The sequence below is a fragment of the Musa acuminata genome, chromosome BXJ3-7, assembly GCF_036884655.1.
Source record: "Musa acuminata AAA Group cultivar baxijiao chromosome BXJ3-7, Cavendish_Baxijiao_AAA, whole genome shotgun sequence".
Taxonomy (NCBI): Eukaryota; Viridiplantae; Streptophyta; class Magnoliopsida; order Zingiberales; family Musaceae; genus Musa; species Musa acuminata.
In genome coordinates this window covers 13,534,974-13,679,152 of record NC_088355.1, presented here as the reverse complement: position 1 = coordinate 13,679,152, position 144,179 = coordinate 13,534,974, and the positions used below count along the sequence as shown (strand labels likewise).

Below are 144,179 nucleotides of genomic sequence, written 5' to 3'. Positions count from 1 at the left end.
TCGGCGGACAAGGTCCCTGATCTTGATCGAGCGCGGGCAGACTCGTCGATTGTAAATCTGAGTTGTCGCCTTCTTATATGACAAGATACACAGATGTGCCTTGGCTCTCCCTTCCTCAAGGAAATCCAAGTTTACTTGGAGTGCCTCGTCGGAGTCTCCTTACTGGTAATTGGAGGTGTGCAGGATCGGGAATAACATTTCTGGCGGCAGGACCGCCTCGGTCCCGAACGTCAGGCTGAACGGAGACTCCCTCGAGGCGATTTTGGGAGTCATTCGCATTGCCCACAGGATGTTGGGAAGCTTGTCTGCCCAGGCACCATGTGCGCCTGAGATTCTCCTCTTGAGGCCTTCCAAGATCGCCCGGTTCATCACCTTGGTTTAGCTGTTGGTTTGGGGGTGTGCGACTGAGCTGAACTTCAACTGGATCCCGTACGATTAGCAATAGGACTTGAACTTAGTGTTGTTGAATTGAGTTCCATTGTCGGTGACGATAGCCTTCGAGATCCCGAACCGGGTGATGATATTCTTCCACGTGAAGCTCTGGACTTGCTTCTCGGTAACGGAGGCCAAGGGTTCGACTTCCACCCACTTCATGAAGTAGTCGACCCCGACTATGAGAAAGCACCGCTGACCCAATGCTAGAGGGAAGGGTCCAAGGAGGTCGAGCCCCCATTAGTCAAAGGGCCAGGCCATGTCCATCGGAGTAAAGGGAATGGCTAGTTGGTGCAACAGTAGGGTGTGCCGCTAGAATTGTGGGCACTGCTGCACGTATGACATGGCGTCCTAGTGCATGGTTGGCCAGTTGTAGCCTTGCCAGAGGGTTTTGAAAGCCAAGGTTCGTCCCCCGATGTGCTCCCCACAAATCCCCTCATGAAGCTCGGCGAGGACCACCTCGGCTTCTAATGGCGCGAGGCAGCGTAGGAGGGGTTGAGAGAAGGCCCTTCAGTACAACTTTCTGCCAATGATATGTTGAATCTCGTATTTTGATGATGAAACTACTTGATATATGTTTATGATTTAATCTGCGTTTTGAGTGACGCAGGATGCTTCGATCAGGATGAGACAATTAAAGCAGGAAAATCATGTTGTGCCGAAGGAACATGTCAGAAGATTGGACGTCGGGCCGGTGGATCGGTCGGCGTATCGACAGAAGGCTTCGGGCCGTGGACTCGGGCATCGGGCCAAGAAGAGCGGGTATTATGCCAAGGATATCGGAGTTGCGGAGTCAACTGGCCGATTGGGCAATAGGCTGCACGAGAGGACGATGCGCTGAAGAATCGGACGAAGCGTCGAGGGACCAATGACATGTCGGACAACTTGGTTAATTGCTTAGGATTAATTGTCTCGATTGAAGTTTTGTTTTGTTGTGCAGGATTAACTATGATAACAATGAAGACATAAAGCGAAACAAAGTGTCGGAGTCAAGCGCGAAGGATTTGTTGCGAGTTCGAGAGTTCGACGAAAGTCCGAAGGTTCGTCGGGAATGCTACCGGAACTAGCCGAGAATGAGTTGGGAGCTTGCCGAAGGGTTTTTCGGAAGCTCGCCGGATGGTTCGTTGGAAGTTCACGGAGCTCGCCGAGAAAGATCGGAGCTTGCCGACGAAGCTCGTTGGAACTCGCTAAGATCAAATCGTGAAGTCTAGGAGCTTGCCGGGAGTCCGCAGAATGGTTTCCGAGAGTTCATCGGAAGACCGCCGGAAGTTTGCCGGAAGCTCGCTAGAAGAAGTCTTGACTTGCGGACTTTGTAATAGCTTAGAAAATGTCTTTAAATTCATAGTTAGCACGTTAATTAGGGTTATGATTAGGTGTTAATCCTATAACCCAAGTAGGGGCCAATTAGGCCCAAGTTCGGACTGGTTTGGACCAAGTTTGGAGCCAAACCAAGTGAGCTGGAATAGTAAAAGAGGTGCAACCGCCCCAGCCAAGAGGTGCAACCGCCCAGGCTATGTCTCCCAGCGAGATTGGGCGGTGCAACCGCCCCAGCCAAGAGGTGCAACCGCCCAGGGCTCAGTCTCCAAGCGAGACTGGGCGGTGCAACCTCCTCTGTCAAGAGGTAGCACCGCCAGAGCTCAAGTTTCGAGCTCTGCCAAGAGGTGCAACCACCGAGCTCGGTCTTCGAGCTCTGGCAGAGAGGTGCAACCACCTCTGGCAGAGAGGTGCATCAGCCTGAGCTCAGTTTCGAGCTCTGCCAGGTGATGCAACCACCGAGCTCAGACTTCGAGCTCTGCCAGGCGATGCAACCACTGAGCTCAGTCTTCGAGCTCTGGCAGAGAGGTGCAATCGCCTGAGCTCAGTCTTCGAGCTCTGCCAGGCGGTGCCACCTCTCCAGTCAAGAGGTGCAACCGCCTGATCCCGGAATTCCGGGATGTGATCGTTTTGAGCTCCAAATTTGAATTGGGTTGGGGCCTATAAATACCCCACCCATTCAACACTGAAAGGATACAGATCCACACCGAATTCTTGATCTTTTCAGTGATTCTAAGAGCTCAAATTTGTGTAAAGTCCTAAAGTTCTCCTCCTTCTGTTCTTTAAGTCTTGAGTTGTAAAGAGAGGAGAGAAAGGATCTGTAAAGGTTGTCTCCTAAGCCTGTCAAAAGGAGAGAAACTGTAAAAGGGCAGTTAGCCTTCACCCATTGAAGGAAGGCAGCTAGTTGACGTCGGTGACCTCGTCGGAGGAGGAAGCCAAAAGTGGAGTAGGTCAAGACTGACCGAACCACTCTAAATCTCTGGTTTGCTTTTACCTTGAGCACTTTATCATTACTGCAAACCTCCTACATTGCTACTGCCCTCTGCGCCTTTACGAACGAGTTTCTAAGCTCTGATCTTTCAGAATCTGCATTCAAACGTAAATCGTGTTTTCGTACGATCTTCACACTGCAGTTTACGCTTACATTCGGATTCCATTTATAATTGCAAATTGCTTTCTACATAAAACGCTTTTCAAGGTTCAAAACTGCTTTTAGACGCAAAACTACATTTAGACGTAAAATTACGTTTAGACGTAAAACTGCGTTTAGACGCAAAACTGCGTTTAGACGTAAAACTGCGTTTAGACGCAAAACTGCGTTTAGACGTAAAACTGCGTTTAGACGTAAAACTGCGTTTTGACGTAAAACTGCGTTTGGACGTAAAACTGAGTTTAGACGCAAACTGCGCTTAGACGCAAACTGTGCTTAGACGCAAACTGCGCTTAGACGCAAACTGTGTTTAGACGCAAACTGCGCTTAGACGCAAAACTGCGCTTAGACGCAAACTGCACTGTGATTCTGCTTTTATATCGAAATCATTTTTTATCGGACGAACGCAGCTTTAGCTTTTAAATTGCTGTAAGATTTCCGCTGCACTAATTCACCGCCCCCCCCCTCTTAGTGCTCTCGATCCTAACAATTGGTATCAGAGCGGGGTATTTCTCATTTCGGATTTACACCCGAGAGAAATGACTTTTCAAGAGGGCTGTTCGGTCTTTCGTCCACCGTTCTTTAACGGATTGGACTACACTTATTGGAAAACTCGAATGAGAGTTTTCTTAATTTCTCTAAATCTAGATTTATGGAATATCATTGAAAACGGTTTTCAACTTCCCTCCAAACCGATGAACGAATGGTCGGTTTTGGAGAAGAAGAATTTTTCTTTAAACGCAAAAGCTCTTGAAATCACGCACGAGGGAACTAGTAGAGTCAAAGACTCGAAAGTTAATATTTTACTGCTTGATTTCGAGCTTTTTCATATGAAACCAAGCGAAACCGTTGTTGACATGTACACCCGTTTTACGGATGTCGTCAATGGTTTAAAATCACTTGGTAAAAGCTTTTCGGATTTTGAACTCGTTAACAAAGTTTTGCGCTCACTTTCTAAAACTTGGGATTCAAAAGTAACTGCTATTCAAGAATCGAAAAACTTGAACCATTTTCCACTTGAAGAACTAATTGGTTCATTGATCACATATGAAATGACGTGCAATGCACGTGAAGAACTTGAGAACCACCTTCCAAAGAACAGGAAGGATTTGGGACATAGAACATTTGAAGACCACTCGAGCATAAGCTCAAGTGATGGTGAACTTAAACTACAAATGAAACGAAAATTAAAAAGCAAAAAGAATGGAACTACTTGCTTTAAACGCAAGAAGAAGAACAAAAATTGGGATGAATCGAGCTCATCTGAAGACGAGAAAGTCAACAAAAGCGAGGCGGCAAACTACGCCTTACTAGCTTACGACATTGAGGTAATTAAAATGCCTTTGGTTTATTTTGAAATTACTTGATGCTTTCATGATATATTTTCTTTTTTAGTTTAGAACTAATTTTCTTGAAAATTACATGTTTAAAAATAAAAATACAAAAATTATGATCATGCTGATAATTTCAAAAATAATATTGCATATTTTATGATAAACAAACAAAATGATTTTGATCATGGTTAAGAAGTAATAATGTGTATCATGTTTGATTAACATTGTTGAATGAAATCACGTTTGATTTAAAGTAATGCATAAAGATGTAATATGAAATGGTTATTAACAATTTTATGCATGTGATTTTAAGTTATCCATGATCATGAGCTTGTTTGATCTTCTTGACTTAATTTCAAGATCTATAGCAAAAATCATGTTTGAATATATGAAAGTGTTAATTTCATTTTCGGATTCAGTTAACAATTGGTATCCTAACAATCGGATTTTCTCATACACTTATGAAAAATATTTTTCTAAAATGGATTTGATGAAATGATTCATGCTTATAAACTCCATCTTGAAATATGAATGATAGTGTTTTTGCTTGCAAAGATTTGTTTCACATTCATATCTCCTATGATTCGTGTGCAGAAAAAGAATTTATAAATCATAACACAATGTGATTTCTTATGCAAAAATAAAGTGCTTTTGTGATTCTTTGCTAAAGAGAATAATTATTAAAATCATGATCTTGATAACATGAAGCTCTTTATGAATCAAGATCATTCATTATGCTCCCTACATTTATCAAAAAGGAGTTCTTCAAATGAAATGCAATTCAATGAAGTGTCATATTGATATCTTGAAACTTGGAATATTTTAAAATGTGATCTTGATAAGAATGTTTCAAGTTGCTCTTTGTACTATATCTTTTCGAATGAATCATGAGCCTTGATATCATATATTTCATAATACAAGATTTCTTTGCCTTATGTCTTGAACTTTAATGCTTATCTTAATTTGGCATATAAAGACTAAGGCATGCTTAGGTGAAAAAGAATCTCTTAAAAAATGCTTTTCCCATCTGATCGAGATTAATGATTTCATGATATTTTGTGAATCTCGAAATTAATTTTAATGACTAGATTATGAATTTCAAATTAATAATTTGATTTGAATAAGTTTTATCTAAATCATAATCTTGATCTTGCAAAATTGAAGTCACAAATAATATCTTGTGGTATTCATGAATTGATACTCACAATATGAAAGCATTGATATTCATGACTTGAATTGGATTGAAACATTGTATGCTTAATTTAATCATTCTCCTATGTTTCAAAAATTCCTTAAATGCCTTATGTGATGATTGAAAACTAATCTGCTTTATGATGAATTACGAATCATGACTTGATCTATGATATAAATGCCTTGAAATGATTGAAATATTTAACACTTTTATGCTCTACCCCCTACTTTCTTCTTGTTTTCAATGATAAAATGGGGAGAAGTTTTGATCATGCATGGTAGGATATAATTTGACAAAATTGATACCATCATGATATGAAATATTTATGATGTACAATTATGCATGCAATACTTGTGCTTTCTAATTATGATGTGATGTATTGCATATGATGTAAATCATGATTTAAAATGCTATGAGTGCCAAGTTACACATTTTGAGAAGAAATTGTTATATTGAAATATTAATGTAATTATGAATGGTGATATGATATCATGCATGTAATACTTCAAGTTATGATAATGATGCATGCAATGATAAAATATTCATGATGAAAAATTGTCTTGACATTCATAACTTGATTATCCATCATTTGTCATGATTTTGAAATCGTTCTAAAAGGAAAAGAGAACTACAAAACTGTATTCTCTCTTTCATTTTTACAATGATAAAGGGGGAGATAGCTAGCTTGTACAAGTCAAGAAGATGCAAAAACTTGATTGCTAGCTTACCTATTTTAAGAAGCAAAGATTGCTAACTTGCTTATTTCAAGAAGAAAAATTGTCTTCTTGAACATCACTATCTTGAATATCTCAAGAAGCAAAACTTGCAATTTGCACATTGCAATAGGAAGCAAGAATCATGAGCTTACACAAGAAATTTATCTTGCATTTGCTTTCGAAATCTTTGCTAGCTTATATATTGTGAAACTTGTATATCATAAAAATTGCTAGCTTGTTGGTCTAAAGAGAAGCAAAAAGTTGCTATCTCAAAAGAAACAAATGTGCTATCTTGCCTATCTCAAGAGGCAAAAATGCTAACTTGCGCATCTAGCAAAGTGAGCAAAATTTTCAAGAAGCAAGAGTTGCCTTCTTGAACATCTCTAATTTGCTAGCTTGCATGATATAGAACTTGCTATCTTGAACATTACCAAAAGTGCTATCTTATATGTTATAAAACTTGAATATCTAAAACTTGATAGCATGAATGTTCTAAGCATGATGTAACACTTGCTAAATCTTCTAGCTCCAAGATTGCATGATGATAAAACTTGATATTATGATTTTCATGCAAAGAGTTGAACCAATATCACACACAAACACTTGATTGTGATACTTCTCCTTTTTGTTGATGACAAAGGGGGAGAAGTATGTTGATGAAAGTATGTTGATGACATGACATGTGATGCATAAGTTTATGCATATGTTCATGTTGACGTATTGCAAGTATTCATGATGAATATTGCAATGACTTGAATTCAGTTTGAATTCAAGGTTCTATCAATATGGCATATTGATAGGGGGAGTTTGTTTAAACTCCGGGAGTTAAGTTTAACTCCGTCATCAAGTGGTTGTCATCATCAAAAAGGGGGAGATTGTTGAATCTCGTATTTTGATGATGAAACTACTTGATATATGTTTATGATTTAATCTGCGTTTTGAGTGACGCAGGATGCTTCGATCAGGATGAGACAATTAAAGCAGGAAAATCATGTTGTGCCGAAGGAACATGTCAGAAGATTGGACGTCGGGCCGGTGGATCGGTCGGCGTATCGACAGAAGGCTTCGGGCCGTGGACTCGGGCATCGGGCCAAGAAGAGCGGGTATTGTGCCAAGGATATCGGAGTTGCGGAGTCAACTGGCCGATTGGGCAATAGGCTGCACGAGAGGACGATGCGCCGAAGAATCGGACGAAGCGTCGAGGGACCAATGACATGTCGGACAACTTGGTTAATTGCTTAGGATTAATTGTCTCGATTGAAGTTTTGTTTTGTTGTGCAGGATTAACTATGATAACAATGAAGACATAAAGCGAAACAAAGTGTCGGAGTCAAGCGCGAAGGATTTGTTGCGAGTTCGAGAGTTCGACGGAAGTCCGAAGGTTCGTCGGGAATGCTACCGGAACTAGCCGAGAATGAGTTGGGAGCTTGCCGAAGGGTTTTTCGGAAGCTCGCCGGAAGGTTCGTTGGAAGTTCACGGAGCTCGCCGAGAAAGATCGGAGCTTGCCGACGAAGCTCGTTGGAACTCGCTAAGATCAAATCGTGAAGTCTAGGAGCTTGCCGGGAGTCCGCAGAATGGTTTCCGAGAGTTCATCGGAAGACCGCCGGAAGTTTGCCGGAAGCTCGCTAGAAGAAGTCTTGACTTGCGGACTTTGTAATAGCTTAGAAAATGTCTTTAAATTCATAGTTAGCACGTTAATTAGGGTTAGGATTAGGTGTTAATCCTATAACCCAAGTAGGGGCCAATTAGGCCCAAGTTCGGACTGGTTTGGACCAAGTTTGGAGCCAAACCAAGTGAGCTGGAATAGTAAAAGAGGTGCAACCGCCCCAGCCAAGAGGTGCAACCGCCCAGGCTATGTCTCCCAGCGAGATTGGGCGGTGCAACCGCCCCAGCCAAGAGGTGCAACCGCCCAGGGCTCAGTCTCCAAGCGAGACTGGGCGGTGCAACCTCCTCTGTCAAGAGGTAGCACCGCCAGAGCTCAAGTTTCGAGCTCTGCCAAGAGGTGCAACCACCGAGCTCGGTCTTCGAGCTCTGGCAGAGAGGTGCAACCTCTTTGGACAGGAGATGCATCGCCTGAGCTCGGTCTTCGAGCTCTGGCAGAGAGGTGCAACCACCTCTGGCAGAGAGGTGCATCAGCCTGAGCTCAGTTTCGAGCTCTGCCAGGTGATGCAACCACCGAGCTCAGACTTCGAGCTCTGCCAGGCGATGCAACCACTGAGCTCAGTCTTCGAGCTCTGGCAGAGAGGTGCAATCGCCTGAGCTCAGTCTTCGAGCTCTGCCAGGCGGTGCCACCTCTCCAGTCAAGAGGTGCAACCGCCTGATCCCGGAATTCCGGGATGTGATCGTTTTGAGCTCCAAATTTGAATTGGGTTGGGGCCTATAAATACCCCACCCATTCAACACTGAAAGGATACAGATCCACACCGAATTCTTGATCTTTTCAGTGATTCTAAGAGCTCAAATTTGTGTAAAGTCCTAAAGTTCTCCTCCTTCTGTTCTTTAAGTCTTGAGTTGTAAAGAGAGGAGAGAAAGGATCTGTAAAGGTTGTCTCCTAAGCCTGTCAAAAGGAGAGAAACTGTAAAAGGGCAGTTAGCCTTCGCCCATTGAAGGAAGGCAGCTAGTTGACGTCGGTGACCTCGTCGGAGGAGGAAGCCAAAAGTGGAGTAGGTCAAGACTGACCGAACCACTCTAAATCTCTGGTTTGCTTTTACCTTGAGCACTTTATCATTACTGCAAACCTCCTACATTGCTACTGCCCTCTGCGCCTTTACGAACGAGTTTCTAAGCTCTGATCTTTCAGAATCTGCATTCAAACGTAAATCGTGTTTTCGTACGATCTTCACACTGCAGTTTACGCTTACATTCGGATTCCATTTATAACTGCAAATTGCTTTCTACATAAAACGCTTTTCAAGGTTCAAAACTGCTTTTAGACGCAAAACTACATTTAGACGTAAAATTACGTTTAGACGTAAAACTGCGTTTAGACGCAAAACTGCGTTTAGACGTAAAACTGCGTTTAGACGCAAAACTGCGTTTAGACGTAAAACTGCGTTTAGACGTAAAACTGCGTTTTGACGTAAAACTGCGTTTGGACGTAAAACTGAGTTTAGACGCAAACTGCGCTTAGACGCAAACTGTGCTTAGACGCAAACTGCGCTTAAACGCAAACTGTGTTTAGACGCAAACTGCGCTTAGACGCAAAACTGCGCTTAGACGCAAACTGCACTGTGATTCTGCTTTTATATCGAAATCATTTTTTATCGGACGAACGCAGCTTTAGCTTTTAAATTGCTGTAAGATTTCCGCTGCACTAATTCATCAACCCCCCCCCCTCTTAGTGCTCTCGATCCTAACATGATACAGTACCAGGCTTGAGTTCACCTTAACCGTCTCGCAGCCACCGGGTCATCGGGCTCCTCTCCACCTGCTTTATATAGGAGGATCTCCACCATCCAGCATGGTGATGAACTCATTTCGACGACCTTGTGAGTCGCTATTGTCGGGACTGCTACAGACTTAGTGGCTAGGGCCGACCTTGGGCCGCGGGTGGAGGCTGATCTGGCCAATGCATTGGCCCACGTGTTCTGTGCCCGAGGTATTTGTTGAATCTCGTATTTTGATAATGAAACCACTTGATATATGTTTATGATTTAATCTGCGTATTGAGTGACGTAGGATGCTTCGATCAGGATGAGACAATTAAAGCAGGAAAATCATGTTGTGCCGAAGGAACATGTCAGAAGATTGGACGTCGGGCCGGTGGATCGGTTGACGTATCGACAGAAGGCTTCGGGCCATGGACTCGGGCATCGAGCCAAAAAGAGCAGGTATTGTGCCAAGGATATCGGAGTTGCGGAGTCAACTGACCGATTGGGCAATAGGCTGCAGGAGAGGACGATGCGCCGAAGAATCGGACAAAGCGTCGAGGGACCAATGACATGCCGGACAACTTGGTTAATTGCTTAGGATTAATTGTCTCGATCGAAGTTTGTTTTAAGTGTGCATGATTAACTATGACGGAAGAAAGACATGCAGTAGGAGTTGCGCCGGAGTCAAGACAATGATCACGTTGGGAGTTCGAGAGTTCGACGGAAGTTCGGACAGTCGTCGGAGGTTCTGCGGGAACAAATCCGAGAAGTCCATGAGCTTGCCAAAGAAGCTCGTTGGAACTCACCAAGTGGATCGTCGCAAGTCCAAGAGTTTGCCGGAAGTCCGCAGGAGCATCACCGAGGGTTCATCGGATGATCGACGGAAGCTCGCCGGAAGAAGCGATTGACGCACTGGAGCAAGTTGCAGTAAATGTCTTAGGAAAAATCATAGTTAGCACAATGATTATGTTGGAAATGAGAGATGATCCCATTAACTTAATCTTGGGACAATTAGGCCACTGAAAAACCCAAATTGGGCCGAATGGATCAACCTATTCGGACCCTGATTTCTGGTGGGAGGTGCAACCGCCCTAGCCAGGAGGTGGCACCGCTTGGGCTTAGTCTCCGAGCGAGACTAGGTGGTGCAACCTCCCCTGATAGGAGGTGGCACCGCCTGGGCTCGGTCTCCGAGCACTGGTTGAGCGGTGCAACCGCCTCAGTCAGGAGGTTGCACCGCTTGAGCTTGATCTTCGAGCTCTGGCAGGAGGTGCAACCGCCCCTGACAGGAGGTGGCACCGCCCAGAGGCTCAGTCTTCGAGCTCTGCCAGGCGGTGCAACCGCTCCAGTCAGGAGGTGCAACCGCTTGATCCCGGAATTCCGGGAATTGATAGTTTTGAGCTCCAAATTTGAACTGGGTTGGGGCCTATAAATACCTCACCCATTCAGCACTGAAAGGACACAAAATATACACCGAAATCGTGATCTTGTTTTGTGATTTTTAGAGCTCAAAATTGTTGTAAAGGCCAAAAGTTCTTCTCCCTCTTTTCTTCCAAGTTCTGAGCTGTAAAGAGAGGAGAGAAAATTCTGTAAGGGTTGTCTCCTAAGCCCGTCAAAAGGAGTGAAACTGTAAAAGGGTGGTTGGCCTTCGCCTATTGAAGGAAGGCCTCTAGTTGACGTTGGTGACCTCGTCGGTGGAGGAAGCCAAAAGTGGAGTAGGTCAAGATTGACCGAACCACTCTAAATCTCGGTTTGCATTTACTTTGAGCATATTATCTTTACTGCAAACCTCCTCTAAAGCTTACTGCTTTCTACGCATATACGATCGGGTTTTAAGCTTTGCACTTTCCGAATCAGCATTTAGACATAAATCTATTTTTTCGTACGATCATCATATTTCAATTTGCATTTACGTTTTGACTTCAATCATAACTGCAAACTGCCTTTATATCTTTGCTTAAACTGCATCTCGCCTAATCAAGTGATTTATGAATCAGTATTTAGATATAAATAAGCTTCTTCGTACGAACGTTGTATTTTAGTTTGCACTTATATTCTGGTTTTCATCATAACTGCAAACTGCCTTCATAGATTGAATTTATCGTCATCTCACTTGATCTTAAGTTAAAGTAATCTTAGAATTGGCTTTCACACCAAAATCATTTTTATCGTTCGAACGTGTTTTATCGTTGAAAGATTTCCGCTGCACTAATTCACCCCCCCTCTTAGTGCTCTTGATCCTAACAATTGGTATCAGAGCCCGGTATTTCTCATTTCGGATTTACACCCGAGAGAAATGGCGCTTCATGGCTTTCAAGAGGGCTTATCGATCTTTCGTCCACCGTTGTTTAACGGATTGGACTACACTTATTGGAAAACTCGAATGAGAGTTTTCTTGATTTCTATGAATTTGGATTTATGGAATATCGTTGAAAACGGTTTTCAACTTCCCTCTAAACTGATGAACGAATGGTCGGATTTGGAGAAGAAGTATTTTTCTTTAAACGCAAAGGCTATGAATGCCTTATTTTGCGCTTTGGACAAAAATGAGTTCAATCAGATTTCTACGTGCGAAACGACTTTTGACATTTGGCGAACACTTGAAATCACGCACGAGGGAACTAGTAGAGTCAAAGACTCGAAAGTTAACATTTTATTGCATGATTTTGAGCTTTTTCGAATGCAATCAAGCGAGACTATAAGCGACATGTACACCCGTTTCACAGATATCGTCAATAGTTTAAGAGCTCTTGGAAAATATTTTTCGGATATTGAACTTGTAAACAAGATTTTGCGTTCTCTTTCTAAGAAGTGAGATTCAAAAATAACTGCAATACAAGAAGCTAAAAACTTAAACAACTTACCACTTGAAGAACTAATTGGTTCTTTGATGACATATGAAATGGTGCACAATGCACATAATGAACATGATGAACAAAATCACCTTCCAAAGAACAGGAAGGATTTGGAACTCCGGACAAATGAATACCACTTGAGCGATGACTCAAGTGATGAGGACAATGATGAACTTGAACTTCGAACACTAAATCTTAATAAGTTTATTAAATAAAAATTTAAAATAAATAATAAACTTGAATGAAGGAAGAGGCCAAAGAAGAAGAACATAAAGTGAGATGAATCGAGCTCCTCTGAAGACGAGGAGAAAATCACGAAAGGCGAGGTGGCAAACTACGCCTTAACGACATTCAACGATGACGTAATCAAAACCCCCTTAATTTATTTCGAAATTACATGATGCTCTTCATAATGCATTTTCTTTTTTAGTATAGAATTAATTTTCTTAAAAATTACATGTTTAAAAAATATATATATGATGAAAATGCAAAATTTATGATCATGCTAGTAGTTCTGAAAATAATCATGAAAAATACATATTTTAAACAAACAAAATGATTTTGATTGAAAATATGAAATCATGCTTGATGATATAATGATGTTTTGATACCATGATTTTATTCTATGCATGAGATTTTAAAAATCGTGTTAATTGGTTTTATAATTATGGATGATGAATCTTGCGATTTTTTATTTTCACGGTAATGAAAGTGCCTTATTGATCTTTGTCATAATAAAACTTGCACTTTCGATTTTAAAACATGCTACATGTTTGGCATAGATGAAATAAAATCATATGAATTAAAACAACTAAAAAGAGAAAAGTATTTTTCTTGAAAATTTATTTTTCTCTATCTTATTGACTTTTTCACTAAGAGATTAATAAAATTATCTATGCCATTTTGAATCTCTTGAAAGTAATGTTGAGATTTTGATGATTTGAATTTAATAGGTTTTATCGAAATCATGATCTTAATTTCCCATGATTTATAACTTGAAATCATTTATGAATCAAGATCACCTACTTTGTGTTCTTATTGAAATTTATTGAAATGAATCGTGATTTCTTGGAATTATAACTTGAGAATTCTTTTTATAAATCAAAATAACTTACTATGATTCTTTCTTTTTGCTAATTGAGTTATCTAAAAAGAATCATAATATGTCTCTTAATATTCATAATTTGTCTACATGATTCGTAAATCTCATTGCCAATTTTTCTTGATATTCCTTATGTGATGATATGAATACATGAAATATTCATTAATTTATTTTGATGTATACAAATGAAAAGTTATGATCATGCATGGTAGGATATAATTTGATAAAATTGATCCCATCATGATATGAAGCATTTATGATTTGCAATGATGCATGCAATACTTGAGCTTTTTAATTATGATGTGATGTATTGCATATGATGTAAATCATGATTTAAAATGCTATGAGTTGTTACTAAAATGATGTATTATAAATGTCGATTTAATGTCATAAATACTCTAAATGATGAATGTTTGGTATCATGATCAAAATATTGATAAATAGTTAAAAATTTAAGTATCATGTATAATATGCTCATAATATTTATTGATTTATTCAGTATCATGCATGAATGAAATATAAGGTTTTTGAAATTGTGCATGTTCGAATTTGAAAATATAATGATGCACAAATAAGATTGAAACCTACCATTGTCATGATTTAGAAATTAATGTAAAGGGTCTTCCCTTCTTTTTGCCAATGACATAGGGGGAGAAAGAGTTGCTAATGTGCATATCTCAAAGAGAAAATTGCTAGCTTACATGTGTTAAAATGTTAAAAAAAATTTTGCTAGCTTATATATTGTAAACTTGCTATCGTACTACCATAATGATGAGCATGTCTTATCTTCATGATTGTATTTGAAAAACTATGGCAAAAATATGTCCGAATGATTGAACTTGTTAAAATTAATTTTCGGACTTTCTTGATTGAATGATCAAATCACTCGATTTCCATGATGATTTTACACAATTACATGCCCTAATAATAGGTTGGAAACTATGTGCTTTGGATACAAAAATTTCCATAATAATAAGCATGTTTTGTCCTCATGATTGTATTTGAAAATCAATAGCACAGCCTTGTCCGAATGCATGAAATTGTTAATTTCATTTTCGGATTCTCTTAACTATTGGTATCCCAACAATTGGATTTTTGAATTATCCTCTTCCCGACTTAATAAGCATATGTCATATCAAGTTTAATTCATATCATTGATTTTTGACATATGGAATCAACTAGCAAATACATCTCTCATACACTTATTATGTGAACAATATTTTGTTTTGAGAAATGGATTTGATGAAATGATTCCTGCTTATAAATTCCTTCTTGAAAAAGGAAGTCATTTTTACGTACAAGGATTTGATTCACATACATATCTTGATATTTGTAAAAATGAAGCATGCTTTAATATCTTATCAATTTTAACTTCATTCGAGTAAGCTCAGAAATAGCTTTCCTCCTTCATGTAAAAAGAAAATAATAAATAAAATGGAAGAAGTTTTCAAAGCTATCTCCATGTCATGTTTTCCTTGAGATGTTTGAATATTTGGTATCTTATCACTCTTTGTTGAAAAATGACATGAACCTGCTTATGGCATCGCACTTATATTTAAAATTTGCTTATATCATTCTCCTTTTTATTGACAACAAAGCGGGAGAAATATATGAATTGATGCTATGATTGCCATATTTGCTCTATGCCATGGTTGCATTATAATAATATATCAAGAACTAGCATCGCAACTTTATTTATTGATATCTTGCCATGTGATGAAATGCTACAATTGATAAACACTTAAAATGTTTGCGTTACGATATCAAAAGCTTACATTGCAATCTTACATGTTGATATCATACCATTTGATAATAGCAAACTTGCATGATGGTAAAAATGGATATTATGTTTTTCATGCAATAAGTTAAACTAATATTCCAAACACAAGAATAGTTGGACTTCTCCTTTTTGTAGATGACAAAGGGGGAGAAGTATGTTGATGACATGACATGTTATGCATAAGTTTATGCATAAGTTCTTGATGACGTGTTGCAAGTATTCATGATGAATATTGCAATGACTTGAATTCAGTTTGAATTCAAGATGGCATATTGATAGGGGGAGTTTGTTTATTCTCCGGGAGTTAAGTTTAACTCCGTCATCAAGTGGTTGTCAACATCAAAAAGGGGGAGATTGTTGAATCTCGTATTTTGATGATGAAACCACTTGATATATGTTTATGATTTAATCTGCGTTTTAAGTGACGCAGGATGCTTCGATCAGGATGAGACAATTAAAGTAGAAAAATCATGTTGTGCCAAAGGAACATGTCAGAAGATTGGACGTCGGGCCGGTGGATCGGTGGACGTATCGACAGAAGGCTTCGGGCCGTGGACTCGGGCATCGGACCAAAAAGAATAGGTATTGTGCCAAGGATATCGGAGTTGTGGAGTCAACTGGTCGATTGGGTAATAGGCTGCAGGAGAGGACAATGCGCCGAAGAATCGGACGAAGTGTCGAGGGACCAATGACATGCCGGACAACTTGGTTAATTGCTTAGGATTAATTGTCTCGATCGAAGTTTTGTTTTAAGTGTGCAGGATTAACTACGATGGAAGAAAGACATGCAACAGGAGTTGCGCCGGAGTTAAGACAATGATCACGTTGGGAGTTCGAGAGTTCGACGAAAATTCGGACAGTCGTCGGAGGTTCTACGGGAACAAATCCGAGAAGTCCATGAGCTTGCCAAAGAAGCTCGTCGAAACTCGCCAAGTCGATCGTCGCAAGTCCAGGAGTTTGCCGGAAGTCCACAGGAGCATCACCGAGGGTTCATCGGATGATCGACGGAAGTTCGCCGGAAGCTCGCCGGAAGAAGCGATTGACGCACCGGAGCAAGTTGCAGTAAATGTCTTAGGAAAAATCGTAGTTAGGACAATGATTAAGTTGGAAATGGAAGGTGATCCCATTAACTTAATCTTGGGGCAATTGGACCCCTGAAAAACCCAAATTGGGCCGAATGGATTAACCCATTCGGACCCTGATTTCTGGTGGGAGATGCAACCACCCCAACCAGGAGGTGGCACCGCTTGGGCTCAGTCTCCGAGCGAGACTGGGCGGTGCAACCTCCCCTGATAGGAGGTGGCACCGCTTGGGCTCGGTCTCCGAGCACTGGCTGAGCGGTGCAACCGCCTCAGTCAGGAGGTTGCACCGCCTGAGCTCGATCTTCGAGCTCTAGTGGGAGGTGCAACCGCCCCTGACAGGAGGTGGCACCGCCCAGAGGCTCAGTCTTCGAGCTCTGCCAGGCGGTGCAACCGCTCCAGTTAGGAGGTGCAACCGCCTGATCCCGAAATTCTGAGAATTGACAGTTTTGAGCTCCAAATTTGAATTGGGTTGGGGCCTATAAATACCCCACCCATTCAGCACTGAAAGGGCACAGAATACACACTGAAATCTTGATCTTGTTCTGTGATTTTTAGAGCTCAAAATTGTTGTAAAGGCCAAAAGTTCTTCTCCCTCTTTTCTTCCAAGTTCTGAGCTGTAAAGAGAGGAGAGAAAATTCTGTAAGGGTTGTCTCCTAAGCCCGTCAAAAGGAGTGAAACTGTAAAAGGATGGTTGGCCTTCGCCTATTGAAGGAAGGCCTCTAGTTGACGTCGGTGACCTCGTCGGTGGAGGAAGCCAAAAGTGGAGTAGGTCAAGATTGACCGAACCACTCTAAATCTCGGTTTGCATTTACTTTGAGCATATTATCTTTACTGCAAACCTCCTCTAAAGCTTACTGCTTTCTACGCATATACGATCGGGTTTTAAGCTTTGCACTTTCCGAATCAGCGTTTAGACGTAAATTTGTTTTTTCGTACGATCATCATATTTCAGTTTGCGTTTATGTTTTGACTTCAATCATAACTACAAACTGCCTTTATATCCTTGCTTAAACTGCATCTCGCCTAATCAAGTGATTTACGAATCAGCATTTAGACATAAATCAGCTTCTTCGTACGAACGTCGTATTTTAGTTTGCACTTATATTCTGGTTTTCATCATAACTGCAAACTGCCTTCATAGATTGACTTTAACGTCATCTCGCTTGATCTTAAGTTAAAGTAATCTTAGAATCGGCTTTCACACCAAAATCATTTTTATCATTCGAACGTGTTTTATCGTTGAAAGATTTCCGCTGCACTAATTCACGCCCCCCCCCCTCTTAGTGCTCTTGATCCTAACAGTATTCTGGTAACTGAATACTTGCATCTATGAAGGCGAGTCACTCTGCCTCCATTACGTATGACACCATCGTTGGGTCTTAGGCTTCGTAGCTTCCATTGACGTGTCCCGTTACTTGCTGGGAGTCGCTAAAGATTTCAAGGTCGTCTACATGCATCTCTAGAGCGAAGCGTAGGCCGTGGAGCAGCACTTCGTACTCGGCCTCGTTGTTAGTGGCTCGGAATTGCAATTGGAGTGACCTCTTGTAGGTTTCTCCCGACGGGTCTTTGAGGATAAGCCCGACCTTGGCCGCTTCGGAAGTGGACGAACCATCTTATATGCAGGGTCCATGTGTTCTGATTGTTCTCTCCCCCCACAGCATGGTCCTCAGGGGTTAGCTCGGAAATAAAATCAGCTAGTGCTTGAGCTTTGATGGCGGTCCTTGGGGAGTACTGAATGTCGAATTCGCTGAGCTCGACCGACCATCGCAGCATGTGACATGATGCGTCAAAGTTGGAGAGGATCTGTCATTGTGGTTGGTCGGTGATCACTTTGATCAATGGGCTTGAAAGTAGGGCCGCAACTTTTGGGTCGTCTTAATAAGAGCGAGAGCTGGCATCTCAATCGAGGAGTACCATGCCTCGGGCCCCTTGAGGATATGGCTAATGTAATGTACAGGTAGCTGCACTAGTGGTATCTCCCGAACTAACACCGCGCTGACGACTTATGCCGAGGCCACCAAGTAGAGACCGAGGGTTTTGCCCGGCACGGGCGAGGCGAGTCGGGGCAAGCGGGCGAGGCACGTCTTCAACTTTTCGAAGGCTTCCTTGCACACCGAGGTTCATGTAAAGTTGTCGGCCCATCATAGAGCCCGGAAGAAGGGGAGGCACTTGTCGCCTGAGCACGACACGAACCTGATGAGTGCTGCCAGCCTCCCAGCAAGTCGCTGCACCTCTTTGGCCGAGCGGGGGGAGCACATCTCGGTAATAGCCCGTACCTTTTTCGAGTTGGCGTCTATCCCTCGCTGGTGAATGACAAAGCCAAGGAACCTCCCTGAGCTGACTCCAAAGATGCACTTCGCAGGGTTCAAACGCATGTTGAACCGCTTGAGCGCTTGGAACGTTTCTTTCAGGTCGGCCAGGTGTGTTCTTGCGACCTTGCTCTTTACAATCATGTTGTCTACATACACTTCCGTATTCCTCCCAAGCTATGCTTGAAAAGTTTGTCGATCATCCTTTGGTAAGTCACCCTAGCGTTCTTGAGGCCGAAGGGCATCACCTTGTAACAATATGCACCTCGGTTGGTGACAAAGGCAGTGTCTTCTTGGTCTAGGGTTGCCATCCAAATTTGGTTATAGCCCGAGAATGCATCCATGAATGTAAGGCATTCATGGCCCGGGTGGCATCGACTAACTGGTCTATCCTGGGGAGCGGATAGCAGTCCTTGGGGCATGCCCGGTTGAGATCGGTGTAATCAACACACATCCTCTAGCTTCCATTAGGTTTTTTAACGAGGACTACATTCGACAGCCACCGGGGGTATTTAACTTCAGTAATGAATCCGACCTTTATAAGTTGATCGGCCTCGTCCCCGATCGCCTTCTGTCGGTCGGGGGTGAACCTCCTTGGTCTTTGTCTTACCGATCGTGCCTCGGGGTCGATGTTGAGCCGGTGTTGGACCACTTCTGGGTTAATCCTGGGCATCTCCTTCAGGGATCACGCGAATATGTTGGCATTCTTCCTTAGGAAGTCAATGAGGTGGAGCTGGTCTGCTTTGGGGAGCGTGGCTCTTGTTAGGATCGGAGCGGCACTAAGAGGAGGGGGGGGGGGGTTAATTAATGCAGCGGATTAAATCTCGTAAGTTTGAAATCGATTTCATAAATGTGTAGAGATTTCGATTCAACGAAGGATGACTTAGCTAAAATAGCTCGAGTAAAGGTAGTCAAGAGTAGGGAGATGAAAACCGAATGATTTGTAGCTAAGTAGAGAAATGGTTCAGAAAATTAAACACTCACACATTCAAGGAACACCACGATGTATAGTGGTTCGGTCAAATGACCTACATCCACTTTCAAAGCCTTCTTCGATGAGGCTCCCAACTTTCACTAGTAAATCACTTTAAAGGGGAAGGACCAAATACCCCTCTTACAACCTTCTTACAACCTTCTTACAAGTGGTTCACACTCTTACATATTTTTCCAAAGAGAAAGAGGGAGGTAAACACTTAAGCTATTGAAAACAAGACTTAGCTAGATCTTTTTCTCACTTTCTAGCTTCTCAAAAAGGTGTAATCTCTATTGAGAATTGAGGGGTATTTATAGACCCCAAGAGGATTCAAATTTGGTCTCCAAATTTGAATTACTTTTGGGTTTCCCGGTGCTGGTGGTGCCACCGTCTGTCAATGGCGGTGCCACCGTCTGTCAATGGCGGTGCCACCGCCTGTCAGTGTCTGACACTGACAGTGTATTGGCGGTGCCACCGCTTGGACTATTCCAGCTCACTGGTTAGGCTCCAAACTTGGCCCAAACCAGTCCAAACTCAGGCCCAATTAACCCATAACCAGGTTATAGGATTAACCCTTAATCCTAACCCAAATTATATGCAAACTATGAAATTAAGACATAGCCCTAAGCAAATTTTTATCCGACAACGTCGAGTTTCCTTCTAGGGAGCTTTCCGGTGAACTTCTGGCAGACTTCAATACACCCTCGGATTTCTTCTGGCGGACTCCCAACATGCTCCCGATCTTGTGGCGAGTTCAACGAGTCTTTGGCAAGTATCCGAACCTTCTCGGTGATCTCCGTAAACCTCTGACAATCTTTCCGACGGACTTTCGAAAACTTCGACAAGTCCCCGATTCTTTCTCGGTTGGTTCCAGCAGCACTTCCAACGATTCTTCGGACTTTCGGCGGACTCTCGAACACCCATCGAACTTGACTCCGATAAACTTGCTTTATGTCTTTATGCTATCATAGTTAATCCTGCACACTTAACTCAATAATATGGATTAGATCAATTAACCCATCAATTGACTTCATCATCAAAATTCGAGATTCAACAATATCCCCATTTTTTATGATGATAATCAATTGATGACAGAGTTAATCATAACTCCCCCTATCTATATGCCATATTATGAGAAGATAAAAATACTTGAATTCAATCTCTTTGAATTCAAGCCTAAACCGATAAGTTCTATCCGTCGAACTTATCGTTATTCTTAATAAGCATGAGCAAATACGAAACTTCATATTTCTCATAATTTTAAGGTATGAAAATTATTTTCAAGCCGAATGATAAAAGACAATTATCATTTCAACAAGAAATAATAATAATTTGAAATTTCAACATGGATCTCATGATATAAATGCAAGGTATGATTTCATATGATCATGAGATGATTGCTTATCATATATATAAAAAAAATGATAAATATGATATGACAATCAATCTAAAAACTTTTATATGCGATATGCTCAAAAAGTTTTGCGATGCTTTTAAGGAATATAACACATATAAGATATTTTTCATTACATTATACAACATATAAGCTATTGCAATACGATACATATAAGTCATGCTAATTTCATATTTGCACAAGTCATCAATCTTTTGCACATTCTTCTCCCCCTTTGTCATCAACAAAAAGGAGATGAGTTTTCAAGCATAAAACTCGTGATCATTGAAGCCATTCATAAAATCATCTCATAAGAAAAAAAAATCTTGAAAAGGAGATGTCAAAACTAAAGATCGATCATTCAAGGAAGACATCAAATCATCCAAAATAACATGAAGGTGCCATTAAAATGTTGACAAAATTTTAAGAAGAAACATCCAACATCATATACTAGGATAATGTCAAACGCATGTTAAGGTAGCATAGAGGTTTACAATAATAAGAAAGGTTTAACATAATGATTATTCCTTAGGAGGAATTCCAAAGTTCCTCTTTATAAGGGGGTTCTCGGGCGGAGCAACCGCCAATCAAGCGATGCCACCACTGGGGACCGAGCGCCCAGGCGGTGTTGCCGTCGGTTCTGGCGGTGCCACAGTTGGCACGCTAAAAAATAATTTTTTATTTTTATTTTCAGAAGTTTTAATGTGTTTAATTTAAGATAGGATAGTGTCTTGGATCACTCTTTAAGATGTCATTCAAAATCGAAAAGAAAGAAGTCAAATCCACGAAAACCAAAAAGAGGATGAAAAATTTTCGAAAACTATATACAATCAAGCTCATTCACAAGGACAATTCAACATGCCTAATTCCCTTCTAATAAAGTCAAATTGATCTTCATTTAAGTTTTTTGTGAAAATGTCCGCTAATTGATGCTTTGTATCAATAAATTATAGAATGACATTGTTATTATTGACATGATCTCATATAAAGTGATGCCCAATGTCAATATGCTTAGTTCTAGAGTGTTGAATTGGATTTTTGGTTAGACAAATAGCACTTGTGTTATCACATTTTATGGGAATATTCTTTAAGTAGATTCCATAGTCTTCTAACGTATTTTTCATCCAAACAACTTGTACACAGCATGCACTTGCAACTATGTATTCAGCTTCCACCGTAGATAGTGCAACCGAATTTTGTTTCTTGGAAGTCCAAGAAATAAGTGCATGTCCTAAAAATTGACATGTTTCAGATATGCTTTTTCTATCTATCCTACATCCGCCAAAATCGGCATATGCATAAGCTATTAAATCAAAATTATCGGATTTTGGATACCATATCCTAAACTAGGAGTTCCTTTAAGATATCTAAGAATTCTTTTAACACTTTTAAGATGAGACAATTTAGGATTAGCTTGAAACCTAGCACAAAATCCTATACTAAACATGATATCCGGTCTAATTACGGTGAGGTAAAGTAAACTACCAATCATTCCCCTATATGTGTTTTTATCAAAGCTTTCACCACTTTCATCTATGTCTAACTTAGTGGAAGTACTCATAGGAGTGTTTATAGCTTTTGAACCATCCATGTTAAATTGTTTTAAAAATTTTAATATATATTTATATTGATTAAGAAATATATCATTACTAAGTTGTTTAATTTACAATCCTAAAAAGAAGGTTAATTCTCCCATTAGACTCATTTCAAATTCATGACTCATACACTTGGCAAATGATTCACATAGTAATTCATTTGAAAAACCAAAATTAATATCGTTAACATAAATTTGAACAATAAGAAAATTATTTTCAAAATATTTGATTAACAATATAGTATCAACCTTATCTTTTATAAAATTATTTAAAATAAGAAAAGAACTAAGCCTTTTATACCAAGCTTTGGGAGCTTGTTTTAAGCCATAGAGAGCCTTAGTCAATTTAAATACATGATTAGGAAGAAGAGACTTTTCAAATCCGGATGTTTGTTCAATATACACTTCTTCGGAAATAAAACCATTCAAGAAAGTACTTTTCACATCTATTTGAAATAGTTTAAAATCATTACTACTGGCATAGGCATTGAGCATCCTAATGGCTTCTAATCTTGCCATAGGACTGAAGGTCTCTTCGTAGTCGATACCTTCTTCTTGGTTGAAACCTTTGACCACTAGTCTAGCCTTATTTCTAACTACGATACCGCATTCATCTTGCTTGTTTCTAAAGACCCATTTAGTAACAATGACTAAATGGTCACTAGGTCTAGGAACAAGCTTTCATACCTCATTCCTCTCAAATTGGTTCAATTCCTCTTGCATTGTAATAACCCATGAATCATCTTTTAAGGCTTCGTTAATGCATTTAGGTTCAATATGTGAAAGGAAGGCGGCGTTAGCATAAAAATTTTTAAAGGAAGAACGAGTTTAAATCCTTTTTGATGTATCTCCTATAATTAGCTCCTTTGGATGAGCATCTACATACTTCCATTCCTTGGGTAAGAAAATTTCGAAAGAAAATGTATCCAAGTTGCTATTTTGAGGAGGGGGTTGATTTAAATTCAAATTATCAAAACCAAGATCATCATCAAAATCATTTTTCTTTAACTCGAAAATTTCATTAAAAACTACATGAATAGACTCTTCTATAACTAAGGTTCTTTTGTTAAAAATACTAAAAGCCTTAGAAACGGAAGAGTAACCAAGAAAGATGCCTTCATCGGATTTAGCATCAAATTTTCCTAAGGCATCCTTTTTATTCAAAATAAAGCATTTGCAACCGAAAACTTTAAAATAAGAAACATTTGGTTTTTTATTATTCTATAATTCATAAGGAGTTTTTGATAGAGATGGTCTTATTAGAACCCTATTCATGACATAGCAAGCCATATTAACAGTTTCGGCCCAAAAATACTTAGGTAGACTATGTTCATTTAACATGGTTCTTGCCATTTCTTGTAAATTTCTATTTTTTCTTTTAAGTACCCCATTTTGTTGAGGATTTCTCGAAGTGGAGAAGTTGTGGTTATATCCATTGGATTCACAAAAATTTTGGAAGTCACGGTTTTGAAATTCGCTACCGTGATCACTCCAAATTGATGAAATCATGAAGCCTTTTTCGTTTTACGTAAGTTTACAAAATTTAGAGAAACATTTGAAACAATTACTTTTGTGAGCCAAGAAATAAGTCCAAGTGTATCTACTATAGTCATCTACAATTACGAAAGCATATTTGCTTTCTCCTAGACTCGTTGTGTCAATTGGTCCAAATAAGTCCAAATGGATCAATTACAATGGTCTAGTGGTGCAAATTTGATTTTTTGGTTTGAAACTAGTTTTTATTTGTTTCCCTAGTTAACAAGTATCACACACTTTGTCCTTAACAAACTTCATATTGGGAATCCCTCATACTAACTCTCTAGATGAAATCTTAGATATTAGTTTCATACTTGCATAGCCTAATCTCCTATGTCAAAATCAAGTATCATCATTTAAAGCGGAAAAGCATATTTCATTACTAAGTTCATCAAGGTTGATGGTGTAGACATTATTTTGTTTTAAGGCAATCATTGATATGTTATTGTTTGGTTTTTCAATAATGCACATATTAGATTCAAATCTAACGATGTAACCTTTATCGCATAATTGACTAATGTTTAAGAGATTATGTTTTAATCCATCAACTAGCAACACATCATCAATTAAAAAACTTGATTTGTTACCTTTGGTTCTCTTGCCAATGATTTTACCTTTATTGTTGTCTCTGAAGGTGACATACCTTTCTTCTTTGCTAGTGAGCATAGAGATATGAGATGGATCTCCGATCATATGCCTTGAGCATATACTATCAAGATACCATCTCTTGCTCCTAGCTTGTGAGTTTGCCTACGAAAGAGGGTGGTTTTTAGGTACTCATTTGATTTTGGGTGCCTCAAAAATTGATCTACTAATTTTGTCATTCATCATTGAATTATTTATAGTTCCTTTAGGAACTCATATCAACTTATGTGGACTAATTTTCTTAAATGGACATTTGAAAACAACATGTTCGGATTTACAACAAAAGTTACATTTCAAATGAGGTAAAACATGTAATGTGGGTCCTTTAATGAAGATGGTAGGATTTTGGTAAGATCCTCTCACAAAACCAATTCCACTTCTATTTGGAACGTGACCCTTGTTTGCAAGGATCCTATCCAAGCCTTTGCTATCGACCTTAAACTTGTTTAAGATCTCCTTAAGTAGCAAATTCTTATTTTTTATTACTTCTAAGTGTTCACACTTAGAGCATGGAGGAGTTTGAAGACTATCAAGCTTATTTTGTAGTAAGGCATGCTCTTTCTTTAATAGATTGAACTTCTTACTAATAGTTCTACACTCATCAAATACTTTGTGAAAAGCGATAGAAAGTTCATCGAAAGATAATCTTCATTAATTAAATCACATACCTCTCCTCCTAAAGCCATTAGCACAAAGTTTACCTCATCTTTGATGCTAGCTTCTTCATTCTCGGAATCACTTGAGTCGTCCCACATCACTTTTAAAGTTTTCTTCTTCTTCGGTTGCTTCTTCTTGGCTTAGGGGTATTCATTTTTGAAGTGCCCCGGCTTCTTGCATTCGTATCATATTATTTGGTCCTTTTTATGTTCAAGTTTGTTTTTGGTGTCATTTTTAAATTTGTTCTTTCTTATAAATTTTTTAAATGTTTGAGTTAAAAGTGCAATGTCATCGTCACTATCCTCATCACTTGATGTTCCTTTCAAGTGGTCTTCTTGTGTTCTAAGTGTCATATCCTTTCTGTTCTTTGGAAGGGGGTTCTCGAGCTCTTCAGGAGCATGGCACGTCATTTCATAGGTCATTAGAGACCCAATAAGTTCTTCGAGAGGAAATGCTTTAAAGTCCTTGGCCTCTTGAATGGTCGTAAATTTTGGATCCCAACTTTTTGGAAGGGATCTTAAAATTTTAGTTACTAGTTCAAAGTTAGAAAAACCTTTACCAAGAGCTTTGAGTCCATTGATGACATCTGTGAAACGGGTGTACATGTCTTCGATGGACTCACTTGGTTTTATCCGGAAAAGTTCGTAAGAATGGACAAGAATGTTGATTTTGGACTCTTTCACTCGGCTAGTGCCTTCATGAGTGACCTCAAGAGTTCTCCAAATATCAAAAGTCGAATCACAAATCGAAACGCGATTAAATTCATTTTTGTCAAGTGCATAAAATAAGGCATTCATAGCCTTTGCGTTTAAAGCAAAAACCTTCTTCTCCGATTCATCCCATTCGCTCATCGGAAGAGAAGATTTTTGAAATCCATTTTTGACAATATTTCAAAGCTCAAAATCTATGGAAATAAGGAAGATCCTCATACGAGTCTTCCAATACGTGTAATCTGACCCATTAAACATAGGCGGACGTGTAATAGAGTGACCCTCTTGCATGCCAGAGTAAGCTATCTCTCTTAGGTATTAAACCAAATATGAGAGTGAGCCTAGCACCGCCCGAGAACCCCCTTATAAAGAGAGGGGGTTAGGGTCGGCGGTGGAACCACCCCCAACCTGAGAGCAAACATATTTGCAAACATGTTGATCTAGATGAACTAGGTGTTAGGATCGGAGCGGCACTAAGAGGGGGGGTGAATTAGTGCAGTGGATTAAAACTTGTAAGTTTAAAAACAAATTCATAAATGCGAGGAGATTTCAATTTGAATGTAACTTGAGTAAAGTGAAGATGAAAACGAAAACTTGCTGCAGTGTAAATAACAATTTTAGAAAGGTAAATACTCACACATTCAAGGAACACACCAATTTAAAGTGGTTCAGTCAAATAACCTACATCCACTTGCGAAGCCTTCTTCGATAAGGCTCCCAACTTCCACTTGCAAATCACTTTGAAGGGGAAGGACAAATACCCCTCTTACAACCTTTTACAAGTGGTTCACACTCTTACAATTTTTCAATGAAAAGGAAGGAGGTGAACACTCAAGCAATTGAAAACAAGGCTTGCTAAAGACTTTGCTAAGGCTTTTATCTCAATCTATTGCATCTCAAAAAGTTATATTCTCTGTTGAGAATTGAGGGGCATTTATAGACCCTAAGAGGATTCAAATTTGGGCTCCAAATTTTGAATTCTCTTGGGTTCCCGATACTGGCGGTGCCACCGCTTGTTAGTATCTAACACTGACAGTATACTAGCGGTGCCACCGCCCGATCCTCAGGTTCTGGGCAGTGCCACCGCCCAGTCCGGTGGTTCCACCGCCCGACTTTACTGATCATTGGTTGGGCTTCAAATCCGGCCCAATCCAAATCATATTCGGGCCTAGTTGGCCCCTAACCAAGATATAAGATTATCCCTTATTCCTAACGCTAATTATATGCAAACTACGCAACTGAAAACATAGTCCTAAGCAAGTTTTTAACCGGCAAACGTCGAGTCTCCTTCCGGTGAGCTTTCGGCGATCTTCCGGCGAACTTCCGATACACCCTCGGATTTCTTCCGGCGGACTCCCAGCAGGCTCCCGATCTTGTGGTGAGTTCAGCGAGTAGCCGAGCCTTCTCGTTGATCTCCGCAAACCTCTGACGATTTCTTCAGTGTTCCAAAAGTCCCCGATTTCTTCTCGGTTGGTTCCGGCAGCATCTCCAACGAATCTTCGGATTCTCGAACACTCATCAAACTTGACTCCGGTAGACTTGCTTTATGTCTTCAAGCTATCGTAGTTAATCCTGCACACTTAACTCAATAATATGGATTAGATCAATTAATCCATCAATTGATTTCATCATCAAAATCTGAGATTTAATAGTTGTACCTTTGCTACTCAGTGGAGTAGGAGGCAAGGTTGATGGAGAAGATGGTACAATCCCAAAGGCGACCAAAACTATTAGAGACTTACTCTAAGTTCGGGTGAAAACTTCTTGCATTCCAAAAGTTTGATTGTATTGAGAAGGTGAATCACAGTAGCTAATTCTATGCAAGGAGTGCAAACACTTCAAGTGCTTCAAAAGTGTAAGCAAAGAGTAGGCAAAGGCCAGTAACTAGTTCGATGCATGGAGTACAACTCTTGAGGAGGCGTGCGAAATTAAGTAACCTTTGCCTTCTCAACTCTTAAGAGAATGGGCGAAATCGAGTACCCCAATTCTCTTATCTATCTAGTAGAGGAGCTCTGCATAGGTTCAAAAACCCTTCTAATATAATGAAAGATAATAGTTATTAAATCCTCACCAATGGTGATCAGTGCTACTGAAAGTATATTATCCGCTTCATTTCCCAATAGAATGTTAATCAAAAGCGGAAGTGATGCGAATCTACTTGGAAGTGATAACTAAGTGAAAGAAGAGTTGATGGGCAAATTTTGTGGAGGAAGGACCCAAAACTTCAAAAGTTTACGAGGCGATGCTTGTTAAAGCTCCAATAAGCATCCACCCAGTTCAAGCAGCATGAGCCATTTGAGAGACTGGCGTATAGTAAGGATGGTCTTTTCCTTCATCTGATGGATCCGCAGGAACCAACAAGGATCATCACAACTCAGCCAACCCCACACTAGAGTCAGAGTCATTGGCGAGTTGAAGCAGTATGGTGGATCAAAAGTTCGACTATTCAATAACAGTAGCGGAGAGCAACTTGAAGCTAAGAGGCGCATTGCAACCGGAGCAAAAGATTAAAGACTCAGCGAAGGCGAGGAGTTATAGTGTCGGCAAAGGCTTCGACGAGGACATCAAAGGAATAAGTTGGGGAGAATGTCACGGACAAAATTCTAAACAGGATGTTTGATATAATACTTATGTATGTCCATGTCTTTTGGTTCGTTCATGCTTTGCACAGCATGTAGAGGGACGGTCGAAGGCTTAACAGCCCATTTTTTAGTTGGGTTTAGTGGTCGTTTTAGGCTTGTAAATAAAGGTTGTGTTATGTGGATACTTATGAGAGAATTCGGCCTGTAGTGAACAATTTTGATCCTTTGTTATGCAACCGTTAGAGCTTATAAAGTCTGTTTGTAATTTGCATTGGTTATGAAGTGTTTTCAAAAATGTTTGTTTGTGGATCCCGAGTGAGGCGCTTTCTCTAACCCGTTTTCTCTTTTGTAGGTCCTAAGGGACCATGGGAGGTTTCGGGGAAACTGACCTTTGCAGACGGACACACAAGGGTACCGCACGACTTAGGCAAAACTAGTTAAGTCCGTGACAGCCCGCTAGGATTACTCGGTGGTGGACGTGTCACGACCCGAGTCTAATGAGCCAACTGGCCAATAACTTCATTTTGGTCCTTCAACCATGGACCAAAATGCTTAAGCGGGAGTTAACATAGTACACTCATCAGGCCCTTATAAGCTAATCATACACATTGCCCACTTCCGATGTGGGACTAATGGGATGTTACAGGACGCTCTTGCAACATCGGGCCCTCCTTTTAGCGCTAAAATTGTTGGTGTTTTCACGTCGTATCCCAGGAGTTGGTACGGCTCGGTTTGGTCTCGATCATGTGAGGGTGTCCACGTGGATGTCCGAGGTGGTGATGGAAGGATAAGGTCAGGGTTGATGCCTCTTGGACTGACTCGAGGTGTGACTTGACCTCTCGCTTCAACGTCGCCTTCTTGCATAAAAGGTCAATGTAGGGAGGGGGATCTCCGACTCGACCATTCCGAAGCTCAAGTTAGATCGAGGTGAGTTTAAGGGTGTTCCCGGTCCGATCCTCTAGTGCTGGCTAGGGGGTCGACATTTATACCTGTCGTAGGGGGTCGGTCGTACATAGTTTGTTAATGGTCGTCGATGTGTCGAGCGACACTAGTCGACTCATGCAGTTTTGCACCGCGAAATGCCGCCTCGTACTCGTACGATTCTGGGTGGTGCGGGTACGATCGCGCGTCGCTAGTGAGCTCGTGCCATGTTGACTCCGAGGTGGCTACCAGCCTCATAGAATATTGCCTATCAATCTGCACTTAGAATTCTCACCTTTCAGCACTTGTAAAGCAAACTGAATGTGATTTGCATCTTTTACAACCAGTGTCATTAGAACATAAGGCTATTGATTTAGGATTCATTTGTTCATAAGGCTATTGTCACATTTTGTTTTTATATCGTAGATTTGGTGGGTGAACTTATTGATGTCTTCAAATACTTTTCTGATTGTCTTCATTCGAAGACAATAAAGAAATTAATCTGGTTTAAAAAATTAAATGCAGGTGGAGCAAAGTGGTATTTGATATTTTAGATGGCTGGAAGGGTGCTGAGACTGCAAGCTGTATGAGTTTTAGCAAAGGTCAAAGGTTTGTGGAAAGCCCTTGTGAAGTAATATTCACAAGAAGGACAAATCCTTGTAAAGAAGGAAACATAAGAGGCCTACTAGTGCAGATTTGAAATTTCTGGAGGGAGTAGGTGATGCTGCTTCTTCAAAGAAAGAAATCTTAATTCACATCCTCCCCATGTTTATTCTCTGTGAAGTTATAAGCCTTTCTTGTTTAGCTTCCTTTGCAACCCAAAACACACCTCCCACATCCAACTTTGTTGTTGGTACCTCATCAAATCTTGTGGACTATCGTCTAATGAGGCAGCCACAGCATATAAAATACCTTTTGCCCACGTTAAGTCCCCCTCCAAATCTGATTCCGTCCTTTATTTTCTGAGGCAGAGTGGTTTTAGCATCACCCAAATGAAAAGGATCGTCTCAGGGGAACCCAAGATTTCTCTGTGCAAGCGTGGAGAAAACTTTGAAACCCAAGTTCAGTATGTTGCAGGAGTTGCAGTTCTACCAGGCACAGATTATTTCATCTGCGGTGCAAGGTTGAGTTTTGGGTGTCTTGTGTTCGGAAACATTGAGAAGCTATTGAAAGCTTTACAGAAAGATTAGTTTCTTGTCAATTAGAACCCTGATAAGAAGATTGTGTACCCATTCTATCCTTACTACGTGATTGTGGCATTTCTGTTTCCCCAGGTTCATCGGCGAACGACCTGATTCCTCGAGGGTAATAATCCAACTTAGGATTGATTCCTCATGGCTCGGCTGTGTTCTCGAGAGAGCACTCCACACCATTTGTAGCGACAGTGAAAGAGCAAACAAGGCCTAGTTGAGGCTATTCAAGGATCTGTGATGGTCAGAGTCTGAGCTTGCCACTATGATCAGCAAGAACTCAACCGTCTCCGATTGTTCAGAGAAGAACATACGCGTTACAGGAGATTTCTTGTTCTAGGAACAGAGGCTGGTACCCAGATTTCGTGTCATGCAGATTCTGAAGTCGAAAGAGCTGCACTGCACTGCACTGCACTGCACTGCACGTAGGAGAACTTGATTTTTACAATACATTTTGTGCATAATGAGAAGAAGTTCCGAACAAAGTATAATGTTCTTCCTTACAAGGAAATGATTCCACGGCTTGAAAGAGGCGAGGCATACACCTTGCTGCTTATAGCAAAATTCCTGAGCGATCGCAAAGCTTTATATCATGTCTCAAAGGATCTTCTCATGCTTTCTCTGATATCCAGATTCTTCTGCATTTGCATGCCCAAATCTTGTCACCCTTGGACAGTGTTATAGAGTTGCTTCCTCGGTTGTGGGTTAGTAAGTCCTGCTTGCTTATCTTTGGTTCTGTTCCAACATGAAATTGGAAGCGCAATCATTATCCTATAACATAAAAGCCTTACGTGGATTTTTTTGTTTCTCTTTTTGACAATTGAGGAACAAAAATAAAAAGTGAAAAATTCTTGGAGAGAAACATCTTGAAAATTATATATTATGGAAGAGACTTCAGATTCCTTTATACAGATTACGAATTATTCAGTCATTATATAGTTAGACCGATCAAAGAATTAAACCAACAAATAACTTTATGCAACGTCAAAAAAGATAAATTTATGAAAATGAGATCAGTAATAAATAATGAGTGTCATTTTGAGTTTTCCACATCCAATTTCTAACAATCTCATGTACCAACAAATTTGATTGGTTTAGGTAAGCAATCAATCGATTGCAGATACTGGCAAGAACTTATAATGAAACTAGAATTCATAATTTGTAGTATCGAAATGAGAATCTCATTTAACTTGGTTAATAATCTGATCCCAAGCATCCACTTGAAACTCTCATTTAACTTCTTCAGGATCGGGATGACATGAACAACCATTCCCCACCAATTTCTTGAACTTCTTAAACCAAAGTTCATTTAGTTCTTCAAGCAACACAAACTAAGATGAACAACAATCCCTGAGATAATTATGCAACAACCTAAGGAGAACAAAATAAACCATATGCATAGCTGCTTTACGCTCTCATAGGATTGCAAAGTTCAACAAGGTCAGGTGCTAAAACCCAATACTGAACATGAAATTGAACATGGTCAGCCTCTTTATTTTTCATCCTCCTCATCTTCACTGACAGCACAATGGCAATCCCTTCTAGTCTCTTAAAACTGGATGGCTGACACAAATACACAATCTCATAAACATATTGCTAATAATTGCTGATTCATTCTTTATAAAGCAGGTGAACAAAAACTGGATGGCTGACATAAATCCACAATCTTCTGAACATATAGCCAATAATTGCTTATTCATTCTACATAAGTCGGTGAACAAAAAGATTATCCTCTCATCTTAACGGACCACACGGACGAAATTTAGTTTAAGAATGTCCCGAAAGCTTGAGAAACCATAGTGTTGCTTCCCCAGTGTGCTCTTCAGCTGCACTCATCCCTACAAGATTTAGGTTCACTGAAGCACTCCAGGATTGTAGTTGTGATTGTGTCCATCATTATTGTAATCTTGTAGGTGAACCTGCATGTTTCACTAGAACTTAACAGATGTATGGAATCAAGCTGCAAGCACTTCTAACTTTTATAGTAGCTGAGGTGGAGAACAAGTAAAGCATCAAACAATTTCTATTCACCAAGGAATGATCTCTCCTCCATTAATGAGCCTTTCCAGGAGGCAGAGGTTAAGAATGCTGATTTGGTTTCTCAAAGCACACAAATACCCTGGCTGGATGGATTTACTCACCATCTCTTCCGCCACTCATAAGGCATCATCAAAATTGTACTTCTGTATTTTCAATGCTTTCCACAGATATCAGGTGAAATAAATTATTCATATAATGCTTTCATCCCCAAGTGGGCTGCAAACATGACCAAAGATTTCAAATATGCTGAGTATCATCTCTGAAGTTTTGGCTTTGCATCTCAAACCAGGAAAAGAACAAAAACCATCAAAACATTACTAAGTTCTTTTCCAAAGCTAAAATATGAAAAACCTCACCACCAAAGAATGTGCAAGACGTACCACATCCTCCAATACTTAAACATCAACAATAGGATGATAAACAAAAAATATAATTACGAAATCACTGTTCTGATAGGAGATGTTCTGGCGTCAATTAGAAGTGGAATGCATAAAGAGTTGTCCTTTTCAATTTTGAATATCTTTTTTTTTTTGTTTCTGGTGACTTGATAGATTTGTGAGGTTTTGCTCAGCTGTACTCCTTTTCTCTTTTTCCTCTGTTCAGCAAAGCTATCTTTTCCTTCGTTTTTTTTTTGTCTTTTACAGTTCATAAATGGAAAAGTGTGGTGAATCTACTTTCCGATAAGATGCAAAAAAAGAAAACAGAGCGAAGTGAGATGAAGTGATATTTTACAATTTAGATTTCAGAATTAAGAAATCCAAAAACAAAATCCTATGAAATGATAAAGAATGCTAAAGCATAACCTGCCCTTTTTGGTGGTCAGTTCCTTCTTCCTCGGACAAAGTAAATGCTGGAGTGTTCCAGGAAGTGGCAGCACATATATCTAGCAGCTTTGGTTTTGCTGTTCTTCTCCTTGGATCTCCTATAATTTCGAGATGAATTTACCAAGTCATGATTGCGTCATTGACAGCTATTTTGAACATAGTTCCGGCACATTGAACTCCAAAAGGTGGACCTATTGTGACCTTAAGAACATACCATTGCGCTGTTGGCTCTGGATTGTTTTTGTTCTTTTCACAAGTTGACAACCTCTTGCTCATTTTTTGAGCTTTTTTGTATTACTAGTTACAGTCTACTCTGAGCGTAGCCCAGCGATTCTGCTTCTTTTGTGTGTGACGCGGAGCCTGTGCAATACATACAACTTTAGAAGCTCAGGATGAAGATATATTAACATATAAATCTGGGTATTATTTGCACCAGATGTCTCTTTTAATAAGGGAGCTAAGCAGGATAAATAAAATATTGAAGGTCAAAATTTGGCAATTAAAGATCTAATAACCCTAAAATATATAAGTCTTGTTCTAGGACCATAAGACTCAAATGTGAAATCCATATAAGAATCAACTTTGTAACTCCTTCCATTCCCAGTTACCCTCATGCACAAGCACATTCCAGATGCTAGTTCCTTAACGTACTTCATATCATCTTCATTTAAAACAAGAGAGATTTTTATTGTTTATTATCATCCAATGATAAAACCAGAAACACTTCCAAATTTGAATGTTCAACAGTCATTATTGTTATCCCAACAGGGAACAATAATGGATATTAGGATTTCATTGTTGGAATTGAACTATAAAATTAACTGGATTCGATCAAGTGAAGCAAATAAAAGTATATCCAGCATAAAAAGAAAAGAATTAGAGAAAGAAGAAAATCTAGATAGATAAAGAAAAAACAAAAGCATGTGAACACTGTCTTGGGGTGAAATTTCGCTCACGATGAGTTTCAGCTAAAATCTCCAACCTAGGATATGATCATAATTATTCCCATCACACATGCATGATCGTGGAGAGGTTTGACTGAGAAAGTTTCAACACTCGATTAGCAAAAACTGAGAACTCGAAATGAAAAATAGTTTGGAAATTATTCAAAGGCAGCCGTAGAAAATCTCTCTCAAGTAACCACTGAGCCTCATGAAGAGGCCAAAGAACACAAAATAAAATCAGCTATGGTGAAAAAAAATTGTTACGGATTATATTAGTCATGAACTAAGGAAACACTGGCTAATAGTCACAAAACTTAATTTTCTGACTGTTAAAAAGTTTAACCAATTGACTGTGCCATGTTAGAATTTGAACGAAAATGAAAAAAAAAATCAATTCCACTTTCTTGTCTCGGACAAATCCAACAAAATTGCAACAAAAATCAGGTGCTATCTAAATCTACCCCAGCGACAAAGCCTAGTAGAGCTCAAATGAAGAATGTGATTACTCACATACACATTACAAAGCAGTTTTGTGCTAAGAGACAGATCACACCTCTTGGCAAGAAAAAGGTTCATCAAAGAATCACATGCAAGTCATATGTTAATTTTAAGCTTGTCAACAAGCAAAACTTCCGAAGAAGACTCATGATAAAATTTCATGTTACGACTCATATGAATGTTTTCATAGAAGACAAAAATGAAAATGAATGGCTCGAGATGACATGGGAATGTGCTTGCTAAGGAGAACGGTAGATCGAGGCAATTAATACTAATGGTATAAAAAACCAAATATCGAGACCTAAAAGAATCTTTGTTAGAAACTATGAATTAAAATATCAAATATTCTTAATTTAACTAAAGATATTATTTTGTAGAAAGCTGAATGCTGATTTTGCATTAAGGGTGATTGTCATTGTACGATTACTTCTCATTCATGGTTATCCTTTGGATTTTGCATGAAAATATAATCATGCAAAATAGGGTTTAAGATGGCATGAAGAAATTTAGATTCCGGTGGGAGTCGAACACTCAAATATACTCGATCAGTACACAACAAACAGATCAAGGGGAAGAAGAAAAGAGGAACAAATAGGGTGGATGGTCACCTGCAGCTTCCATCGTCGACGCCTCCAGCGAAGGACAAAGACGCGCACACTTCGCTCTCTTCGACCGGGAAGGGAGCACGACCCGAGAACTCACCCGCCGCGTTGCACACCGTCGCGTGCTTCCAGCCCATCAAGCAACGATTTTGGGAGTTATTTGGCTTATATTAAACTAATATTGTATTACTATAATATATATATATATATATATATATATATGTTCTTCCTTTAAATATTGAACAAAAAAAACAATGCTCGTCAATAAATCACCATAAAAGATGCATTCTATCATGTGCAAAAAATGTTGAAGGCCTAATTATTTCTTATTCCCTCGTGGCATCACGGGCGGCCACCCTTGTCGTGGGAGACCAAAGTGCCACTCCACCTTCTCTTTAATTTGGTGGATTCTTCATGTGTTTTTTGGTCAACTTGGAGGATATGACAGTCTTTTTACGGCGCAATTGCGTCCTCGAATGCCGCTCCTTACACGTCGAATCCGACCGCCCCGATTAATAACCTGACCCGGGATAACTGGAAGAAAATAAAGTTCGCAAACCGGTTCGAAATACAAATTATATTCCAACCCAAGACGCGGGATCTACCTTCCTTGCGATGCATCATGGGTTAATTTTCTGAAGGCCCCACAGCTTTGTCCAATAACAGAGAAGGTGATCTATCGGGTGGAAGATACGAATCCGAAATATGGGTTACGATTTCGATCGCGAGGAGCTGATTTGGCACACATCACGAGACGATCCGGCCCGACCTCGCCCCTTGATGCGCGCCACGGCAGCATTTCTTGTCTTCGGTCGTCAATTTTTTCGTTTGCGTAGCATCACTCAAGTGTGAACGGTTTGGTTGATCATTTCTTGGAGCGCCGGTTTGGTTTCTTCAGGGGAACGGCTTAAAGACTGGTGGTCGAGTGCTGTCCATATCCATCCCTTCGCCGTCTCTTCCAGTCCACCGCCGTCCTCCGGAGCTTCTCCACGGTCGACCGGTTCTCCGAAAGCCTTTCCTTGTGGGCGAAACCTTCGAGATCATCTTTTGTCGGCCCTTCTTTGCGCTATCGAGGTAAAAGCGTACCTATCTCTCCTTCTAATCGTCGTCTTTTGTTTGTTTCAAACGTTGGTGCTAATGCTTCGATTCCAGGGTTGAATCTTGGTTTGGACCTGAAATTCTTGCCGATCGCTTTTTTTCTCTTTTGCTTCTACTCCTGTGATTTCTTTTCTTGGTTAGTTGATGTATTTTACTGACGTTGTTCCTGATTTGGGGCTTATACTCGCTGAGTTGATAGGAATTCACACCACGGCGAGTGAAGATTATGAGTAATATGCCTGTCACGGATAAGTTACTAATCAGAGCCAGAAAGACCAAACTTGGCATATCTCAATCAATTTCATCCTTCTACTGCACTTGGGTACCACAGATCTTTGATCCTGAAACCCTTGGTTCATCCTTACCAAACTCGCGTTTGAGTTTGTAGGCTTTAGTTATTGTTGTTGCAATGAGTTGTGATAACAAGGCTATTTTGGCTTCTGCTAGCAGTCTAATTATTGTCGAGACCACTGGTATGGGTGTTGGTACTATGTTGCCTTTGGCAGGCGCTACTCCTGTGTAATCATGAAACATCGTTATTGGAAAATAACGTACCTCGTTTAACTCTGGTTAGCAGGAGTGACATTTAAGGACTTGATTGCACACTCATGGTCTCATGCCACACAGAAAGAAAACCTAAATTTAATTGCTCCGACAAGCCAGGTTCATCCATCTATGGAAAGTAAAAGAAAAAGAACCATCAACACTTACACAATTTGATTAAGAATAAATTATGAAGAGTTCTATTATGATGAGTTTCACTACTGTTGCTCCATTTCCTGTCTCTTCTACGAACATGCTTGACTGTTATAGCTGGTGAACATGACTGTGAAACTGGATGTCTTGGGTGACATGATATCATCTGATTCAATTCTTCTTTGACACCTCATGTATTGCTTATGAATGATATTGCAATTATTCTCATCCTTATGTACACAAAACTTTGTAGAGTGTGGTGCTTTAGTTTAATCTGATACCAAGGTCATGTTGCTTTGGATTTTCATGTTCTATTGTCCAGTCCAGTGGCTTATGCTTTACATTTTCTGCATATGTTGTGGTCATGCCAATTTTGTGCCTCTTTGTTGTTGGGTATGCTGTCTGTATCCTATTCTATTACTGAAATACCTTAATCATTAGTAAGGCTTCATATTCAAGCATAATGCAAGTTTAGCATCTTATTAGTATCATCAGTTTCATAGTTCCCTTTGTGATATGCTCCTTGCTGTGGTCAATAACTCTAACTGCTTTTCTGTGCAGGGCCCTGACAAGTCTTGGATATTTCTCTGCTGATGTTCAATATCCTATAGATGGTCAGATCATGGTAGTTAATAGTTATTAGTCTTTGTAATACATGATATGCAAGATGTTTGACTTTGGTTACAAAGCACAATACATGGATGGCCAGAGAGAAAATTTTTTGAGGTGTGTTAGTTATAACAGATGCCTTAATTTAAATGTTTGTCATTGTATGGCTGCTTAACGATCTCAATTTGTTGCTATTATTAAGTTGATGAGTTTTTTAATTGTGTACAATTAATAATTTCTTTTGCATATAATATTCTATTCTAAAAAAAGCTTCCTTATATTTTTTATTTTGCTGAAAGTGGATCTGATACATACATTAATGTTAAAATATCATCGTGCAGCTAAACACAATTGGGAGTGAAAGCTTCTTTATGTTTCCTTTTACATGTTTATTTATGAAAAAAGTATGTAAAACTGGTTATAGTTCTCATGATAATTCTAATTATTTAACTGAGCATAAGAATTTTTCCTCACTTATTGAATTCGTTTTTAATGGTTATACCATAGTATCTTGATCCTTTTTTTTCCCTTAAAGTTGTCTTAGTGCATCCGTTCTAGGGGTTACATGTTTTTTATGCAGTTTTCATGTGCTGGATTCTTTCTATCCATGAAACATTGTTGTGTATGTTAATCTTCATCATAAGTTGTTAATATTTATAAATTAGTGTGATCTGTCTCGAATAATAAGTGTGACCAAGAACTTTGCACTACACTCTGGCTTTCTTGTGTGAATGAAAGCGGAAGTGGTATCATTTTTGTGATCCATGAACTCAACAAAGGTGGTCTGAATTCTATGATTCCTGTAGTTTGGGAAATTGATTGTGCAAATAGGTGAATATGTATGATTTGTTGTAGAGGAGCCAAATTCTTGAGCAGATGCATTTGCACTAAAGAAGGATCGATTTCAGCAAAAGTTGAAATTTTTGTTTAGTTAACTTTTCTGTGGCAACTTAACAGTATGTACTTGTTATTAGACATGAATCTATTTGTCTCCTTGGCTTTGTCCTACTGAATACACATTTGATTTTGATTCATAGGCTGGAAGAATCAAGCCCTAGATTGTCCCATGCTTCTGACACAGAGAGAATGAATAGATGCACATTCAATGTTGAGGGGCATGGTCGAGGATCAAAGAGCACATCAAGATCCTTGAAGGGAGGAGTGAGAAAAGGACCTGAAGGACTTAAATTTCTTGGTCGGTCATTTCGGTTTGGTGCTTCTAGGGAAGTTTTTCCAGAAGATCTGAAGGTTTCTGAGAAGAAGATTTTTGATCCTCAAGATAAATTTCTTATCCTAATGAACAGGCTTTTTGTAATATCATGTATTCTTGCAGTAGCAGTGGATCCTTTATTTTTTTATCTTCCCATAAAAGATGAAAATGAAAAATCAACTTGCCTTGGTATAGACCGGAAGTTAGCGATTGCATCAACTACAGTGCGGACAATCATTGATTGTTTCTATCTTATTCGTATGGCTCTTCAATTTCGTACTGCTTACATTGCTCCATCAACCCGGGTTTTTGGCAGAGGTGAACTTGTTATCGACCCTGCACAGATTGCAAAACAATACTTAAGAAGCAACTTTATTATTGACTTTCTCTCAGTCCTGCCACTTCCACAGGTCTGTTGTGTTCTTATGTAGTTATCTGGATATCTTGATTTTATATAAGTCATGTTTCTCTTTGTTCACTATTACTATGAGGAAACAATCTCCTTCTAATTAATTTTACACTATTGATACCAGATTGCATTATTGTTTATGTGTAGAAATATGGTGTATGGTAGCTTGATCTTAATGATGTATCTCTGAATGGTGCCTAAGCCTTCTTAATTTTGATACTTAGAAAACCAGAAGCATAGTCAAGAATATCTTGCATATTTCTAGCAACTTAAGATTAACATAATACACATACTAATCGCATCAGCCAAACAAATATTAATTGTAGAAAATAGATAATGCCCATGAATTTGCAAAGGCTAAAGAACTTGGCAGAAACTTAAAGGCTTAGCTATAGGTAGAATTAATCTAAATTAATGGTTGTGTCATATATATATATATATATATATATATATGTGTGTGTGTATATGTGTATATGTGTATATGTGTATATGTGTATATGTGTATATGTGTATATGTATATGTATATGTATATATATATATATGTATATGTATGTATATATATGTATATGTATATATATATATATATATATATATATATATATATGTATGTATATACCCTTAGTGTCTTACTTTGCATATAAGAGCAAACTCAGGACTTCTAATATTTTGGTTGATTTCTCTAGTTGTGGTTTAAAATATCAAATCTGTTAATACATATGTTGGTTGGTAAATTTCTCTATTTTGCTTCTTTGCTCTTGTTCTCTAAATTCACTGCCCAAATTTTTGGCCTTTCGTCTAATTTATGTAAAATGATCTCTGTCTAAATAATTACATGCAGATTGTAGTTTGGAGGTTCCTTCACAGATCTAAAGGATCAGATGTGTTGGCTACAAAAAATGCGTTGTTTGCCATTGTTCTGCTTCAGTATATTCCTAGATTGTCTCGCATTCTTCCTCTAACATCAGAACTAAAGAGGACTGCTGGTGTCTTTGCGGAAAGTGCTTGGGCAGGTGCTGCATATTATTTATTGTGGTATATGCTAGCTTGTCATGTAAGTATTCCGCTTTGGTTTAGCAACCTGATTAATTGATGTTACTTTCTTGATTTGTTTACCTTTGCTGTAGATCAACTAAAGAGTGTTCTTATGTGAGCATGCCTTAAGTTGATAAACTATAGTTAGGAATTTGTCCTTTCTCTTTTTTTTTTTTGCTTAAATAGCAAGACAATGATTTGGATCTTGGTCTATTATTGATACCAGTTGGTGGACGGACTGGTATAGTACATCTAAACGATCACATCTGTAATGTTGATATACATGTCGATTCAGGTGTTAAATCTTTTGTAATACTAATAGTTATTTGTATGCCATTTTCTTTTCTTTCTTATTTTTGTTTGCTCTTAGGCTTTGTGTATGTCTTTTTTTCCTTTCCATTTTTGTTCTCTATCAAGCTTGTTGGGATATTGGTTTTCACACTGCCTTCTCAGCATTTTCTGGTGCATAGATTTGGCTACACTTGGAAGTGTATGGTTGGATTTTAACTCATCCAGCCTGACAAATTTCTAGGTCTCATATTGTGTAAATCGACATCATATAGTATTGTGTGCATAGTGCTGTTTTTATACTTGTTGTGTTTGTGCAGGTTGTCGGTGCTTTCTGGTACGTGCTGGCTGTTGAGCGTGAAGATGATTGTTGGCATGCAGTTTGTAAAACAAAAAATGACATATGTAACGCAAATTTCTTGTATTGTGGCAATGAACATATTGATGGTTATGACAAGTGGCAGAATGTCAGTGCACAAGTTCTTCAAGATTTATGTTTACCTCATGATGACAATTCGTTCTTCAGTTTTGGAATTTTTGAGCAGTTCTTGAACTCTAATATTGTTGCATCAAAAGAATTCTGTATCAAGCTTGCCTATTGTTTCTGGTGGGGTCTGCAGAATTTAAGGTAATGCTCTTCTTTGTCACTGTTGTTGCCTATATTATTGGTCCCTCACTATTAATCTGTCTGTAGTTAAATTTATACAAGGTGCTTGTAAGTTCATCTACTTGTATGCTCTGTGCAACTAAAAGTTGCAAATTATTGATTCGTCTTTTTTATCATCTTAGGATATAGACGCTCAAAGAAGTAACCTGATTTTTTTTGTCAATCTGAGAAACATATTTTGTGTTCTTTTCCACTAATGTTCTTGACATTTTGGTATTTAATTGTGTACTAAAGTTATGTTGATCCTTGTGGGAGTGTCAATAAGCTTTTCTGGTTTGAACCTAGCCATATTTTTCCAACATATGACATTAATCTGAAATATGGCATGTGATATTGTTATACATCTCTTTCTTCATCTTGGTTTCTGTTGTAGGTTTGGTATTAAATTTGTAGTGAAGGAAACATAATCTTTCCAGACTAGTTGGAAAATAGACATTAGGTAATCTTGCATGTGCAAATAGTTAAGAGAAGTTTCTTGCAAACTTCTCTTACTTGTCAATAGATTTAGTTGACCCTCTTTTAAAAGGTACATAGCATAGACATGTCAATAGATTTAGAGTTACCAATTTGTTTGTAAGTGTACTATGGTTAGCCACCTTATTTGTTCCCATACTGATGGTGTTGCTAGTGATGCATTTTATAAAAGTTGCCAACATCTTATCCTCATGAATTACCTTGTTATTGTTCATTGCATTATGGTTGGCCATGGAGATTCTTGTTTGAAACTACAGAACCTAGGTTGCAATCCATGCTAATTGTGACAATATGTTAATTCATGATCAACAGTAACTTGATCATTGCAATAGCCTATTTAATGGCCAGCCCTTGTACACCAGATGTTTGTTTTATAGTCCATTTTCTCTCTCTACCATCTATTTTTATCTATCATCTTTTTTAATTCATGTTTCTTCTTTTAAGCATCTTCATTCATTTAATGATCTTGCTGTTTGTTTAACTGAAGTCCCTCTAACCAGATTCATCCATACAATATTTATAGGATCTTATTGATATTTGGATATGATTGTAAGCCTATAGTCTGTTCAGATTCTGATGTTAAAACTGTTGTGCCATAGTATAGTTAATACTTGAATTCTTAACTGCAATCGCTGTTTCTCAAATTTTTTGTACTGTACACTGTGATGCTGAAGACTGTGTGTGGAAAGGCTATACACAAGTTGCAACACAAGAAAGCTTCTGAAATGTAACTGATATTCCCAGGATTTTTTCATTAGAAAGCTGTCGATATAATTCCTGAGCATTGCCAAATTGCTAACCAGCTAGACTTTGTAGTCAACAGTCAGTGCATGCAATGGTGGAAACGAAAATTTGTCCTGTCTCAGTTTACCAACATGTCCTTTTCTTTAGTGGAAATTATTTTATCTGCTTACTATTAACATTATTATTATTGGTTTTGACCTGATTTTTCGGTTACTAATTTGTTTCCTGGCCCTTCATCCTCATTTTAAACTGCTTCCGGCCTTCTTTTTCATTGTTGATCTGTCTTAGATTAGTGAATTGTGAGGTCATTGTCAGTGCGGTACTTAGATATACATTACTTAATTATTTATCATATTGGAACCAAATAGTAATTTGAGAATGATAAGGTCTTTCACATGCCACGTATGAAACCTTTTTGTGCTTGCTGATATTTGACTATATAACCTTTTCACATCATATATGCAACAGTACCCTCGGCCAAGGTCTTCAAACGAGTACTTATCTTGGGGAGGTTATCTTCTCAATTGCAATTGCCGTACTTGGACTTGTTCTATTTGCCCTCCTTATAGGTAACATGCAGGTAAAGTTGGCAATGTTGGTTTTTTTTTGGCCTTTTATTTGCATTGACCATCAAATTTTCCTTTTTCTCTCTTGGTAGCTTTTAGAAAAGTGGAACTGCGTTATCTGATATCTGTACTATTATTCCAGACATATCTTCAGTCAATGGCAATACGGCTCGAAGAGATGAGAGTTAAAAGGCGTGACTCAGAGCTATGGATGCACCATCGGATGTTGCCATCAGATCTCAGAGAACGTGTTAGACGATATGATCAGTATAAGTGGTTGGAGACAAGAGGAGTAGATGAAGAAGGCTTGGTTCAGAGCCTTCCCAAGGACCTTAGGCGAGATATCAAACGACATCTCTGTTTGGCATTGGTTAAGAGGGTAGGTTTGTCTGTCTGATAATTGGTAATTTCCTATCACCAAGATACTTGAAATTTATAGACTTGGACTCCTTTCTCGGTCTGCAGGTCCCTCTGTTCGAGAATCTGGATGAACGATTGCTGGATGCAATTTGTGAGCGACTAAAACCTACTCTCTTTACAGAGAATACATATATTTTGAGGGAGGGAGATCCGGTCGATGAGATGCTCTTCATCATTCGTGGACGACTGGAGAGTATAACCACTGACGGTGGACGAAGTGGGTTCTTCAATAGAAGTTTTCTGAAAGAGCGTGATTTCTGTGGCGAGGAGCTGTTGACCTGGGCTTTGGATCCCAAGTCCGGTGGTAATCTTCCAACTTCGACTAGGACAGTGAAGGCCCTGAAGGAGGTCGAAGCTTTTGCGTTAAATGCCGATGAACTAAAATTCGTGGCAGGCCAGTTCAGGCGACTCCATAGCAGGCAAGTTCAGCATACATTTCGCTTCTACTCACAGCTGTGGAGGACGTGGGCAGCTTGCTTTATCCAAGCCGCATGGCGGCGCCATGCCAGGAGGAAGATGGTGGATCTCCAACAGCGGGAAGAGGAGGCAGGACTCAGAAACAACTTGGTCGGGGGCACAACGAGCCTCGGTGCAGCCATCTATGCATCACGATTTGCAGCTAACGCCCTCCGAAGTGTGTATCGGCTCCGGAACCGTAGTGTTAGGGAGCTGGTGAGATTGCAAAAGCCACCTGAGCCTGATTTCACAGCCGACGATGCGGATTAAAATCCCAAGTCCCCACAGTTGTGAACTGTAGGACATGCCTGCTTAAGTGTTAAAACTTCACTTGTAATTGATCGTGACCAAAAATAGGAGCCCATGATGGAATCCTATTTTTTTCATTGCTACTTATTTGGCATTTTTAGAATGGGGGAAGGGGTATATACTGGACCAAGAAATAGTGGCTACACTCGCTATTAAACACATGAAGCCGTGTGAAATATATTCACTCAATTTGTACAACTCTAATTGAGTTGTTTTGTCTCGGTCATACAACTTGAGAAACTCCCTGGAACTAGAAAACCGCATTTAACTCGTCATTTCTCAAACGGAAGAACATGTCCTTGTGGTGCTTCATTTTTCTTGGCCATGACCTCTCTCTCGATCCATCCGAATGCTTTATTATATTCAATGGAAAATAAAAGAAGAATGCAAAAGACGAAACCTCAAAAAGTCTTTCTTAACCTCATTGCATGCATGGTTGGATGGTGACATGTTCGAGTGCATCATGCATGGTTGTCGATCCCACGTCCTCGGATGCCATTGCGTGCCATGGATTGATTCCCCAGCTCCCAAGCACCATCACCATGATGGCCACCGAGATCACGTCCTCATCATAAGCCACCTCGTCTTCGAACACATCCCATGAAGTCCGGATCTGCGATTGTGTCAAACACCATCTTTGACCCACTCTAGCATTGGATTCCCCCGTCTTTCCATAACTTAATTTGGTCAACAAGCCAAGCCGTGTTGGATTGGTGAGTGCATGCATAACAGAGATCCTTCTTAATGTTGATAATATACATAAATAAATAAATAAATAAAATCATCATCATCTTAATCCAAAAGTTTAAACTCGTAAAAAAAATTATATATGATCTCTTCATTTTTTTTATAGTCTTAATACTCATGTCTGGATGCCACCTCAAACCCAATACGAAGCTCGAAACCAAATTAAAAAATATATATATTCCATTTAGATACCACCTTAATTATTTTTTTTTTTTTATCATGATCTCCATCTAGAGGATTACGACAGAAGATGAAACATGACTTAATTTGTATTCTTAACGCTTTAAATCATTTTAAGACACCATGAATAATAATACTACGAAAGAATTTCATTTGAATGTTGCAAAGATAGAACTGTAAATTAGAGATTAAATGTAATTTTACGGAAGATAAACGATTACTGAATGAATAAGGTATCAAAATTTTGATGGGAAAACATCTCGATCACTTGTTCTACATGCTTGTACTTGAAACAATGGAAGTGGGGTTCCAAAGCTACCACCACTAGGTCTTGCCCTCGTAACACTTCCATCTGTATCTTGAATCCATTGACTGCAATCCAAAATTTAGGGATGAACGACGAATGGATCCAAATCATTATTCTAACTCAAACAATCAAAATTTACGCTAACAAACTTAAGATTATTAAATATTATTTATTTAATTATCTATTATCAGTAGAAGTCATTTACAAAGTATTTATTATTCATTTGAGAAATATACTCATGTTAAAATAAAATTATAAAATTTATGTCTATAATTAGTTCATAAAATAAAATAAATCGAAGTGAAATAAATGTTCTCTAAATATCTGTTTGGCATCAAATTTAATCGACAAAACACAATCGCTTTTAGTTGCTTTTAAGTGTATGTAAATAAGATTTAGTGTTGAACAAGTAGGGTCTTCATCATCCAAAGTGACTCAGGTTGGGATCGGATGAACCCAAATTGGACATGGATTACACATATTTCTTGTGTAGATATAGCATGTTCAGGCTTTTGGATTGCTGATTGCCACACCTGGTGATAACATTTAACAATCTCAAAGTCCAAATCAAGGTTCAACTATTCTCATTTATATGCACAAATATAACCTAAAAAATTATCACAAGGAAGCCAATCCAAATTGATTTCCGTGAGCCACCACTCCATGTATATGATATCCAAAACTTGATTTCACATGTCATAATACTAATCTATGAATGTGTTTTAATAGAGTCAAATTTGGAGATGATACATGAATCATTCATGTGATATTTCAATTTAGTCCTATCTTGAAAATAAAGAGTATATAAAAAATCTACAATTAATGGATCAATTCTCCTATCAGCATCTTGTGACAATCTAATATTATGTGGGCATATCTGAAATTAACAATGATTGAGTTACTTTTTGTTATGATTTTTTTTGTAGCTTTTATGTTTCAGAATTAATAGTGAATTAAGGTATCAAGTTCCCAAAGTATATTATCCAAAGCAACATTATTGGTACATCTCATAATCTATCATAGAAATCGAATCAGCACTTGAGATTAGTAATTTCCTTTTTAGCTCCTCATTGATACTAATATAAGAGTTGGATAAATCTATTATCATTAACTTAGTCTGAAACATTCATTATCTTATATTAGAGTTTGATTTTGAGTCAAGTTGATCGTCGACCAGAACATCAATCGTACATCATTAGTAGGAGGAATATGGACTTCCATGGAATCCTTCCTTCCCTGAATGAGGAAGCATCATTCACAGGACAAAGCCATGCAGCTTAACAGTGGTGCTGGAAACTTCGATCAGTCATCCACAGAATGCCAGCAGCACAACGCCAAGAACACCGAAGGCCATTATGCGCAAACCTCCACCTGATACGCTCCTCCGCATGACTATGTCTGACACCTACAGCGGCAGATTGAAGCTGAGAGCAGTGGAGGTCATCACTGGTTCAATGGAAGTGCACAGAAAACCAACATCAGGTGGACTGTGGGAATATGAAGGATCACCCCATGCTAGTTTTGGCCAATAATGGATGCTGCAGGAATCAGAAACAGCGGCAGAAACAGCGGCAGCACCAGCGGCATGAGAAGTCTTGTCTGTTTGACTTGGCTTGCAGTGAGAACTTGTTCGAGGGAAGTGGAGGCTCTTCTCACGTCGGCCAGGAGGTTCATGCAGCTATCCCTTACTTGTTGTCGTCTTCCCTGAGACTCCATGCAGCATATGCACAGGTTTCCTTCCTTTAGGCAGCAGGGCATGGGTCTGCACTGTCTCCGCCCCACAAGGTTCCAAAGCCATGCAGTAGTTGACTGCAACACATGCAGCGGATATATACATATGTATGTATCTGGGTTTGGTGCATTGCATCTGTCATGGTAAAAAGAAGGAAAGACACGCCATGGGAGGTGTTGCTCCACGGCTTCCAAGAAGAAAACCCTGGATAAAATGCAGGAGATACCTACTGCTTGGAATACGTGTTCAACTGCTTGCTTTGTTTCCTTCCTGCGGTGTTCAAAGCCATGCTGGTTCAGAGGATTTCATTCAATCTCATGGGGATCCTCTTCGAGGAGAAAAGGGAAACAACTCAAACCAAAAAGATAGAACACATAAGCCTAAACTAAATGACTTGGGTCATCGACCAGCATCTGACAAATCACTGCCATAGATGTCTGGTAGGTTTGGAGATTAGATATAAGATGCTGTGCTCTGGGAAATGTATTAATTGCAGGAATGTATGAGATATGGATTATGATCAGCAATTGCATGTTTAGTCAGTCATTATGTCTACATAGGATTACCACAATGAAGCTTTTACCATTTTACATGAGGTATAATTTATATTATGCAAAGACCCACCCCGAAGGTAATTGACAGATAAGCACATACTTAGGCGCAAAACAAGGAAGTCTAATGGAATACAATATTAATGACGACCAAACGCTGTTGGTCTTAAGACTAAATTGGCTTACAGACTGCTTTTGGATGGACCCCCCACCTCTCTCACATAAAAGCTAAATAGAGAGCCCCCCCCCCCCCCCCCTCCTTCTCCCAACCCCTCTGCTCGGCCCCTTCAAGCTTTCTCTTCCTCGAGAACAGAGCTCCCCGCATCCTTCCCAAGCTACCACCATCTTCCTCTTCACCCCACTCCATTGCCCACGAGAACAGGAGGAGATCAAGTTGCTGCCATGGTTAGGCCACAGCAGCGATACCGAGGCGTTCGGCAGCGGCACTGGGGCTCCTGGGTTTCGGAGATTCGCCATCCTCTGCTGTATACATTCATCTCAGCTTGTCCATTGCATCTCGATTACCGGTGGCTGTGTCGTTTACCTCTCGAATTGAACTTTATTGTAGGAAGGCAAGGATTTGGCTGGGCACGTTCGAGACCGCGGAGGATGCTGCGAGAGCCTACGATGAAGCAGCGAGGCTCATGTGCGGTCCGAGAGCAAGAACCAACTTCCCCTTCAATCCCACCTGTGGTCCTTCGTCGAAGCCCAACTACTTGTCGGCCGCTCTTACTGCGAAGCTACACCGCTACAACTTGGCATCTCATCAAGCACCCCAGCCTGTAGCGAAAGCCTCACCGGTGCAAGAGCCGCTGCCTCCGTTTACCGCTGACAACAAGATCTCGATCGCCATCGGCGATCAGCAGCAGAACAAGCTGGCAGTGGCTGTGCAGCAGCAACAAGTAGAGAGCGGTTGGATCATGAAAGATGAGGTAGAGTTGAGCTACTTGGAGGAGCATCACATAGAGCAGATGATAGAGGAGCTGCTGGACTCTAACCTCTGCATGGAGCTCTGCTACACTGCGCTGTAGATGATACTGCAACCTTGATTACATTCAGTATTGATTCTTCTCAAGGATTCGATCGTTACCAAGTCCTGTTTTCTTAGTGCAGTATCAGACAAGTGGTAGATGTACAGGCATGTATCAGACTGATATTTTCAGGGTCAGTCAGTGACAAAAGTATTGTAGTAGTGGAAATGGGATGATTTCCTTTCTCTTTTGCATGAACATTGGTTGTCTAAAGGACATCAGGAGTTTGAACACAGAGGGCAAAGTCAGCCTCCCTCGAGAAGAAGATGATATAAGCGAAAGTTTGAGGCGCTGAAAAGAAATAGATATTTATTTGGAGTGCTTATTTACTAGAATAATAGCAATGAATCTTAAAGACTGGTGGTGTGATGAAAACATGCACATAAAAGTAGGTAAGGGAGGGCTTTCATTGATTAGGAAGGGGGATCTTTGGAGTGTGCCTCCACATGACTTCCTTCTGTGGTAGCTTTGGCAGATGTTGAAACTTGTGGTGAACGAGAGAGAGAGAAGCGCCATTGTCAAACCTCCACCATCTTCTCTTCCTTCTTCTCTTTTTACTGGTTTACTTGGGATGGTCGTCCTTCAACCCACCATCTGGTCTCCATCATCCCGTCGAAAGACTGCATGGTTACAACAAGCCATTAAAGAGTTGTTTGTTCTCATTTATTAGATGGTGAAACGCAAAGCAACTCCGAATGGGCCTCAAAATAATGAAGGCGAAATCTCGTACGTGCATGCATGTATGCATGCAATGTTGGTGGTGGGTCCTACGTGGACCCCCGCCTTGACCTTAATGATTTGACCACATCATGATGGAGTGCAGTGAGCAGGCAAGGAGGAGGTACGTATCACTACTGTACATGCATGCATGTCTACTGTTGTACGTGCCAAAATATACCATGCTTTTGCATGTCTTTTATTATTCTTTACTGACATGATTAAAAGGAAGGAAGCGTGCCTTATGTAGTCATTATTGTCTTGCACACTCTTAATCATTTAAATTCATGTCTTATGATTCCTACTCTGTTTTGATGTTACACTTTTTTTATGACAGGCAAAACTTTGTGCCATGATCTTAATTTTAACAACAAATCCTTGAGATGAACAAAATGGTATCGCTTAACAAAGCTTAGTGGATATATTATTGTATTATTTGGATTATATATATATATATATATATATATATATATAGTCTAATGACCATAATGACAGTTTAACAATAATATGAATTACTAACTGAATTATGAGCCATTGTCACCGTTAAATCACAATCATCTTCCCATCAATGGAATTGCATTGCGAAAAGAGAACAAATCAGAAAAATATGTTTCAACCAATGAATAAATCTGAGAGGAAATAATACAAACACCCTCCTCTATTGGATTGTTGAAGGTTTGATTCCATCCCAACCATCACAAATGGAGGGATATAGCAGAGAGGAAATTAAACCAAATATATGGATTCAATTAATCAAACTCATCCTTAAACATATCAAGTTGATTTTAGTCATTAAGATTTTAGTAATCAAATCCATCACACAAAACACAAACTATGAGTTATAAATTCAAGAAAACCCTCTGAAAATACCCACCAAAAAGAACCTCCTCAAAAGCCCTAGATTTTTAGATAATTATACAAATAAAACATAATAAAATCAAAAATATATTATATATTTCTCCAATTCTCAATAATTAACTTGCAAATAAAAAATCCAACACCTAATTTAGTTATCTGCTTTTGTTGATCTAATAATATAGAGTTCTTTTTAGTTTAGGAACATAAAAAAATTAGAGCTTTTTCTAATTACAAGTTAGTTCTATGAAGAGACATTAATTTTGATTTTTTCCCCTCTAAATTTCCTCTTAATACTTTATCAATTAGTAAATACAATGATGATAATTTGGCACCATGTTGATGTCCATTTAGAAAGGAGTAGTACTTCAGAAAGCTTGATTTTTTCTTTTAATAATTATTTTTATTGTAATATTATTGGTGGATTATTATTATTATTATTATTATTATTATTATTATTATTAATGGTGAATGAGCATACCAAAGCATAAAACAATATTTGACCCATGTAGCTGATAATGTATGTAGCATGCCAACACTATGTTGATTAGATTGCAATTCCAGTGGTAACTTTTTTTTTTTATGATAATGATAATTTTTATTCAGTTTTCTATAAGGAAAAAAAAAATCAAAGACAATAAGAATAGAGTTTTTGGGATATATTAAATTAAAGAAAAAAATTGTATATTTACAATAATTTTTTTATTCAAAAAGATTACTCAATATTTTCTCTTTCGCTAAAACAAACAACACGACACACACCCAAAAGGCCACCGTTTTGCTACTCCGCCTCGCCTCGATTGGTCCGGAGGGGCGATGTGGCGATCCTCCACGCGGAAATCCGGCTCCGCCGCCCCCGTCAACGCTTCCCCGGTTTCCTCCGTTGCCTGCCGCTCGGGTGAGTGGTAACCTAGATCCATCCCGCCGTTGTTTGGAACTCGATGAATCGTCTCTCTGTATTTCTCGTTTCGTTTGGCGGGGTTGGTGTACGACGCTTTTTGTGTGACTTGGTTCCGTTACCTCATTGAATTTGACTAGCCTTCTGCTGGCTGCGATCATGGGATACTGTTTAAAGGGTTTAAATCTTGAACCTTCTGTTGCTTTTGATTCTCGGGTCTGACGAATTGGTGTTGTTTGTTGAATTGGTTTACATGTATATACGGAAAAGGGTTCTTTGTTAGGATCGTGATGCTCCAAATCATGAATATGTCCACCACCTGGTCTCACGCCAGGAATAGAATGTAGGATAGTTGAAGACGATATAATATTGGGGCTACATGTGGCTTGGTTTTCAGTTTTTTGGAACCAGGCTTTTTCCAGGTTATGTATATTGTATTGTCAAATACATGTCCTTTTGTGTCCATCACTAATTTTAGGTATCAATGTATTGCATCTTTTGAAGGAGATAGGAATAAGAACAAAGAAAAAGCAAGATATCCCAAGATCAGAACTGTAACTCTTACCATCCAGGATTAGCTGAATTTCATCGTGGGATCTACTTTTTATCTTTTCGTTTTAGAACAACCTGGAATTAGCTGAAACAGGGAGCGGCTGTAAAATAGTTGGGAATTTGTCATAACTTTGATGGTTGAAATATAGATTTTTTTCATTGATGCTCTTAATTCTTTTCAGCCTTTGCTTTCAGGGACACTGGAGTTGGCTTTATAATCAGTTAACCATGCTTTTTTCTGTTGAATGTGGACGTGTTGAAATCTAACCAAAAGGTGTAAAAAAGATCTTATAAATTAGTCTGATCCATGGCTGCATTGTCAACTTTCCTGCTATCTTTTGAAGTAACAATCATGGCACCATCTTGAATATTCTATTAACTAAAAGAAGTAATTCAATGAAGTACTGAAGGCCAATCACATTCCAGTAATTCTTGTGATATCGAGGATAATGAAGCTCAGTGATGCTCTTTTGATTTTGATTGAAAACTGTCAGTCACTGTTAGATACATACCCATGTTTGAAAACTTCTACCATTGTCTCCCCCACTCCTTTGTTTCTTGCTTGTATACTACCATCATCCACTTTTCGATGCGGCCAATTTATCTCAGTTTTTCTTCATTTTTTGCTGTTTAGCCTTTAGTAAAGATGTTTCAAGGAGGTGGAACGGATTGACAACCTCTTCTATGCATATGCAGATGCCTCTTTTGGATTGACCGAGTCAGACTTTATCACCATTACTTTTATGTGTATTTGTAGACACAAATCATAAAGCATTCAGTACCAATGTTCTTCTCATTCTGGACTACAGGTGGTAGAGTTATCAGTCTCTCATGGCTCTTAATATATATATATATATATATATATATATATATATATATATATATATATATATGTATGTATGTATGTATATATGTATATATGTATGTATATATGTATATATGTATGTATGTATGTGATGAGAAGACATATCTTACCTGATATTCTCGAACTATGTAATGTATTCTTATGTCGAGGAAAAACAGAAGTGCATGTGAACTGCTTGATCTTATACTAGGCTTCCAATTCTGGCCTCAAGTTGACAAGTTCGTCAAATATCTTAAGGTAATTACTAATTAATGCTTTCAGCTTTTGTCTATCCCCTTAGACCATGGTCTAATATCCGATTGTATTTTCTGTTATTTCTTTGCTAACAATCCTAGTATGCCCTTATTTTCTGTGATCTGAATCGGTAATCTGATACTCGTGGACATGCCAATTTGCAGTACCAACTTGATTACACGGTCATAAACCTGGACCAACAGACAAGCTTTCTCAGATTTTGTAAAGAGGTACATTTTGATCCATGTGTTGAGAGTTTCATTATCCTATGTATAGGGATTAGGGATGAAACAGGTCGATTAAATGCAGATTCACCTGAACCTGAACCCAAAACCCAAACTCAAACTTGACTATGGAGGAACCCGACTGTATCTGATATGATACCTACCTCCTTACATGTACCGGTTGTGGGTACCCAAACCTGGTTTACATTGTTTGACTGGTATTCTGAAAATGCCAACCCGCTTAAACCTGCGGTCATCACTAGCTCACATTAGGAATGACAATGAGTAGGATACTTGCTGCTCAAAGCTGAACGTGACAAACCCTGTGAGCATCAGAACCTGAACCCAAACTGGACTCAGGTACATAGACCTATTTGAATCCACCCCAAAAGTCTTTTGAGCCCAGTTTAGGTGGATTGCCTGCTATCCAGAAGAGTCCCACACTGCTGTCATTTGTACCCACGTACAGTTTACCGCCAGAAGGTGTTGTTTCTATGTTTTCTTGAATGATGAAATGCTTACATCTAACCTTCCTATGTTCTAGATAAACTTGCATGACATGTTACCATCGTCTGTTGTAGATGAACTTCCCATATCTTAACAATTATGATGCCGAACTTGCTTGGCCCTTAATTTTGGACAATTTCGTTGAGTGGATCCGAGAAAAGCAATGTTAATTTTTTAAGATGGTGTGAATGGTGCTGCCTTGGTTATGATTCACTAAGGTAATTAAATCATCATTTCATTTCTTTTCTTGGTGTTCACAACGTGAATATGGTTGTCACTGATAGAATGCAAACCTAGTTTTCTGTCTGTAATGCAGGGCTAAATTGTTTAAGAATAGCATCTTCCCTGCCGGGCTCAAGTCGGAAACATCATCAACATAATTTCATAATTTGTCCTATCTTTGCTTGGCCTCCCCTCTGCATATTTGGAATTCTCCCAACAAATGTGAGTTGTCATCTAGCTTGTCTCCTTACTGATTTGCTAGAATGCCGAAACTTACTGGGTAACTCTTATCGTGCCAATGTTCTCCATGTTCATATCTAAAAGGATTGTTCTTATTCCCAATTGTAGTGGATAATTCATTTGTACCGAATCATGTGATGATTCATTTGTACTGAATCATGTCAACTGTTAATCCTGTTCTTAAAACTTGTATATGACTGTCTTTCTCTAGGAGCCTCAACGTAACAGATTGAAATGAATTCTACTCTTTAGCTCATCTATGGTTCATGAAACTCTATGGTCTTTGGCAAACAATTTTTTGGTTCCTGTTCGATCCTGATATCGAATCCAACGTTGAAAGAGGTTTGCGTTTCTCATATGACAACTAAAAGATATAAGTAATAACTAATTCGTGGAGGGAACGAGTTGTCAGTAACGTGTGGAGCTCAAACTTATGGTTGAATAGTGATCTTTTGTTTGGATGGGTTAATTACATATTATCTCTTATATTTTTATATTTTGATCTATATTTAAAATTTTATATTGGGATTCTTATAATTTTTAAAGTGAAATAAATAATTTTGTTTGTCCTAACATCGTCAATTGCATTGATGAAAAACATAATACATGACATCATGTGTTAAGTTCTTATTATTTCTTGAGGTGTTAAAATTATTTTTTTTTCTGATAAAATTATTAAAAATAAAAAGGATATTAAGATTATTTTTTTGTTTATCATTTTTACATCATCACACATGACATTAGGATAAATGAAATTTATTTATTTTATTTTTATAATTATAAGGATTATAATATAAATTTTTTAAATATAAAAAAATTTTGATGTTAATACGGTTTAGGTACCAGAGGTATAATTATCCTTGCATACAGTACAATAAGCACACTGATTTCCTGTGCGGCTTCGACTACTACTTTGCATTTGGTACTATCTAATAAAACCAGAAGACCGCATCAGTATCCTTTGCCATGCAGCAAAAGATGCTTCTCAAAGTAGCTTTTGCACGCCAACTCGAAGTTGCAAGTATTGATGGTTCACCTTATCAGACAGACATCCCCCCTATTTTGATACCCAAAAATCAAGAAAAGAAAGGATCAAAGAGCCCCGCACAAAGAGGCCATATATGAGCCTATTAAGGACCATGTATTCGTCTTGTGAATTTATCACACGTCCCAGAAGCTCGAGACCTCGGGGCAACACTCCAGTCTCTTCCTAGAAAGACGCTGTGTGCGTCATAAATTGGTCATGACTTCGAGTCATGTTTTTAGACACCCGAACAACCATCAGATGTAATAATAATAATAAAAAACTTTAAATCACGCAAACAGTAATTACATTTTAATTTTTCGATCATCAATTTTTTTTACTCATGGACTTAAATACTATTTATTTTGCTAGTTTAATCAAAATAAAAATAAAAATAAAAATAAAAATAAAACATATATAAACTCAATCACATAATTTTGTTTCAAAAAATATTGAGGAAGCCATGTGTCATGTTCAACAGGAATAATCTTGGATCTGATGAAGCCTACACTGTTGACTTTGAGGTGATTGGAATGAGGCTTCAATGCTTCCCATACAACAGCAGGTCGACGCTCTCTACATTTATCATCTAACGAGTCATGGATCAAAAAGGATGGAGATTTACAAGTGTTCCATAACACACACTCTGCTCTTCTGCAGGACAATTAATAGTAGAAATGAACAGGGTGAAGTACAACACAAGTTACAAAAGGGTGCATGTTCTCTGAGACATGAGTATGTTCTTAATATATAGGCAGATCTTTCATAGGCATCAGTTTTAAGATGCAAGTCACTTTGACAACCAGTAAATCAACATCATAAATGTACAAACAGAAGCAACAAGGGAGAGGATGATGGTGTCCATTGACTTTTTCCTTTTAATTGCTGATAGGATATGATTTACCTGCAGGGAGTGCACAGTAGCTATATGCGTTAAAGCATTTACTCTCGATCAACAAGCTAACTCTGCATCAAGCCAAACTTATCGTGCACATACCGTAGGAAGTCTGCTGCTAACATTGCTTATCTTTGTGTTGATCCCACCAAATGTGGAGCGCTGAAAAATAAGTGATCCTAGGGTAGCTTGTGCTTGAGATATTACATTATCCATCTGAAATACCATAAACATGGTCGAATAATAATAATAATAATAATAATAATATTAGATGACAAAATTTGTGAAAGGATTGTGTCACAAGTGCCAACTGCTTCTGATGCAATGAAATTGCAGTAAGTTTATTTCTTTTTTCTTGCCCATGATATGGAATTGCATGATAAAAGAAGAAACATCTGATAGAAAAATAACATGATAAACAAATAAGAAACATCACAAGTGGCAAGACGACAAAATACTGGGTGATGTGTGTCCATACAAGAAACAACCAAATAGCATTTCCATGTACTTAGTTTCATAAATTGCAAATGGTCAATGTGTACTTTGGAAATGCAATGTCATGAACTTTTACAATATATCTGAGTATAACATCATGGTGTCTTTTGGCCAAATCATTCATAAGGTTCACCCCCTAGCAAAGAGACGGAAAAAAGCAAACATGCAAGAGTCAAACAGTATCTTATGGCTTAGACTAGATATATACCAATTGTCAGCCCATAACCTATGAGCTTCAGCTTTTGTTAAATTGATATCCAATTACCATGTTGATGCTCCTGCTTGTAAGACATTTGCACTGCTGCAAAGAAAGTTCCCCTGACAAATTAGCAGCTTTAATATATCTGCTGTATGATATATTAAAGCTGTCTTGGCCAAAACAGGGTCCAACCACAAACAAAGAGTGCAAAACAAACTCCAACTGTGATCTGCAGCTGCAGTGGACCATGTCATGATCTTGTGAAGGAAAGGCTAGTCCTTGCCTTGACTGAGACAGGACAGCATCCCATGTAAATTATCCACATGAATGATGCGAATATTGATTATCATCTAAGACCCACTCTTCTTGACTGTCTCTCACCTTATACAGTTTACTCTTTCAATTTTCTCTTCTTAACAAATTATTTGCTGAGGTAAAATATAATGAGAACTTTTTAAGTTATTTAGCTTAGATTTGAAGCAAATACCACTATTTCAGTAACATACAAATAAACCAGGCCAATAAAGGAACTGCCAATAATGTAACCAGCCACCATGCTGAAGAACTTTGTAGATGATAATTACAATGGAAAGCAACAAATACTGCCAAAGATTATAATGGAATGTATTATGAAGAGAGAGGTGGAATACACAAACAAAAGTACATTCGCATGATGTGTGGTCATGTATGTATGTGGGGAGTTTATATATATATATATATATATATAAGAGAGAGAGAGAGAGAGAGAGAGAGAGAGAGAGAGAGAGAGAGAGAGAGATCAGGCACCTGCCCTGAACTTCTACTTATAGTAGCTTGTTCTTTAAGCAAAGCATGCTCAACAGAATCAGCACCCTCTTCCATGTCTACTTTTGCCTTGTCAAAATCCCTAAAGTCGAGAAGAAGTGAAGCACGTTCTTGCTTTGCTCTAAGACTCGAGCGAAGACGGAAAAACTCCTAAAAACACATGAACAAAGGCAAGATTAATTTTCTTGAATCCTATGCACCAAATTCTGAACTGGTTCAAGGACAGATTTCCAGAAGTGAATGCACCTTTAGCAGCACTTTGTACCTGAGTAAGATCTTGCAGAATTTCTTTATGTCGTGTCAATGTATGAGAAATAATCTGTGAGCCCCCAGAAGAAACCCAAGTTTGCATCTGCAAATTGACATGCTGGAGTTGCTTCAGTAAATGTTCAATTCCAGATTCTAGTTCATTTGCTGAGCCATCAGGTTTTGCCGAAACCAGTCTACGATATGAAGTCATCTGCTCATCCAACTGAGCTTCAAGCTTCCTTGCCTATCAACAAGAAAAATATCCTTATCAACAGAGTTCAATGTCTTAACATGGTACGTCACATGTATAACATGCCTTCTACGCCTATCATTAAAAAAGGCCTCGAAACTATAAAGAACCGTAACAGTAAACCATAGAGTGCCAAGGAAGCAATACAATAACTTGTAATAACCAACAAAAATATGTTGAATGTTTGAAAAAAAAGTTATATTTCACAGCTTTATCAAAACTGAGGTATAAAATTACCATGCTCAACAATATTAGTCAGCATGTGCCATGAAAGTAATGACATACTGAGCTGAGTAGTACTAGCATTGGGCAATTCTTACCTATGCTGATTGAGTGATTCTCAATGTTTCACAATCATTCAAGACGAAGGAAGATCTCTTAATTTGTCTAGTCGGAAAACCTCAAAGCTTAGATCATCTGGCACACAATTGCTCTGTAAAGGCTTTATTGAGATTGTTCGGGTCAGAAATTTGCCAACCTCTCAAGGCATGCAAAATCACTGAAAATAATGGCACCTTCGTTATCATGCTGTGTGAATCATCAAAACTATTGCAACTGCAAGCACCTTTTCCATCCAGCAACATTCCAAGCATGAACCACCTCATCCCTATTTACCAGGTATCCACAAGTTTCCTCCTGACTCGTACTAGACCAACTTTCAAGAAATGGCATATTCCATAACCGTCATTCTATTAGTGTTTATTTCACCAGAATGATGTGATGCTGTGATGATTAACTGATCTTAGTATGGATGGTGTTTCTTACAACTGTTCATGGCTTGGAGTGGCTATGAAGCCTACTCTTTTGTAAACATACTTTGCCAATTTCTTGATAATCAACAATTTTAAGATTTCGGTCTCAAAGAGAATATAACTTTGCCAATAAATAGTTATCATCTTGGATAATCAAATCATAGCATCAAAATTCACCACCTAACAAAAAATTTTGGTTAATTTATTTTGTACTTAGTTGCACCAAAGATTCAATGTATTTACAACTTAACATTGTCAAAGCCTGAACACATCATTGGCTGATCCCTAGTGAAGGAACATATGTCAGCAACTAATGTTAAAGGAATATAAGAAGTTTTTTCCATATAGAACAGATTACCAATCAATGAGAATTCTAGACAATGGATAACTAATACTAAAGCTTAATGGGAACAACTTCCTGCATTCAAACAAAGCTGCCACCAGGCCACTAGAAGGAATATGGATATGTAAAAAAAGGACTCATGAATAGAGCCAGAACTATGTGGATTAGATGCTTTGGTAACCCTGATTAATTAATGTTTCTACTCATGCTACTATGCACATGTAGCTAATTCAAACTCAAACCTCAGCAAAAGAAAAGTTGTATTCTTATTGCATGCTTGTCCTCAACATGCACATAAGAGATAATAGATGATATAAGATGTGGCCTACATCTTGAATGCTAGTTGTAGTAATTCTCATAAAAGTGAGGATTCTCAAAATTGCAATAGAACTAGTCTACTAATTGATGAAAATGCACCGTTTCAGTAAGATCAGACTGTAAAAAGATAACCAAGGTATTCAAGAAGCTGTTAAAATGCACCATGGAAAGCTTAAAAAATCCAAAGATGTGGGGCCTACTCATGGGCAAACGAAGAATTAAGTGACACACAGTATGCTGCCTTTGGACAACCCAAACAAGTTGGTCTTGGATATTCCTTTCTTATGCATCCACACATCAAACATGAGACAACTCCCCCTTCATTCTCATTTCTAATCTTGCATCCTGTCAGAACTTGTGGATTATTGACTCAGATGCTTCCAATCACATGACAAGATATGCATATTAATTACCTTACACTGCCAATAGGTCAGAAAGCATAACCTTGGTAATGGCTTATCTACATGCCAGTGGGCTGGAGCGATCAATATTGCAAAATCCTTCACATTACATTTCATTCTTCATTTTCCTAATCTTCATCGAAGCTACTTTTTGGTTGGGTGCTCATGCCCATGCCAATATTGATGGAAATAAAACACAATTGTGAGAGCTTGTGCACTCCAAACGATATTTCTTGCTAAAGTAAAGATTGCTTTGTCCAAAATAAAAATTTATAATGCACTGACACCAATGAGGCAAGCATCTTATGCAAATATGGATGGAGGGCTTCCAGACAATCCTAATCACCAAAAAGGGAGGACGATCTACAAGAACAACTTGATAAAATGTTACAGTAGGAATAACAACGATTGTCATTTTTTCATGGGATGTTATATTTTAATTAGAAAAATAAAAAAAAACTTGGTAATAGTATATATTTCTTCAAATTCCTAACGTGCAGCTGTTTGGTGAACAATCCGATTCTGCTGCTTGTTCTCAGAAAATCACTTGTTTAAATAGGTTACGTTTTAAGGGAGTCAATGTATTCCTTCCGTGATCTCCAGAGACGCGTCCAAGATCTACCTTTATAATTTAGGAATTAGAAGAAAGATCCCTTACTGCTTAATTTTTAGGCATCTTGCATAAAGAACGCATTCAATATATTAACAAAAATCTCTTACCAAAGAATCGGTGAACAAAAGGACTTTGATATTAGGGATTAAGGACGCTCAAATCTTAATCAAATCAAAACATAAACAGCTCCTACAGGCCCTAAGATCCTTCACCACCACAATCCCATGAGAAATACAAAATCCCAAGCAATAAAATTCCGGCAGTTCGTGATCGATATCAGATCAATTTGGCACAAAAAAGGGGGGGGAAAACCAAACAATCGGGACATAATCCACAATTCACAAATCAGATCAACGCCAATTCCATGAAAATTTGCACCAGAATCGGATGTTCCGCGCGGATCAAGAAAGACGCAAGATTTCTTTAGGGTTAGGGCAAGGGTGAGGCACCTGTTTCCGAAGGGCGTCCCACGAGGACGCCTCCATGTTCGCCCCCTGGAGATCGAACTCGGGATCGATGTGGAGACGGAAGGAGGTGAGGGCTTTGAGGGAGGTTGCTTCAGGATCCGCAGACGAGCACGTTTATTAGGGAGTCAGACATCGATGGGCGAACGAGCGGAGACGAGTCAACCGATAACTCTCTCTCTCTCTCTCGCTCTATTCGGTTTGGTTCGGCTTGGTTTAATTAAGAAATAAACCCGGTTCGATTTGAGTCTTTCTGAAAAACGTAACGGTGTTACTCGAAATCGCAACAGCCAATACATTGGAGAGACCAACTGGGACCCATATAGACTGTCATTGTTTTTGCAGGTTACGCATGTGGGAACAGAATAATTGACAACGTTGCTCAATTCGATCCCCAGTCCTCGTTCCCCCTTCCGCTCAGTTCCCAAACCCCTTTCCTGGCAACCATGGAGAGCCGCACGCGGCGATTCCTCCTCTTCTAACGGCGGCCGGCGGACGGTGGAAGCGGGCGGAGGCGGTTTTGCTTCGCCGCATCTTGCCTGCTCTCTTCTCCTCCTCCTCCTTCGTTTCCCAGCTTTTTTATCCCTGTCCATCGTCTCCTCTCGTCCGTACAAGTCGACGGCGCCTTCTCTCCTCCTCTTTCTGCCCGTACCATCAAACTTGTGAAACCCAACCCGAAGAAAGTTGAAAGCGCTCATGTTGTCGTCTCAATCGAGATGAAGATCACCCAGAGACCAGCGTCTTCGAATAATCTGACACCAAATATTTGAATTGCAGATTCTTTGGTAAAGTATCTGCTCCTCCATCCTACAAATTAACTTCTCCAGATCTCTAACCTTATATCAGTTACTCTTGATGGTAGATCTTTTGTAATCCCGTAAGAGCTCAGAAAGAAGTCGACGAGACAAACCCTAACACCTGGAACGCCAAGATCGACCCAATTGGTGTTCCGGGAGGAAATGGCACTCTCAAGTTGAAGAAGAAGCAACAACAAAGTTGCAAGGTACGGTTCCACTTCTCCAGCTTATCCAACTGCATGCGTATGTAAGTAAACATGACAACATTCGAAGAGAATTTGCTCTGTAACCCTAATCTGCAATGACTTACGATTTTGTGCTTTGTTTATCTATATAGTTTTGCATCAAACTTTTGAAATCATCAGCACGATCATGTTCATCAATGAACACTTAAAGCAAGCATAAATGTAACATCAAAAAAAAAAAGCTCCACCATACATCGTAGTTAAATTTTATCTCGGAAGCAGCTACCTTCTTCTTCTTCTTCCTGACTTGTAAATGAATGCATAAGGTAGAATAACTGAGCAAAAAATAGTGCGATTAATGAAAAGGGAATGAATATAGCTTGCGATAGTTTCATGCACTGAACACTTTGTAAGATTCATATGAAGTGATGTAAATGCTTAATAGATAATTCTTTGTGTATCATACAAATTGTCTTCCCCGTATGACCAGGAAAGATGTGTACAAAACCATGTAATGGGTTTCCTCAAGGTAGAATTAGACCAGCAGTAACATATGATTTTGTCTGGGATTGGCTATTTTGCTGAGTTAGAAAAGGGATGAATATAAATAAAGATAGTTTAAGTAGGATAAAAAGAATGGTTCGGATTACATAGTAATTTTCTTTTAATTAGTTAACACAGCAGTCACCAAAATCCCAACAATGAAGGCTGCTCCTGCTGTGTTGTGAGGATGGCTGGTGGACGACACGTAGCGTTTCTGCTTTTGATCACTCTCTTCTTCCCCTCCATCTTCTCTGATGCAGGAATGGCTGCTTCTAGTCCCTCTGCAATCAAAGCTGGTTATTGGCCAACGTGGACCTTCTCCTACTCTCCGCCCTCCTCTATCGACCTCTCCTACTTCACCCACGTCTTCTACGCCTTCGTCCAAGTCGATCCCACCACCTCCGAGCTCGTCATCACCCCCGACGGCGACCGCATGCTGAGAAACTTCGCCGCTGCCATCCACGCCCACGACCCGCCCGTCATGGCCTTGATCTCCATCGGCGGCGGCGGTAGCCACTCCGCCTTCGCCCCGCTCGCCGCCGACCCCGCCGCCCGCTCCGCCTTCATCCACTCCACCGTCGCCTTCGCCCGCGAGTACGACATCGACGGCTTCGACCTCGACTGGGAGTTCCCCAAGGACGACAAGGAGATGGCCGACCTCGGGGAGCTGCTGCTCGAGTGGCGCGCCGCAGTGGAGAGCGAGGCCGTAACCACCGGCCGGCCGCGCCTCCTCCTGACGTCGGCCGTGTACTTTGCTCCCCACTTCTTTCTCAGCAGCGGTCGGCGGTCGTACCCGATCGACCGGATGGCCGCGGGGCTCGACTGGATCAACGCGATGTGCTACGACTTACACGGCTCCTGGGAGACGTCGGCTACTGGCGAGCACGCGGCACTGTACGATCCCAGCAGCAACGTGAGCACGAGCTACGGGCTGGAGTCGTGGGTGGCCGCCGGGATGCCGCGGGAGAAGGTGGCAATGGGCATGCCGCTATACGGCAAGACGTGGCTTCTGAAGGACCCGGAGCAGCACGGAGTTGGCGCGCCGACGGTCGGCGTGGGCCCGGGGAAGGACGGGGTGCTCGTGTACGCCAAGGTGGAGGAGTTCAACAGGGAGAAGGGGGCGACGGTGGTGCACGACGAGGCGATGGTGGCAGCGTACTCCTACGCGGGGAGGACGTGGATCGGCTACGACGAATCGTGGTCGGTGACGAGGAAGGTGGAGTACGCGCGGCGGCTGGGCCTCGGCGGGTACTTCTTTTGGGCGATCGGGTACGACGACGAGTGGCGCGTCTCGAGAGCAGGTAATGGAACGATCGTAATACATAGAGATGGCAAAGGACGACGCAAGCTGACCGAGTTGACTTTGTTTGACTTGGCAGCCTGGAGTGCGTGGGGACATTGAGGGATCCACGGAAGACTAGATCACGGTGGGAGCAGTAGAATCTTATGTTACAGATGTTGGCGTGCGGTTTGATTAGTAGGCTGGTATACGTGTATGTTATTTTCTTCGGTGGCTGTGTATGTTCAAGTTGGTACGCTCAAATAGACGTTTCGTTCGCATTGGTATGTTCTAATTTAGAGTTTAGGTGTCGGTAAAAGTAGAACACTGACATATTTATGAATATAGCGAATCTGATCACTTGAACTTCGGTTAATATTAATATCTCCTTTTAGTAAGATTGAAAAATGGTGATGAAAATAATAAAGTATATTCTAAGTATTTAAGATTTTAATATAATTTCTTCCAAATAAAAGTCATAGGGCATATTATGGATTTCACAAACGCGACCCCCAACCACACCAGCGCAATCATAGAACCTCGCGGCATCACGTCGGATGTGCCATCAGGAATTTGGGACGATTGTCGCTTTCCTCTCGTGTTGTTTAGGGCCGCATGAACTGGCATCACCCTAACAAGGATCACATCGGGAAGCTCGAAATAGCGTCGTATAGTGTTGTTCCACACATCCCGGGTAGCGATCATCCGAAGGTACAAACTCATCGCTCAAGAAGTCGATCATCGCACAAACGCCACATATGGTCGACTCTTAGGTACCAAAATAAAAGCCCCCTTGCCAACATTTGGTAGGGGGCAAAGGATCTTTGATAAAGAATTTCACTAAGTTAATTTTTGGAGGGGCCTAAGTCGAGATTCCCCTCCCCATCTCGACCTAGGGCGGTGTGTATGAATCCGACGGTGACAAAGGCAAACGAGTTCACTGAAGAGGTGCATCTCAACCAACCTTGAGCTCAACAAGCCGAGAGCAGTTGTCTCTACCTACCACCACGCCATGAAATTTCCGACTTCGATTGGGGTCGGGGTGGTCTGAAGTAATCTAAGAGAATCCAAACAATGCTACCTGACGACAGTCGCTATGCCAAAGAAGTTGCGACCCGATCGATCTTCCATAGATACCCGGAACGACCTCAAAACACCAACACACCTGGAACCAACGAAGCAATTGATCGAAGTCCCCCTAAGAAGAAGCCAACCGGACAAGGTCATTAAGGTCGGGACAACACTGCCGAAAGCATACCAAATTCAACTTGTCGACTTTCTGAAGAAAAATGCCAATGTGTTCTCATGGTCCCCAGAAGACATGCCCGGAGTCGACCTGGAGATCATGCAACATCACCTCAACATCCACCCCGAGGCACATCCTATGAAACAAAGACCAAGAAAATTCACCCCAGACTGACAAAAAGCAATCAACGACGAGGTAGATCGCTTGATCGGCGCTGGATTCGTGTCCGAAGTATGCTCGGTGGTTATCGATTGTAGTCCTTGTTAAGAAGCATAATAGAAGCTGGAGGATGAATGTCGACTACACCGATCTCAACCGAGCATGCCCAAAAGACTACTACTCACTTCCAAGGATAGACCAACTGGTAGACGCCACTGTAGGACATGAGCTCCTCATGTTCATAGATGCATTCTTGGGCTACAACCAAATTTGAATAGCGCCACAAGACTAAGAACACACTGCTTTCATCATCGATGAAAGGGTATAGTGCTACAAAGTAATGCCTTTCGTCTTGAAGAACGCTAGAGCAACATATCAGAGAATGGTCAATAAGATGTTCAAGCAACAACTTGGGAGGAATATGAAAGTCTACATCGACGACATGATTGTCAAGAGCAGGTCGGAAAGCACACATTTAACTAACCCGGCCGAAACCTTCTGGACCCTCAAGCGGTTCAACATCCGCCTTAACCCTTCGAAGTGCACCTTCGGGGTCAGTTCCCGTAAATTCCTCGGGTTCATCATCCACCAAAGGGGAATATATGTCAACCTAGAAAAAGTTCAGGCCATAATAGAAATGCAACCTCCATGCTCGATCAAGGAAATACAACAACTCACCGGGAGGCTAGCAGCACTCAGCCGATTCATGTCACGCTTCGGGAGACAAGTGCCTCCCCTTCTTCTAAGCCTTGCGCCGAGCTAACAAATTTGCATTGACTCCAGAGTGGGAACAAGCCTTCACAAAGCTAAAGACACACCATGTTCAGCTACCTCGCCTCGCCTTGCCCAACTCGAGCGAGACCCTCGGTCTTTACTTGGAGGCTTCAGAATAGGCAATCAGCTCGGTGTTGGTACAAGAAAGTCCAGAAGCGCAGCAAGCTGTCTACTACGTTAGCCATGTCCTTGCTGGACTCGAGGAGCGATACCCTTCGATCGAGAAGTTGGCTCTAGCATAGATAAAAACATCCCGGAAACTACGACCATACTTCCAAGCCCACACAATAAAAGTAATCTCTAACTAGCCCTTGTGACAAATCCTCTCCAAGTTTGACGCATCAGATTGGATACTTATATGGTCAATCAAGCTCGGAGAATTCGACATCCAATACGCTCCCAGAATCGCTATAAAGGCACAGGTATTGGCTGAGTTCATTTCCAAACTAACCCTCGTCGAGCGCTTTATTCGACAGAAACACCCTGAGCACACTTGGGCCCTATACGTGGACGGATCCGCATCCTCGGGAGGAGCAGGGGCAGGGCTCATCCTCAAAAGCTCGGAGGGAGAGATGTATGAGCAGGCACTCTGACTAGAGTTTAAAGCTACCAACAATGAAGCTGAGTATGAGGCGCTACTCTCAGGGCTACATCTCGCCCCAGAAATGCATGTCCGAGACCTAAAGGCCTTTAGTCACTCACAACTGGTAGTAGGCAACATCAACAGAAATTATGAAGCCTAAGACCCAACCAAGGTGCTATACCTAGCTAAAGTGAGACGGCTCACCGGCCGTTTCGATCGTCGCTTAGCTGTGAGGATACCGCGTGCCCATAACTCCCAGGCCGACGCCCTGGCCAGATTGGCCTCCGCTCGCAGCCCGGAAGAGCTTCTCCCAAGAACCAAAGTCTTCCCGGCCTCAACGGTGCCAACCAAGGCTATCGTTGCGATCGAGGTCACCTCAAATTGGGTCGAGGAGATCCTCCACTATAAAAGAGAAGGGATGCAGCCCGACAATCCGGTCGTCGCATGTCGACTTAGGCGTACCCAATCATGGTATTGTGAAGTCAATGGGAAGTTGTACCGAAGAGCCTTCTCTCAACCCCTCTTACATTGCTTGGCGTCGCCCGAGGTTGAGACAGTCCTATCCCAGGTCCATGAAGGCATATGCGGGGAATATGTTGGCAACCGAACCTTAGCTTTCAAAATCCTCAGGCAGGGACACTACTGGCCAACCATGTGCCGAGACGCACTGTCATATGCGCAACGGTGCTAACAATGCCAGAAGCACGCCCAGATACAACATCAGCCTGTAGTCCCTCTCACCCTGATAGACGCTGCCTGGCCTTTCGCCCAATGGGGGCTCGACCTCCTCGGGCCTTTTCTCCTCGCATCCGGGCAACGAAGATTCCTCATAGTCGGGGTCGACTATTTCACAAAATGGATCGAGGCCGAGCTGCTAGCATCCATCACAGAAAGACAAGTAGAGGGATTCGTCTAGAAGAACATCATTGCCCTGTTTGGGATCCCGAGGGCTGTCATCACTGAAAATGGACCCCAATTCAACATTGCAAAATTCGAAGCCTATTATCGGTCCTACGAGATACAATTAAAGTTTAGCTCGGTCGCACACCCCCAGACCAACGGCCAGGCCGAAGCCACCAATTGGGCCATCCTGGAGGGCTTGAAGAAAAGGGTGATCGGGGCTCGCGGCGCTTGGGTCGACAAGCTCTCGAGTGTTCTATGGGAGTCCCGGACCACCCTAAAAATCGCCTCAAGCGAATCCCCATTTAGTTTGTCATATGGGATCGAGGCAGTCCTTCCACCCGAGATGGTGTTCTCAACCCTATTCACTGAGAATTTTGAGGAGGGCACCTCGGAGGAAGGTCTTTGAACAAACCTCTACCTGCTCGAAGAAAGAAGAGCTAAGGCGCACCTCCGCAACTTGGCATACAAGAGGGTTGTGGCCCGACTCTACAACTGCAGAGTTTGCCCGTGCCAAATCAAGACTGGAGACCTCATCTTGCGGAAGGCCGAGGCAAGCAACCCAACCCGAGCTGGAGGAAAACTAGCCCCAAATTGGGAAGGACCCTATCGGGTTTACGATGTGATCCGAGAGGGAACTTACCGCCTTGAAACCACAAAGGGAAGCCCCCTACCGAGGACGTGAAACACTTCGAATCTCAAGAAGTTTTACCCTTAGATACGACAGGAGCATGTCAAAACGTAAGGTATGTTTTCCATTAGACAAAAGGTATGTACATTCTGTTTGGTCAGGGCATTACAATTCAAAACCCAACCGGAATAAAAAAAAAAAAACTACACTACCCCTCAACTCGGGGGGACCTCAAGGCTATCATCAAAAGGGACCTCATCTGGCATCCCGACACTCTAGTCCTTGGGAAGATTAATGAAGGGGTCCGACTCCACCTCCATATCCGAGTACTTCGCCCTGAAGCGAGCAAGGGCGATTCGATACATGAACTCATACGTTACTTATCCCAACCTCTGTAGACCGAGCTCAAATCCGGGGGACTTCTTGTATTCGATAATCGCCTCCTCTCTTTCAAGCGCCCCTCGGCGCTCCTCGTTCAAAGCCTCTTCCGCAGCCCGAGAGGCAGACCGTGCAGCCTCGACATTCCGAGAAAGAATTAGTAGCTCATCGTCCAGTGCCCGAACTCACCCCCGACTCTCCTTCAGCTGACGTTGAGAGTCATCCAACTCAGCCTTCAGCCGTTCGACTTCAGTTTCCAGATCCACAACATGCTGTTCAGCTGCCACTGGACCAGGCCCGCTTTTTAGCTCGTCGACTTCCCCACGAAGGCCTGAGTTCATCTAGCCCAAGCGCTCGATCACCCTACCATTGTCGTAGACACGATCGATCAGGGCCATGGTGTAATGTTGGCTTTGCATAAGGGTTGATGTCAGCATTGGTATTTGGATGGACAATAAAGGGGAGAAACACTAAACTTACCCAAATGAGGGACGTGGCCACCTGATCCATCAGTACCATGGAGGGCAAATAGTATAGCTACTTTGCTAACATCGGATGGAGTACCCCCTGCGAGAACTCCTGGGCCACCGATCCATCAAACCAGATCCTACTCTCAGCCTTAAGGGTCAGCCATCGCGTGTCGTAGGGGGTCCCTGGCTCCTCCCTAGCAAGGTCGATCATACTGAGGGCTTGGAAGGGCTCACCCTCAAAGCGAGCCCAGATGTGACACAAGTCCCGCATCGACTTCGGGCGCACCGTCGACTTTCCCGAAGGACCGTCACCAGAAGACCCGACGCACCCCTTCTCCGCACGCACGCCGAACCCTCACCTTGGGAGACGTAGCCCGACTCGCACATTCCCCGAGCTGCCGTTTCGTGGGTCGCCATGCCCTCGGACACCTTTCGGGTTCCAACCTTGGACCTCTTCTTCGGCCAACTTGCCTCTAGCTCACTGGGTGACCTCGACTCATGCATCGATGTGTTCTTCTTCGAAGGGACTTCAGAACCGGACCCCTCATGCTCCCGAGACGGCTGTGCCATGGCCGAAGGGCGAGGCATCCCCTTCAAAGACTTGAGGTTCACCATTTCTGTGAATGAAGGATCGATTAGTAAAACACACCAAGAACGAAGGAAGCGCTCGAGGCACAAATATGTCAGTACTCCTAGGGGTTGGGCTTAATCCCGCTTTGACCAGCCACTCCTCGGTCATTCCCCTGATTGCTCAAGAGGAAGACAAAATCTTCCTTAACCACTCCATGCGCTTGGTCTCCTCATGGGAAAGAAATAAGGGAACGTTGTTGATGGCTCGGGAGGTCCATTCGATGCAAAACCCCCATCCCCGACTACAACTCACAAAAAGGTGACGGGCTTTCCACCCCTTGTTGTTGGAGGGTGCACCGCTAATCTTAAAGCCACCTTAGGCGGTCAAGTAATACCCGCCTCGCTCCTTGCACAAATGAAAACATGCTAAGAAAAGTGTTCGAGTCGGCTCGATCCCTGCCCCCTGGCACTCCCCGAGGAAAGCCACCAGGTAGCGCCAAGAGTTAGGCGCCATCTGGGATGGCAAAATCCCCCACCAGTAGAGGCACTCTTCGATAACCAGATACAAGGGGAACCGCAGCCCCACCTCAAGAGCATCCATGGTTAGCCCGCACCCATTGGGAAACGAGTCGTAAGGGTGCTAACTGGGATGTGGAGCATGAAGCCCATAGTTCTTCTGGATACTATAGCGATCCCGAATTGGACCTAAGAGCTCCTTGGTCACTATCGAGTTAACGTCGTGCCATGATCTCATCACTTGAAAGGCTACGAAGGCCTTTGAGTCCGTCAGGGGCATGCCACCCGAAGAAGAACTAACCACCTCTATCCTAGAACTACCGGAACCTGATTCGTTGACCTTGGGAGCCGACCAACTCGAAGAGGAGGAGGAAGACATGGAAGACAGGCATCCCGACTGAGGCAAGGAGCAACGATCCGAGGCGTGTGCAAGAGAACAAAGACTGAACGATGCCACCGCACTACACAGGAAGGGGTTTATAAAAAGGAAGTCTGCCGCCATAAGGCAACCCTTGGGCTCCCCAAGGTGAGAAACAATGTTAGTATTAAATTTGGCGTAACTCCCTAGATCCCCCATATTCGCTAGCCCATAAGTTCTTGCCAAAAACCCACACATTGTCTTGAGTTTCTCGTCGAAACCCACATGCTGCCAAAACAAATGACATGACGCACCACAAACAACTTCCCTCGAAGCTTTGACCTTCTCCCAAGGTTGCAAGGGACCGCTCGGCCAACAGGATCAGTCTTTGCTTGAGTCGTATAGCTCGGCCAGTCCAACCAATCCAGCCTATGCTCGACTTGAGTAGCTCGGCCAACAGGATCAGTCTTTGCCTGAGTCGTACAGCTTGATTAGTTGTCACATGAGCAATTCCTCGTCCAACCAGTCCAGCATGTGCCCGAGTTGAGTGGCTCGACCAATAGGATCAGTCTTTGCCTGAGTCATATAGCTCAGCTTGTCCAACTAGTCTAGCCTATGCCCGAGTTGAGTGGCTCGGCCAACAGGATCAGTCTTTGCCTGAGTCATACAGCTCAGCCAATCCAACAAGTCCAGCCTGTGCCTGAGTTGAACAACTCGGCTAGTTGTCGCATGAGCAAAGCCTCATCCAACTAGCCCAGCCTATGCTTAAGTTGAGTGGCTCAACCAACATAATCAGTCTTTGCCCGAGTCGTACAACTCGGCCAATTGTCGCACGAACAATGCCTCGTCAAACCAGTCGAGCCTATGCCCGAGTTGAGTGGCTCAGCCAATAGGATCAGTCTTTGCCTGAGTCATATAGCTCGGCCAGTTGTCACACGAGCAATGCCTCATCCAACCAGTCCATTCTATGCCCGAGTCGAGTGGCTCGGCCAATAGGATCAATCTTTGCCCGAGTTACGCAACTCGGCCAGTTGACACGGTGCCATGTGGGATTTCGCCACATGGACACGACCCCCAACCACACCAACGCAAGCGCAGAACCTCAGGAGGAAGACACGGCGCCATGTCGGATGTGCCACCAAGAATTCGGGACGATATTCGCTCCCCTCTCGCGTCGTCTAGGGTCGCACAAACCAGCGCCGCCCCGACAAGGACCACATTGGGAAGCTCGGGACGATGCCATATGGCGCCGTTCCACACATCCCGGGTGGCGGTCGTCCGAAGGTACGAACTCGCCGCTCAAGGAGTTGACTGCCGCGCGAAGGCTGCGTACGACCTACTCTCAAGCACCAGAATAAAAGCCCTTTACCAACATCAGGCTAGAGGCAGAGGATCTTTGACAAAGAATTCCACTAACTTAATCTTTGGAGGGGCCTAAGTCGGGATTCCCCTCCCCATCGTGACCTAAGCCAATGTGTAGGAGTCCGACGATGACAAAGGCGGACGAGGTCACTGAAGAGACGCATCCCAACCGACCTCGAGCTCAACCCGACCAGGTGAAGATCTCATCCCTGAGACGATCCTGGACATCGCCAATTAGACCAAGCCGTGTAGACTCCTCAACAACGAAACAAGGTTCACCAACAAGAGTGACAAACATGACCTGGTAGCAGTTAGCTTGAATTTATTGGATAAATGCTAACAGAAGTCTTGGAAAAACTCTTCTTTTTAGGGTGCACCTGCTTGAATAAAAATTTAGACCCCGTTAGATAAAATAGCTCTCATGTTTGAAACGGATTGGATTTAGGCAGCAACAACAGGAGGCGGTAGAACACAAAAAATGACTATAACTCGATTGATTTCTATAGTACTCCAGATGGACGGATAAGTTCATTACAAGAACACCACGGAAATGAATCAATCAGTTATGCTTTTTCCCGCCGGCCAGGATGCGCGATATCTGCAGCCCTCGGCTGAAGGCCTGGTTGAAGAGCAGCCTGGTTTGGAACTCGGACACGAAGGGGAACCAGGCGAGGACGGCCACCGGCGCAAAGATCACCACTCCCATCACGTACTCGTACCCCCGAGCCAAGGCCTTGACGGAGCCCCACAGCCCCAGCCCCTTCATCACCGGCCGCAGCGCCTGCGATATCTGCACCAACCACACCACCGGCGTCGTCAGGTGGAAGGGTAACTCTTTGCAGGGAGAAGAGAAGACGCTTTGTTATCGTTACCTGAAGCAGTGCCCATCCGGTGGGCAGGAAGGCGAAGAGGCTGTCGAAGATGTCTCCCACGGTGAGGTTGAGGAGGGTGAAGAGGATGCCCAGGATTCCGATGAAGCCGATGAAGAGGAAAAGCTTGAGAAGCCGGAACATGAGCTGGAAGTCGGCGCTGAACTTTTTCCTGCCCATCGACACCACCTGCATGCAGCGGTTCTCCTTCAGCCAAAGCAAACATAGGGAAAGGGGAGTGAAAGGAGGATTCCTCTAACCTTGAGAATCAGCATCACTGCCACGATCACCAGCCATGACAGCCCATACACCTGATCGATGCAACAACATTAGCACAGGGCAAAGGCGATGAAGAAGTAGGCATGCAGTAAGCGGCTTAAAGGTGTTGGGAATGGGACGCTCACGATGATGCTCTTGTTGCCATTGGCAACGTTGAGGTGGTACACGATCCCATACTGGAAGAGGAAGAAGCGCAGGGAGAGGACGATCTCCCAGAAGCGGCCGAGGAACCCGGTGGACTGCAAGTGCTCCTGCTCTTCGTCCCACCACGACTCCCAGCTCTTGTTCGCCGGCACCCCGATTCCTCCCCAGCTGTTTATCCACTTGGTCCAGTCGTCCCAATCGTCCACTATCTTCTGCCACTCGAAGCCGGAGGGGTTGAAGAGGAACGGCGCGAACAACCAGGTGGTCACCAGGAACCACATGGACGAGGTGAGAAGCAGGAAAGCAAACGAGTCGGAGGTGACAGCTCCGTTGATCTGATACACTATGAGAAGCACCATCAGCTCCAACCCCTTCACGAAGTGGCTCCGGGAGTACATCCTGTAGTTCTCGGCGAACTTCACATGGCGCACCACGAAGCCTCTTCCGGTGGCTCTGTACTTTGCGCCGCCGTGCAGGACGGTGCGGCCGAAGTAGTGCGACTTGGTTCCGAGGGAGAACGTAAAGAAGACGGAACAAAGCTGAAGCTGCATGATGATGAAGTCGCTCACTGCGGTTCGGAATCCTCTCTCGAGTCCGATCTCCATGACCATTGGCATGGCCATCAGTAAACCTAACTGGACCACCGACTGAGATGCCATTGCTGACTCCAGAGCTGTGTTCCCTCTCTTCCTTGCCTGCGTCATGATTGCACTCTCCAGCCCACTTAGTGACAAGTAGAGTCTTCCGTATAAGTAGGCATAGACTATGATTACAACCATCTGCAAATGTTGTCCAAAGCATGATGAGCAACAGATCCTCACAACAACACATGTAGCAAAGAAACAGAGGTTACCATTGAGCTGACGTAAAAGCCAACGGTGGTGAAGTAGGATGATAGCATGCGGAAGAAGTCAAAACGATGACCCAAGCGGTAGATGTCTCTGCTGAGTATTTGCTCACCGTTGCCACAAGCAACTTTTGCTTCGAAGAGTGAGATTTGGTTGAGTCCAACATCACGACCTTTTCCAACCTGGATGTACTCGTGATGTGTGATGTTTCCACGTCTCAGTGTCGAGTTGAAGCCTGAAAGAGAAAAAGGTTGGAATGAACAGATACATTTATTAGTTGGAGCTAAATAGAATCGATTTGAGAGGAAGACTCACCAGCAAATATATCCTCGCTGAGGTTGATCCCGCGAGATGCCTTGCTAATGCCACCTCTGGTGATGTGAAAAATTCTATCGAACACATCTGGGTGACCATAATGAAATCGGACTCTGACCAAATAGTTTAGTCAAAGATGAAAATTAGTGTTTGTCAAAGATCGAAATCTTTTTGAGTCTTAACAAGAACGGAAATAGATAGGAAACTCACTTTAATGGACTTGCGAGGACTCTTTGTCCAATCGTTACAAAACTGGTTTCTTGGTTTGACATAAACCACGCCAAAGAGGACACACTACAAAATAATTTGTATCAATTCATAAGCCAATATATCCATGCAATCGGACAAATAGAGATAATGTTCCTTTATCACTAGCATAGTTGGTTTTACCTTCCTGTGAAAATATGCTCACGTACACCAAGAATGGTAGGTTGACGTAGTCCATGGGCTTCATTGAATTCTTCAAGAAGGTTGCGCATTTTAAGTGCCTCTTCCAAATAGTTATCCTATAGAAAGTCATAAAATTATAAGAACCTGATAAGCTAAAGCTAGAAGGACCAGCAGTGATTTCAGGACTTGTGTATTTATTACTTGATTCATATCGATAGTCTGAAGAGCTTCGCCACGGGTGAAGATGATTGCATGATTTTGGTTTTCCGGTTTTCCTTCACCTACTTTTGCTGATCCTGGTAATTTAATACGGTATATTTCCTTCAAAAAGAAAAAGATAAACATGTTGGTGTTTCACAATCTTGATCTTCAAGTAGATCAATTCCACCTAAAATCAACAAAAGTTTAGATTTACCTGGTCACGGTTGTCCACAGCTTTTACTAGCACAGAGTAGTAGACTTTCTGAACCTTGTCGCCATCTCTCTCTTCCACTTCATCAATGTATGCAACACGAAGAGAAGGGTAGCTGCAATTTTGAATAGTTAATGACCCTTAGGGCAACATATACTTCTCATATGGAAGCAGCATCTCTGTTAGAACTGCATCAAGTTTCATACTTCAGGATGCCATGTAAGGTTTCAACAAAACAAGTTTGAATGCCCTAACTATGTAAAACCATTATTTTTTCTGATTCCATTAAAATTTCAGTTTAGCAGGACTCTGTATTTAACTATGAAGCATGGATTTAATAGATGTGAAACATAATGAAACCAAAGAGATTTTATCTCTTAACCTCTGTTCCAGAGTAATCATATACATAGTACAAATCTAGATGGAGCATCAATAGCTAGTAATAAACTTTTGGGAAAGGTATCAGCTTCCTGAATTAAAGTCCATTGAGATCATTCATGTAAATTATACATTTCAAATCATTTAGGAATTCTTTGCTTATTTGAATTATATTTAAAATAACTTTATGTACATTTCTTTGAGTTGCTTCACTATAAAGCAGAATCATGACCAGGAAAACTAAAAACTTGAACAGGACTGCATTAATTGGATACCAGAATATTGCTGGAAATAAAATCACATAAGATGCATTTATGTTGCAGTTCTTGATGGGGAAATTAAATCTTCTACTTTCAAAATCATAGTAACGATGAAAATTTAAATGACAAAGACCATGTCATTCTTCAGCTATCAAAGTAATGACCTTCATGTTGGATTCTCCAGGCCCATACTAATTGGATATTCGAAATTGATGGACTTTGTTGATAGAGTATGTTGATCTTGTTAATGAAAGTATGGCTTTCAAGTAGGAGAAAGAAATTTCAATGACAATATCATATCAACTCTAATAGGAGAGACAAAGAAACAAAAACAAAAGGGACATACTTAACCATCAAGTTCAAAATGTCTGTTGCACGTCGATCTCCGGACAGTTTCTGATTTCCATAGATTTGGCAAGTAGCAACATATGTGAATTTCATGTCTGCTATAGCCTCCAGCTGAGCAGATAATGATCTTTGGCTTTTCTTTTCTTCCTCTGCTGAATCAGTAACTATTTTATATCCTTCTAATATCTCTGCAGGTACATGTGATGATGAGAACTTTGAGAAAAACTTAAGAATATATAGTACACCATGGACCAATGTTCATCAGTTACAAGTGGGAAAATGAAATTTACTCACCACTTTCCTGAGCCATATCAAGAAAAGCTTGAAGCTTCAAGGCTCTCCGATAGTACATCATACCCCTAACTGCATCACATGTGTCATACGAACAGCTGAAGAAAGTGCTACTTAATAATTAAAACTTGAAATATAATAAAAATAGTTACCAGTTCTACAAAGTGTTTGTCCCCTAAGAGAGGCCCAATGACGAAGTTGTAGAACATTCTCCTCATTGGACCAAACTTCACTTTCTCTTTTGCAATTGATTCGCTCCATAAAGTTGTTCCATTCATCTATTAAAAATCATCAATTGCATTGATCCAATGAGGCTGAGGAATCATTCACTAGCTATAAAACTAAACATGTTACACTGCATTATATTCTGAAAAGTAGCAAAGATTATAACCTGGGTAGATCTTTTGCAGGTAAAATATGATAGAGACACCGTCTTCATTCTCCAAATCAAGATCATTTTTGGAAAATACTGTCTCTTCACTGTAGTAAGGGGTCATTACACTGCCAACCAATATATATATTTCATGACCGTGGTCCAATATTTTGGAGAATTCGCAAATTTGTACACAAAAGTATGATGATTTCAACATGTGGAAATTATCATTACTACATAATATTACTGTTAAAAGAACTGAAAAGACTTCCAACTATATACTTCAGACTAGTTGGTTGTTCACCACTTGCCCGAAAACTACTGCAACTGGCTGAGGTCATTATAAAATTTCCACCAATCGGTTACGATTTGCATGTTTGCTAAATTATTTTTATCAGTCACTGTTTCACCATCTTTTAAGTTTAGTGTGCCACAAAATAGTAAATATTTTCTTAATTGTTCTTGATTTGGTGTGTATAACAAGCATCACATAGCAGTTCATTTGCATTTACTGAAGTGCACCTGCATCACTCTAAAACATTGTTGAGAACCTGCAGAAATTTCAGTTGAAAGCATGCTCTTTTAGATGGAAAATAGAAAAATCACAAATTTTCAAAAGTAACTTGTGAAACTTTAAATACAAAGAGTTAGTTCTGCTATAGATAGTTGATGATCAAATAAGAGAATGTGCCATATCTGTTGTTAGATTGGCTTTCATATGAACAATAGATCCACAGATCCTATCTGATGAATTGCCAAGATGCAAGTTTCATGTAACAGTTTACTTTTGCAAATTTTGAATTTCAGTGAACATGAGAATCTTGAATTCCTATGTTGCTGTTAACAAAAGCAAACTAAAATACAAATGACTTTTGATCTACAATCAGTAAATAGTCCGAATGACGTTTGATTCCTTATATTGTTGGAAGGTAGCAGGTAAATTTTCTAATTTTCTCAATTCTTGGAAAAAGACAGCAGTCGTTCTTGATATTATTATATCCAGAATATCAAATAAAAAAAGCAAAAATGAAATGTACAATTGCTAGTTCTAGTGGTTACACCAAACCTGAATGAGAGCATTTTGTGGACTTTAGGTGCACGTGGCATTTCCATAAATAATGAATTTGTAAAAAAGGCTATCCTTCTACGAGCTTCAAGGTTTGTAGGCACATCGACTGCAGATTCTTTTACTGTCAATAGGAGGTACAACCGTTTAATCTGCAACATGGTATATTGTGAGTAGCTTGTCTTCAACTAAAATAGTTTCAACTGAAGAAAGGAGAACATTCTCTATATTGATATCCACCTGTTCTTCCCAGTATGCTGTAATTATAGGAGGAAATACTATTGCAGGTTTTGAACCTGTACCAGCAAAAAGTTGTCTTCGAGGTATTGAATCTTTATTACTGTGGCCAAGCTCAACCAACTCACTGAAAGCAATATTCAATGTCATAAGTTTATCAGTAATCTCAGGACTTAATTTCTCGAAAAAATGTTGACTAAATAATCCATTCAGGAATTTTTCACCAACCGATTCTCATGAACCATCATATCACGGGTGACCACTTCTAGCATGTCTTGCAGCAATAACACGAGTGTGTCACGCTTAGATGCATCACCCTCTTTCTGCAATATAGAAAGGAAAATTTTTAACAACCTTCTATGAAACTTAGAACAATTTGGAAGCATGCAGAGATTTCAATTTGCATATTTTACTTAATAAAGTAACTTACCAAGATACCTAGAAGCTCCACAAACTTCTTACATAGTGTTGGTAGGGCACTCATTCTGAAGTTGCTGAGAAAAGCATTCTTTCCAATGCTAGCTTCAATTTCTTTAATAATTACGCCGATGATCCTGTTACAGAATAAGCAAGGTAATTTGAAAAGATCATGCACCAAAGGGAGATCATTTTTACAAGAAAACATGTCTAGGCATTAATCATTGTTTCATCCAAGACATCCTTTCTTCAAACAAGAGTGACGCAATAGGGGAGCCTTTAAATAAAAATTAAGTCAAAATGGACAAGTTCAAACATATGTTTTGAAGTCATCAGTAATTGAGTCTCTGCCTCAGAAAATACTCTATGGCATACAATTAGACCAGCCATAAGCTGTCATGTATTTATGAATATCTCCAAGTGTACAGCCTTCAACACTCTTATAATATTCTGAAATGAAATATTTTAGATCATCTTATCAATCTGATAATGGACCTTGACAAAAGTTCTGATTTGGTCCTCTTAGCTCAATAAAAAAATTGTCGCACATTAGGTCTACAAAATGCCGAAGAATGCCATTGATATTGTTGTTGTTGCACTCAACAAGGCATGTTCATGGCCGTAAAGGTTATGTGAATTAACTAATAAACCCAAAAGCTGCAACTTTCTTCGTTTAATATACTGACTCTGGTATATGGCAGCTATATGCTGATGAACAATAACAAAAAATATGCGACTTCTTGAGTTGTACAATGTGCAATAGCATAAAAAGTAATCTATCCCCTTCTATATACAACACCTATATTTGATATTTTTCCATCATTCTGAAATATAAAGGAAATATTAGTGAAAGCTAAAGATTCCTAGCAAGCAGTGACTATATGTAGACTATAATACAAACATGATACATAATTAAATTAAAAAAATCCAATTTAACGAAGAAAAAAAGGTTTGTGACAGACCTTTTCTCATTTTCACCAACTACAAGAAGGTTAAGAACAAGTTTAAAGGACTCGTAGCATTCAATAACGGCACATTTCATATATTCATCCGCACAGATGCGTTTCCACAGATCAGAATCCTTTGATTGAAATTGAGCAGCCATATCCAATGCTACTGGTATCTGTCTCATAAGTTGATGAATTGAAAAATAGGAAACATCAAAGTAACAAGAACTCAAGAAGCATCAAATGAGTGTTTAGTGGAGACCTTGCTTGCGAGCAGGAATGGTGGCCATTGTATTATCTTCAGGCTAGGATCTGATGAGTAAGGAACTAGCAAAAGATCCATCTCTCTGAATCACAGAAAAGAATAAGTGAGTATTCCAGGATACTAATTATCATGTATCAAGCGAAAGCCAGTCAGTTTAAGGCCTTTCCTGTCACTTATAAGGTCTTCTTCTCGGAAGCTACAAATTACTTCATTCCATAGCTGGGAAAACTTTGCTGCCTCAGTTCTCTTGCTTGGAGAGACCTGAATTCCTCAAGGTGTTAGATACGAGACCAAAACTGTCAATGTTCTTGTGAAATTGTACTTTATAGTTGCAGGGTACCTCTGCGAAGTGCTTTGAGAAAGAGAATCCCCTGTTTCGAGCTTTCTCAGATGGTACAAGGTATGTGTTGAAAGCTCCAGGCAAAGAGTGGAACCTTGATCTCAGCATACCCAGTGTCCGTATCTATAAAAATCACAGATCCAGAACTTAGATATCAGAAAAGTGTTGACTTCAGATATTAGACATAAGTTAATCATCATAAGATATCAGACCACATCTACATACATAATAAAAGATCCAGAGCTAGAAAAGACTGCAACTGATTTTATTATTAAGGATCACAATACACAATTAGGATAACATTATGGAAGCCAGATAAGTATTCAGTTTTTTCAACAGATTATGATGCTCAATTGTTTCTCTAAAACATGAAACATGGTTCTGCCATTATGCCTACTCAGCCATGGACCCAGCAAATAGAATGTGTGCAGTCCTGGTCAATAGGCAGAGGGAGGAAAGAAGAAAGAGAGATTATTTGTATTTGTTTGTTCAGTAAAGATCCTGTGTAATTTATAAAATGCTTATAGTTTGTGACGTTGATAATAACAGAGAAAAAGCAAACTGATGGATAGTGAAACACTAAGACTATCCTTATTTTTCTAGTGATAATTAAATTTCCAGTGAGAATTATGACATCAAAATAAATTCAGTTTTTACATGATATAAATTCCAAGAAATATGCAAGATTTTGCTAGTAATCAGATTGAAACCTTTGGAGAAAAATGTTTTATTTTGTAGTGAAATTTTTTATTATTTTTGCTGAACTGTAAATGTTTCACCGATGATGCTTGACCACATGCAATTTATAAAACTTGTATTGTGACAAGATGTTTGGCTGTGGAACCCGTGGAACATAAATAGCATAAATAAGGGCAACTTGCCACAGAAGCTGAGATGCAGATCATTCTGGAATATAAACAGGAAGTTGTGGTATAAGATCTTGAATTTTTTCTAAATACAAATGATGGAATTTGATATATAAATTGTGGTATATGATTGATTAACTAACTGATTAATGACTGTTCTAATTAGGAAAGTAGATGCCAACAATGAAACTCAATTTCCCAATGCCTTAGTCATAGTGGTGAGTTGTGCAGTAACCTAAACTGAATAATCATGTACTTATAAGGACTTCTGATCTTGTAAATGTCACATGTCCTATAGGATGGTAAAACACAGAGTTGTGGAATAACATTCCAGCGGAGAATAACCTGTTGGTAGACACGGAACAGAAAATTAGGGTGCAGTTATAAAGAAGTTTGATAGCTTCAATATAAAATCTTTAATTGAAGAAAAGGATTAAGTTTATTTCCTTTTTATCAATAAAATTTTTAGCCAAACTACAATGATATCTGAGAAATAAAGAATTTTAAAGGAAAATAAACATGAAACAAACATTTGCGAAGAATAACAAGGGCCAAATAATCGTTCTTTGAGCCTTGCCATTTAGGTAAGAAAAACAGTGGCAAAATAACATAGACATCAATCAGCCAGGACATACAAACTTGAAATAAAAGAAAATGAAAGTTTGGGCCAAATAATCGTTCTTTGGGCCTTGCCGGTTAACTAAGAAAAATGGTGGCAAAACAACATAGACATCAATCAGGTAGGACATACAAACTTGAAATAAAAGAAAATGAAAGTTTTCTGATGAATAAAGAAATCATAAATAAATCTAAATGTCAAATTAAAATGGTGAAAAACACGAATGAAACAAGAAGTAGAAGTGCAAACTACCTATTAGAGAGAAAGCCTGGATTTAGCTTGCCAAAAGCCTCTTTTTTCTTGCTCACTTAAAAAATGAATTTGTAGCATTGGTTGATAAGATTAAAGGACCAAATGCTATTTTAATAAAATATCTTTAATTAGTTTGATTGTTTGATAAACAGAATCTAAAAAGAACCAACAAAAATGTATATACATCATGGTTCTTACTTCTCCAAGTCGACCGAATGCTCCGGAAACACCTCCATATAAGGTAGAGAAAATTGCATACCATATTTGAGTGTCCATAAAGTATACCTGTGAAATATTTGTGCATGTCATATATGATATCATGCTGAGTTTAAACATAAAGACTTGTGAAATATGAAAATGAGACGCAACGATCACTATGCATCATAGCTCAAAAAAGAGAGAACAATATCTAGACATACCAAAATCACAGGAGCCCATAGTGAGAGAACAGCACCATAATTACCAGAAGCTGCATGAAGCAGAAGCTCAACAGCTTGAACAAATTTAATTGAATGATTCTAAGCAAACTGGAATAGGATGAGCATAATTACCATTAGGGAAAAATTCATGCCAGGCATAATGAATGTTGTGAACATTCATTATATCTTTTGTGGGCTTCATAAGAAGTTTTATCTGCCAGACAGTAAAACATGTTAGGTGTAAAGAATACCCCAAAAGCATATCTTGCTTTATACAATGATCTGTAAGAAGACGTACACACGGGAGACACTACCTGCATGTAATAACTGAAGGCAAACTTGGAAGACAACAGCAACAACCAAAACAATGTATACCTTACAAGAAACAATAGACGCAATTAGCAGTTTCAGACAAAAAGCAAAGTGTCCATATGTAAATATACAATGATTTTTCCCAACAAACTTACTTGAAAAGCGTAAACTGACTTTCATGCATGCCACGTCCAACATATATTCTTGGCTGAGAAATAAAGTGACGGCTTTAGTTGATGAGCAAGCACAACATAAAAAGAATGGCATAGTCCTTGTATTTAATTTTATTGAAAGCATTCCACATCAGAGGTCACAACAGTAGAACACCATAACAAGGAGAATTGGCATGACAGGACCTTCACTACTATCATGTATAGAATGATATAAATAGAATCAAAGTATAGCAAAAAAAATTCGAATTGTAGGAGACATCCTAGTGGTTACAGTCATGAGGTTAGGAGTTCAATTTTTTTTATAAGCATCCAGTATGTAGGTTATGTAATATTTGCACAGAAGGAGTATAATTAGAAAAATAGCAATTCCAATTAAACAAACTTTAATTCTTCAGATCTTGAGGCCCCAAGAACTGTCAACACACCCAACAAATGAATGTGCACATACCATGCCAAGAGGGTATTACACGGTCTTCCATGTCATGCCACAGGAACTGAAACATTCTATGAGGCATAGGGGTTTGGCAAGAATATTTACTGGAGTCTTGTCTTGAAACTTAGGAGGCTTCTATTGATTGCAGAGAAAGAAATAAAACCATCAGAAGATAGACATAGTATAAATTCTGACAGTAGTTTTTTTAACTAAACTCTGACACTAGTCAAGATGCTATCTGTGCATAGATAAGACTGACTGGAAGGTAGCCCTGAATGAGCAGGCTAGATAGGTGATATGAAGAATGCAGTTTAACAAAAATAGAATAATAGAATGAGAGCACAAGACAGATGGATCAATGGGTAATCCATAATTGTTTTTTTTCATGTTCCTCAAGTCTTGTTTTACACCATACACTAGTTTAGATGAAAATCCTTGTAAGGAAGAAATAGCATGACACTTTCTTCTACTAGACTTTGTGAATATCTATGTTATTGCTCATAAAAAGCACCTGCCTACCTGTGAATTGTATGATGCTGAAACTTCATTTGTGGCAATGATGGCTTTACAAATTGCTTCAGAGAAGTAGAATATCCCAATAATTTGCATCTATGTAACACATTTGTTCTTGTTTGTTGAGTAAATTATTAATGAAGATCAAAAAAATAAAAAGAACAGAATGATAATTGTTATGTCAATGAGTTTGGTGCTAATTCTAAGTAAATCAAGCTCAACTTCTGTCACTTAAAACAGAGAGGAAAAAATAAGAAAATGAAACTAGAAGTAAACGATATGCACCTGAGACCACCACAAGAGAAGCTGAACAATATGCCAATCTGAATTCTCTATCCATCTTCGGAGCATAGGAAATAAGAATAGGATGCCTGCTAGTATGTTGGGAAATAGGTACAGTACCACAACCATGATATATAAAGGTGGTACACCATTTAATTGATGAAGCCACTTGGACAGTTCATTCCAGGGTAAATTTATGTTTGGCGAATCAATATAAACTAGAGGAAGAATTATGGCCCATACAAGACTAACTAATATCTTGAGGAAATTTCTTAAGACATCAATGAATTTCCCTCTGTGAAAGCCAGGGAAATTTAGAACAAGATCAAGAACACCTGTAATGTCAAAAAGAACAGTAATGTCAGCCGAATAATTGAAAAGAAACTACCAAGGCTGTCTTCGTGATTGATAAGCACATTAGATAACTGAAAATTTAGCAAAAATTGCAAGTTCAAGAAAGTTGTGCCATTTATATTTCTATTCAGAAACATTTGACAAAGAATACAGAAAGATCGAGTACAAGAAGATTAAAAAAACAGTTTTAGATAACTTTTCTGACTAAGATGAGATAGAAAAACTTTAATATTACAGGAGACTGTTGTTTAAACTTTAAACCTGACTTCTTTTTGCAGACAATGCACATAATACTTGAGTATTCTCATACAAGTTGATCAGGTAAAAATCTAACGGCATCCTAATGTTCTCTAGCAATCCTAGTGAATGTAAGACGTTGCTAAGCACCCAGTTTTTATCTTTGGTCTCATTTTGATTAAATGAATATGCTAGAGTTATTGCATGCATGGATTTGGTAACAAACCACTTTTAGGCATCCCCATGATGTAAACTACTCATATTAATTATGAAAAGATATATAATGACAGCAGAAGCCTCCTCAGCACAACACTATTTCCAAATGATCAGAATCCATAACTGCTGTCTTTCTAATCAATATCTTCTAAAGCAAATTTGAAATTAGAAAGATGCAAAATGTGACTCAAAACTCTGAAACAGTTCTGATCTCCATGGTCAGTCATTTTAATAAAGACATCATGGTGCAGATTATTCATTTTTGTCATTTACTATTCTCTAACACTATGACACATTCAGATCTAAAAGTACCATCAACATGCAAATTGGATTAATTGCAGAACAGAGTTTAAAGCTTTTTAAGCACAAGAACAACTACGTAACTACAGTATGACAAACTTTCAGCTCATACTTTGGAGGAAGCGTAGTAATGCTGCTGTGATGAAAATGCTAGAAATTGAGTATAATATATCTTTCTGAAATATCTCTGTCAGTGAGTGCTCACTCCAGGCCACTATTATCATTGCCTGAAAGTTACAAAAATTATTATTACCAGAGATGTAAATGAGGTGTACGCACACACACACAACCTTAGTAGTACCTGTAGTGCAAGTATATAGAAGGTCCACATGCGATCAAAACTTCGAAAAATGTGCCAAAATGTTCTTGTCTCAACAAAATTTGATTTCCCTATGCTTCTATTAGAAACCTTCAGAGATGAATGCCCTGCCTGTAAATAGATCTTTGCACGATAACATTGTCCTGACAAATTGATTTTATGGTCTTGAACATGAGACGGTCAACAACATACCTGAACAATGGGCCTTGATTCCCGTATAGATTTGAAGAAATTCCCATCATCCTTCATAGGCCACCCCAAGGAAAAGCAATCAGCAGACCTAATGGTTATGTAATCAACCTTAGAAACAAAAGCAAATTGAAAATATTAAAACTATTCTGGTGACATATTCATATAATCAATCCCCTCACAGACCAGAAGTATTCATTTAGATCATCATAATTACACCAAGCTGAATGTGGAGCTTTTCCGTTATTGCTCATTTTAGCTTCCTGACAGATAGTATCATCATTTAGTTATGTAACCGTGTAAAATTTATTATTTGTTTGAATTTCTCAAAGAAGCATACCTTTTCAATCACACGATAAATTGGACTAATTACTTTCTTCAGGAATGCTTCATCATCTCCACCATATGAAGGCCTGATGTTCTCCCCTGTCACAACACTGACATTCCCAGCCAATAGGCCATGTAGCTCATATGCCATCTGGAAATCATCAGGATTTACTTAAGTGAAAAAATTTCTGAGAAATAACAAGAGAATGCCAATGGAAGGCAAAATTAAAGCATCTTTAGAATGAAGGTCTTACATTATGGAATATATAGGACAAGCATTCTGGCATAAAGCGAATATTAGCAGCTTCACCCCAGATAAGAAGAAATAAGCCCATGTAAAGGATCTTCCTTTGCTGAATTTCGGGTGGTTGTGCACCTTGTGGAAGCCTAAAATTTAAAACATTTACAATATTAAGTGAGCAATCAAAAGCATAGAAAAATTAAACAAATGGAATCCAAAGATTTACATAATAATTACCGTAAGCTATGTTTGTGTCCCAAGAATTTACACCATGTTTTGTAGTTCTTGAATATTTTACTCATAACTGCATCAACAGCTCGCTCATCCAGCTGTACCAGGGAACTGATTTAGCTAATTCAAGGATATAATCTATTACAAAATAATTGCAAATGAAGTGAAAGAAGACGAGTTTTGTAACCTGTATAAGTTATGTTGCTTTAATAGATTCTAAAACTAAAGGATGAATGATTAAAAAGACCACGAAAATATCTAGCAGTAGAGTGCTAGGGGGCAACAAATATGGAGAATAACTGGCTGGAATCTCAATATAAGAATCCCAGTTCATTTAAGAATGCCTTACTATGTGTCATAACTTTGGTAAAAAAAATAATACAATTTGGACTGAATGGCAGAATACACTGTAAGACATTTTAGTTATTAAAACTAACAAAGTTAGCATGTGGGTTTGTTAACCTAGTAGGCTAGTACTATCAATTAATTATGTATTGACTTTGAAAAATTATACAGTAATCAAGGGTTATGGTCTGGCTATCAATTAGTAATGTCATGGCAGCATATTGCCAAAGAACCAGCACAAGTATGTTCTGCATCTTGTCTCAGTATCTAAGAATCAGGATTTCCAAATGCCAATACATGGCACAGCATGGCATGTCTAGTATACACCATGCAATGGTCAGATGAAAATGGCACAGGATACAGCAAATTAATACATTGAATAAATCACTATCTTCATGAATGATGTATGCTCAAAACTAATAAGTCAAAACCAAATCTGATGTCAATATTCCCGGGGATGATAACTTTCTAATACGCCAACTATCGTAAAAATGCCAGTAATTTATTAGTACCATGAATCCATTTAACAAGAGATGTTCTTATAGTATAAAATACATGAAGCAGTATCAGAAACCCATGAGAAGTTGAAGAAGCAAAGTCATATACAAGTCACCATAACTTACTAAATTTGGACCTAAACAACAAGGAAGACATTTCCAATCTGTTAAGCTAGACCAAGAAATTATTACAAATGCTCTGGTTTAATCAATCACTTCTAAAGTCTATCTTCTCTAAATCTCATTAGAGAAGCTACACAAAGCATGAAAACTAATGGATTTAATCATGCACATCCTTAGTCTCTGCATTTCCTAGACAAATCAAGAAGATATACTACTATTACTAGTACCACTACTGCTACTACTACTCTCTCTCTCTCTCTCTCTCTCTCTCTCTCTTTTCCCCTCCTAGGCTTACTTCTAATACATGAGACATGTAATTCTCACTTAAAAATGTATCTTATTTCTGTCTCCTATTCTACTTCTACAGAGAGATTTGTTATCTGCCTATTGATTATGCTCCACCAAGTGCATGTCACTAGCATAATCAGGATACTGATATCACTCAAATAATTTTTGTACTGCCCTCCATTGCTATTCAGAATTTTTTAAACATTGTGCTCTATGATATTTGGTTAGTGCAACTTACCAATTATACTAATGCTTTTTTGGCCCTTGGAAGTGCATGGCATAAATTTAAATATAAGGATTCCCATTCTTTAAGAGCAGGCACTAAACATCTTCATATGCTTATAACCTTTTAACCGGTGAATGGCCAATGCTTATGGTGATAAGCATTTAGGTTTGAAGTTATTTCTCTTGTATTAGTGTTTTTCTGTTATGATCCACTGGTTATTTGGGCTAGTTTCATGTTGCCTAAGTGTGGCTTCAAAAACTATAGTTGTGTTTAATGGAACTTCAATACCACCACATGTTGGGCTGCAAATGAAGCTGTTTTGTATTCAATAAGATTCACTGGCCTAATTTATAATGCTGAATGCTATCTAGAGAAGCGAACAAAACCAACAAGATATCAAAATACTGTGATCGTCATCCAGACTTTCTCATTCCAGAATCACTGGCGAACATGCCAGATGCATCTTCTGTTTTTTTCCATTCACCATGTTCTTTCTCCAAATTGTTAAGAAGATCCAATTTAGTGCAAGTTAGAAGGAAGCATGTACATGCCTTGTGAAGAGGTTCAGGCTTGGGCGACAGCCTTATGTGGACGTTGGCAAGGAGCAAGATCAAATGCTCTCTTTGATTCCTCACACTGTCCCTCTGCAAACAAAGAAGCATTATCAAGTGTAAGTAATACTAGTGTCCTCTGAGAAATAAAAACAAAGAATGGTTGCTAATGTTTGATAATGTTGTACCTGAAACCCAAACATGATCCTTAACCAATCTAGTAGATCCAAGTCTCCTGTTTTCTGTCTTTGCTGATCAAAAGAAGAAGGCCAGTTCAAGCCTCGTGTATTCCTCAAGGCCATCACAGCTGCTTTTATCTGTGACAAGTAGAAGGTACATTAAAAGTACTAACTTGTTTAAAGCTAGCACAACAGATCTCCTTTTGAGCTGATGTAGTTTCCACGAGCACAATACCCAGGAAGAATCATGTCAGATAAGTAGATACTTACAAGAGGCAAAATGCCTGTAATACCATACCTCCTCAAATTGCATAATACATAGTGAAGCACCAGCAGCGTCCAGGGGAAGGATGTTATATGGGACATAAATTTCCGTCTTTTCTTGGACATCTTTGGCGGAAGCAATAATCTGTTCACGGAGCACCGAGAAACCATACAGCAGAACACATCATGTGCGTGCATAAGTTAAGCAAAGCAATCGTCTGGCCGCTATTGCAGAAAATATGTGAACAAATATGAAATGGGCTCCTCAACACATTGAATACGAGACGAACCTCTGGAGCAACTTCTTCAACTTTTTCAGTTTTGTTAACAGCACAGAGGACTTCAAATAAGACACCGGCGGTTTGATAAGCTTTACCAAGTTGAGCTCTGCCCACAGGAGGAATAGAAATCTAATTATAAAAAATGCAAGGATGCCAAAATCAGCAAAGTCAAGCAAGACTTACCTATCTGCTTGCTCGCCCTGATCCAGAGCACGGACGTAGTTCTCGTAGTATTGCTGATAGAAGCTCTCGATTTCTCGTGCATCACTCTTCTTCACCCTTTTAGCAAGACTCGGCGTATTGTCCTGGAATGTTGGTTCAAATTACAGAGTTCATAATCTTGTCAAAATATCATGACAATTAATTATATACAAGTATCTCCGGAAAGTGAAGTACAAAACCCACAAAAAGTACTATTTTATCCGGTACAAGCTCTCATCACGAGCTTACCGAGAAATCATTGCATTGAATACGAAACTTCGCATGCAGAGTTCAATGCCCCCAATCTGTCATCCAATCTATCGGTATCCCAAAAAGGGCACCTTCTAGGATATAGAAAAGGTTGGCCAAGGGATGGATATCTGAGCAAAGACACTAAATTTGCCAGTTGAAACCAAAAGTTATACCCTGACTTCTTTCACTAGTTCCGAAATATCAACTTTTGAACACTACGGTAAGCCTTTTAACAAGTCGCAGAGTCCAACAGCAGCAACCTTTAGAAAAAGCCTTAAAATTTGGGGAAAAACAATAGATTAAAAGCTAAAACGAATTGGCATCTGGAAAAGCCACTCCCGTTTTCATCACAATAGAGACGTGAACCACAAAATTGAAGTCCAATTAAAATTGAAACAAACGGGCCAGAGAGAGTAATCATGCTAACTGTCAAAGAAATTGAGACGCAGTTGCTTTAATGTTAGCGAACGATACAGAATCGAACGGCGATTTCAAGTTCACATGAAATCATTGTCCAAAGACGAAAAACACCCTATAACTAGTGGTGTGATGATTGAGATCGCACGATGATCTGAGCGGATCTTAAAGAACCAAAGCACAAGGAGAATAAAGAGAAGCAGTAATCTCACCCGCTCGAGGCGCTGCAGGAGAGCGGTCTTGAATTGTCGAACTCCGCGTCCACTGGAGCTGGGATCGAGTCTATGCGCCTTCTCGAACGCATAGAAACGGCCTGCACTCCACCGCAAACCAAACAAAAAAACGGCGTAACGATATCAGATCCCTTCCAAGAAAGAAAACGTAGGTACCGCCATTTCTATCTTTGTTTAGGGTTTCTCGTTTGATAGCGGATGAACCGAGAGAGAGAGAGAGAGAGAGAGAGAGAGAGAGAGAGAGAGAGAGAGAGAGAGAGAGAGAGAGAACGCACATAGGTAGGCGACGCGAGGGCGTTCGGCCTCGATCTCGGACGCAACGCGGAGGATGGGGGCGATGCTTCCGAGCGACGACGGCACCACCTCATTGTCGAAGACCTCCATGGAGAAGGTCGCCATCGCCGCACTTCTCGTCGATGACCGCCGCGTCAGAACCTGAGGCCCCGACATTGGCCCCGTCACCGGCGCAGCCCCCGTTCCCGGGGTAGACGCCGGTTCCCCGCCCGCCATTTTGCACTCTCCTCTCTCTAAGCGCTCCTCAGTAGTAGCAAAACCATAGACAGATCGGCAGTCCGATCGCTAGGGTTTCAAGGTAACGATGGATGAAGGCAGGGTGACTGGGAGCTCCGCCTCCCGGCCTCCCGGTCGCCTGCAGAAACGCATTCAAGATCATCAACGAAATCGAATTCTACACCTCTATCAATTTAGGTTTAATGAGTAGGAGGAGAGAGTTCACCTTTCGCCGGGGAAGAAGGAGAGGCGGAGGGGCGCTCCCGGAGCGAGGGAGAGCTGAGAAGACGCAGAAAGGAAGTGTGGGGGGGCAAGAAATAGCAGCGGGATGGGAAACGAGAGGCGTCATCGGTCCGAGTTTGTTCCATGGTTTTTGTCTCAACGAGTGGTGAGGCGGGGTCGTCAGGCTCAGGCAGAACTCGTTGGGCGGTTCCATTGGGCTCTACCGCAGTGTCCGCGGAAGGGGCGCGGCAGCTAGGGCGGGAGCGGGTCCGATTGGCCGTTGGAGCGCCTTCGTGCGGTGGACCAGCGTCGATGCGCCCGAAGTACGAGGAGGGCCGCCAAATGGAACGCCTGACGCCCCGGCTCTGTTATCCTTTTCTGGTAAACTCGCTTCCCGTCCCCCCAACGACGTCACCCTGAACCATCTCTACCTTCCGGTGCGGTGGGCCCCAGCGTATGCCTCCCGGGGTGTACGTTGTCGGGTCTTTCCAGCCTTGTTTCTTTTTTAGGTTGATCTTCTTCATCGTGACGCTAAAGATGGGAATGGACAGTTATGATTAGACTAAGGACGAAGCCGCTTCCAGAGTTTGTTTTGGTTGGGGTAATCTTGACTTGAGGTTTGTGGGTCCATCTCCGGGACTGCAAAGTTCTTTGGCCGGGCATTCTCTCATGTCCCTTCATCAAATTAATCTTATGATATATTTTCTTGAAGATTTTGAATTATTGGGAATGTCCGGTACCGTAAAGGGTATCGTCTATAAAATTTTATAGGATACTTACATTATTTAATACAAGGATGGTAGATTATGAACAAACATATTTGATATCAGAATAAAGTTTGATTCCAGTTTTTACTGGTACGTATAAATTTATCATCAGCATAATTAAAGAGTAAAAAATAAAAATAAATTTTGTAAAATTTTACATCAGGTTTGAAATTAAATCCTACAAAATTTTTACAAATATTATTTACAGAAAATAAGATAAACCCAAAAGGGCTACTATGACGATGTCAAGCGCTTGTGTCCTGACGTCGACATGGGACCCTCGATGCGTGCGAGGGAACAGAGTCGTGTTCCCTGTCTCGGCTGAGGCAGGCAGGTGATGTCCACCCGTCACGATCTCCCTGGCCCAGGACCGCGTAACGAGATGATAGAATCGTGTTCCCTGCCTCAGCCGAGGCAGGCAGGTGATCTCCACCCATCAAATGATCCCGAAAACATCCCCGGAGGGCCCACACGGCCAGTGCAAGCATATCCACGTAAGCCGATGTCATACGGGGACCCGCCTGGTCAAGTGAGCCCCACCGTGGCCCCGTGGCTTGGGTAATCGACTCACTAGCATGTGCACATGAAACTAATTTCCTACATACTAAAAGTAAAATTATGATATGAAATATCATATGTTGGACTTACAACTCAGGCTACAAGTTATTAGATTTGGATGTCTCTTCCCACTCTCAATGATGACTACTTGTCGTGCTCTGCTCCACTATCTGAGTGCTCTTTTCTTTGGCTCACACTTCCTACATTGTAGCAGCAATTGCAAATATTAATGATATATGCAAAGTATCAAGTAGCTGGATCTACGAACTGCTTATATCATTTGTATTCTTGTTTTTATTTCTTAGTTGTAGGCATAGTTCAAAATGTAGATCATACTAATATGTATCCATTGATATTTACAGTTTCGATAAAAACTCAACAATAAAATATTAAATCTAATTTAATTAATAAAATAAAAAATAAATAAAGATTAGAATTTATTCGGAATCCTATTTGAGCTATCCTAAGAAACACAAAGATAAACAAAAAATTATTTTTTATGTAAGCTCAAGTGACATATCTTCTCTTTATATAGAAGAGAAAAATATATAAGGATCATGATGATCATATTATAATGGCTATGTGTAATTATAGCTATTATTTTAAGATTTTTTTTTATTTTTAAAAAATAAAATATCTATTAATCTTTCATGAATTATATAATTTTTTAATAAATAAATTTATTAAAATATAAAATATTTATTAAAATAAGTTGTTCGATGCTCATGGGCGAACTACAACTCAAAACTTCACTTAGTATGAGAAAATAAAGTGAATCAAGTTTTTAACTATGTTTTTTAACCTAGATTTTAACTACCACACATATAATTTTGATTATTCATGAGAATTTTTATAGATTACCCAAGTCCTTAGTTGTAGCCATATATGGTCACTCTTATATAAGGAGAGTAATGTATAGAATTACAATCTTATGAAAAAAAAAATCTTTAAATCTCATTAACAGTTATACTCATCATATACCTCTACGAAGGAGCAATAAATAATCTTCATACGAATACGGGTTAGGGTTAAATGCTATTTATGCACTAATATGCTTTCATTCTTTATTTTTCAATTCACTCCTTGGTTAATCAATCCTTATTATTACCACATCAAACCTTATTTAGGGAGTCTCCTATTATAATGGTTAGTTCCATAATTGGAATACTCATTATATGCTAACCAATCCTTTTGATGATATTAGGATAATAGTCCTTTCATTTTTATTTTATGTCTTTATAAAGACTATCATGCTATTATATAGTTTGTGGTTAGTTCGTTAGTATTTTACGTTATCATTGCCACTCTATGCTGAGTAAGGGTCTCCTCTCCATGTGTCTGAGCTATTGGTTGACATGTGGTCGACCTAATATCTCATAAGTAGTATAAGTAGTATAGTAAATAGGCATATTGATTTGATCTTAATCAATGATAATTTCAATCCGTATAACAAATATATATAATGACTCAAGATTAGCGAGGGAGATTATGATAGATTTTTATACCTCTATTACTAAACAAACTGTGTAATGCCCCAAGGCACACTAAGTAATCTAAGTCCAACCTATTCGATCATGTTACTAGCTTAAGCATAAGAGGGGTATTATCGAGAATATCTCAACTTAGTTTTGTAGGCATCAAACGTCCAACTCGATGAGCTCCACCTCGACGGATTCTAAGTCAACTTTTAACTCAGACAATCAAAATCTACTCTAATAGTTTGGCGTTAAAAGGATGGCCAACCATTCTATCTCAAGGAAACCTTATGAGTTTGTCTTGGATAAACCTTAAAGATTTGAATCTCTCAAATATCAACAGATCAACTCCGATAATCTCGAATGCTCCTTTTCCAAAATTTTCAATTTTGATGATCTTAAATCAAGGTCCATTAGGGGGTGTCTATCGATCAAAATCCTCTCTTTTTTTATTGCTCTTTCAAGACTCAACATTTATCTAACCATCTCCCATGGCTACTATAATCATGACTATTATTATTAAAACTTTTCATATCCTAATCCAATAAATGTAAATTTTGATTGGAATAGTCCTTTGCTCCCTATCTTCCTCAACTTGCTTATCAAACCTACATTTACTCAACCTATCCCGACTCTTGGTCCACCTCCAATTTCCGTTCTTAACCTTGTGGTTGAGTCTTCCCTCAACTTAGGCCAAATTACTATCTGAAGCACCTCCCTTGCTTTTGGTTTAAAACTCAATTCTTTCACCGGGGCTAAAATTTCTAAACGAATTAGTTGCTTAATCAATCGACCTCCTAATTGAGATTCGAAACTATCTTAATAAGATGGATCAATGATTAAAGGATATCTATAAAGAAATAAAGTAATGAAAATAGCCAGAAATAGATTTATATTTATAATCCCCTTTTACAAAATATATAAGTAAAGAATCAATAGTTAAGGATAGACTTCCTATGTTTGATGTCTCTGGAAATATGACTTTTTAAGGAACGATAGACTCCCTTATATACATTTTTCTTGAAGAAGCAACATATGAATCAATCGTTAAGCTCCCTTTATAGTCTATCTCCTCCCTCACACAATTGGTCAAATAATTTAAACTTAGTTTTATCAACTATAAACTCTTAGAAATGCCACCACTTCTCTCCTAGCCAAATATAAGGAGGAAAAGAATTCTTTATAAAATTACACAAGAAGGTTTAACAATTAAAGTTACACCATGGGTGGTGATGGTATCGATGGCCTACCTAAGTCCAAAGGGTCGGAAGATGAAACTAAGGATGACAAATACTAACTTGATGTCAAAAACTAAAATATATACAAAATTTTTTTGATTAGTATAAATTAATACATTGACGCATGTTTTATTTAATTTTACATTAAACATTTCTTGATGTTTATGTTTGATGTAATATTGTTAGTTCATATAACATTCGGGTAAGAGTTAAATATTTTTTAAAATTATCTTAGGTAGATGCATAAATAAAATAATATTATTATGCATGTTAGCAAAGTATATATCTTGTTATAAATTACATCTTTGATATGCTAAATTTTCTTACAAATGTGGGGGCATTTCAATAGTAGTGATAATATCATATTTTTCTTTAGGAATTTATTTAACATGTGTAACTATTTACTATCTTTGTATTGTGATAAATTGTATATATTTCGGCATGCTGATTTATTGACATTGCTAGGTGTGGTAGTAATTTATTTGCGTGATTTATATCACGGAAGAAGGATTTCTATGCAACATTACATGAAACAATGGCTAATCTTGACAAGACACAACATTAATATTTGCAAAAGCACCCCATGTAACCAAGGTAAAATTAACACATAACATAATGATTGATGTAGGAACTAATAGAAGTATGCATGCAATAGTACAAGTGATTTTACATCATATAAAAAATGTCTGATGAATAATACTAAGAACCATCAAATCATAGCCTCATCAACTTATAATAGAAGGAAAATACAACTTATAATGGGTCTCAAACCCATTGAAGAATCATCTCATTGTAACATTGGGTTTCTACTTAATTTGATTTCACAAGTTTAAACCTGAATCCAATCTTATATATATATGTACCAATTTCATATGACTGTGGCACTGGCCATACAACCAAGCTGAAAGAATGAGAACAGCTAGAAATAAAATAAAATATTCCAGAAATCAGATTTCTTGAAGATATTTTAATTTCATGAATAACAAACATATTACAATATTCTCTTTAATGTCTAAGATTATATTCTACGGTACATGTGAGAGTTAGTTATGACATAAAATTTAATATTCTACCGTATATGTTTATAAGTATGGTTTGCATGTATATGGTCATCACAATTAATGATTTCTTCTCCTCCTCAGCAAATCGAGACAAGTAATAGATTAAGCAATGTCACGATGAGTGGGCACGATATAAGATAAGCGTATGTGCGACTTATCATTCTTCATTATCTTAAAATTCTACCTGTTTCATGTGGTGATGATGGTATCTATCGAAAGAAAATACGTATTGCTTTATCCGAGGAAAGCAACAAATCTATAAAAAAACACAATAGGTAACTTAATCGGATCAATCATTCCTTCAATTGTTGGGGCTAAAAACTCAATAATAATTAATAAAATAAAAAAGAATAAAATTATTCCATCACCTGGAATACATTATCCTAAGAAATTATTCCATTCCTCGAAGATGAGATCGGGATTCAGCATTCCGAACATGAAGATAGGTAGCAAAATCAAAGAACATAGTATGAAAAAAAATAAAGAGAAGATTATTTTTCATATCAAACCAAAAAACAGATCTTCTCTTTATATACATTAGGATAGTAATGATCATAACGGTTGTGTATAATAATTATAGTCAATAAAAACCATTAATACATCAAATAAATAACTGACACCATTCGATAAATAAAAGATCAAAAAAAAAAAAAACTAACGATTAAGAACGATCACTTACTTGACGGGTTGTCTGTACAGCATAGAGAACCTTAGAGCATGGATAAGCCTCTCCTTCTTCGGTTGCCACACTCCATATGCGTTGAAGGTAGGTCATGGAGACCAGCTCAGACGGTAGATAGTCAGTCCCAGAAACATTAGTTGAAGAGGGAAGGCCACCAGCTGAGATTGGTACAGGAAAAAGCTCAAGGCATTCAAAAGCTAGGGCATGACAAAGTCCTCCGGAGAGGAGGAGGACGAAGCAAGCAGGTAGGGGTAACGGAAACAAAAATTAGGTATGACACGAATCCACTCGGTTGCTGTTGGTGCAAACAACTTTAAGCCGTGGTCTCGGGGTCGACGCGGCTCGGTTCGGGTCCGGATGACGAGGATCTCCCGGGGACATTCCTCGAGACCGCTGCGGTGGTCCGATCGAGACGGGGTCGCCGTTTCCTCCGGGCAGGAACTCCTCGCCTGCGCGTCTGGTGGGGACCTTCGGCTTCGCACATGCACAAAGGTCGGATCGAGGTGCTCGGCCCGACCCATCCGACGATCAAGTCAGATGATGGTAAAGGGGGTTTGTTCGTTCGCTCCGCCCCCCCTCCTCATTCAAAATGTGAGGGTATTTTTAGGGAAGCTTACTATTTCTTGATGTGCCCGCTTGTAGGGGGCAGGCTGGTAGCGTCTGACACTGGTGTTGGCGTGGCGTGAAGGACCGAGCCTGGGTAGGACGTTAATGCGTCTCGGCCGACGTTCTGGTCCATTTGACCAGGTACTGTCGGGTCGATCGAGGCGTGAGGAATCATCTGGGACAGTTGACGTCAGCCTGAGTCTTGTCGTCATTATTATCCTCATCAGTTGCATTGGTTGGAGTAGTAACAAATGGATGGCTTGGAGCCGTTGCACTGGAAAGTGACTACTCCCCCAACAACTCGATTAGCGATTATTAATATTAGATGAGTCTACTATGGTTCCAAATTTATATTAAGTATCACAATTTGAGTAATTATTAAAGGAGGGGAGAGGGGGGAATGATAAATCATTGATTTACTACTCACTCCCATAATAAAAATGAGAAAAGAGTTGAGGAGAATATTAATTATATTTTAAATTAATGAACAATCCTAGCAATTTGCTTGCGTGGCAAAGGTTCCCCTCCCTTTAATGGGGAAACAAAATGGGTATTTGTCCCATGCAAATGACATACTTATCATTGCATACTCCCAACCGATGCAAAACCCCACAACATCATTGGATTGGATGCATCAACAAAGCTGTCAACCAACCAAAAACTCTCTCTCTCTCTTATCTGTTACAAAAATTACTGCTTCTCAACTATTTGAGAATAAAGAATTACACAGAATAAAGAATTATATATATAGAAAGAATTTTGAAAAAAAAATTATTTTTATAATTTTTTCCGTGGAAGTAAACCCTTCCACACAATCACTAATATCTAATATCTAAAATATCTTTGACTTGACAGCTAATCACTTTTTATTATTATTATTTTTTTCTTTTTTTAATGAAACTGATCCATAGATAAATCGGTTTAATTATATTATTTTGTAATATATTAAAATGTTTTCAATAATAAAAAATTACTATGATGATGTGGTGTTTGTTTTTTATAATTATATACACACATATATATATATATATATATATACAGAGAGAGAGAGAGAGAGAGAGAGGTGCACTGTAGTCTCAGTTGTGGGTTTCCCCATTTGACCCCTCCCAATTGCCACAAAACATTCCTTTCCATCAACCCTTTCCATCACCGCTCTCTGCCAACCCATCTTTCCTTTTGGTTCCTCCTGTCATAGCCCCCTTCTACTTCTCTCTCCGTTGTCTCCTGCCTCATGGAGATGGGGTGAGGAGGGGCCTCGAGCATGTCGGTTTCCCCTCTGCCTTCCTCTTTCTTGTTAGCTGCTTCGAGGAAGGCAGTGCACAAGGTTGCTGTTTGTGAGGGCTGAGCTCAGTTACTGGGTCGAAGCATTCTTGCAGCATGACAGTTGAGGAGAGGAAGGGGCACTTGATGCGAGAGGAAGGTGGACAGAATGATCGGTTCCCTGTCGGAATGCGTGTCCTCGCCGTGGACGACGATCCCACTTGCCTCAGGGTGTTAGAGGCTCTGCTGCTTCGATGCCGATATCATGGTTTGCATCCCTCGCTCAATTTTCTTCAGCACTGTCTTCTACATCATAAAGTCGTGTCCTTTTTCTCCTTGGAAAGGAGCTCGATTGATGATTGATCCATCATTCCCTCATGTTATGTATGTTCTGTTTCTACTGTTTCTTAGTGTAATCGGTAGGGGTAAAAGCTGAATCTGTTGATTTGCTTAAGGAAGGGTTTAATGTCGACGTTTTTGTGCCAGTTACGACGACGAATCAGGCTACTGTGGCTCTGAAGTTGCTGAGGGAGAACAGGGACAAATTTGATCTGGTTATCAGTGATGTCCATATGCCAGACATGGATGGCTTCAAGCTTTTAGAACTGGTGGGCCTTGAGATGGACCTTCCTGTCATAAGTAAGCCTAGGATGCTAATCTAAACTTCACCATCAATTTGTGCATTTTCTAGTCTTCTATGGATATTTGCCTTTCCTTGTTCTCCATGATTAGGAAGAAGCATTTGGGTTGTATCTTTGATTCTGCAAAGCCTTCGGCAGTGGGAAAAAAGGGGTTGAAGTTGCTTTCATTCAAAGACTTGCCAGACGTCTTCAGCTTTGTTTGACATTTTCAATTACGAAACTATTTATCACTATTATTTGTCGTGACATTTGCAAGAAAACACCCACTTTGTAGTCTTGCTATTCACAACAACTGAGGTGAAAAAGGAAAAGAATGGATAATACATGTATGGTTATTTTAGCATCATCTGAGTCATGACCTTTGGCAATTAGTGTTTCTGTTAGTTTTACATAATAATTGAACTCCAGACTGTTAATGCAAGAAAAAAATTCAATGTAGTGCTTTCGGTGAATGGTGAGACCAAAACGGTGATGAAAGGCATAGCACATGGTGCTTGCGACTACCTTCTGAAACCTGTTCGGATCGAGGAGCTGAAGAATATATGGCAGCATGTAGTTAGGAGGAGGAAGTTCAGTCACAAAGATTATAGTAATTTTGATAATGGGGAGGAGTCTGAGAGGCACCAAATCGTCAGCAGTGAAGGAGGGCAAGATCTGAACGTCAGTGGGTCAGCCAATCAAAATGGGAAGCTAAGCAGGAAGCGGAAGGACCAAAATGAGGAAGATGAAGATGATTGTGAGGAGAATGTCCATGAGAATGAAGACTTAACCACTCAGAAAAAGCCAAGGGTTGTTTGGTCTATTGACCTACACCGGAAGTTCGTAGCTGCTGTTAACCAGTTGGGAATTGACAGTAAGAATTTCTTTTTAACAAAAAAAGCCTTTCTTTCTTGAATCTACTTGAATTTTACACACACTATGGATACCACTGCATTATGTTATTGTGGCTTTTTCTGATGCAGAGGCTGTGCCTAAGAGGATACTTGAGCTCATGAATGTTGAGAGGCTCACAAGAGAAAATGTTGCAAGCCATCTACAGGCATGACATTAATTGTCTGTTTTTCTTTCCATTTTTGATGAAACTTGTATGCTAGACTAGAGGAGTTACTGATTTACTAAAATTTACTGAAATTCTTGCTCTTATATATAGAAAAAAGATATAGATAGTTGCCACAATGATCCCTTCAGATAATGGCAAACCGATCAAAGGTTCCACATATGATCATGTCCTGAAAAAGGGCAAATTTTCTGACTCAGTTGTCAGTTCTTTATTTGAAAGAGTGTGAATTCTTGAAGTACTCTGACAGTCCTGCTTGATTTCTTGCGTCTTTGTGATTTCTTGAAGTGCTCTGAGTTCATGTTCTCATTGCAGAAGTATAGGCTTTACCTGAAAAGACTCAGTACTGTGGCAAGCCAACAAGCTAACATGGTTGCTACTTTTGGAGGTAGTGACCCCTCCTATCTACACATGAGTTCATTGGACGGATTTGGGAGCTTGCATGTGTTGGCTGCTTCAGGCCATTTGCCAGCCCTTACATCACTCCAATCAAGTAAAGTGCTTGATAGAGCAATGACGGGTGGCTTGGGAAATCATGGATTTACTTCTTCCAGAATAGTTCAAGTTGGGCATAACAACACAAGCACTCCTTGCAATGATTTAAACAGATTTCAACATATCAATCTTCCTGGCAACCAACATGGCAGTTTATTGCAGGGGATTCCCACATCATTGGAACTGGAGCAACTGCAACCTAGAAGAATTCAGGAAGCAAACAGTCAGTTTCCTGGAGGTTTCTCTGACAATAAACTAGCTACTGCTATACCCTGCAGCTCTTTTGTCAATGGGACAAACAGCAGTTTTATATCACAAACACTTCAGCAGCAGGCACATCCCAGGAGATTTATCAATCACTCTTCAATTAGAGCAACACCTATAAGCACACACCCTTTCCATGTGGGTTCTGAATGTTCCTCATGTTTTCCTGATCTTGGTAGATGCAAAGACACCGGGAAATGTGCTGTTCCGTTGACTGCTTATGCCACCAATACTTCATCAATGGGTTCCTTTACTACTGATGATGAGTCACAAAGAGACAACAACATTCCAACTATTTCTTCCACTAGTTTTATGGCGGCACCTCCACGGGACCCTTCGATAGGAAGAGATAGACAATGCCAAGCTAACTCTTCTATTGCGAGGACAATGCTATTGCCAACAACTATGGATAGAGAGATGAAATTTGTCAATTTCAGCAGTGCAGGCAACTCTAAAGAGAGACTAGAGCCAAAAGATGTTTACATAGATGAAAATGATGTCACGATTGGTTCTTTCTCAAGTTCTACTATGTCCAATAATTTCATGATCGATCCATTTTCTGGGAATCAAATAATGAACAACAGCCATTATAACAAAAGAATGGATAAAAATATCATTTCCCTTACAACTGCTAGTTCATCAATTCTTCGAGAAAATTTCAAGATTGATGATTCAATTGTTGATGATCCACAGAAGGACAAGTACGATTTGGAGATAACAAAGTTGCAGGGAGGAATAGTCTTAGGTGGTTGCAATCTTGATGATCTTGTTAATTCTTCCATGATCAAACCGGTAAGGCCTTTTATTCATTTATTTACAGCTTTGCTTGTCTAAATTTTACTTTCCATCAAAAGTTCATGATTCTAATTATTAGTGATGCTTATTTATCATTCAGTATCTGGTGACAAGGATAAACTGGAAAGCTACTCGATGAAAGGCTTTATTTTGTAAACAAATAACCCGATGTTAATTTAGAATAAATTTGAACATTGTCAAGCGGGCCCCTGTTCACCGTACTTCTTTGATTATGTACAGTAGATTACTAAAACTGTTGACATAGGATACTAAATATTGCTAAAAAATAGAATTACATGAAAAAAGAGCACATAGTTGTTATCGATCTCGCCTTCTGCTTATATCATTATATAAATGAATATTTCTTTTTAGGCTCTTAATTCCGTTTTATCTTTGCAATTATTTGTGCAACTTTAGTTTTGGTGTTTCCATTGGTTAATTTATTAATGTTTCTTTTATCTGAAGTGATATTTTCCCTTATGAATAGTTGAGGTTCAACTAACATAGGGCTTTTAATTATTTATATTATTTGCATGTACCGCACTGATGCATATAGTTTCAGTGAACATTCTCAAACTAGTACATCATTTTTTTAACAAATTAGCATATATAGTAGCACAATCTTCTTGGTCATGGCAAGACAATTTGATGATTTAATTGGAGGTGGCTATTGTTTATTTCGGTTGTCTAAATATGTTCAGCGGAGGTTGAAATGAGATCACTGTTCATCCTCCTGATATGTCTTTGCAATACTTGCAAGTTTATTTGAACGGGGGTTATATTTTGACCTAAACACAGCTTCAGGTCCTGAGAAGTACCACAATAGAATTGCTTCTATTTCCTTAGTTTCTTCTTATTTCAATGTCTTCTTTTAGGCTGTTTGCATTGTGTGGAGACTTACTTTGATCCATTAAGTTCACTGTCCATATTGCATGCTTTTCATATTTGTGTTTTTTTTTTTTTTTGCAAATTTTCATATTTGTGTTATTATTCTTGATTGTCAAGTTGCTATATGTGCTATGCAGGAAAGGGATGAACTTAGCTTGATGGATAGTGATACTGGATGCGACTTTTATCCTCTAGGTGCTTGCATGTGACATCTCTGGTTAGTTAGGATTCTTCTTGCTGTTGTCCAGTAGAGAAGATTGTATTATTATGTAGTTAGCTTTTGAGGTAAAAGATTCAATCTGCCATTGCTTTTGATGTTCTTTGCTCTGTAGATGGTTGGGACTATCATTAGATAAAATATAGGTGGCAGAGACGGAATTTTGTTGTCACAAATCTTGGAACATAAATTGATAATTAAAGTTTAAAATAGTAATTGCTATGCATTGTTCAAAACCACATGTTAGTAATTGCTATGCATTGCTATGCCTGCTGGTTATTAATCAATAGAATCAGAGGTCCTTTGTCTATAGAGCTGTGAGATGCTCCACTGGTTGTGCTTATCATGTATGCCATGCAGATCATATGGTGCAACTTTGTCACCAAGTAGCACCTTGTTTCTATATGGTTTCTATGGCAGGCTTTGCACTATTTGTTTGTTTCATGTATCATCGAGATACTCAAGATCTTGAAGATAATGTGGGAGGCTCAGATAACCAGTGAATTAGTTACTGGTCTTGGAGGTTCTTGTGATACGAGGCATTATAAAGCTGACCACAAATCTGTTGCTGACATGAGGCAACAAGTTTAAATGAAATCACTGCTTTCTGTGAATGATTCCTGTGTCCATTTCATGTGTGTGTAGAGTGGTTTTATGTGATTTCAATTGATGCGTCAAGGGGGTTTGGAACTTCTTGAGTGGTGCAGGTGATTGTTTCTTATTGGATGTGGTTATGGTTGGCTTGTTTTATTGTTGTTTGCCCACAGAACAAAGTTATTCTTCAGCTTGGGTTGGTAACATCAGAGTTCTTCTTCACATAAATGTAGGTGATCAACCCATTCCAATGTTCATTGAACAGTCTTCTCAAATTCTCATCAAGTTTGTTCCTCCTGTAGTTTTATCAAGATATCTGCAGTGACATAATTGAGAGATGCTCAAAATGATCAGTGCTTCCTGTCCACACCAGGAGATGGATGTACATCATTCAGCATTAATCTCCTATTTCCTGCTCATAAAGGATTTGAATATATACCATTAGAGTTTTTAAACCTTTCTATACAATGAAGGTGTATATTGTATATGTCAGTAAGCGAATTTTATGCTGATATAAATGCATCATGTATTATTTGGTTTATTTAGTATTTATTATTTTTTAATATCTATAACTAAACTTTTATAATTGAAGGATATTTAAATGATCATGTTCGGAACGATGAATATAAAAAGATTCGTTGTGACGAGAGAAGTGAAGAAGTTAGTGTGATTTTAGATTATATATATATATATATATATATATATATATATATATATATATATATATATATATATATATATATATATATATATATATATATATATATATATTATTCATCTCATGTGAACTTGATTATTTGATTATTTATAAAAGCGGTCATAACTATAGTCAAATAAATTTTTTTCTTACTAGAAAAGATAAAATTATTTGTATGAATGTAAGAAAAAAGATAGTAAAAATTTTAGTAAAATTATATGGTGAAATTTTAAAAATGACAATATAAACACTTTTAAGAAGAGGTGGAAAAGGGTGATGACTTGGAATTTAAATGAAGATAATATTAATATTATTTAGACTACGATGACTAATAAGATTAAGAGCATAAAAAAGGATATTCTTGGTGAAACTAAATAGAGGGATAACTTTTAAGAGAGAATTAGATGTGGTGAATGAAAGTTCAAAAATTAACTCTACTAAAAAAAAATCATATTTTAAAGATTAACAAAAATTATAAAAATAAAAAAGATATAAAAGAATCTAAAAAAAATGTTAAAAAAGTGATTAGGATATTAAGATATAAAACTTATGATAATTTTTATAATAAAATGAGTACTCAAGATGGTGAAAAAGATATATATATTAAATTAGTAAGGCCAGAAAAAGAAAACTTAAGAATTGAAATAATATTAGATACATTAAAAATGATGATCAAAGAATACTTGTTAAACATAACAAGATTGGGAAAGATAAAAAATTATGTTTATATATTATTTAATAAATATTTTATACAGGATTAGATTTAATAATAAATAATAGTGATAGATTTAATAATCATGAATTTATTCATAAAAGTAAAGCTAATGAAGTAAAAGAAATTAAAAAAACTGAAAAGCTTAGTGTGGGGTTGAGGCTTGAAAAAAATTAGGAACAAGAGTAGCCTAATTAACTATCTTATTTAATAAAATCATAAAATTCATAAGAATGATTATTGAATGAAGAAAGAGTTTTTCAGTACCAATTTATAAAAATAAGGGTGACATATAAAATTATGTAATTTATAAAGGAATTAAAGTGAGGAGTTATACTATAAAACTTTAAGAAAAAGTTATCGAAAGTAAGATAAGATTAAAAATAAATATATATAAAAATTAATTTGATTTTATACTTAAAAGATCAATCATAAAAGATATTTATTTATTAAAATAATTAATAGAAACATATAGGGAGCAAAAAAAAGATTTATATATAATTTATTGATATTATTAAAGATTTTTATGATAATGTAGTTTTAGTATTAAATTATAGGGAATATGTCTATTAGCATAGGATTATAAGAAGGATCCGTACTAAATCCCTACTTTTTCACATTAATAATAAATAAAATTATCAGTCACTTACGTAATAAACCTTCGTAGCATATGTTATTTGCTGATGAAAGCCTAAGTAAAATTAACTATAAACTTGAGTTATAGAGTTAGAATTAAAGGTTTTAATTAAGTGAGATCAAACTTGAATATATAAAATATAATCTTAGTGATTCTAAAAATAAATAAGAGAATATAATTAAATTGGATGGATAAGAAGTCATCTTTCAATAAAAACTTTAGGTATCTTGAATCAATTATTCAACAAAATAAAGAGATCGATAAAAATATTATTTATAGAATAAAAATAGGATGGTTAAAATAACGAGGGGTGTTTGGAGTCCTGTGTGATCATCAAATACATTTGAGATAAAAAAAATTATAAAATAATTATGGGACTAATAGTGTTTTATGAATCCGAGTGTTGAGCAATAAAAAAAGAATATATACAAAAAAAAATTATATTATCGAGATGAGAATATTGAGATAGATACGTAGAGTTAAAGAAAAAAAATATTTTTATTTATGAATAATTAGATATCAATTTGATAGAAAATAAAATAAAAAAATTATTTAAAATGATATGAGCATGCATGCACTTAAGAATAGTCAAAAGATTTGATGCAAACCAACTACCCTGTCAAGGTGATTATTTCATAACATTTTACCAATGTTAGGAATAACAAGTTTATAGTTAGTCTCATACTCATGCTACATTATTATGGATGATGAACAAACAGAGAAAGTTCATCTATTGCCACCATTCATAAGATGAAATCAAAAGCAACAAAGCCACCCCACTGTACAACTTAATAGTCATGGAAATTGATAGGAGAAGCAACAACAGATGGAAATGACTTTTCCCATATCACTGAAATAACTGAATCTTTTCTACGGAGTTTAGCTGCAGCATATTAGTTTTCAGACAAACTCGTTCAAACACGAACAACATTTTAGATAACCGTGGCACCTCCTTTCTCCGGTTTGATTGTTGCTATGATATAAATACCAGTAAGATGACTTGAAATGGGCAAGCAGCAGAAGAAAAGAAAATAAATTGAGAACTATGCTTCCTGCCAGCCGAGTTGACGGGCCCGCCGCTCCCACATTGCTGTTATCTTCTTTTCCTTCCTCAGGGCTGCCTCGGCTCGCTCTCTCGCCTCCTCACAGATCTCCGTTGCAGCAATGCACTTCTCGGCCTCTTTCTGGTATTGAGAAGCCAATCTTTTGGCATCGACAAGGGTTGCATTCATGTGGTGGGCATGTTCCTGAGCAACAGCCTCTTGTAGCTTTAGTTCCTCCGTAAGGAGATCCACAAAATGCTTCTCCATCTCCTTGCTAAGCTCAGGATCATTTTTCCCGCAGTCTGCCATGTTAAATGATGTATTTGAAATAAGTTTTAAGTTTGATAAGAACAAGAGATGAACTTGTAATAATGGATTCATAATGTTAACAAGTTTGATAACAATTAATTACATGGTAGAATTATAATGCCAGGACTTGCTGAAAATGAAAGGCCATGAGTGAACAAATGATAGCAAACACATTGCCAACAAAAAAATATAGCTATTTCATCTTAAGAATACCACATCACCACTTATTTTTAGGGACTCGACATGTTCTTACCATTCATCTTAGCAAAATCTCCAGTACTTGAAGCAATCTCAGACATGTTATTTGTCACTATGAACCATATTAATGTACGGTGCCTTGCAATGATTTGAATCTTTTTGTGATGACATTTGGTTCAAGATAATTAACAAACAGCTCCATCTTCTTCTAATTGACTTCACCTCATACAAAAAATCTATCACAAAATGTATCCAGTTTCTGTAGGCCAAACAAAGTAATGAAAGTGTTTTTAACAACCACATAAAATCCTATCTGATGTTGTGCCAAAAAAATGATACAGAAACTAATTCCATTATTGCAAACAAAACTCTGTGAAAAGCAGTATCAAATTTCTTCCTCCACCACAGAGAGAAAAGAAGGATTACGTTTTGGCATATATACCATTCAACATACTTGTGTTGATGGGCATATTGCATTTGCACATATTCCTGAAATTTATTGTATTTGTACACATTCCCCTCTATGGTGTTTCCACAAATGATACTTCCCATCACAAGGGATCTGCATCTTTAATGCAGCAGGTGTAGTTGTTCTAAAACGTGGCTTGCACAGGAACACTTGGCATTACTTTGGACTTATAGGCAAGAGATCAACAAAAGTTTTATGCTTTTAAGTTTTAACACAAACCCAAAAACCAAGTGGGAAAATGAGAAATGAAGAATTTTTCAAGGCTATGAAAAATCAATAGATTGAGCCGAAAAAAGTCAAAAAGGAATACAAACTAAAATGCAAAGAAGAGGTTCAACTAAGGGAACTTGAGGATCATGACATGCATGAAAACAGAATAGTGAGTATTCACCACCAGAAGATCTTACATAGAAGATATAACATGCCAGAATATCAATCTGATCTTTTTATTAGCTTAAGAAAGATAGATCCAGATAAAAAAGTGTAGGGATAAAGCTGAGTACAACTGAAATAAAGGGGAAAAGAATAAATACGCTACCATTACTCTGAAAATAATTTGCTCTCCAGGATATTTATTGTCTTACACTACGCACATGGGTATTTACCAACTACTGAATCAATACTGGACACAAGAAAAGGGCATAAAATATACACACACACACACACAAATATATATATATATATATATATATATATATATATATATATATATATATATATATATACATATATATACACATACATATATATATATACATACATATATATATACATACATATATATATATAAATACATATATATATATATATATATATATATATTTATTTATATATAACACTCATATATTTTCTATAACAGACAGGTTTTAGTTATGCTATATTCACAATTGCTTCTCTTGTGAGACATATGCCTGCCTTTTATGGAGTTAGTTATTGAGCTTTACACAGACTGAATGGATCTTATGTCCTACTATGGCTTAATGTGACACTCTAGTATGTGTTGTGCTTTGTATAAAAAAGGAAATTAATATAACTGCTGTATGGGTGCATCAATTTCCCCAAGCTTTGTATGTAACTCTCCAAAATGAGTTGATCAAGTCATTTGGCAGAGATATGAAAACTTAATAGATTTTTTTTTCCTTTAAAAAAAATTAATATCATACTACCTCAAATAGGACAATTCTACACAGGAGTGTCAATGTTGTAGGCTAAACAAATCAATGAACCCATCTAATCTAAAATGAATTAGCAGATGCCTGGATGGTATGCCTAACATTATATCAGCATTATTATATCATGAAAAGTAGATCAGCAGACAGAACAAGAGTCAATGTGCACTATAGAATGCTTAGCTTTTATACTTAAACAAGCAGGAAATGTCAAGAAATAATACATAAAAAGGAATGATAGAAGGGCTTGCTACGGGTTACAAGCTAGATAACAGCAGTGACTTAATCGAATAATATATGATAGGCATACGTTGTTATTGAAGTATATTGCTAAAAAGTACTCCCTTAAAACATGAAGTAGTTTTTGGTCGATTAGAAAATAGGAAGTGCAACAAGCAACATTACTCGTAATCTAAATTCACATACTACAATATACCAAATCTTGAAAACTAAAACCTCCTATTAGAAATTCATTTGTCTCCATACTAGTTAATTTTCTTAATGTATGTAAAGCAGCCTACACACTTCAGTAATTTTTGAAATCAAGACTATGAAAAACATAGATTAATGTTGAAGCAGCAAAAAAAAAAGAAAGCCATTTGTATAACAGGAACAAAGCCAATAATGCAAAGATTGACCAACACAACCAGTGAAGTTGAATAGATTATAGAAATCAAGAAATATCCTAGCAGATAATACTTTGGCATGAAAACTGACTGAACTCTTTACTAAATAAGGATAATAACAGTGGAGACTGGAGGATTTTCAATCTCATTAGCTACAATTTTGTCTCAAAATACTGTGGAGGCCCATATCCTTGAGAAGACCTAGTATTCTTTGAAAATGTGCTGAACAAAACTGTAAAGACAACTAACAAGGCTCATCATAAGACATGTTTTATTCATCCATATAATATCCGTCTTATAATATGATGGGAAACTATTACAATTAGCTTAGGCTTGTGATTTCTTTTCTGTGGTAATTGCAGGATGCTACTTTCTCTTCTAAACAAACACCTATAACACATAGCTATGACACTAAATCTGTTAGAACACTAAGCCCTCTTTGAAAATGTGCTAAGTAACACTGTAGAGACATCTACCATGCACATCGTAAATCATGTTTTATTCATCCATGTAATATAGAGACAGAAAACTGTTCGAAATAGCTTAGGCTTATGATTTATTTTCTGTGATAATTGCATGATGCTATTTTCTGTCAGCACGAACATGTCAAGAATATAGATATGTGAAGACTACTGTAATGTCTAAACTAATGAGAGGGAAATAAGTGGCTTAGTACCAATCATTCAAGTCATTCATCAAAGGAAATGATTACTGAGAATTAGTAACATACTTCAAGTTCTCCAATGTCACTAAAGCATAAATTCATAGAAACTCTCATACCTGTAACAGAGAGGTTCAGCAACCCTGAAAAGAGAAAAAAAAAAAGAAGAAGGATGATTATATTAATAGCCTTGCAAAAGAGTACCAGTTTACAAAATTCAAGTAAACAGCAGCAGCAAGAGACATCTCAAATAACATCAACTATCAGCTACCAAGCTTACTCTGAAAAAACATTCATACAAGATAGAATGGGATCATAGATCCACCTTCTCCAAGTTGTTACCAAGTTAAAGTTAATCCAAAAATTAAAATATATCTAGCGAAGAGGGAAATTACAAGCTCTACTGCAAGGAGCAATATTCACTGTGGGGGCACATAAACCAAGCACAGTGGAACTCACCCCAACAAATATACATCAGACGCATGCCTCATAAATGATCACAGATGGAAAGGTAGGCTTATGTGATTCAATCACGTGGCTGAAGCAAGGCCAAATAACTTCTTAGACCAATGCAATGAACAAAATTTACTCATAGATTGTTTTCTGGTAAAAAAAGGATATCAAAATACTTATTGAAATTTGCGGTTAGTAATTTTTGCTACATTCACATGACGCCAATCAAAGAACTAGAAGTTCAATAATAATGGAAGAAGAAAAGAAAGAACATACTTGAAAATTCCAAGGATATATTAGACTGGGGCAGGCACAAGCAATGATTGCAAGCCTATCATACACATCACTTCTTACAACTACCATAAAATCAATAAAAGAGAATTAAATATCCTAGATCACATTTCTCTTCGGAATGCATCATGACAGTCTACCATCCTCTTCAAGTTTACCAGAGAGGCCAAGGATAATTTGTAAGATCATAAATATATATATCATGATCTTACAGAAGTATAAAAACCCACATGTCTTGAAAATCTAATCTTCCATCCAACATGACAAATTTTCTAAGATGACCAAAGAGACTGGAAAATAGTAAGACTTGAAACTCTCGATGGACATATAAACGATTCAAGCAGACAGTTATAGAAAGTTTTGTCGCAACAAGAGATCTGAATGCAAAAATTGGCGTGATGGCATCAGAAAACTGCATAGTCCCCAAAGCTAGAATGAACCATTGTACATGCAAGATACACCCCGAAGGAACCGCATGCAAGATACCCACAATTTTCATCAACAACAATCTCAACCCAACCAAAAAAATTTTCCACCAGATCCATCCTTCCCTTGGAATCGAACCGGCAATCGCTCATATCCAGGACCCAGATCAGGATCAGAACAAGAAAAAGGTCACGGCAGCATAAGAAATTCATAGTAACTGCCAAGAAAGCGCACGATTCGAGAGAGAAATAGGACAAGGGGGGTGGGGAGAAAGAAAGATCACCCGGGGCAATGGCGTCGAGGGATAAGGGAGGCGGGCAATCACAGACGCAAGGCGCGCATCCGGGATGAGAAGAAGAAGAAAGGGACTGGGTGGAGGCGAAGCCCTTCTTGAACCTCCAGTAGAGTGCGGGGCCGGAGACGCAGAGCGCCGAGGCGACGGCGAAGACCACCAGTAAGCACTTGAGGCAGGCCCCCGACGGCCGAGCTGCGCTCGACATCGTTTCGCCCTCTTCTTTACCTCTCGTTTCTTCCTTCTCCCTTACTCCGCAGGCGAGACGGCGAGTGAGCGTGTGGGTGGGTGGGTTCAGTGGCGATAGCTCGACGCGGAGTTCTCCATCTTCATGACTCGATGTGTTGCTCTTTTATTTCCTCTTTAACGATGCGAGCGGGTTCTCTCGATTCCTACCCAGTGACATCTCACCGCATGCGGGACCCAGAACCAATACGGACAGAATATTTCATCGACCTATTGGCCACGTATCGGTTCTTAGTGGAGTTCACCCTTTAAATTACCCGGCTTACTCGTCGCCAAACACAGTGGGGCCCACATAACCGAGTATGAGATAGCACTCATGCTGGGTTCGTGTCGAATGCGCAATCTAAGAACCAAGAATTGGCGATCGGCCGAACTGGTCCCATGCCATGGATGGAAATCGTCGACATGGTCATCGATGGGGAGACCCAGGATGTTTGTTTCGAGTGCGCTTCTTCGCAACATTAGATGCGTTGGGTCGCGTTCCATGAGGCCATAAGATCCCTCCTACCACCGACAGAAGAAGCATGGTTGACCAAAGATGGTACGACGACGTCTCCTGTGAGACGGGCTTCGCGTCTCAAGCAAGAACAACGTATGGACTAATGGCCCAACTGCATTGCATGCATGCAAGTAAGAATGCATGAAGCACGGAATGACTCTAAAGACACAAAACCAGAAGATTTCTTCATGTCAAAACGTGAAATGACCGACATATTGAGGAGGATAATGTTTTGTGTTTTTGAGATGGACGCCAGGAAGCAATAATAAGCATTGGGTTCAAACAAAATATAAACCGAGCGAACAATGGCATCAGCTAGAAAAATTCTTCCAAGTTTTTTACATTTCGCAGCAGAAATGGTGACCATGCTTCATAAATAATTTACTCGATAAGAAAACATCCGACCATCATGAACAGTTTGAAAGAGATATATACTGTGGTGAGAAGGAAATGGACACGGATAATTATATGCAGTTGACATCGGCACAAAATAGAATATACATGATGGAGAAAAGTGACATCGGAGCACTAACCCTTCTGCTTCTGCTTCCTCTCACCTTTAGAGGCATCGAACTAATTTGCATGCTCTAGAGAAGACCCCTACCAACAGCACCGTCTGTCTGCCTGAGGAACTATCACCACTAGAGATGGAAAACCTGAGACATATTTGCTTTACTCCATTAGAGATGGAAAACCTACCATGCCTTGTCCATCCCTGAATACTCTTTTACTGGTTGCAGCCCTTGGCACTGAGGTCATCCAAGCTTTCCATGGCTGTTCATCTGAAACTCCGATACAGTGGTTACCCGCTGAGTGGCAGATCAACTGAGCTGTCATGCCACCATCAAGAATAAACATAAGGAATCAGAAGCAGCTATTACAAACAATCAAAAGAACACCTTTGATATGACACATTTTGGCATCATCCGCGAAGCAGCAGGCAAAGGACCTTTGGGCTAACGAAGAATGACACCTCAAACCCGAACAAGACGACCAAGCGACCTCCATGTTGTTCGGCGCCGTACACATCAACGCCGGACACCCCAAAGCCGCTCCACAAAATACGGGACGGCGCCGACTCGTACAATGTCGGACATCCCGAGGCCGTTCCGCAAAACTTGGGATGGCACCGCACGACGCCAACCCGTACGGGTTAGTCGACGCTCGACTGTAGGGTACAAGTCATCCTCCTAAGGAGTGGGCGGTCATTAAATGACCGCATATGACTGATTGTCTCGTCGAGGTATAAAAGCCAACCCTCTTACCAATAAGAGGGGACTTCGAACACTCAACTTTCTCTCATTTTACCAAAATCTAACTTAAGCTTCGAAAGGGTCGAGTCGAAAATCCTCCTCCCGACCTTGACCTGTGTGTAGGAGCCCAGCGACGAAGAAGCAGGCCACTTGCTAAGAGAGAAGACCGCGCTCGAGGGACGAGGCTCGAACCCGACTCGACCCGACGCTCGCCCTCACCACTTGAGCATCCACGTGGTTAACCTATACATTCGGGACTGGACTGAGCCGTGATGACACCTCGGCCATGACGTAAAGGTTCACCAACATTTTGGCTCTAGAAGGAGGGCCCGATGTTGCAAGGACGCCCCCAACAGAGCAACCCGAGAGAGCGCCCCGGAGAAGAGCCACCCCCGACTCACCCGACCTTTGGGTTTGGAGGACAACTCCCACTTCCTCCGAGCATAGAAGGGAATGCCTCGGTCATGACCTTGAGTTGCTATTGGCGGTTATTCAATGATCTCGAGTCTGTCGTCTCCCGAGATCATCATGGGGCAACCTGCTATCTCGGCCAAGGTGTTCCTCAACCTCACCCCCTAGGTGCAAGCGTTAGTTGGGATGATGCAGACCATCGCACCCCTCATACCCTAGCTAGCTCAGCAGACGATTCTCCCCCCACGACCATCACTTGTGATCCAACCTACGCTCATCCCTACACCTCACAATGCCACCCTCGTCGACCAGCCACCTTTAGCTCCAAATGCCCACTCCCTAATTAGGGAGCAATCGAGACACCCGAGGCCAATGGCAGAGCGCAACGTATCTGTGCCCAGATGCGCTGCCTTGACCTTCCCCGAAGCCAACACCCTATCGACCGACTTGGTGGACGACTTGCTCCGGGCCCAATTGCAGTTGGTGAATCGATGCCTGGACGAGGTTCAAAGGGAATTCCATAAATCCAAGGAGGAGCTTAGGGAAAGTACCTTGATGAGTCTCCCTTTGCCCAAGAAATTCAAGACAAGCCTATCTCCCTCAACTTTTACCTCCCGACGCTGGAGGCCTATGATGGTGGCTTTGATCCAGAAGAGCATGTCGCCACCTTCCGGGCCCAGATGGCCCTATATGGCACTTCTAATGGCTTGATGTGTTGGGCATTTCCTACCACCCTCCGAGGCCCGGCTCGGATGTGGTACAACCAATTGAGGCTGTCCTCGATCTCGTCTTTTGATCAACTTACAAGGGAACTCTAAGTTTCACTTCTTAGCCAGTGCACGACCTAAACTGTCTATGACCATGCTCCTCGAGCTAAGGCAAAAGGAAGATGAATATCTCTCCCTCTTCATCGCCCGCTTTGCTACTGAGATCCGAGAGATTCTAGATGCCCACCCCCCTTTTGATATACAGGCGTTCTTGATAGGCCTATGACCTTCAAAGTTCTTTTGGTCGTTGGTCGAGAGACCACCAGTGACCATTCCCGAGATGCTCCAACGGGCCAACCAGTATATTGCTATAGAGGCACTAGTGGCAAGAAAGTGCAAGGAGTCACACAAAAGGCCTTGCCAAGAGCTACCTATGTGAGCAAATCGGGGAAAGAAGAAAGCCCGCCACAATAAGGCAAGAAGAAGATGAGCCCAAGATGTGCAAATAAAAAAAAAGAAAAGAAATAAAAAGAGGTGTTTCCCAAGATATTCAACCAATGCCCGAGCTACGTTACTTGGCCAATCCAGTCCATAGTGCCCAAACAGTGCTTCTTAGCCAAACATGGGCCCGAGTAGTGTTGCTCGACCAAGCCAATGCCCGAGCCATGCCTCGTGGCCAGTCCAATGCCCGAGCCACGCCTCACGGCCAGCCAATGTCCGAGTCACGTCTTTCCCAAGCCAGTGCCCGAGCAGTGTTGCTCAACTGATCATGTACAATAAGTTGCTGCTCGGTTCAGTCATGTGCAGCAAGTCGCTACTCAATTAGTCAAGATTCGAGCAATTGATCGGGCAAACATGGGTCCCGAGTGATGCTACTCGGCCAAGCCAGTGCTCGAGTAGCGTAGCTCGGTTTAGTCATGTGCAACAAGTCGCTACTCAATTCAGTCATGTGCAGCAAATCACTGCTCAGTTCAGTCGAGATCCGAGTAGCTGCTCGGTCAAACATAGGCCCAAGTGATGCTGCTCGGCCAAGCTAGTGCTGCTCGAGCAGCGTAGCTCGGTTCAGTAATGTGCAGCAAGTTGCTGCTCAGTTTGGTCAAGGTCCGAGCCACTGCTCGGCCAAACATGGAACAGAGTGATGCTGCACGGCCAAGCCCGTGCTCGACCAATGCAGCTTGGTTCAGTCATATGTAGCAAGTCGCTACTCGATTAGTCAAGATTCGAGCAGCTCCTCGGCCAAACATGGGCCCGAGTGATGCTACTCGGCCAAGCCAGTGCTCAAGTAGTGTTGCTCGAGCAGCGTAACTCGATTCAGTCATGTGCAACAAGTCTATGCTCGGTTCAGTCATGTGCAGCAAATCGCTGCTTGGTTCAATCGAGATCCGAGCAGTTGCTCGACCAAATATAGGCCCGAGTGATGCTGCTCGGCTAAGCTAGTGTTACTTGAGCAGTGCATCTCGGTTCAGTCATGTGCAACAAGTCGCTGCTCGGTTCAATCAAGATTTGAGCAGTTGCTCGGCCAAGCATGGGACTGAGTGACGATGCTCGGCCATTCGAGTAGTGCATCTTGGTTTGGTCATGTGCAGCTGTTGAATCTCGGATTTTAATGATGAAACCAATTGATTAGTGTTTATATTTTAATCTGCGTTTTGAGTGACGCAGGATGCTTCGATCAGGATGAGACAATTAAAGCAGGAAGAATCATGTTGTGCCGAGGGAAAACATGTCAGAAGATTGGACGTCAAGCCGGTGGATCGATCGACGTATCGACAGAAGGCTTCGGGCCATGGATTTGGGCATCGGGACAAGAAGAGTGGATATTGCGCTAAGGATATCGGAGTTGCGGAGTCAACTGGCCGATTGGACAATAGGCCGCAAGAGAGGATGATGCGCCGAAGAATCGGACGAAGCGTCGAGAGACCAATGACATGCCGGACAACATGATTAATGTTTAGTATTAATTGTCTAAATCGAAGTATGTTTTTACATGTGCAAGATTAACTACGATAGCAAGGCATGAAGCAAAATGAAGTCCCGGAGTCAAGGACACGACTTCGTTGGGATTTCGAGAGTTCATCGGAAGTTCGGACGTTCGTCGGAAGTTCTGGCAAAATCAGCCGAGAAGTCTCGGAGCTTGCTAGAGAAGCTCGTCAGAACTCGCTAAGAAGATCGTCGTGAAGTCCAGGAGTTTGCCGGGAGTCCGCCGGAACATTGCCGAGAAATCGTCGGAAGTTCGTCGGAAGATCACCGGAAGCTCACCAAAAGAATAGACTTACGGATTTGTTTAGCTCAGATTATGTCTTAGATTTCAAAGTTAGCATGTAATTAGGTTTGAATTTGGGCCAACCTAATTAGGGGCCAACAAGGCCCATGTAAGGACTATGTTGAGCCCAATGAGAGGCCCAAACAATGCCCTAAGAAGTCTCACCGTCGTGGCACAGTCTTCGAGACTATGTCAGGCGGTGGTACCGCCCAGCACAACCACCCAAGCGGTGGCACCGCCAGTCTGGGCGGTGGTACCGCCCAGCACAGCCTCCCAGGCGGTGGTACCGCCAAGTGCAGGTAGTTTGAATCAACTTGAAGCTTATAAATACCCCTCTCATCCCTGGTTAAAAGACACAAGCACAGAGTATTCAAAAGTGAGAAAACGCTGCTGCAATCTCTTTAGAAATTCCCTCCTCCACTCTAAGTTTAGAATTTTGTAAGAGGAGTGTGAGTGCTTGTAAGGATTGTCTCCTAAACCCGTGAAAAGGAGAAGAGGGGTGTAAAAGGTGGTTGGTCTTCGCCTATTGAAGGAAGACCAATAGTGGATGCCGGTGGCCTGACGGAAGAGGAATCGGCGAAGTGGATATAGGTCACGACGATCGAACTACTCTAAAATCTGGTTTGCGTTTTATTTGTGCAATTTACTTTAACTGCAAACCTCCTTACTTGCTCTTTACATCCACTACTCTTTTACGAACACACTTTCAAGTTAACATCTTTACGAAACAGATTTTATCGCAACGAAATTTTTAAACCGACGTTATCTTAGTGCCGACCCCGCTCTTGATCCTAACAGCAGCAAGTCGCTGCTCGGTTCAGTCGATGTCCGAGCAGTTACTCGACTAAACATGTACCCGAGTGATGCTGCTCGACCAAACATGGGCCCGAGTTATGTTGCTCGGCCAAGCCAGCACCCGAGCCACATTGCTTGACCAGGCCAGTCCCCAATACTCGAGTAGTGCTGCTCGACCAGCCATATGCAACCGTAATCAATCGCTTGGTCTAAGGTGGATCCAAGCAATGTTGCTCCGATAAGTTCAGATAGATTGTTCGGCTAGCCCTACATCCAAGACTCGATGATCAGTCGGCCCGATCCTCCGAAGATGTTCGACCTGTTCGACGCCAAGCGGGAAGTCCCTGGCGAACTAACAACCATGCCACCAATCCCAACACAATGAATGACCTAGCTTGCAAGATGCACCATGCCTGACACATTTTAGCACTATTCACATAGCAACAAACAAAGGACCTCCGGGTTATCGAAGAACGACACCTCAGACCCGGACAAGGCGACCAAGCGACCTCCACATTGTTCGGCGCCGGACACCCCAAAGTCGCTCCACAAAATACGGGACGACGCTGACCCATACAACGTTGGACACCCCAAGGTCGTTCCGCAAAACTCGTGTCACGCTCCCTGAATTTAATTCTCATTCAAGAGGTGTGACCCTATCTTAAAATCGATAATATTTTAATCAACAATAATCCGTTCCAGGTGTGTCCTCAAATGTGTGACCCAAACACACATTTGAGGACACTGAGAAAACATTCAAGTCACATCCATAATTTCATAATTCATAAGATCTATGCAGTTTAAAATAATATACCACATTACTCGATAAATCGTAAAATCTAAAAGCAACTCACAAAGACAATAACTACCTCATAAATCCACAAGTGTGGTATTCTATACAATCACTAAAACCAATGTTTACCATATGTTCATATCATTACACAAATTTACTTAACACTCCAAAATCCTAAACATGAGAAGTTCTTTAAACTTTCACAAAACTCATAAGTTCATATTTACCATCAACATTCTATTAGACACTAAGTGTACTTATACAACAAAAATATATCATCCACAAAAGGTTTGCCCAAAGTCTTTTAGCTTTCTACAGCCTCAGCCCAATTTAAACATTTTAATGAGCGACAAGCTATCCTAAAAAATTTATATAGCAACAGAGTGAGCATATAGAGCTCAGCAAATGACTAACATATCCATGGCGAAAGAGGTTAGTTTTCAAGTAAATATAGTACCAAATACATGGCGAAAGAGGTTAGTTTTCAAGGGATGCAAGAGTTCATAAATAGCCACTCAACGAATGCAGAATTACAATGTTATTTCATTCGAAGCATGTTTTGTTCATAACAAGAGAGTAAAGACTAATTGGAGGAAATTATTGACGTAAGGAGCATTTCGGGACATATCAATAGCGTATGAAATATTTCGAAACATATCAATGGCATAAGAAACATTTCGAATCATATCAATGGCTGATGAAATATTTCGAAACATATCAATGGCGTATAAAATGTTTCAAAATATATCAATGACATATGAAACATTTCGGAGCATATCAATGGCGAATGAAACATTTCGAAACATATCAATGATGTATGAAATGTTTTGGAACATATCAATAACATATGAAGCATTTCGGAGTATATTAATGACATTGGAAACATTTCGAAGCATATCAATGGCGTATGAAATGTTACAGAGTATATCAATGATATATGAAGTATTACGGAGCATATCAAGGACGTATGAAATGTTCGAAGCATATCAATAACAAATGAAACATTTCATAATATATCAATAATGTATGAAATGTTTCGAAACATATCAATGACATATGAAGCATTTTGGAGTATATCAATGGCGGATGAAATATTTCGGAACACATCAATAGCGGATGAAATGCTTCGAAATATATCAATGGAATATAAAGCATTTTGAAGTATATCATTGGTATAGGAAGCGTTTCGAAGCATATCAATGACGTACGAAATATTACGAAACATATCAATGACATATGAAGCATTTCGAAGCATATCAAGACGTATGAAATGTTTCGGAGCATATCAATAACAAATGAAACATTTCGGAATATATAAAAGAACAAATATGAAATAGAAGTATATGACGTTGCATACATTCATTCTTATCCAAAGCACATAAACAAAGCTTTGGATATCATATCAAATATATAGATTATGAAGTGGGATCATAACATAATATGGTCTATCCATTTTTTAATATGACCACCAAACATAATCTAGAGTATTGCGGGCTCTAGGCACATAACCTTTATCATTTCTAGCAAAGGTTCAAATAATCCCTTTACCATTTCTGACAAAGTTTCATATTATTCCCACAAACACCGAAGTACAAAAGGGTATTGTGAATAATAAATTGGGACATATCGGAAACACATGCGGAACAACAGAATGCATGTGCCTATACAAAACATTGCGACACAAATATGAACATTACATAATAGATTCAGGTATACAAAAAATTAAAGGACAAGAGTATACAGGAATTCAAAGCAATAATGTAAAGCTCAACTGAACTAAGGATATTTGCTGAAATCAATTTCCAAAGAGCTGAAACAAAAATAGGTGAAATCGACCAAAGCTCGATTCTGACAGAATTTGAGAGGCACATTGTATGAATCATTTGGATAACCAATTATGCTCCAATTTGCACAAAATAGGGGTCATTCGAAAGATGTATCAATCTAGTTTTAGATAAATCATGTTTTGTATGAATAGGAGTTTCCAACAAGGAGTTATAAATAATTTAGTAACCAAAGGTCAGAGAGCATTATATCTGTTTTGCAGAATTCATAAAGTTGATTAGAACAGATGATTCAATAGACATTTATGCTCTAAATTATTCAAATCAGATATGCACAGAAAGATTTATGAGTCTAGTTTTTGATAAATCATATTTTACATAAATCATAGTTTTCAGCAATGAGTTATAAGCAAGAGAGTATTGAAATGTCAAAACCGACAGTCTCTGTTTTACAGATTTCATAGGGTCAATTGAAATAATAGTTTCAGTAGGTAAATAGACTCCAAATTTATCAATCTTGGTATTAAAAGAAAGAGCTGTGAGTCTATTTTCATATGCATTTGGTTTTTCCAAAATCAAGAATCTGTGCAGAAAGTTATGGCTAGCACAATACAGAAAAGTCAAATCTCAAAAAATTTCAGATTCATAGTTTTATTCCCAAACGATAGAAATATCAAATATGAAGCCAAAATCTTTCAAAGTTTTCAAAATTAAGATGAAATCAGATATCAAGATTTCTGTAGGAAAGGGTTAGAACACTTGTCTTCGAAAAATTTGAGTCCCAAATGTGTAGAATTGATGCAAAATCTTAAGCCAAAGCAAAGCTTTTTCTTCCTCTTCTACTTCAATTCCTCTTCCCTTCTCTTCTCAAACCCATGTTGGTTGCAGCTAAGTTTTCCTCCTTTAAGTTCTCATCTAATTACTTAGGTTTGGCTAACACAAGGATTGCAAGGTAACAAGCATGTAGGAAAGAAGTCTATGTGTCATCCTTAGAACAAACATAGGTGGCACCAACCTTAAATTAGCTAGTGACACATGTCCATCATTTTTTTTTATAAACCTAATATGAATCTTTCATAAATCATATCACATTTCTAATATTTACATTTAGGTCCCTACATTACAAATAGGCCCTTACAAAATTTTCAAAAATGAGGGATGTTACAACTCAGGATGACGCAACACGGTGCCGACCCATACAGGTCGGTCCGTGCTCGACTACAGGGTACAAGTCATCTTCCCGAGGAGTCGATGGTCATTAAAGGACCGTGTAAAACTAACTACCCCGTTGAAGGTATAAAAGCCAACTCTCTTACCAATAAGAGGGGGACTTCGAACACTCAACTCTCTCTCATTTCACCAAAAGTTAACTTACGCTTCGAAGGGGTCGAATCGGAAAATCCCCCTCCTGACCTCGTCCAATGTGTAGGAGCCCAGCAACAGAGAAGCAAGTCACTCGCCAAGAGAGAAGACCGCGCTCAGGGGACAAGACTCAAACCCGACCCAACTCGATGCTAGCCCTCACTACACGAGCATCCACGAGGCAACTTGTACATTCGGAACTGGACCAAGCCATTATGACACATTGACCACTGCATAAATCAAATGTGAAAAGTTCTAATAGCGAGTGATTTGGATGATTGCCATGTAGCTTGTAACAATAGATTACTGTCTCAGCACTCCATAATTCGTTGTCAATTAATTGTGGACATTTATGTGTAAAAATTCCACAGAGAGAGGAAGAGAGACCAGAAATTTTACTTCCTATCAAGAGGGACTAAATGTTAAAAACTAATGAAAGAAGGGATGGGACTGTGTATACTGCAGAGGGACTCAATTTTGCTCTTAGCTGCCTGCTTCCATTAAGAACAAACTCAAAAGAGAAGTCTATTGTTTCTTTCAAAATCTAATCCATATACCCTCACATTCAAATAGATCATCACAGCCTCCACCATAAAAAGAAAATTATAATTGGAAAGGACTTGCACACTTTGTAGGGTAGATGGGCTAATGGTTGGAACACGTTAACTGAAGGATTCTATATAAAAGAATAATATTGGAGAGGATCCTTACAGAAAGCTAAGTTAGGGCTTCTATGTCCAGTCAAGAGCATTGCTCCACATGGTACACATGAAGGAAGGGAAGAGGAGGTGGGTTCGGGACAGTGTGCCAACCACATTGTTTGTGAGGGCTTCTATGTCTATTCATGACTGCTTGTGTATACATCTGACCCAAAACCCTCTTGCCTCCTTGATGTGTTGTGTCACATTCATGAGTGAACACTTGATCAGATGTACACACAAGCAGTCATAAATAGAGCAATAATTTAGACACCCACAAAAAATAAAGAAAGAAAATCTAATCAGCAACAAGTTTGGTGATGTTTCAAGTTTCAATCAAAGCACACATATTAGGTTTGTTAATGAACCACATGTTGACCCCTGTCAATTTTCTTCTCAAAGTTCATTCTTTTCTGTCATATCTTTAAAGCAGAAACATCAAACTACAATTTGAGATGTGGAAAGGGAAAAGAGAGTCAATGTTGGAAGATCTGAAGAGGCAATAAAAATTGAAAGATTCTAGGTTTTAGGGATAGAAGGGATGATTCGGAAAGAGAAAAGAATTAAGAAAATAAACAATTGACTTTTGCATTCACCATATAGTGGGGAAAGGAGAAAGAAGAAATGTTTAGTCTCAGAGAAGAACAAATAATAATGGGAAAATAAACCAAGCGGACAGGATCCATAACATAAAATAATAATTGGTAAACCAACCAGTGGTAGCAGCATGTGGAATCCACAACTTCAGAAAGCAGATCAGCAGACTAGAAGAGACTCCTACGAATATCTTTACTTGAGTAGAATAAGTATGTAAGTAAGAGATTATTTTAAGTAACTTCACATAAGTAAAACAAGATGGCCCAATGCATAATGTTCCTAGTGATGTGAAGTTTGGAAAGGGTCAATGTATGCAACCTTACCCTTCTAACCCTTCTAATTAGTGATGTAACCTGCTCTGCAGTGTAAGCTACCATCAATCGATTAAAGTTGGTTTTGGATACCAAAATAAATGAACTTAAATGAGGCACCATCATAAAGTCCAGAGGTCTACCCTAGGAATCCACATAATTAACTTTTATCGGAAGACAATAAATAAAAATACTCCAACTATAATGTCTTATTTTCAAGCAAATAAAAATGAATGACATCATAAAACAATATGGAAGGGGAGCATTTACAAATTCAATTGCACCAAGTTACTTGAACTAACAAGATCTTACTGAAGAGTTGTTTATGCTTCCAAAAAGCTCAAAGGTTGATGGAAACAAGCCACCTTCCAGGGGAAGAATGTCATATGGTTAAAGAAGTGATGGCGAGCATTTACTATGTTCCACCAGAGTGTCAAAACACTTTGCTCCAAAAGTGTCTCTCCACATAAACCAAGTATCAGCCACATGCACTTTAACTGACCACATTTCATGAGAACAAAGTATTAGACTAGAGTATGATTTCATTTGTAATCTTACCAGTTGAACTCATGAACCATATCTCTTCCTATAGTAAACCTAAACCAATAAAAAACTTGCAGATATTAAAAAAAAAGAGAAATTTCAATTACCACAAAAATAACCCAACCAGGACTTCTCATAACCAGATGTCCCATCAGACTCTCCATGGGTGAGATAGTAAAACCTCTCAATTCAAGTTATAGAGCCAAAACACACACGTACAGACACAACAATAGAAAAACCATTCTTCCACAGCAGAAAGCCAACTCATACCTACACCAACTTTTTTTTCCATAGTTTGGATTTAAAATTCATTCTAGTACAGAGGAAAATAACTGATATATATATATATATATATATATATATATATATATATATATATGAACTTATAATTCCAAAATCCATCCCTCTGAATTGATCTTATAATAAAGAAACAACAAATCCTCAATAAATATTCAAGCCAGCACACATTAATACCAAAGATTGAGTTCCATACAGAACGAAGTGAGATCAAATCGACATCAAGAATTATTAAGATCCGATTACAATCTTCAAAAAGAATATAAATCATTTTAGTATTTTCTCGAGTATCATACTTTATAAGTCTTCATGAGAAATCTCTTAGATCATCAGAAAGCAGAGACATATAATCTGGCTACAAGGTCAATTTCCAACATTAACAATTTAATCTCCATATTTGTATTAAAATAAATCCTGTATAGTTATCACAAGAGTGAAGGAAACAAGAATATCCAACTTAATTGGAATATTGTATAAGTCATGCCAGTATTTTATGGTAGTTCATCTAGAACAGGAGGCTTCCAATCAATCTTCAGAAATTAGTAACATAATGCATAAGCTAATCCTATTCCCAGATTTTAAAATAGTTTCCCAGTATCATGATCAAAACCATAAAAAACAGGTATAGGTATGCAGTCATATTGAAAACTAATGTTCAAACACCTGAAAAGACCAAATGTCCACCAGACATGGTTCCAATAGAACAGACAGACCTTTTTAATTTAGTTAACTATCGAAACTTGGTTGAGTTATGTTTAAACTATATAATTTAAGGTAAATAAAATAAAACCAATACTTCAACATGAACTTCTCGAGCATCACAGTTACGAAAGATAAATGTGTAAACATGTGCTTCTAGTAAAGTTGATAACCCATGTATGTTAAAGGAAAAAAAAAAGCACATAATCAAAACTTCCATTCGATTCCAAAGCATATACATGCTGATACAAGTTAAAATTCTATTTAAGAGGCCCAAACATCAAGGATGCAATTTGAGGGCTAGCACGAAGAAGGTGATGTGGCATACAATTCATCATTACATGAATTAGTCATAAGCATCGGGTATATGGGAAGTCACTAGAACCTAAATGGATGAAGCAGCAGCTGGAATAATACAGAAGAACCATACAGTACGATACAGGAAATACCCTTTCGAATTGAAGAAACCATCTGTCATTTCTAGAATCAGTTCCTGCCTAGTGGAAGCGACCTGCAAGAAAAAGTCTCCTTGAAGTCTGATTTCTTCGAAGATGTAAAAATTGATGCATAAACTTCTTTTGTGGCATTGGCAGGAACCATATCCATGGCCTTGAACCTTTTCGCTCCTCCAACCTTTCTCCCATTATCCAAGATCCCATCATTCTCGTCGCCAGCATGCTTGGTGCCACTTAGGTGTGCACTAGCCTTCTTTTCCTTCCTCTCCTTCAATTTACCCCTCTCCCCATCCATCCTCTCTCTCAGCACTGCAACTTCGTCCATGCTCCCATTGATGACAAGCTTATCTGACTCCGAGAACTCTTTATGGCAAACCAAGCAAGCGGAAGATTTGACTTCTTTGAGGGCCTTCACACTGAAAACATGCCCACAGCCACGAAGCACCAAGAATCCATATTTCCCATTGAACTCAAGACCCGTGATCGGGCACTCGAACCTCGTCTCGGAATTAGCGGCACCAGGATTCAGAGACAAATGGATCGGGATCATGTCCTTCAATCCCTTAATATGACTGAACTCCTTGGGGATATTCTTATGGATTAGGGCCTCGACGAGCGCCTCCTTGTTGAACAGATTGCCGAGACGGTCGACGACAACGGGTGGGGCGAGGGGCTCGCCGGAGAGCGCACATGTTGTCCACTTGGACAGCCGGGTCTCATTGGGGTCCACCTTGTCGGGCTTCTTGGTGGCATACATGTTGAGGTAGCAGTCGCGGGACTCGGCGCCGGTAGCCCCGCCATCGCCGCCGCCGCCGAGGAGGCGGAGGCGAAGGGTGAGAAGGGCGGATGATCCGGCAGCGATACCGGCGTCGGTAAGGGTGGAGGAGTCCGTGAGCGGCCTTCCGCCGAGATCGAAATAGAGGGATTCGAAGGCGAGCGGTTGTCGGAGGAGAATTCCTGGGAGGAATGCGAGCTTGAGACCGCGGAGGGTGAGATCAGGGGCGAGGGTTTTGCATCTAGCGGGAAGGCCGAGATCGGGAGATCGGACGACGATTTGGAGCTTCTTCCGCCGGAACTCCATCGCTAGGGTTGCGTGCCCTTTCCTTTCTCGATCGAAGGAGTGAAACAAGTTGGTGACAAATTTTGTGGGGTATAATTGTCGATACTACATATATATGTAATTGTATATAATACAACTCGTATCGGAGTTGCACCACCACAACAATCCGGTTCAATTAGAAATCGACGTAAACCCGAGCACGATTAACTGGATTGCTTAAGCGGCCCAAGCGAACCGACGGGTCCGGTCCAACAACTTGGCCTAATGAAGCGACCGTGAAAGGAAATAGATTTCGTCTTTAGAAAACTACTGAAGACCTGATGATCTTTTTTTTTTTTCTCCCACGCTGTGTATTTGAAACGTTGCAATGTTTGTTTGTTTGTTTCCCTTAATTCATACCCAAAAATTCTTTCTTTTCATTTCAATCATAAGAAAAATATTATATTTGGTCCGACCACAAGATTACTCTTCTGTAATCTAAATTTGGTAAACTTTTAATAAAATAATGTTTTGATTTTTTTTTTTAAAAGGATATCATTGCAAATTAAGGACATGAAAATCCTATCTTTACTTGTTAGAGAGATGAACGATTAAGTCTTATTAAATCAATGTTTTAAATGTAAAAATTTATATGAGATTTCCAACACCAAGTCTCAATCAAATATGCCATGCAGCTTATATTTCTATGTTGCAAAGAATATTTACAAGTGTTAATAGGATCCAAGACACCATAAACACTGTCTTTAAGGGTGGTGGTGCTCAGACAATCAACCCTCCTGCAGATTGAACACAAAACAAAGACGACTCGAGGGTCGGAAAGTTGCCGTATGATATCCGAGATCCAACACATGACATTATCCTGGTTTAGTTTATCAAACATTAGAATCAAGTGAAATATACTGATGCAGAAACAGAAGGTGCAACAGAACAAGTCCAAATATTCTCCTGATTTGCAGGTGTACTCATTTACTAAAACCGCTAGTTCTACGACTTTGCATTGGTTGGAACCTCATGCACGAGCCGAAGGAAACAGCATTCCGTAAACTTTTCAGCTTTGACATCATCGCGCTAGGATTCTCCATATATCAAAGGGCAACATGGTGTAGGAATGAATGAAGCTGAATTATGGAAAACAGTCTTGCAGTTTCCTGAAAATCACTTCGCACACCTTGAACATTACGCTTAGCACACTTGGCCATCACAACTCAGCACAATTAACAAGCAAATAACCATTTCAATGAATGTCATTCTGATGGCAACCATCCATAACAAAATCTTATGTAAAGAGCTGTATATACTGCAGAGACCCGAGACAAGTAAGTTTGAACAACTAATTTGAAGTCAAAATTTCACAAGTATATCTTCTGTAGAAAAATGTAATAAATTTGAGCATACCAAACAATCGTGTCTTGCATCTTACTGCTGCTTGGATGACAAAGAGATGAGAGGATCCAAAAGCAGCATCTAAGTATCATGCATAGTCAGGCATGGCTTTTTGGAGGAGTTTGATTGGGTACGACTCATTTTCAGGAGCAATGTCATCGAATGGCACATAATATCGCTCCTTGTCATATACATGGCACATAGTCATTATTGTCTTCATCAGACGCCAATTCCAGTTGGCTTCAGTGAGATACTGTTCATTAAAATTCGACAAAAGTAATGAGAATGCTTAAAAGTAATATTTTTCAATAATAATAGTGCATGAAATTAAAAAAAAAAGGTCCTAACACACCTTTCCCCAATTTTCTTGGAGTGACTTATGAGCTGCCCGGAGGTTGTAACTTGGTATCCTAGAAGAAATATGATGCGGAATATGCACATTGATATCATGACATAGGATCTCAATCCTGCCAATAGATATCAGATGTTTATATACACAAACACGCACAGTTACAAAAACTATTAACTCAGCAGCCCTGCAACACGAGAAACTGGAGAGCTCTAGCCTTGATATAAATTTTTGTAGGATATCCTTGCAACACGCACAGTTACAAAGATTTTCATTTTGGATATACTTGTCTCAGTTTTCTGGGGCACTAAGAACTAATCATGAGTGAATCAAAGGCAACACCTGTGATAATCCAATACTATGCAACTTCAAACAGATTAATTCTGTGATTGTATGGCCTTTGTATAGATAGCATATATAAATGTCACATTTTCCTAATTCTCAAAGATTTTTATCGGGAGAAGTTCCACAGTACAACAGAAAATAATTTAAGCAAAGCTGAAAATCCAATAACGTGAGTGAGGAGAAAAAAAGCTGAATAGTTGATGACATACCAACGAGGATAGTTACAGTGAACTGTGCCGTTAAGTTGTGCCTGAGCAGCATTCCACTCTTCTGATGTTTTGAATGGTATATGAGGAGCAGTATGATGGACCATTGTAAAGGTGCTCATCTAGGCAAATTTCAGAAGAAACTAAATTAAAAAAAAATTTTGGAGTGTGGAGTGTAAAATAACAAAATTTTTCCCAAGTGACCATGGTTATCGTCTTATTCCAAGATATACAATGTGATGCAGACAAAATTATTGCCAATATAAAAAGAAAAAATAAATGAAGCGACCATGGTTAATCTCGTATTCCAAGGTATACAACATAATGGAGACAAAATTATTGGCTATATAAAAAGAAAAAAAGAAAAGTAATGAAGTGAATAGTACCCAAAAGTGATATCCCAGCCACGGCATGAGCCAAAACTTGATCCATCCTATGATCCCTGCCTTATAGACAATCAATGGCCATCCGATAGCCATAAACGCAAATACACATGCTAAACTGATCTTCACCCTTCCAACTTCAGAAGGTCTGAACTTTTTCAAATCGAAGTGCCAAATCAACCTATTAGATGCTTGTTAATTTTGGGAAAAATTAGCATCAAACTATCAGGAAGCTGGATAATTTTGTGGAAACTTGCCAATGAATGTAGTCTAAATTAACATTATTTGAGTCTACAGCTGACATACCAATGAGCTATTGACATCCAAGGCCTGAATGGTCCATAACCAAATATTATTGCCTTCCTCAGAAGAGGGGAGCAGTTGAACTCCTCTGGCCATACAGGGTGCCAAGCAGTATCTTCTGACAACCTGATATTTTAGGGACAACCATTAAAAGATCAAGCAGAACTTTGAAAATTACCTTTTTTGCGCATGTGTTGTTTACTTGCAAAAATATCTCAACCAAGAAAATTGTGAAAGCAGAGAACCTTTTTTTTCATTCTTAGTCCAAATAATTTTGATATGAAATGAATACTGTGTTAAAGTGAAATTCCAATCAGGAAAAGTATATTCTCCAATACAAGAAACAGGATTATTGCATTAGAAAGATCCTGGAAACAAAAAAGATTGTGCATTGATAGTAAGCTAGATTATATCGCTTGGAGACCTTGTGATCTTCAACAAGTATGTGCATTTAAAAGAGTAAATACAAGGGAAAGAATTTTGAAAAGGTCACAAGAAACAGACATGTTTGTTTTAGCATGATGCCTATCATGCTTAAACCGCCAAGGCTCATATGGGTATACTAGGGGTAAAAATGCCAGGGTTCCCACGATGTCTTCAACCAATTTATTCCTCGAAAATGACTTGTGAGCGCAGTCATGGCCTATCACAAAAAACTTCAAAAGAGAAGTGTTAGTAAGGTGGAAAAATCAAGGAAAGAAAATGAATATCACAAGATTTTAGTAGCAACATTCAACAGAAAACAGATATGAAAGCATATCAAGGAGACAAAGAAACTAACCCCTGTCACTGCCGTGCCAGTCCAAGCCCAAGCTAGAGGAAGTAAATACCATGGGGCTTTTGCAATCATCAAAATCCCCAATGCATAGGAAGTCACCGATATCAAAATTGACCTCCATGCTTTCATGTCATCGATTTCAAATAGCTTCAATAAAACTTCTGATAAGTAGTCATACTATACATAATCAACTAAAAGAAAAACCTGAGAAATTGATTCAGCACCATTTTAGGCAGTGTATCCATGATATCTTTCAGCTTAATGTTATCTGGAAGTGGTTCCCCAATTTGTGTAAAGCCATATCTTTCAGACATCTGCTTTCTTTCCTCCTCATTATCTAGAATTGGGCGTGAAGCGGGCAACACCATGGTCCGAACCACATAAGATGGATTTTTGTAGGATAGAATTTGACAGGGGTATTTCCTTCTCGCTCCTAAGAAGTCTAAACCTGGCCAAATGCATCAAGTTATAACAAATACAAACTGATTGGTTCTCATATTCAAATGTTCATTTTCTTTTCCTTTTATATGCCAGGTAACCGAAGGATACATTACATTTCAAACTTAAAAATATAAAGATATCATATTATCATACATGACATGAGCTACTAAGCTTATTGCTTAGAAGATGCATAATAACTAATAACAAGAAATAAAAGCTGCTTAAGTTCATAGTTAATTTTTGAAACAATTTAAAAGAAAAGAAAATAGTTCTTGAAGGCGATAAACCTGCAAAGTTCTTGACTCTCTCAACTATGAAGGCTAGATGGATAAGCATACTTAGATCAGTGTATCTAAAGCCCATCTCAGACTTTTCAATTGGTCTAGAAGGGTTACGGCATGGAACAACAACATAACATAGTTTCTAATCTATCTGTTAATCATGACTAATAATTGTAAAGGGTATGATAATCAAATGAGCTTGACTACACCTTTCCTCATGGGTTTATGTATATGAAGGTTAGGGGCATCCTAAATAATCTTCTATGTATAATGGAAAACCCAATGCATCTCAAACCAAGATTTTTTACATGGTTGGAGGAGGAATAATTTCAACCAACACTGACTAGGAAAGAAAGAGTGCAAAAAAATGAAAATTTTGCTGAAGATTTCAGGTAAAATCCTAATGGCACTCCTCTCAAGCTCCAAAGAAATCACTAATTTCCACGCAACACAGGCAAACTTGGTACCAAGCCACTACGACAATGCCAACCAACAAAAATGATGAAGCCAAATTTTGTTGAAGTTCCAAATACTTGAATGACTGAACAAAGCCCAAGATTTTCTTGTCTATAATGCGACAAATCCAACAAAGTGTCACGCCTATGTCCTTTGCAGGCAATCTAAATGCAAACTATGCTATTAATCATTTAGAGCAATAAATAGTTGATATGATGGCCTAAGGCCAGAAAATTCTACATCAACTTGCAACCAAAACCTGAGATAAGGGATATGAACAAAAAAGAAATAACATTTTGCATTCGTATAGACAGGAGTAACCGGTTCATGTTTGAGGTCTCGCTTTTGGTTGTCTTTTCTGAATGTTGTACCGAATCTTCATGAGTTAAGATAAAGGGAAGTGGGGCTCAATCGATGTAAAAATGTACATTTAATTGCATAAAATACTTTTTTGATGGGTGATAATCTTTTTACTAACCAGGACAAGAAAAACGGAATCTCTGTATCAACAGAATACATTGACCGAAGAATTTGCAATTTCTCGGTAACAAACCCTAAGATTTCCCAAACCATAGCCTTAATTTGAGAAAAAGAACAAAAGAGAACCCACGTCGAGTGCAGAAAAAAGGCAAGAAACCAACTTTCTAGTGCATCCAAAAAGGGGGTTTCAGGGAACTACCTCGACAGATTTCCAGCCTCGTGCCGCACGATGCCCTCCGAGAAGAAGTCGCCTAAGATGAGAAAATAAACCCGTAAAAGATGCATCTTTTTCCGAAGGCAATTAAGAAACTAAGCGCAGCTAAGTGAAAGTGGCAGCGGCTCACCTCGAGGCGAAGGATTGGAGTGGAAAGCGCGCACGCCATTATCTGGGGGGAGGGAAGCACCCACCCAGAGCGGCGGCGGAAGAGAGGTAATAGACCGTGGCGGCGTCGAGGGAGCGGTGCGGGTACAGGTGGGCGGAGGGGATATAGAGAACGAGGGAGCGAGCGAGCTCTGCGGCGGGTTGGATTTTGTGGCTAAGGTGGATCTCATGTCGTGTCATGAGCCGAAGCCGCCGCGTCTTGGCTACTGCTACACATTGGTTCTTGCCCCCCTTAATTACTGCCACGTAGGTAAATCTGAACATTTTTCTGTAAGTATTTTTTTACAAAATTAAATAAGTAAATATTTGTCTCTCTAAATTTAAAATTTACATATGTATATAAATATATATATATATATATATATATATATATATATATATATGTTATAGTTAATATCCGAAGGGTTTTTAATAATTTTAATTTTAAAATTATCAACTGTTGGTGATTCTTAGTAGATGTTAACTTATGCTCATCATATGGAGGTTAATAATAAACAAAAGAAATATTTTTTGACATATTAAAGTTTGTAGTAACAATTATGTTATTTTTAAAGAGGGTTAAAAATAACATAATTAAAACGTGGAATGCGAGTGAGAATTTTGAGGCGATTGCATTACTAGGTTTTCAAACCTTTATTGATCACGTTGGGAGCCCATCTACTAAATTTATCCAAAAATATTAATGTATATCATCTTAATATTAAAAAAATTATATTAAATAATTTATTGAAATATATCAATTTATATTATTAAAATTTAAAAAGAAACATATAAAAAATCAATAATCAATAATTGACAAATTTAAAATTTATTAACTATAAAGTAAAAGAAATAATATAATAATAAAATATTATATTTTGTAAAATAAAAAAAAATATAAAGGGCTTGGATTTTTTTGAACCAAATTTTTAGAGTAGGTTTTTCACCTATTTAGAAGATAAAATGTTAAAAAAATATTGCATGGATGCATCATATTTTTATGAAAATTAAAAAACAAATAAGAAAAAAATTTAAACTATTCAGATGTTGAAAATACCAAAAAAAATATAAAATTTATTTTAAGTTTTTTAAAAATTATTATATTTTTATTTTAAAAAATATATAAATATTATTATCATATTACTCTTGACTTTATAGTTAGAAAATTTAGTTTTAAATTTATTGTTTATATTTTATCAATTTTTATTTTAATATATATTTATTTTTTATTATTTTAATAATATAAATTGATTTTATATATATATATATATATATATATATATATATATCAGTAAAGTGATCGATATAATTTATTTTGAATCTATCTAAGTTTTCGATTGGTTGAATTGGTACATGATTAATTAAAAAGGTGAGAGAGAAGATACAAGAGTTATTGGATGATTACTTTTACCATTTCAAAAGGATGAAATAGTCTGTAAGAATTTTTGGAAGTTGAAGTGTTCTGTAAAAAAAAATTTAAGACTAATTTTTTTATTAAAAAAATATCAAATTCAAGATTAACGTTCATAAAGATTGAGTCCACTCAAATGTAAGATCAAAGTGCACATAAAGAAAAGATGTCAGAGCTTAATGGAGATTAAATACTTTCCCAAAGGTAAAATATGTTTGATGACCATGCACTCAAAAGAGAAGAAAAGAGGCTTGAAAATAAATATCATGAAAGGGACAGAAACGGAAGGTGGAAATGGTCCTTCACCACGCTGATGTAAAAGGATCAAGATCAAATCAACACACAATTAATTGGATCTGTTTTGGAAATGACTTGTGTGCTCGATCACAATCACAATCACAATCAATCAAACATGAAGAGGCAGTTGCCCATCCTACTCTTTTGCATGCAAATCAATGAATGGCACAGTAGTTTTCTTTAAATTCCAAAGGGAAATCTATTAAGATTTTATTGTTCTACCAAAAGATTTTATCAAATCATTTTGAAGGATCACAGAAAGTTACTATCTTAGAGAACAATTCCTCTCAAATAATATTACATTATTATTTGATTAACAATATTAATTATAAGATGTTCATCCTCAATCATACTTCATCAGCAAAGTGAATGAAACTCACCACCCAACCAACCTAAGTTACCGTAAAAAATATAGAAAATAATATTTCATCTATATTATAAAATTTTTCATTGGGCTAAGCCCACCAAATCACTATTATATAGGTTTTCATATATAATATTATTTTTCACCTAAGACTAATATCAGAGTGATCTCACCAACTAACTTACCTAATGTCAATCTTTATATATGTTGGCCCATTCACATAAACCCGAGTTCCCCTCCTTTCTTAGTCATGATGAGTTTTTTTCACATTGTGAGTCTAAATTAGTCGTTGGACACACAATGTAGTCACCTAAGCTAAGCTATTATAAATAATCTAGGAAAGAATATTCTATTTGTACTATAAAATATCTCACTACGTCAAGCTTCCTAATTCATTTTTAGAGAGGTCGGTCATCCATCGTTCACCCGGGACTTCATTTTTACCTCGGGATTAAATTAAATGTCGAAGAGACCTCGTCGGACACCTCAAATGACCTCAATTTTTATGTAAATTTTTTTTTATCGACGAACGTCGGAGCTACCGCAAAGAGTTTCTTGTGCACATCGCCCTGAATCGAACCGATTGATCCGAATAATCTCGACATTTCCCATATCAAATATGAAATAGTTATAAAAATGAATTGTGATAAAAGTATGTTTAATTGATATCACCATACTACGGGTAGCAGCTTCCCAAGTAGTTTAATCTAGCGTCTCTATCCTGCAAGACGAGGGACAAGATCCATCGATATTAACTTTAAACCAATCAATCTACAGGTGCTCTTTCCCATCTAAGCCGAAGAGCTTTTAGCTTCGTAATGTTTCAATCGGACATGATCGATCTAGCATAATAGCCAGTATGAACAAGTACTCGAGATCAAGTGCATATAATGGAAGATTTTTTTTTTATTATTGAAGAGGGGAAATCATTATTTATTTTCTAAATGAATGGAAGTTGATGCAGCCATAGGAGCTTTTCCATCCCGATATTATTACAAGTTTCATTTAGCCAATCAATCTGAAGGTATCATCCTATTCATGTGTAGAGTGCCAAAAGAACATAACGAACGAAAGCCACTTTGTATCGTCCATGGCTCCTTATAATCATAATTTTCCCAAGTTTGGATGTGGAGAAGGCTGATGAGATCATAAATTAATTAGTTTTCAATTTATCACAGTAATTAATAAAAATAAGATTTGCATTCGTTTCTTCTTTGCTACTAAAATTTTGCTTACACTGTCGGTGTTTGGTTTATGATAACATTCAAATCATTCGTATCATCGGTCTTTTCGGTCTATGATTCATGAGTGGTTTGTATGTGTCCCCTTTCTTATGCTTCCGATATCTTTTTCCCTTCAACTTTGATTCATGTTTTTCTCGAAATATATTCTTTCAAGCTGAATTCATAAATGATTTAATGTCTTTAGAGGACAATTATTTGGTATGTTTCTTCATCAAATCACTTTTGGTAAGTTATTTCTTTATTATCTGTTCATTCTACCTTCTTTCGCGTTCCGTTCGTAAACAAATACATCCTATAGTTGTATTTTTTATAGGAATAAATTGATAACAGCTAAGATTTTCCATGATAACAACTAAGATTTTTTCAACTTTACGAAAAAATCTTATTACTCTATTGAAGAAAATCATCTCTCATAATGTGTACGTGTATAAATAGGGAGCATAAAAAAAGTATCTTTTTTATTTCATTCTTTCATGGTATTAGAGCAGCAAAATTTTCTTAACGCAATCGGTCCATTTCTTCTTTCGCAACATAATCAACCGCTCCTCCAGGCCGCACACTTGGTAGAACAGATTTGCTAACCCAAACGCCCTCCAGAGATGATGGCCATTGCAACATCTTTAACAATAGCATCAAAAAAAGGTAGAAGCGGCGTATCTAAGAATTCAATGCCATCGCTATAAGCAAAGCACAACAGTGATTATCATCGAGTGTTTTCTGTCAATGAAGCCTTTCTGTTCTTCCTCATTGGAGAAAGTACCCGTGTTGCCCTCTAGTGGAGTTCTACGCTGTAAAACTCTTCACGTTCTTCATTGCTCAAATCCTTAGCCGCAAGAACTACTGAACGTAGATATGCAGCTTTGCTCACTACCCATCAGACTATAGAAAGTCAAAACATCTTCCTCCTTATCGCTATTGTCTTTGCATCTAGCTGGCCTACTGTCGTCGCTGCAGCAATTGTCCAGTTCGCCAGAAAGAAGTGCACCCAGTCTGAAGACTCTCACCTTGCTCGGTCAGATTGGTATATCTCCTCTCTTCGTCGTCAGACACTTCAATTATTATCCTTCGATGGAATTATAGTACTTCTCAACGTACATGTCTTATCTCTATTATTGCTGCAACTCTTATCTTCTTCAAATTATCAAAAAGTGACATGTACGCATCCTGACATACATAATTTTTTAATCTTCTATTTGGTTATGATTTATTAGGCTATGTCAACAACACTCTTTGTTGTCCACCATCGATGGTCAACATCTCAGGAGCATCTAGACTAGTACCAAATACGGACCACAAATTATGAATATGCCAATATCGTCTCATCCTCCAAGCAATTCAAGTCTCAAAAGTTGGATCGCTCGCCTCACTCATTTCTTCATGTGACACTACCGAAGCCTAGTGTAAGTTACAAATTACCTTGGCAAATCGTTCATGTACTCGCATGCTTAGTCTCCTATTCAATTTTATGAAAACAAAATAAGAGAGAAGTACTATTGTTGATTATCTACAAAATATAAAAGTTATCATTGATAACTTGGCCTCGATAGGTCATTCTCTTAGTGATTGAGATGTCATTGTCCACACCCTTAACGACCTTAGGGACAAGTATAAAGAATTGACAGCAGCAATACGGGCATATGACTCACCGATGTCATTTGAAGAACTCTATGATAAGTTGACTGACTATGAGATATATCTCAAGCATGAAGACATATTGCTAGGACCATCCATCGCAGCTTAAGTCAGTCAAAAATCTAAGAAGAAAGTAACCAGTATAATAAGACTGTCAACAAATGTTTGGCCAGAATGCCTCCTAAACTTGTGAACTCCAAACAAAGAGTGTTATTGACATTGTAAAGAGTGTTGTTGACATTGCTATAAGATTTCCAGAATGCCTTCTAAGAGCATCTAGACATGTCATTGGTCCCTCAACGCTTCGTCCGATTCTTTGGCGCATCGTCCTCTCCTGCAGCCTATTGCCCAATCGGCCAGTTGACTCCGCAACTCCGATATCCTTGGCACAATACCCGCTCTTCTTGGCCCGATGCCCGAGTCCACGGCCCGAAGCCTTCTGTCGATACGTCGACCGATCCACCGGCCCGACGTCCAATCTTCTGACATGTTCCTTCGGCACAACATGATTTTCCTGCTTTAATTGTCTCATCCTGATCGAAGCATCCTGTGTCACTCAAAACGCAGATTAAATCATAAACATATATCAAGTAGTTTCATCATCAAAATACGAGATTCAACAATCTCCCCCTTTTTGATGATGACAACCACTTGATGACGGAGTTAAACTTAACTCCCAGAGTTTAAATAAACTCCCCCTATCAATATGCCATATTGATAGAACCTTGAATTCAAACTGAATTCAAGTCATTGCAATATTCATCATGAATACTTGCAACACGTCAACATGAACATATGCATAAACTTATGCATCACATGTCATGTCATCAACATACTTCTCCCCCTTTGTCATCAACAAAAAGGAGAAGTATCACAATTAATCGTTTGTGTGTGATATTGGTTCAACTCATTGCATGAAAATCATAATATCAAGTTTTATCATCATGCAATCTTGTAGCTAGAAGATTTAGCAAGTGTTACATCATGCTTAGAACATTCATGCTATCAAGTTTTAGATATGCAAGTTTTATAGCATATAAGATAGCACTTTTAGTAATGTTCACGATAGCAAGTTTTACATCATGCAAGCTAGCAAATTAGAGATGTTCAAGAAGGCAACTCTTGCTTCTTGAAAATTTTGCTCACTTTGCTAGATGCGCAAGTTAGCATTTTTGCCTCTTGAGATAGGCAAGATAGCACATTTGCTTCTTTTGAGATAGCAACTTTTTGCTTCTCTTTAGACCAACAAGCTAGCGATTTTTACGATATACAAGTTTCACAATATATAAGCTAGCAAAAATTTCGAAAGCAAATGCAAGATAGCTTTCTTGTGTAAGCTCATGATTCTTGCTTCCTATTGCAATGTGCAAATTGCAAGTTTTGCTTCTTGAGATATTCAAGATAGTGATGTTCAAGAAGACAATTTTTCTTTTTGAAATAAGCAAGTTAGCAATCTTTGCTACTTAAGATAGGCAAGCTAGCAATCAAGTTTTTGCATCTTCTTGACTTGTACAAGCTAGCTATCTCCCCCTTTGTCATTGTAAAAAAGAAAGAGAGAATACAGTTTTGTAGTTCTCTTTTCCTTTTAGAACGATTTCAAAATCATGACAAATGATGAATAATCAAGTTATGAATGTCAAGACAATTTTTCATCATGAATATTTTATCATTGCATGCATCATTATCATAAGTTGAAGTATTACATGCATGATATCATATCACCATTCATAATTACATTAATGTTTCATATCATGATGGTATCAATTTTGTCAAATTATATCCTACCATGCATGATCAAAACTTCTCCCCATTTTATCATTGAAAACAAGAAGAAAGTAGGGGGAAGAGCATAAAAGTGTTAAATATTTCAATCATTTCAAGGCATTTACATCATAGATCAAGTCATGATTCGTGATTTATCATAAAGCAAGTTAGTTTTCAATCATCACGTAAGGCATTCAAGGAATTTTTGAAACATAGGAGAATGATTAATTTAAGCATACAATGTTTCAATCCAATTTAAGTCATGAATATCAATGTTTTCATATTGTGAGTATCAATTCATGACTACCACAAGATATTATTTGTGACTTCAATTTTGCAAGATCAAGATTATGATTTAGATAAAACTTATTCAAATTAAATCATTAACTTGAAGTTCATAATCAAGTCATTAAAATTAATTTCGAGATTCATAAAATATCATGAAATCATTAATCTCGATCAAATGGAAAAGCATTTTTTAAGAGATTCTTTTTCATCTAAGCATGCCTTAGTGTTTATATGCCAAATTAAGATAAGCATAAGGCAAAGAAATCTTGTATTATGAGATATATGATATCAAGGCTCATGATTCATTTGAAAAGATATAGTACAAAGAGCAACTTGAAACATTCTTATCAAAGATCACATTTTAAAATATTCCAAGTTTCAAGATATCAATATGACACTTCATTGAATTGCATTTCATTTGAAGAAACCCTTTTTGATAAATGTAGGGAGCATAATGAACGATCTTGATTTATAAAGAGCTTCATGTTATAATTATCAAGATCATGATTATGATTATTCTCTTTAGCAAAGAATCACAAAAGCACTTTATTTTTGCATAAGAAATCTCATTGTATTATGATTTATAAATTCTTTTTCTGCACATGAATCATAGGAGATATGAATGTGAAACAAATCTTTGCAAGCAAAAACACTATCATTCATATTTCAAGATGGAATTTATAAGCAGGAATCATTTCATCAAATCTATTTTAGAAAAATATTTTTTATAAGTGTATGAGAAAATCTGATTGTTAGGATATCAATTGTTAAGTGAATCCGAAAATGAAATTAACATTTTCATATATTCAGACATGATTTTTGCTATAGATCTTAAAATTAAATCAAGAAGATCAAACAAGCTCATGATCATGGATAACTTAAAATCTCATGCATAAAATTGTTAATAACCATTTAATATTACATCTTTATGCATTACTTTAAATCAAACGTGATTTCATTCAACAATGTTAATCAAACATGATACACATTATTACTTCTTAACCATGATCAAAATCATTTTAGAAATTATCAGCATGATCATAATTTTTGTATTTTTATTTTTTAAACATGTAATTTTCAAGAAAATTAATTCTAAACTAAAAAATAAAATATATCATGAAAGCATCAAGTAATTTTAAAATAAACCAAGGCATTTTAATTACCTCAATGTCGTAGGCTGGTAAGGCGTAGTTTGCCGCCTCGCTTTTGTTGACTTTCTCGTCTTCAGAGGAGCTCGATTCATCCCAATTTTTGCTCTTCTTCTTGCGTTTAAAGCAAGTATTTCCATTCTTTTTGCTTTTTAATTTTCGTTTCATTTGTAGTTTAAGTTCACCATCACTTGAGCTTATGCTCGAGTGGTCTTCAAATGTTCTATGTCCCAAATCCTTCCTGTTCTTTGGAAGGTTGGTTTGTTCATTATTGTCCTCATCACTTGAGTCATCGCTCAAGTGGCATTCATTTGTCCAGAGTTTCAAATCCTTCCTGTTCTTTGGAAGGTGATTGTGTTCAACATGTTCATCATGTGCATTGTGCACCATTTCATATGTCATTAATGAACCAATTAGTTCTTCAAGTGGTAAGTTGTTTAGGTTTTTTTATTCTTGAATAGCAGTTACTTTTGAATCCCAAGTTTTAGAAAGTGAGCGCAAAACTTTGTTAACGAGTTCAAAATCCGAAAAGCTTTTACCAAGTGATTTTAAACCATTGACGACATCCGTAAAACGGGTGTACATGTCAACAACGGTTTCGCTTGGTTTCATATGAAAAAGCTCGAAATCATGCAGTAAAATATTAACTTTCGAGTCCTTGACTCTACTAGTTCCCTGTGCGTGATTTCAAGAGTGCGCCAAATATCGAAAGCCGTTTCGCACAAAGAAACCCGATTGAACTCATTTTTGTCCAAAGCGCAAAATAAGACATTCATAGCCTTTGCATTTAAAGAAAAATACTTCTTCTCTAAATCCGACCATTCGTTCATCGGTTTAGAGGGAAGTTGAAAACTGTTTTCAACGATATTCCATAAATCCAGATTTAGAGAAATTAAGAAAACTCTCATTCGAGTTTTCCAATAAGTGTAGTCCAATCCGTTAAAGAACGGTGGACGAAAGATCGAAAAGCCCTCTTGAAGAGTCATTTCTCTCGGGTGTAAATTCGAAATGAGAAATACCCCGCTCTGATACCAACTGTTAGGATCGAGAGCACTAAGAGGGGGGGGGGGGTGAATTAGTGCAGCAGAAATCTTACAGCAATTTAAAACCGAAAGGTGCGTTCGTTCGATAAAATCTATTATGATGCAAAAGTCGATTCACAGTTTGTATTTAATCGCAGTTTGCGACTAAGCGCAGATTGCGTCCAAGTTCAGTTTACGTCTAAACTCAGTTTTACGTCTAAACACAGTTTTACGTCTAAACACAGTTTTACGTCTAAACGTAGTTTTACGTCTAAACGTAGTTTTGCGTCTGAACGCAGTATTACGTCTAAACGCAGTTTTACGTCTAAACGCAGTTTTACGTCTAAACGCAGTTTTGCGTCTGAACGCAGTTTTACGTCTAAACGTAGTTTTACGTCTAAACACAGTTTTGCGTCTAAACGTAGTTTTACGTCTAAACACAGTTTTGCGTCTAAACGTAGTTTTACGTCTAAACGCAGATACTGAACTTTGAAAAGCGTTTTATGAATGCGCAGAAAGCAGTTTGCAGTTATAAATGGAATCAATACGTTAACGTAAACTGCAATGTAAAGATCGTACGAAAACACCGATTTACGTCTTAATGCAGATTCGGAAAGATCTGAACTTAGAGAATCGTTCGTAAAAGCGCAGAGGGCAGTAGCTATGTAGGAGGTTTGCAGTAATGGTAAAGTGCTCAAAATAAACGCAAACCAGAGATTTAGAGTGGTTCGGTCAGCCTTGACCTACTCCACTTTTGGCTTCCTCCACTGATGAGGTTGCCGACGTCAACTAGAGCCCTTCCTTCAATAGGCGAAGGCCAACTGCCCTTTTATAGTTTCTCTCCTTTTGACAGGCTCAGGAGACAACCCTTACAGATCCTTTCTCTCCTCTCTTTACAACTCAAGACTTGAAGAACAGAAGAGAAGAGAACTTTTGGACTTTACACAAGTTTGAGCTCTTAGAATCACTGAAAAGATCAAGAATTCGGTGTGGATCTGTATCCTTTCAGTGTTGAATGGGTGGGGTATTTATAGGCCCCAACCCAATTCAAATTTGGAGCTCAAAACGATCAAATCCCGGAATTCCGGGATCAGGCGGTTGCACCTCTTGACCGGAGAGGTGGCACCGCTTAGCAGAGCTCGAAGACTGAGCTCAGGCGATTGCACCTCTCTGCCAGAGCTCGAAGACTGAGCTCGGTGGTTGCACCGCCTGGCAGAGCTCGAAGACTGAGCTCGGTGGTTGCATCACCTGGCAGAGCTCGAAACTGAGCTCAGGCTGATGCACCTCTCTGCCAGAGCTCGAAACTTGAGCTCTGGCGGTGCTACCTCTTGACAGAGGAGGTTGCACCGCCCAGTCTCGCTTGGAGACTGAGCCCTGGGCGGTTGCACCTCTTGGCTGGGGCGGTTGCACCGCCCAGTCTCGCTGGAAGACATAGCCTGGGCGGTGCTACCTCCAACCCTGGCGGTGGCACCTCTTTTACTATTCCAGCTCACTTGGTTTGGCTCCAAACTTGGTCCAAACCAGTCTGAACTTGGGCCTAATTGGCCCCTACTTGGGTTATAGGATTAACACCTAATACTAACCCTAATTAACGTGCTAACTATGAATTTAAAGACATTTTCTAAGCTATTACAAAGTCCACAAGTCAAGACTTCTTCTGGCGAGCTTCCGGCAAACTTCCGGCGGTCTTCCGATGAACTCTCGGAAACCATTCTGCGGACTCCCGACAAGCTCCTATACTTCACGATTTGATCTTAGCGAGTTCCAACGAGCTTCGTCGGCAAGCTCCGATCTTTCTCGGCGAGCTCCGTGAACTTCCAACGAACCTTCCGGCGAGCTTCCGAAAAACCCTTCGGCAAGCTCCCAACTCATTCTCGGCTAGTTCCGGTAGCATTCCCGACGAACCTTCGGACTTTTGTCGAACTCTCGAACTCGCAACAAATCCTTCGCGCTTGACTCCGACACTTTGTTTCGCTTTATGTCTTCATCGTTATCATAGTTAATCCTGCACAACAAAACAAAACTTTGATCGAGACAATTAATCCTAAGCAATTAACCAAGTTGTCCGACATGTCATTGGTCCCTCGACGCTTCGTCCGATTCTTTGGCGCATCGTCCTCTCCTGCAGCCTATTGCCCAATCGGCCAGTTGACTCCGCAACTCCGATATTCTTGGCACAATACCCGCTCTTCTTGGCCCGATGCCCGAGTCCACGGCCCGAAGCCTTCTGTCGATACGTCGACCGATCCACCGGCCCGACGTCCAATCTTCTGACATGTTCCTTCGGCACAACATGATTTTCCTGCTTTAATTGTCTCATCCTGATCGAAGCATCCTGCGTCACTCAAAACGCAGATTAAATCATAAACATATATCAAGTAGTTTTATCATCAAAATACCAGATTCAACAGATACCCTTTAGCCACTAGCCTTGCTTTATAGGTCTCTACCTTTCCATATACTCCGATCTTTTTCTTAAAGATCCACTTGCAACCGATGGGTACAATACCTTCGGGCGCATCAAATAGGTTCCAAACCTTATTGGAGTACATAGAATCCATCTCAAAATTCATGGCTTCTTTCCACTTCCCGGAGTCTATACTCATAATAGCCTCCTCGTAGGTCTGAGGATTAATATCCTCTACATCCTCTGCTCTAATATTTCCCACATATCTCTCAGGAGGATGGGATACTCT

The 144,179-nt window shown here is 39.2% G+C and overlaps 9 protein-coding genes and 2 long non-coding RNA genes across 16 annotated transcripts; 5 read left to right on the top strand and 6 right to left on the bottom strand.

Moving 5' to 3' along the window:
• Nucleotides 1-32,465: 32,465 nt before the first annotated feature.
• On the bottom strand, nt 32,466-35,889 carry LOC108953373 (uncharacterized). The gene is made up of 3 exons (XR_001979037.2): nt 35,750-35,889; nt 33,914-34,059; nt 32,466-33,797 (listed from the first exon to the last, which is right to left on the bottom strand). It is a non-coding gene; the product is annotated as an uncharacterized LOC108953373 (long non-coding RNA).
• Nucleotides 35,890-36,616: 727 nt separating this feature from the next.
• Nucleotides 36,617-44,920, top strand: LOC103991967 (probable cyclic nucleotide-gated ion channel 5). Its single transcript, XM_009411516.3, has 8 exons — nt 36,617-36,817; nt 38,099-38,263; nt 39,184-39,766; nt 40,605-40,817; nt 41,407-41,714; nt 43,440-43,551; nt 43,680-43,916; nt 44,003-44,920. The coding sequence occupies exons 2-8, from the start codon at nt 38,193-38,195 to the stop codon at nt 44,681-44,683; spliced, it is 2,205 nt and encodes a 734-aa protein (XP_009409791.2). The 5' UTR covers nt 36,617-36,817; nt 38,099-38,192; the 3' UTR covers nt 44,684-44,920.
• Nucleotides 44,921-48,511: 3,591 nt separating this feature from the next.
• On the top strand, nt 48,512-49,500 carry LOC135642443 (ethylene-responsive transcription factor ERF003-like). The gene is made up of 2 exons (XM_065158598.1): nt 48,512-48,724; nt 48,808-49,500. Exons 1-2 carry the CDS (start codon nt 48,642-48,644, stop codon nt 49,268-49,270), a joined length of 546 nt encoding a protein of 181 aa, XP_065014670.1. The 5' UTR covers nt 48,512-48,641; the 3' UTR covers nt 49,271-49,500.
• Nucleotides 49,501-51,599: 2,099 nt separating this feature from the next.
• On the top strand, nt 51,600-54,840 carry LOC135643020 (uncharacterized). Of its 3 annotated transcripts, XR_010498128.1 has the most exons (5): nt 51,600-51,740; nt 53,316-53,394; nt 53,556-53,621; nt 54,197-54,340; nt 54,420-54,840. It is a non-coding gene; the product is annotated as an uncharacterized LOC135643020 (long non-coding RNA). The 3 variants fall into 3 exon arrangements; XR_010498126.1 differs by lacking the exon at nt 53,316-53,394; XR_010498127.1 differs by lacking the exons at nt 53,316-53,394; nt 53,556-53,621.
• Nucleotides 54,841-56,236: 1,396 nt separating this feature from the next.
• LOC103991963 (Golgi SNAP receptor complex member 1-1) lies at nt 56,237-61,554 on the bottom strand. The gene is made up of 5 exons (XM_009411514.3): nt 61,377-61,554; nt 58,267-58,494; nt 57,984-58,151; nt 56,606-56,719; nt 56,237-56,512 (listed from the first exon to the last, which is right to left on the bottom strand). Exons 1-5 carry the CDS (start codon nt 61,410-61,412, stop codon nt 56,399-56,401), a joined length of 660 nt encoding a protein of 219 aa, XP_009409789.2. The 5' UTR covers nt 61,413-61,554; the 3' UTR covers nt 56,237-56,398.
• A 216-nt stretch (nt 61,555-61,770) lies between these two features.
• On the top strand, nt 61,771-64,477 carry LOC135583965 (nod factor hydrolase protein 1-like). 3 transcript variants are annotated; one of them, XM_065158894.1, is made up of 3 exons: nt 61,771-62,176; nt 62,254-62,394; nt 63,177-64,477. In XM_065158894.1, exon 3 carries the CDS (start codon nt 63,179-63,181, stop codon nt 64,316-64,318), a length of 1,140 nt encoding a protein of 379 aa, XP_065014966.1. In that variant the 5' UTR covers nt 61,771-62,176; nt 62,254-62,394; nt 63,177-63,178; the 3' UTR covers nt 64,319-64,477. The 3 variants fall into 3 exon arrangements, with proteins under 3 accessions (XP_065014966.1, XP_065014967.1, XP_065014968.1); XM_065158895.1 differs by having other exon boundaries at nt 62,238-62,394; XM_065158896.1 differs by lacking the exons at nt 61,771-62,176; nt 62,254-62,394 and having other exon boundaries at nt 62,784-64,217; nt 64,296-64,477.
• An 8,132-nt stretch (nt 64,478-72,609) lies between these two features.
• Nucleotides 72,610-91,311, bottom strand: LOC135642607 (callose synthase 5-like). The gene is made up of 43 exons (XM_065158897.1): nt 91,198-91,311; nt 90,737-91,110; nt 90,441-90,541; nt 89,542-89,663; nt 89,368-89,464; nt 89,112-89,222; nt 88,823-88,951; nt 88,635-88,727; nt 86,611-86,702; nt 86,387-86,519; nt 86,146-86,283; nt 85,992-86,068; nt 85,809-85,896; nt 85,599-85,727; nt 85,410-85,524; nt 84,194-84,525; nt 82,945-82,997; nt 82,792-82,852; nt 82,610-82,691; nt 82,478-82,527; nt 82,257-82,343; nt 80,322-80,444; nt 80,151-80,242; nt 79,979-80,066; nt 79,732-79,892; nt 78,783-78,906; nt 78,581-78,675; nt 78,356-78,479; nt 78,116-78,267; nt 77,068-77,177; nt 76,829-76,954; nt 76,680-76,748; nt 76,384-76,573; nt 75,403-75,514; nt 75,189-75,308; nt 74,988-75,103; nt 74,808-74,891; nt 74,598-74,710; nt 74,288-74,517; nt 73,416-74,213; nt 73,272-73,322; nt 73,015-73,200; nt 72,610-72,932 (listed from the first exon to the last, which is right to left on the bottom strand). The coding sequence occupies exons 2-43, from the start codon at nt 90,969-90,971 to the stop codon at nt 72,702-72,704; spliced, it is 5,820 nt and encodes a 1,939-aa protein (XP_065014969.1). The 5' UTR covers nt 90,972-91,110; nt 91,198-91,311; the 3' UTR covers nt 72,610-72,701.
• Nucleotides 91,312-98,669: 7,358 nt separating this feature from the next.
• LOC135643104 (two-component response regulator ORR22-like) lies at nt 98,670-103,413 on the top strand. Its single transcript, XM_065159697.1, has 6 exons — nt 98,670-99,108; nt 99,327-99,479; nt 99,921-100,334; nt 100,444-100,520; nt 100,854-102,089; nt 103,118-103,413. Exons 1-6 carry the CDS (start codon nt 98,958-98,960, stop codon nt 103,187-103,189), a joined length of 2,103 nt encoding a protein of 700 aa, XP_065015769.1. The 5' UTR covers nt 98,670-98,957; the 3' UTR covers nt 103,190-103,413.
• Nucleotides 103,414-106,662: 3,249 nt separating this feature from the next.
• Nucleotides 106,663-112,119, bottom strand: LOC135643105 (uncharacterized). The gene is made up of 3 exons (XM_065159698.1): nt 111,766-112,119; nt 110,432-110,455; nt 106,663-107,182 (listed from the first exon to the last, which is right to left on the bottom strand). Exons 1-3 carry the CDS (start codon nt 111,980-111,982, stop codon nt 106,881-106,883), a joined length of 543 nt encoding a protein of 180 aa, XP_065015770.1. The 5' UTR covers nt 111,983-112,119; the 3' UTR covers nt 106,663-106,880.
• A 13,117-nt stretch (nt 112,120-125,236) lies between these two features.
• On the bottom strand, nt 125,237-126,627 carry LOC103974436 (uncharacterized). The gene has a single exon (XM_009389270.3). It carries the CDS (start codon nt 126,566-126,568, stop codon nt 125,519-125,521), a length of 1,050 nt encoding a protein of 349 aa, XP_009387545.2. The 5' UTR covers nt 126,569-126,627; the 3' UTR covers nt 125,237-125,518.
• Nucleotides 126,628-127,761: 1,134 nt separating this feature from the next.
• Nucleotides 127,762-132,490, bottom strand: LOC103974437 (omega-6 fatty acid desaturase, chloroplastic). 2 transcript variants are annotated; one of them, XR_010497847.1, is made up of 11 exons: nt 132,297-132,490; nt 132,152-132,203; nt 130,519-130,742; nt 130,298-130,441; nt 130,021-130,172; nt 129,520-129,642; nt 129,217-129,394; nt 128,834-128,952; nt 128,283-128,397; nt 127,943-128,183; nt 127,762-127,844 (listed from the first exon to the last, which is right to left on the bottom strand). XR_010497847.1 is itself a non-coding variant. In XM_009389271.3 (10 exons), the coding sequence occupies exons 1-10, from the start codon at nt 132,333-132,335 to the stop codon at nt 128,019-128,021; spliced, it is 1,311 nt and encodes a 436-aa protein (XP_009387546.2). In that variant the 5' UTR covers nt 132,336-132,490; the 3' UTR covers nt 127,762-128,018. The 2 variants fall into 2 exon arrangements, 1 of the variants encoding a protein (XP_009387546.2); XM_009389271.3 differs by having other exon boundaries at nt 127,762-128,183.
• Between the last annotated feature and the right edge of the window lie 11,689 nt (nt 132,491-144,179).

Coding starts and splice junctions, on each gene's coding strand:
- LOC103991963 (XM_009411514.3), bottom strand. CDS start 61,412: ATGGAGGCGTCCTCGTGGGACGCCCTTCGGAAACAG. Junction 58,152..58,266: donor TTCTGCAAGATCTTACTCAG/GTACAAAGTGCT, acceptor ATGTGTTTTTAG/GAGTTTTTCCGTCTTCGCTC. Junction 56,720..57,983: donor TAAGTAGAAGTTCAGGGCAG/GTGCCTGATCTC, acceptor ATGGTATTTCAG/ATGGATAATGTAATATCTCA.
- LOC135643104 (XM_065159697.1), top strand. CDS start 98,958: ATGACAGTTGAGGAGAGGAAGGGGCACTTGATGCGAGAGGAAGGTGGA. Junction 100,335..100,443: donor TAACCAGTTGGGAATTGACA/GTAAGAATTTCT, acceptor TTTCTGATGCAG/AGGCTGTGCCTAAGAGGATA. Junction 102,090..103,117: donor ATTCTTCCATGATCAAACCG/GTAAGGCCTTTT, acceptor TGTGCTATGCAG/GAAAGGGATGAACTTAGCTT.
- LOC103974437 (XM_009389271.3), bottom strand. CDS start 132,335: ATGGCGTGCGCGCTTTCCACTCCAATCCTTCGCCTCGAG. Junction 129,395..129,519: donor TGGATGTCAATAGCTCATTG/GTATGTCAGCTG, acceptor AGCATCTAATAG/GTTGATTTGGCACTTCGATT. Junction 128,184..128,282: donor TCCAAGAAAATTGGGGAAAG/GTGTGTTAGGAC, acceptor TTTAATGAACAG/TATCTCACTGAAGCCAACTG.
- LOC135642443 (XM_065158598.1), top strand. CDS start 48,642: ATGGTTAGGCCACAGCAGCGATACCGAGGCGTTCGGCAGCGGCACTGG. Junction 48,725..48,807: donor GAGATTCGCCATCCTCTGCT/GTATACATTCAT, acceptor ACTTTATTGTAG/GAAGGCAAGGATTTGGCTGG.
- LOC135643105 (XM_065159698.1), bottom strand. CDS start 111,982: ATGTCGAGCGCAGCTCGGCCGTCGGGGGCCTGCCTCAAGTGCTTACTG. Junction 110,456..111,765: donor CCTCGACGCCATTGCCCCGG/GTGATCTTTCTT, acceptor TTCTCTTTTCAG/GGTTGCTGAACCTCTCTGTT. Junction 107,183..110,431: donor GCTGAACCTCTCTGTTACAG/GTATGAGAGTTT, acceptor TTAACATGGCAG/ACTGCGGGAAAAATGATCCT.
- LOC135583965 (XM_065158894.1), top strand. CDS start 63,179: ATGGCTGCTTCTAGTCCCTCTGCAATCAAAGCTGGTTATTGGCCAACG.
- LOC135642607 (XM_065158897.1), bottom strand. CDS start 90,971: ATGGCGGGCGGGGAACCGGCGTCTACCCCGGGAACGGGGGCTGCGCCG. Junction 78,676..78,782: donor TGGAGCTTCTAGGTATCTTG/GTAAGTTACTTT, acceptor TCTATATTGCAG/AAAGAGGGTGATGCATCTAA. Junction 76,749..76,828: donor ACAAACACTTTGTAGAACTG/GTAACTATTTTT, acceptor CATGTGATGCAG/TTAGGGGTATGATGTACTAT.
- LOC103974436 (XM_009389270.3), bottom strand. CDS start 126,568: ATGGAGTTCCGGCGGAAGAAGCTCCAAATCGTCGTCCGATCTCCCGAT.
- LOC103991967 (XM_009411516.3), top strand. CDS start 38,193: ATGATATGCAAGATGTTTGACTTTGGTTACAAAGCACAATACATGGAT. Junction 39,767..40,604: donor CAGTCCTGCCACTTCCACAG/GTCTGTTGTGTT, acceptor AATTACATGCAG/ATTGTAGTTTGGAGGTTCCT. Junction 43,917..44,002: donor GTTTGGCATTGGTTAAGAGG/GTAGGTTTGTCT, acceptor CTCGGTCTGCAG/GTCCCTCTGTTCGAGAATCT.